This window comes from Heterocephalus glaber, unplaced genomic scaffold, assembly GCF_053883595.1.
Source record: "Heterocephalus glaber isolate CG9 unplaced genomic scaffold, H.glaber_assembly_v1.0 deba00001497, whole genome shotgun sequence".
NCBI classification, from domain to species: domain Eukaryota; kingdom Metazoa; phylum Chordata; class Mammalia; order Rodentia; family Bathyergidae; genus Heterocephalus; species Heterocephalus glaber.
Genome location: NW_028258320.1, coordinates 41,008,936 through 41,153,114, shown reverse-complemented (window position 1 = coordinate 41,153,114; position 144,179 = coordinate 41,008,936). Strand labels below are relative to the sequence as shown.

General features: G+C 37.0%; 1 protein-coding gene and 1 pseudogene across 6 annotated transcripts; one reads left to right on the top strand and one right to left on the bottom strand.

Annotated features, from left to right (window-relative positions):
- Nucleotides 1–32,032: 32,032 nt before the first annotated feature.
- On the bottom strand, nt 32,033–99,146 carry Hectd2 (HECT domain E3 ubiquitin protein ligase 2). Of its 6 annotated transcripts, none has more exons than XM_021253040.2 (21): nt 98,879–99,146; nt 87,010–87,145; nt 70,126–70,264; nt 69,339–69,441; nt 68,848–68,937; nt 60,744–60,808; nt 58,956–59,001; nt 57,108–57,217; nt 55,410–55,558; nt 54,750–54,873; nt 52,362–52,458; nt 49,081–49,188; nt 47,037–47,169; nt 46,027–46,115; nt 42,150–42,308; nt 40,963–41,037; nt 39,314–39,401; nt 39,122–39,228; nt 37,722–37,837; nt 36,859–37,002; nt 32,033–34,310 (listed from the first exon to the last, which is right to left on the bottom strand). In XM_021253040.2, the coding sequence occupies exons 1-21, from the start codon at nt 99,014–99,016 to the stop codon at nt 34,190–34,192; spliced, it is 2,337 nt and encodes a 778-aa protein (XP_021108699.1). In that variant the 5' UTR covers nt 99,017–99,146; the 3' UTR covers nt 32,033–34,189. The 6 variants fall into 6 exon arrangements, with proteins under 6 accessions (XP_021108699.1, XP_004838552.1, XP_021108700.1 ...); XM_004838495.4 differs by having other exon boundaries at nt 87,016–87,145; nt 98,879–99,103; XM_021253041.2 differs by lacking the exon at nt 98,879–99,146 and adding an exon at nt 79,064–79,186.
- On the top strand, nt 39,631–41,201 carry LOC110347839 (centrosomal protein of 70 kDa pseudogene; annotated as a pseudogene).
- Nucleotides 99,147–144,179: the final 45,033 nt, after the last annotated feature.

Sequence of the window (144,179 nt, the reverse complement as noted above, 5' to 3'; positions counted from 1 at the left end):
TATCTTATTTCTCCATCCATTTTGAAAGATAGTTTTGCAGGGTACATCAATCTGGGTTGGAGGCTGTTTTCTTTTAGGGCTTGGAATATGTCACTCCAAGCTCTTCTTGCCTTGATGGTTTGTGTTGAGAAGTCTGCTGTGATTCTGATGGGCTTTCCTTTGTATGTGATTTGTTTCTTTTCTCTGACTGCTTGGAGAACTTTGTTCTTCTGTTGTGTTTCTGGAATCTTACCAATTATATGCCTATGTGTAGATTTTCTTTGATCAAGGCTATTTGGAGTCCTATATGCCTCACTTATCTGTATGTCAAGCTCTTTTCCCCTGCTTGGGAAGTTTTCTGCCATTATTTCTGTGAAGAGATTTTTTATGTCATCTGCACCCTCTCCTGTTTCTTCATTGAGCCCAATCAGTCTTACGTTATTCTTTTTTGCATCATCTAGCAGCTGCTGGATTGATTTCTCATGTTCCCTTATAATTTTGAAGCCATTTTTCTTTTCCTGATCACTAATTGCAATCTTATCTTCTATATCTGAAATTCTGTCCTCACACTGGCTCATTCTGCTGTGTAGACTTTCAGTGGAGTTTTTCATGGCCTGGAAATCTATTTGCATCTGTTTTATGGATTCCATTTGTTTCTTATGTGGGATTCCATCATGTTCCTCAGCTCCTCTCTAGATTTATTAATCATGTCTTGCACTAGGGGCACAATTTCTCCTGTTATCTGAGAAATTATTTCTGATTTCATTTTTTCCAGATCCCCTTTTGTTTCCAGTTCAGTGGGTCCAGGTGCTTGAGTATCAGAGTGTTCCATCTCATTTCCCTTTGGGGTTGCTGTAGGTGATCCGGAAGTCTGGTTTTGAGACTTATTTATGTGTTTTCTCATTTCGACTGGGGTGGGGGGCTGTTAGCACCTGCACGGATTACCTCCTCTGAGCTGGTTGAGGTGGGACAGGGGCCAGGAGCAGCTGTAGGGATGGTGGCCCAAAAGCCCTTTCCTGTGCGCTGGGAGCAGTGGGAGGGATGGTGACTGGGAAGCCCCTTCCTCTGGACCAGGAGCAGCGGGACAGAAGGTGGCCCAAAATCCCTTTCCTCTGGGCTGGGAGCAGCGGGAGGGATGGTGACTGGGAAGCCCCTTCCTCTGGACCAGGAGCAGTGGGATGACGGCTCAGAAGCCCCTACCTCTGGGCCAGGAACAGTGGGACTCAGTACCTTGGTCTGGTGGTCTGGTGTCCTCTGCGCCTTGGTAATGTGGAATTAGGTGGCTGCCTGTCTGCAGCGAGGTGATTCGGCGTCTTCCGCGTGACTCAGGACCTCGGTAGGGCGCGCACAGACTGCCCGCCTGCAGCCTTGATGCTATTTCTTGTACAATTGAAGTTCTGTTCAGAAAGTTCTTGCCTATGCCTATGTCTTCAAGAGTTTTACCTATTTTATCTTCCAGCAGAATCAGGGTTTTTGTTTTACTATCTAGGTCTTTGATCCATTTTGATTTTATTTTACTACTGGTAAGAGACATGGATCTAGATTCAATCTTTTGTGTGTGTATAGCTAGTTTTCCCAGCACCATTTGTTAAAGGGGCTCTCTTTCCTCAAACATATGTTTTTGACCCAAGCATATATTTTTGTCAAAAATCAGATCGCTGAACCCTGGGGCTACTTCTGCATCCTTGATACTGTTCCATTGATGCACATGCCTGTTTTTGTGTCACTACCATGCTGTTTTTATCACTAGCTTTGTACTATAACTTCAAATTTGGGACCGTGATGCCTTCTGCTTTATTTTTGTTACCCAGGATTGCTTTTGCTATTCTGGTCTCTTCTGGTTCCATATGAATTTTATGATTGTTTTCTCTAGTTTGGTGAGGAATACTGTTGATATTTTGATTGGGATTGCATTAAATTGTATACTGAAGAGAACATCAGTAATGAAAGATATGCTCTGTTCCTGGACATGTAGGACTAGTATAGTCCAAATAACCATACTGATATACAGATGTGGTGGGTATTGAGGCTCCTAACTTATTTATTTTATAAGTGTTTATCAAGTTAATTATCATAAACACACTCTTAACTGGAGAGTTGAGGCTATTTACATTTAGAGTCATTACTGAAATGTATTCACTTATTCCTGTCATTGTGTTATTTTTCTGTTGTTGACTCCTTTACTTTCACCTTTGTGTTTAACTGTTCACCTTGCTTGATGTATTCAATCTATCGAATTTTTGGCTTTGTTGGCTGCATTGTCTCTGTCTAGGATATTCTTGAGGATTTTTTGGAGTGCTGGTTTGGTGTTCATGAATGTCCTAAGATGTTCTTTGTCATGGAATGTCCTTATTTCTCCATTAATTTTGAAAGATAGTTTTGCATAATATATTAGTCTTGATTGGAGGTTACTTTCCTTAAGAGCTTGAAACACTTTACTCAAGATCTACTGGCCTTTAAAGTTTGTGTTGAGTGTTCTATTGTAATCCTAATGGGCTTACCTTTATAAGTGATTTTTTTTTCTTTTCTCTGACAGTTTTCAAGATTCTGTCCTTATGTTCGGTTTTGGGGAGTTTTGAATACTATGTGTCATGGGAAGCTTGTGTTTTCATCATAATTATTTGCTATTCTATAAGCCTCACTTTCCTGTAAACCGAGTTCTTCCCCCATACTTTGAAAGCTTTCTGCTATGGTTTCTGTAAACAGATATTTTCCTCCATGTGTGCTATTTTCTAGTTTCTCTCTAACTTCAATTAGCCTTAGGTTAGTCTCTTAATGTCATCTAGTAGCTTTTGGATGAATTTTCCTTTATCTCTTGTCATTTTTTTTAGGTATCTCTGAGGATATTATCATGTGTTTCCATTCTGTCCTCCAGGTATGAGACTTTCTCCTCACATTGGTCACTTATGCTGTTCATGTATTCAATGTAACTCTTTATCTCAGGGATTTTTGTTTGGCACTATGAAGTCTGTTTCTTGGTTATATTTGTTATTCATGTTTTGAATAGTTTTGGTCAGCTCTTTTGTTTCTTTTATGACCACATTGGTTAATTTGTTTGTTAGTTCCACTATATTTAGAGTTGTGTCTTCTGTGAACTCACTAAGTTTCTTTGCTTTCTCTTTAACCTTTTCATGCAACTCATCTATTTGGTGTTTGATTTTTCTCTCCATTAATGCCCCTTAGATCTGATTTAGGAGAGTTGGGAGTCTCTGGAAGCATTTTGTTGCCTTGATTTTTCATGTTCGTGTGTGTGTGTGTGTGTTATGGCTTGTATCTAGAAGTCCCCCCAAAGCCTCATGTGGTCATACGTGGGGCTTTTGGGAGGTGGTTGGATCTAGGATGTGGTTCTGGGATTGATTCATGGTGCAATTCTAGGATTAAGGGTGTGAGTACTACTTGCCCTTAAAGGATACTCACTGGTTGCTTGTTGCTTGCTTCCTGTTTTCTGCCTGCTCTGCTTTTCCATGGACTGTTTGTTCTCTGTGATGCCTCTCTGCCATGTCACCCTGCCTTGGAGCCAGCCAACTATGAACTGAAACCTCTACAAACTGTGAGCTAAATAAACCTTCCCTCCCTTAACTTGTAGGTGTTGGGCATTTTGTCTCAGCAACAAGAAAAGTAACTAAGACAGTGCATGTGTGTGTGTGTGTGTGCCTGTGTGTGTGTGTGTGTGTGTGTGTGTATTGAGTATTAAGGTCAAATAGAGTCAAGAGAATTTATTGTTGGTATGAAAATCTCTTTTCTTTGGATAAGTTTTACAGTGATGTGATCTTGGCTTTATTCAATTTGGTTGGGTTGGACCCAGTCATTACATTGTAGGGTGAGAATTTCTACTGGTTATAACAGTATCAACAGATCCAACCATATATCACTCATGAATGTTAAAGCTTGTTTTGATAATTCCACCCTTTTATCAGTGTGCCTTACAGACTATGTTATACAGCTACTTGCAGTTTGTCTGGGATGGTGGTGGTGGGGATAAATGGGGAAAACAAGGGCTAAGTCTGTGGGAAGAGAGGGAGGTAAGAAAAATATCTGTAAGTGAAAATAGAAGGTTGGACTCTTGGAATTATTTTTTATAGCTGGGGTAAAGGGCTAGTGTTGAGGGGGTTGAGAGAATGTTTGTGTAGGAGGGAGGAGGTATGCAGATGGGTGGAAGTGTATTTAGAGATTGAGGGAAGCTGTGAGATTGTTGGAACTTGTTAATGTTTTTGTAGTTAGTTTTGTTTGGATCCTTAAAGCACAATTTTTAAAAGATTACCCCGACAAGCCCTTGAATTGTATTGTTTAAATTATAGCCCTCGTTAATTCTCATTCTTTTGTGCACATAAGCAGGCCCCAGTTTTACATATGCTGTGTGAAAGGTGGAGAAGGCAAAGGTGTGAGGAGATGAGGAAGAGAGGAGAAAAAGAATAGGGAGAAAAGAAAGTCAAAACATAAAGGAGAAGAAGGATCAAAAGAAGGGGAGCAAGGCAAAGGGAAAAACCTTAAAGAATAAAATAAAGTAAAAAATTTTAAAAACCCAATATCAATAAAGAAGCAAGAACCAGGAAAAAACCCAATATAATCCAGGATAATCATACAAGTAAAAATAAAAATAAATACATAAATTAAAAAACCTTCACACAGTTGTTATAGTATTAACCCAGAGCATCCACACAGCTCCCTCTGTACTGCAGTCACAGCCTGATTGTAAGTAGCCAAACAGTTTCCCCATGTGGACCACTCCATGGCTTATGCTAAGCGGTGAGGGCTGCCAATCCCGCCAGACCTGCCTACTCGCTGTAAGCTGTGCTCCAGGAGTGCCCAATTGCCAGCCTCTGTCATGCTTGCAAGATCCAATTGCCTCAAGATTTGGAAGAAAGCAGCTGTGGTGTAGTTTGCCCAGCACTCAGTTCTCCAGTTCTCTGTTAACTTCCACCATTTCCTTAATTGCCTGGTAAATAACATGGTTGTCTCAGTGTCTTCCCTCCACAGACTTTCCTTGGCTAGTATAGCATCAGAAGACCTCCTGCCTAGGCACCATTCCCCACACCCCATTCATAGTCCTCCTTTTGTCTCTGTGTCAAGAGCTCTGCTCTGACTCACTGCAGAAACTGGAACAGCCTTCAGGCTCGGCAGAGGGCTCCCTTTGCTAGCACAGGGTGGTAGGTGGTGAGTAAGACCTCACACCATCTTGCCACCAGGTTTCTGAGGTGCTTGCATCTCTTTCTGGAAGTGGTTTCCAGGTTTGTTTGGGGTTTTTTTGTTGTTGTTTTTCCTGCCTTGAACAAAGAATTGAACAAAATAAACAAAAATGGTGGTGAAGTTTACTTGAGGTAGGAAAAGTTAGAAGTGAGAGTTAAAGGAGAAAATAGCTCTGCAAAGCAAGCTTGGGGCTGAGTAAAAGAGAGAAAAAAATAAAAACCAAAATGAAAGTACACCCTGGGGGACATAGGGAGGGCTACTGTGAGGAGGCATAGTAGCAAGTGCTTCATGGTATCTGTGTCCTTTTATTCCTTCCACATATTGCAGGAACCCGAAAGAACTTCCCCCATATGGGGTCCTGAAATTTGCTTGGTGTGTTTGTCCTGGGATCTTGTAATTAATAGGTCCCACTTATTCCCCCAGTCAGCTTTGCTGCTCCCTACCTTTTTGTCTCAATCTGAGGCCTTTCCAATGTTTGGGGAAACAATAGGAGAGTTTCTGCTCTGTCCTGGCTCTACCAAATCACCTTTCTCTCGAGTGTCTCAAAGGATATGATCCACAGCCCCCACCCCCTCTTCCTTCTAAGAGATCTGCTCACAAGTAGGTATTCCCCAGACCCCTACAAGGGTTTTGTCCAGTGCTATGCCCCAAACCCTCCAACCTAGTGTTAATCTCTGTCTCTCCTCCCACAGACCTCCCTCCCTCACTCCTCCCCTGAGAACGCCACTTCCTGATCCACATACTTACAGCAAACCCTTTGTATGTGGGAGGAATGAGAGACTTATTGTTTTCTCTGTTAGGCAAGTCTTGTCTTTCCCCACAGTGCTGCTGATCGCAGGTGCTGGAGAGCTATTGTCAAAACCCAATGGCTCGCAAATATGTCACTTGCCATGTTTGGCAGGGAGGTTAGAATGATCGAGTCTATTCTATCAGCCAGGCCACCACTTAAGAGCTGACTCCCTCCCTCAGTCTGATCTTCTCCCAGGATTGTATGTACCCAGGTCTGGGGTGTGAGGTGGGGTGAATGATCCAGCAGTAGTCTGATTTCCCTCACACACACCCCACATACTGGATTTTGGTCCAGCAAATTTCTTTTTTTATTTACCTTCCTATATCAGACTATCTTGCTTCTGCTTCAGGCTACCTGCTTTTCTCTGATGCTGATTCAGAGATTCTCACGCTTGCTGTCATCTCCTCAGCAGCCATAATACTCTTCTTCATCTTGTTTCTTAATCTTGTTTTCTAACCTTTTGCTCTATTGTCTTCTTACCGAGTTAAAAGTTACTTTTGTTGTGCCCAGATTGCCAAGTCCCAAAGACCACCAGGAGGCCGTTTCCGATGTAAGCACACGAGGGTCGTTTATTCAAGCTTAAGCAAGGGACTCTCAATTGTCACCGACACAGCGGATCGAGATTGAGAGTCCCGAGTTCCAAATTAGCGGGGTTTTTATAGAGGTTACAGCAAAGTTTGGAGATTTTTCACTTAGCAGTTACATGATTGGTTAACATTTAGCAAGTATGAAGTGTAGAATTTTGATTGGCTAGGCTCATTGGGGGTTGAAGGGGATTACGTATAGGTTTTTACAAGAAGAATGGGGACAAAGGTGAGTGGCCCACTGTCACGTACTGATGGTCAGCAGACATCCTGACTAATGGTCACGACCACCCTGTGTGGACAGTCAGCACGTTAACAGATTGTCCTATAGATAGTGGGCCCAGGACATTTGTTTCTAGGGCAAACAGATGGCTGAGTAATAAACTTAGGAATCCTGAGTTGTGGATTACGTCCTTTGTCCCAGTTCAAGCACTAGTTTGAGAGAACAAAGGAGACTGCTTCATTTTGGACAAAATGGAGTCATCCTGGTCTCATATTCACAAAATGGAGTCACTTTTGGTCTCACACTTTACCAGGTTAAAGTCATTGCAAAATTCCTAGGTTAATTTTTGTTGGGGTACTGTGTGCCTGTTCAATGTGTAGATTTAGCTTTTATGACCCAAGATTTTGTGAGCTCAATCATTTAGCCTTTACATCTCCTTCATCAACAGAGACAGTTACATGTGGTTCCCTTGTCACTCCCCAGTCCACTCATTGGTAAGATTCTTTCTTTCAACCCTCTTCACATCTGTTTTGTCTGTGTGATGGGTAATTTTGCCATACTACTCTACTTCTCAAAAAACAAATCAATTTCTTTTCCCAAAACTTCACTGATCTGCTTGGTTTTATGAGTCCCTGCTTGATTTTCTGCTAAATCTTTATTACTTTTGTTATTTAAAGCCTGTATCTTGATGAACCAAAAATAGAATTTGCATTTTTTCTCATTCCCAACATTGTTTTTACAAAAAAAGGAAGAAATATAGATTTGCAGATTGTATATAACCTTATTGTAACAGAAATGCTGATTTCAAGGCTGTGTAATTGACATTGTCTTACAGAAGTAGCTCATTCTACTCTACCAAGAGCCCTTTGAGGGATGGTGTCTTATTTCCCATGGTCTCCCTCACAACAGCATAATACCTGACACCTCACTGGCACTCTTTCACTGAGTGTTAAATGAATAAAACATAAATGATCTTTATCTTCAAGAAATACAGGGTGTAGCCAGGACAAAATAATATATAACCTGGCAGTCAGCCACCTCAGTGCTCTTCAGTGCTCTTCTTGCTTTCTAAAGTCATCTTGATCTGCAGTATCTGAATACAAAGACCTCAAACCCTTTCCCACATTTTGTGGAAAAGCCTAGGGTCCTGTGCCTCTTCCCAGGTAGTCCTTGTGGTTACCTCTTCTACCATTTTCCTGCCTTTGTAGAGTCTCAATCTCTGCTTCTCAAGGCTATGTGTTTTTCTCCTTCAGGTGCCTACCTAGGAGGAACCATGCCTTATTTCCTTTCCTGTCCTCAAAATACTTCTTTTTAAAAAAATTTATTTTATTGCTACATTTTAGGTATACAATATAATGACATTAATCATTAGAAATTTGCACCTTTACATAATCTCTCTTGGTTATTTTTCTCCCTTCCCCTGCCCTCCCTTCAACCCCTCCATCCCTCCCTATTTACAAAGACTTTGTTTTCATTTTCTCATATTAATTCCATTCCCTTCTTTCCTTTCCTCTACCCCTCCCACTTGCCATTCCCCTTTGCCCCTTTTCTTCCTATTTCACATTATCTATTATACCTTTTACTCCTTATTTACACTTTCAGTATCTCACACTAGAGAAACTATTCAGTATTTACACATGTATGTGCTATTTATTTCACTTAAGAGTATTGCCTCAATGTGCATCCATGTCTAATTTCTCATGTTTTATGGCTGAGTAGTACTCCATTTTATAAAAAAACCCACATTTTCTTTATCCAGTCTCCAGTTGATGGGCATTTGGGCTGTTTCCAAGTATTAGCTATTACAAACTGTGCTGCTAGGAACATGGGCACACATATATCACTGTGGTATGATTCTTTTAATTCTTTGGGGAAGATCCCCAGCAGTGGAATAGTGGGGTCAAATGGGACTTCCAGTCCTGGTTCTTTGAGGTATCTCCATACTGATTTCCACAGTGGTCGCACCAGTCCACACTCCCAGCAGCAGTGGAGCAGGGTTCCTCTTTCCCCACAGCCCGCCAGCATTTGTTATTGGTTGATTTCTTGATAGCAGCCATTCTTTCCAGGGTGAGGTGGAACTCAAAACACTTCTTACATACAGTGCTCCAGGCATTCAGGAGGAACTGGAAGCAGAGGTTGTATGGGCAGAGAACTCATTCTGCTGTAGGTATTCACAGCACAAAAATCACATTCTGATTCTTAAATGTTCCTCTGCTCCCACAGTCACCTGAGACTTCTCACTAGTCTTTGCTTTCCAAGGACTTCTGGCCTCTTTCTATCTTGCTGGACCCTCCCCCTGTTCCTTTCACAGTAATTTCTCCCTATCACTGTGCCTTCTCACTCCCTTCCTCTGGAACTGCCCAAGGAACTCCAGCTTCTTACACTGTTAGGCCAGGGACCTAGTTCCCTCAGTCTGACTCTTCTGCCAGGCCCAAAGGTCTCTGACTTCCATGGAAAGGTATAGCAGAATGTTTATCTGAACAAAAGTCAGAGTTCCTCACTTCCTCAGATTCCTATTCCTGCACTTTCTATTATCTCTGCCATTGTACTAGTCAAGGCCAGCATAATTGTTCACCTAAACTATTGAAGTGAACTTTTACTGAGCCTCCTACATGTCATTTTTTACCTTCTCTACCTCATACTTCACAGTACAGCCAGAGTGCTCTTTACAGACAATAATGTGACCATATCATTTTCCTGCTTAAAATGCATCAGTGGCACCCCATTGCCCTTCAGAGAATATCCACGATCCTCAGCATGCTCCCAAGGCTCTGCATAAGTCTAGCCCTGCCTAAACCCTCCCTCATTGCATGCTGCTCTCCTTCTTGTTCTTGTCATCCACACTGGTTTTCCTTCAGTGCCTCAAATACACTCAGCTCTCTCCAGAGGTCAGACTATGGTCATGCCTTTTCCCTACCAGCTATGCTCTTCTCCTCTTGCCTTTCATCTGGCTACCTCCCTCTCCTCCTCTGCCTGTCTGCTTTGGAGGACTTCTTGGACCTCTCTTTGTTCCTGGCACTTTTCTCTCTCTTGTATTTACAATACTTATGATTTTCATCCAATGTCTAACTTGTACCTAATGTAGCTACAGCATGAGGTACATGAAGGAGGAATGATTACTCTCTTGTTTGTTACTCTATCTCCAATTCCTTATACAGTGTCTGGCACAAATTCTCAATTAAAAATTATAAACTGAATTGCATATCTAAGAGAATGCTATGACTGCCTACTGGAGCCATGGGCACTGGTGCTAATGGAAAAGTCTCAGTAACTCAGAAATGGAATCCTGGAAATGAAAATCAATAACGCTGCATCACATTCATATGCAAGAGACAAGATTCTGCCATTTCAACATAGAAAAAGAAAAAAACCACATATTAGTGCATCCAAAGCTGACCAGCCAGTCCTTATAGTAAAACTGCTGTGATGTTTCTTTCTTCATCCAGAAGTTTTTAAAGCCCTATTTTCAGAATTATACAGTTGCGTATGAAATGCCTCAGCTCCTGCTGATGAAGTGATTTCTGCAGAAAACTGGCTTCTTTCCAAGAGGAAGGATGGGTTCTTAAGATGCTTTTGAAAAAGATGTAAGAAGTTCCAAAATAGCAGCTTAATGTTGTGCCACATATGGGACTTTCAAATTCACAGCTGGTTGGAAAACCATTTCCAGCTTCAAACCATTTGAGTTACTGTTTCCGTGACTTCCAGAACACAGAACTTTATTAATCTCCTGGTTGTCAGGAGTTTCTGATTTTTCTTAGCCCATCCACTCCTTTCTGATGGAAACAGAATTTCTAGTTCTGTGACATTAACATTTGAGTAAGTGTCCACATAGGACATAAACTCCATGGGGGTGGTACCACCACACTTTTGCTTTGTCCTTTTGGCCCTACAAGTACCTGGCCCTCAATACATGTCATTGAATAAGAGTTCCCACTCAAAAGGTTGTTGTAATTGTTTAGATCTAAAATGTGCTCCAAAATTCTCATGTGTATGGAAGGTGATCAGATCATGGTGGCACTATATTCATCAGTGGATTATCCACCTATTAGGTAGTCAACAAAATACTTATTTCTACCCCTAATCTGATCTTTGATGAACTGAGACTTTTTGGACTTTGAATTCTTCACCTATAAGGTGGTGATTTGAAGGTGTCCTTTATAATATCATCAGCCTATAAAGGTGCCTGATAAATGCAGCTATTGGTATTATTAAGCTTTTCCAGCCTCTTTCTGTCTTGTCATTCTTTCCCAAATCTCCACAATGAACAGAAAACTGCCACCCTCAAACCAACCCAATGGATGTGCTTGTGGTTACACTGTGTATCAAGGTAACTCCTTCCCTGATCACTGATTCTATGCAGAAACAATTTAGAAGATCTAGAGTGGTTGCTGACATTTGCATTTACTACTTTGGGACAATCTCTGCCCATCGGTTTCACAATGCTGTGGGGATTGAGTGTGACAGTGTGTGGCAAAGATGCTGCATAAATTGGACAGAGATTATTTATGTGTCTGTTATTATAGCAGTTCAAAGGAAAGATTGTAGTTTGACTTGTAGAGTAACTGAATTGAGCAGTGTGTGGATGGTTGATGATACCACTGATTACTCAAAGCTGAACATATAAACCATCTATTGGGAAAAACCTTTCAAACAAACAGGTTGTAACTCATAAGCCAACAGTAGAACAAATGGAAATTTCCGTAAAGTCTAGGTGACACTGGATGGAATTGTCTCCTGATGAAAGGACTCATTAGGAGCCAGTGGTTGTGGCTGCCTTGTCTGTGGCCCCATGAGACCCTCTTACCCTGTGGCCCCACTCACTCCAATCAGAATCTGGCCAGGGAGTGACAACTGCCAGTGAGCCCAGGCTCCATGAGCTCCCAAGCTGTGACAGTTTCCAATATTCATTAAGTTCTTAATTAATGCTAGACCTCGTATTAATTTTTTAAAATGTTGTTCTATTTCGTCTTTCCAATAGCCCTCTCAGTGGGATCTTGTTATTATCCTCATTGTCTAGGCAAGGAAGCAAATTCAAAAAGTCCACATCCTTTGGTAGAATTTGAACTCAGGTCTTCTGACTCCACAGCCCACATCTAGCCTCTGCTATGGTTGCTACCTTCACAGAGTTACACTGTTGCCTCTTCCATGGGAATAAAAATAGTGCTAAAGTAAAAGTCACACAACAGGAAGTAGAAGATTGTTCCAATTCACTACCTTCTGCCAATAAGCTCACAGGATCCTTCCTGCTACTCTCAGCCCCCAGAATTCCTCCAAGGACTCTACACCCAAATTTCTGTATCATCCAGGTCTGAACCTGTGCAGCTCATCAGGTCTTCTCTGCTTCCTTGGCAGAGGGACACAGAAACATAGAGGTAAAATAAGGACTTTGACCTGCCCTTTCAAATCTTCCCAGCTGGTAGAGAGATGGGATTGATTTGCACTAGTTCATGTAAAGTTCAGACCATATGCATGGAATTCCACCAAGGGAGCAGTCATTTCTGTAAATATATTTGGGAAGGCTCTGAAGGGGAGGATCAGGAGGGCAGAAGGATGAAAAGCAAGGACTCCCAGGGTCCTTGGGGGTCCTTGGGCTGACAGGAAGGATCCTGTGAACTTATTGAAGAGTGCAGTGAATTGGTACAAATGTCTCAATTGGAAAGGTGGTAGAAATTTTAGTGCTTTGGAGATTAACAAGGATTTAGGAAGGAATAGGAAATGTGAGTGAGGGAGTAAGAGATTCTGACTGCTGCTGCTAACCAACTGTCATAGTCTCAAGAGCTTTATAGAGACCTGCCACATTTTTCCTCTTTGGACTGTTTGTTCTTTCAGATGCGCCCAGAAGTATGTTTTATCCCACTTCTGCCCCTCAATCCATATGGTTTCTCCTCAGTGCTGAGCAGAGGCTTGGTTGGAGGCACTGGCCTCAGTGAGTAGAGACAGAAGGAGAGCCATGGAAATGGGGAAGGCAACTTCCATCTTAACCATGTGAGACAACACTGGGCCAGCCCTACTCTGAGCTGCCAGGGGCGTTAAATCCTCTTGCCAACTGTCTAAGAGCAGTAATGATGCAACCTCAAGCCTTGCTGCAAGGTGATACATCTCTGATAAATCTTGATGAGACAACAGCAATTTCGTAAAGGTCAAGTTGTCGGGGGAGCCAGGGCAGAGCTCAGGGTGACCCTCATGAGGGGTACGATGGGGTAGTACCCATCATTGTCTCCTCCTCAGGCTTTTCCACATCTGCATGCTGAGACTGGGTTTGCTGAATAACTTTTTACTCTGAGAGCTTTGGAAGCTCTGAGATTCTGTAAAGACGCCTTAAGGGAATGTGCAAGCCAGAGGTGACCAGAGCCCTGAAGTCCTCATCCCCATTTCAGAGGGACGTAGCTCTTCTCCTCCTGCTTTCTGTGCTCATCCATGTCTCCATAAGCCTCTCCTCCTGCCTGTACTGTCCACACCTGAAATGAGCACCTGAGTGGTCTGCCTCTTTTCTCTCTGCAGATGCTGCACATACACATGTGCATAAGATTACACACGAAAGAAGCCTGATTAGCTCTCTGTTGCAGGTTCACACAGATATACTGTACAGTAGCGCCCCCTCATCCACTTTCTTGCTTTCTGTGGTTTCAGTTACCCATGGTCAACTGTGGTTCAAAAATATGAATGGAAAATTCCAGAAATAAATAATTCATAAGTTCCAAATTGCACTTAGCATGATGAAATTGTGTTGTCTTGCCCTGTCCAGCTGGCAGGAGATTCATCCCTTTGCCCAGCATATACAAACTGTATGCACTACCTTCCAGTTAGTCATCTAGCAACCATCTCAAAGTTGTCAAATTATCTGTGGCAGTATCACAGTGCTACTGTTTGAGTGACCCCTATTTTACTCAATAATGTCCACTAAGTGTATGAGTAGTGATACTGGCAACTTCAGTATTCCAAACAGAAGCTTCTAAAGTGCTTTAAGTAAAAATGTGACCTTTCTTGATTTAAAAGGAAAGAACAGCATATATAGGATTTGATACTATCTGCAGTTTCAGGCATCCACTAGAGAGCTTGGGATCTACTTCCATGGATAAGGTCAGACTACAAGTTATTATAAACTTAAGGCTCTAGAAAGGAATGAAAGGTTGGATACATGACCCTTCGTCTAGATACCCTTATTTGAGAGCATCTCCATTAGAGCAGGGTGCCTCCTGCCCAGTCCAGGGAATGTCCCAGGTGAGCCGGCCATGCAGGTTTTCCCAACTCTCTCTTCTCATGAACCTTTTTCTGCGTCTATCTAGAGTCCAAGCCTAGTTCAGCTCCTTCCACAGGCCACCCCCTCAATGGGGAAGTCCTCTAGCCTTGGGAAGCAAAGAGGCTGCTGTGCTGTGTCTCTCCTTCTGGGGGTGGAGGAGAGAAGACTGCCAAGGTAGGGGACTTCCTGTTTTTCTTGCTTTCTGCCATACCCTGGCTAGTGAAACTGAAAATGTACTGCTGCAAAAACAGTTACTCTTCTGAGAAGGCAACCAGAATTTGGGGGCCCTATCAACCATAATTGGTAATCTGTCTTGAAATGGTATGAGTGTTCCTGTCCAAGTGGGTCTCTGGGTTCTGATCCTGCTTAGAGCATCTTTGGTTCTAAGGACTCCATCCTCTTTTGGGCAGGGATCTATCAAATAAAATTAGTGGTGGAAAAATTACCATGTTTCCTATGAATTTGAATGAGAAGCTCAGAAGAAACAAAATACTGCCATCAGAAAATAGTACTTCCTGGAATCTCAGATCTAGTCTCATGTCATCCCAACACTATAACACCTCCTACATGGAAAATAGGATTCTGGGTTGGAAGATCTGATGGGACAAGTGTCTTCCCATTTATCAATAAGGAGGTATTATTTATAAGCAGCAGAGGTAGAAGTGCTTCTTTTGCATGACCACGTCTGTGTCCCTGGGTGGGATAGAAGGACCAACTCTGGCACAGAACACAGCTGATTGTTTCCCCCATTGGTGTATCCTTGAAGAGCAGAACTAGACAGCTCTGGGACAGATGTGTTGCTGGAGAAAGGAGTCTGGATCTGAATAGGTGCTGCAATTCTTATCCATCTCACCCCTGTAGAATAAAGCACATGTATCTTTCTTTCAAGGAAGTGGGGCAGGGCAGTAACTGAATCCATGTGGTATGACACTGAGATTTGATTTCCTTGGAGAGGAAGTTTAGTGACTTCCTGGGGTCAGGCTTTTCTCCTATGTAGTGAAAGCCTATGTTTTTCTGGCCTGTGGGCATGTCACATGGAATTAACTCTGCATTGCTGACCACTGTTATGTGTATACTGTCCTCTGCTGGAATCCTTGTCCTGGTGGCCATACCAGTACCAGCAAAGTCCAGGGCAGAAGTAGTAGGCAGTGTCTCTAAGCTGGTTACCAGCTGAGCTGCCTTTTTTCTTTTTCTTTTTGCATTACCAAGGATTGAGCCCAGGGCCTTCACACTAAACTATATCCCCAGCCTTTTTTCTATTTTTTATTTTGAGACAGGGTCTCGATAATTTGCTAGTTGCCCAGACTAGGCTCAAACTTGTAATCTTCCTGCCTCAGCCTCCCAGATTCAAATGTGAGCCACCATTCCTGGCTGCTGGGCTGCCTTTTCTGCACACATTCCTGGCCTTTGGTGAATCTTGGGACAAATGTCCAAATTCCATATTCTGAGAGCTCCTGTCTTAAATCTTTGGGTGGATCTTAGGCTTTTCTGCATGTGAGTCTTCCAGCTCCCTGATGCTTGGTGGGTAAGGTTAACAACCCCAGTGATTTCTAGAAGCTACTCCTATTTGTCTGTACTGACGTTCTCCTTTGAGTCTGAGTCATGTCACATTCAGTCAAGAGAATGATCTGGTTGTAAAACTTGATACTGAAAGAACCAAAGGCTACCTAAGAAATTGTCAGGGAGATCATCTGCATGAACACAGATAATATGGCCTTGCAATAGAGCAGCTCAGCCCCTTCTAACTTTGGATCCATTTACATGTTCATCTCTGAGCTACCTATGTGAGTAACAAAGGTTTACAATCACTCTCTGTGGTCACCAAAAGTGAAGTGGAGCATTATGGGCCATTACTGTTGTTTTAGACCCTGCAAACTCTCAGGAGCCCAGGTTAGAATCCTAGGAAGGACCATATTGTGCAATTGACTAGAGGCAGCCTAAAGGCAAGAGCATGGCTTTTGGGTCCCAAACATCTGGTTTGAAGCCCAGCTATACTGTTTGCTAGCTGGTGACCTAGATCTGGGTCTCTGCTATGATGGGTGGGGGTTGATTTCCCTCCTCTCTTGAAATCTATGGGATTCAGCCCTGAGGAATGGGAACTGTCCTATTTTTCTGGAGTATACTAAGTGTTTTCCAAAGTAAATAAACACTGGTTATTAATTATCTCACCTATATTCCCTGTTATTGCCAGGTGCTCTATCTGCAGGCTTCTAAGAAGGGATTATAGAGGAAGTAATAGGAAACACACACCCTGAAGGCCTACAGTTCACACAGGAGGGCCAGAAATCTCAAATTTAAGTTGATGTTATTTTCCATAAAAAGCCCCATAGTTTAGAAGAGCTCTTTAGTCTTTAAACACAAAAAATTACTACCTTTATTTGTTATAGAAAATATAGGTTTATCATACACATACACACACACACACACACACACACACTCAAACATTACAGAAATCAAACCTTACTGAAGTGAAATAGTCTCCTTTAATTCTATTGCTGCCTTTTCCTGATGCTTCCAGCCCTTAGGATTATGCTTAATAGTTTAGTTTATACTCATGTGGGTAGTTACTATGTAGAAACAAACATAAATTTATTATTTTGTGGAAAGGAGATCAGCCTAAACATGCATAGCCATGTATTTGGATGTCAGTCCATGTTAGTCCATGCCAATCTATTTCTTTTCTTTTAACAAAAGAGGTCTCAATTTTAGAGAATGTAGAAAAGAAAGACCATGAAGCATATAAAGGTTGTTTTATTTTCTAATATTACTTTTGATGTAGTTTGGAATAGCGGAACATCTAAATTAGATTTCAAGCATTTCAAGTATACGTTAATTTTAAAAAATCACAGGAATGAGGCCCACCATTCCATCAGTAAGTGTGCGCAGATCCCGGAGAGCAGCTGCGTGGACCAGAGCAATGCAGCTGCAGGCAGATCCCAGCCAGAGCTCTGCCCCAAACCCAGAGGCTTGGGAACACCTGCCCAAGCCAAAGGCCTGCCCAGAAAAGAACTGCACAGGACCACAAGCTTCAGGCAGAGGCCCACCATACCATCGGCCACAGCCAAGGATCCACCTGGAAAAGAGCTACACAGGCACACAAGCAATACCCAGAGGCTCGCCCTGATACCATTGATAAGTGCATGGAGACCATAGCCAAAGCCTGCACAGACAACAGGAACTGTGGTGCACAGCTCCTACTCCTAGACAACAGATACATAGGGGCCCCACAGAGAGGCATGCCTAGATACCATCCCAAGTGTGCACAGGCCCCAGCCAGAAGCACGTTCAGACAACAGGTCAGCTCAGGAATCCAGAAGGCCACCACTCTGAACCCAGGAATTGGTGTACTGGTGAGGAGTAAAGGCTGCTTGGTGGCTTGCTGAGAATTCAAGACCACTGGGTAAGCAAAAAGTCACCTCAACAAAGGCACAGCAGGTGCATCTGTTGAAATGAGAAGACCTGTAAATAAGTCTCAAAACCAGACTTCCAGATCATCTAAGGCAACCCCAAAGGGCAATGAGATGGAATAATCTGATATTCAACCACCTGATCTGCCTGAACTGGCAACAAAAGAGGACCTAGAAAAAATAAAATCAGAAATAATTTCTCAGATAACAGCAGAGATTGTGCCCATAGTACAAGACATGATTAAGAAATCAAGAGCAGACACAGATGAAAAAATAGAGGAGCTAAGGAACATGATTGAATCTCAACATAGGAAACCAATGGAATCCATAAAACAGATTTCCAGGAGATTAAAAACTCCACTGAAAGTCTACGCAGCAGAATGAGCCAATGTGAAGACAGAATTTCAGATATAGAAGATAAGATTGCAATTAGTGACCAGGAAAAGAAAAATTGCTTTAAAATTGTAAGGGACCCGAAGAAATCAATCCACCAGCTGCTAGATGATACAAAGAAGAATAACATCAGACTGAATGGAGTAAGTGAAGAAACAGGAGAGAGTGCAGATGACATTAAAAAAAAACTGTTAAAAAAAACCCAAAACTGTTCACAGAAGCAATGGGAAAAACTTCCCAAAGAGAGGAAAAGAACTTGACATACAGGTAAGTGAGGCATATAGGACTCCAACTAGCCTTGATCAAAAAAAATCTACATATAGGCATATAATAGTTAAGATTGCAGAAACCCAACAGAAGAACAAAATTGTACAAGCACTTAGAGAAAAAAAAAAACAAATCACATACAAAGGAAAGCCCATCAGAATCACAGCAGACTTCTCAAGGCAAACCCTCAAGGCAAGAAGAGTGTGGAGTGAGGTATTGCAAGCCCTAAAGGAAAACAGCCTCCAACCCAGATTGATGTACCCTGCAAAACTATCTTTCAAAATTGATGGAGAAATAAGATACTTTCATGACAAAGAGCACCTTAGGAACTTCATGAATACCAAACCAGCACTCCAAAAAATTTTAGACAAAATCCTAGAAAAAGACAACAAGAATCAGAACCCCAGGAAGCAGAGATGAATGAATCCATCAGGCACAACAAGAAACTAAATGCAAAGGAGGAGAATCCAACAAAAAGAAAAGTCATGACAATGATAAGTCAATACATATCAGTTATACCATCAATGTTAATGGTCTCAGTTCACCAATCAAAAGAAATAGATTGGAAGAATGGGTCAGGTAGCAAGATCCAACAATATGCTGCATACAAGAAACACACTTAATTCAAAAAGAAACTCATAGACTGAAAGTTAAAGGGTGGAAAAGAATGCTCCATGTGACAGGAAGCCCCCAAAAAGCAGGAGTAGCTGTCCTCTTTGCAGATCAAGTGGATTTCAAACCAACACTGATTAAGAGAGACAAAGAAGGACACTACATCCTTGTAAAGGGAACAATCCAAGAGGAAGAGATGATAATCATAAATATCTATGCACCAAACACTAGTGCACCCAACTATATAAAACAAATACTAATGGACATGAAAAATCATATAAGCACAAATACAATAGTAGCAGGGGACTTCAATACCCCACTGTCACAAATAGATACATCAACTAGACAAAAAATAAGAAATGAAATAGTAGAACTCAATCAAACTCTTGAACAAATGAACTTAACAGATGTTTACAGAGTGTTCCACCACCAAAAATCAGAATATACATTCTTTTCAGCTGCACATAGGTGGTTCTCCAAAATAGACCATATACTTGCTAATAGAACATGTTTAAGTAAGGGCAAACGAATTGAAGTTATCCCCTGTATATTATCAGACCATAGTGCGATGAAATTGGAGATCAATAGCAAAAGACACCACAAGAATTTCATAAGCACATGGAAATTGAACAACACCCTTCTGAATAACCAATGGGTCACCCAGGAAATTAAAGAAGAAATCAGACAGTTGCTCCAATTAAATGACAATGCCAATACAACATATTGGAATCTATGGGACACAATGAAAGCAGTCTTATGAGGGAAATTCATAGCAGTGAATACTCACATTAGTAAAACAGAGCGACCTCAATTATGCAACATGATGCTGAACCTCAAGCTTCTAGAAAAAAAAGAGCAGGACAAACCCAAAGCTCATATGAGGGAGGAAATTATAAAGATCAGAGCAGAAATCAATGCAATGGAAACTAAGAGAACAATATAAAAAAATCAATGAAGCCAAGAGTTGGTTCTTCTAAAGAATAAACAAAATTGATAAACACTTAGCCAATCTTATCAAAAAAAAGAAAGAAATGGCCCAAATCCATGCAATTAGGAATTAAAAGAGTGAAATTAAAATGGACTCAGCAAAAATCCAGAGGATCATCAATACCTACTTTGAGAACCTATAGGCCAATAAGAAGGAAAACACAGAAGAAATGGACAGATTCCTAGATATGTATGAATTACCAAAGTTGAACAAAGGTGACCTAAAAATTCTAAACGGCCCAGTATCAATCAGTGAACTTGAAAACGTAATTAAAAACTTACCAACTAAGAAAAGCCCTGGTTCTGATGGCTTCACTGCTGAATTCTACAAGACATTTAGAGAGGAACTACCACCACTACTGTTTAAACTCTTCAATGAAATCAAAAGGGAAGCAATACTCCCGAATTCATTCCTGGAAGCAAGCATTACCTTGATCCCCAAAGCAGAGAAAGACCCAATGGAAAAAAAAACCTATAGGCCAATCTCACTAATGAACAGAGATGTAAAAATCCTTAATAAGATACTGGCAAATAGAACTCAGAAGATCATCAAGAAGATCATATACCCTGACCAAGTGGGATTCATCCGAGGGATACAGGGATGGCTCAACATACGCAAATCAATCAACGTGATACACTATATCAATAGAGCCAGGGACAAAAACCATATGATCATCTCAATAGACACAGAAAAAGCATTTGACAAAATCCAACATGCATTTATGATTAAAACCCTACAAGAAACTGGAATAGGCAGTCTCTACCCCAATCTAATAAAAGCAATCTATGAAAAACCAAAAGCCAATATCATAGTAAATGATCACAAACTGAAATCCTTCACACTAAAATCAGGAACAAGACAAGGATGTTCACTGTCACAACTCCTGTTCAATATAGTTTTGGAAACATTAGCCACAGGAATTAGACAAGAGAAAGAAATATAAGGAATAAAGATAGGAAATGAAGAAGTCAAATCATCATTATTTTCAGATGACATGATACTCTATATAGAAAACACCAAGAACTCCACCAAAAGTCTTCAAGACTTAATAACCAAATTCAGTCAAGTAGCTGGATACAAGCTCAACACACAAAAATCAATAGCTTTCCTCTACACCAATGACAGACTCACTGAGAGAGAAATAGGGCAAATAATTCCTTTCACAATAGCATCCAAAAAGCTGAAATACCTACAAATCAACTTAACAAAAGAAATCAAAGACCTGTTCTCTGAAAACTATAGCACTCTGAAAAAAGAGATTGAAGATGATATCAGAAAATGGAAAGACATCCCTTGCTCTTGGGTAGGTAGAATCAACATAGTGAAAATGGCCATACTTCCCAAACTCCTATATAGATTCAATGCAATCCCAATTGAAATCCCAGTGGCATACTTCACAGACACTGAGAAAACAATCCAAAAATTTATCTGGAACAAGAAGAGACCTAGAATAGCATAAGCAATTCTAGGCAACAGAGACATGGCACCGGGTATCACAATCCCCAACTTGAAACTAAACTACAAAGCTGCTGTGATAAAAACAGCATGGTGCTGGCAAAGAAACAGACCTAAGGACCAGTAGAATAGCTTAGAAGATGCAGAAAGGACTCCAGACCCACTCACCAACGTCATCTTCGACAAAGGAGCCAAACACCCTCACTGGAGGAAAGATAGCCTCTTTAATAAATGGTGCTGGAAAAATTGGGTTTCAACTTGCCAAAGATTAAAAATAGATCTATATCTCTCCCCATGCATTAAACTAAAATCAAAGTGGATTAAAGATCTAAATATTAAAACAGAAATGCTGAACCAGCTGGAACAGAGGTTAGGTAGAACTCTTGAAGACATTGGTGTAGGAAAAGATTTTATGAACAAAACCTCAGTTGCCTGTGAACTAGCACAATCAACAAGTGGTATCTCTTCTTATTAAAAAAACTTCTGCACAGCACAAAGATTCGAGTTCAATCCCTGGTACCAAAAAAACCCCTGCAAAAAACCTTCTGCACAGCAAGAGAAATCAATAACAGTGTGCGGAGACAACCCACAATGTGGGAAAAAATTTTCACCAGCTGTTCCTCAGACAAAGATCTACTATCTAGAATATATAAAGAACTTTAAAACATCAGATTTCCCAAATTTAAAGATCCGATCCAAAAATGAGCATCTGAAATGAAGAGACATTTCTCAGACAAAAAAGTAGAAATAGCAAATAAATATATGAAAAAATGTTCAACATCAGTGGTCATTTGAGAGTTGCAAATGAAAACAACGGTGAGATTCCACCTCACTCCAGAAAGAATGGCTGCTATCATGAAATCAACCAATAACAAATGCTGGTGGGGCTGTGGGGAAAGAGGAACCCTACTCCAGTGCTGGTGGGAGTGTAGACTTGTGCAACCACTGTGGAAATCAGTATGGAGATACCTCAAAGAACTAGGACTGGAAGTCCCATTTGACCCAGCTATTCCCCTGCTGGGGATCTTCCCCAAAGAATTAAAAGAATCATACCACAGTGATATATGTACACTCATGTTTGTAGCAGCACAATTTATAATAGCTAAAACTTGGAAGCAGCCCAAATCCCCATCAACTGGATACTGGATAAAGAAAATCTGGGTTTTTTTTTTAATAAAGTGGAGTACTACTCAGCCATAAATAATGAGAAACTAGAGACATTTATAGCTAAATGGATGCACATTGAGGCTATACTCTTAAATGAAATAAATAGGACACACATGTAAATACTGAATATTTTCTCTAGTGTGAGAAACTGAAAGTGTAAATAAGGACCCAAAGATATAATGGATAATGTAAAATAGCAAGAAAAGGTGCAAAGGGGAAGAGGAAGTAGGAGGGGTAGGGGAAAGGAAAGAAGGGAATGGAATTAATATGAGAAGAAGAAAAAATGGAAACAAAGTCTTTGTAGATAGGGAGGGATGGAGGATTTGAAAGGAGGGCAGGGGAATGGGGAAAAAATAAGAATCAAGATGGATTATGTAAAGATGCAAATTTCCAATAATGAATGTCATTATATTGTATACCTTAAATGTACCAATAAAATTAATTTAGAAAAATAAAAAATCACAGGAATGAAAGCTAAAGTATTGTATGAAATCAATGAATACTTTGAAAAGATTTAATATGCCACTGTGACCACTTATTATTATGTTTATTTTGTCTTTAGTTGGACTATGTAGAATAAAGCACCTTTGGTATAGGCAGAATAGTGGCCCCAAACATATCCTCCTCCTAACCTGTGGAACCTGTGAATGTGTGGTCTTTCATGACAAGTGAGAATTTGCACATAAGATTGAACTGAAGGTTTTGAGATGGACAAGTTATCCTGGATTATTGCAGGGCGGGGGACCTAAACATAATTAAGAGAGGTCCTAATAAGTGAAACAGGCAGGAGGGTCAAGGCTACTGTTCTGATTTTAAAGATAGATAAAGGGTCGTAAGTCACAGGATATGGACAGCGTCTAGAAACTGGAAAAGGAATTTCTCTTCAGATACCCCAGAAGGATGACAGCCTTTCAACACCTAGATTTTAGCCAAGTAAGACCCATTTTGCATTTCTGATCTCTAGACATAGAGGATAATAAATCTGTATTGTTTTAAGCCTCTAAATTTGCAGTAATTTGCTAAAGCAGCAATAGGAAACAAATATACCTTCATTCATTGGTCTTGAATGGTGAGCTATCATTTGATTCTCCCTTGGCAAAAACTAGATCCAAACACAAATGTTATGTCTAGAATCATAATATATCTGTGGTTTCAGACAACCAGGAACTAACCTTGCTATTTCCTGGCCCTCTGGGTAGCCAGAGTTGGCTGGCAGAAATTCTTTTAGATTATCAAAATAAAAAAGAAAAGTGATATGGAGAGCCCATTAACCTCTAGGAGGATGAGCATGAGCCATGGAGGTAAAGGACTCAAGGTTTTAAAAGGCTGCCAGGGAGGCAGGTAAGCTTGATATTCTTGTCCCATTTAACAGTTGAATCATGAAGGCTCTGTGATGTCACTTGTCCAAGGTCACAGACTAGGCTGGGGCCTGAGCAAGACTTTGATAGTCTTTTCTCCTAGTTCTATGGTGATTCCTCTGATCCTTAAAGGGAAAGATCTTCCTTATGGCCCATAATCATCTACCATGGGGCATCTACTCTCTGACGTTCTTTGGGTCTGGGAACCACTGAGGGATGGCAGAAGGAGACAGGGGGGCCCAAATCTGCCCATCCAGCAATGTTCTTTCAACTTGCCTATCCTTTGCCCGCCTAGTCTGGCAGTTAGCTAGGTTCCCTGTTTCAGAGCACTAATGGCAGTGGGTGGTACCCCAATCCAGGTCTCCTGTAGTCCCAGATGACCAGGAGGTAACTCAGGCAGACTCCCTGGATGGTCAGGAGTTGTGTTTGTTTTGAATTTTGCAATGCTTTCCTGAAAGGGGTAAAAGAGGGGAGGGCTTGGCAGCTGCATCCTCAGCCATGACGTACATAGAGAACTTCCCTTTTCCTTTGACCACTAGAACCTCAGAGGTGACAGTCAAAAGACAAAAGTAGGTTACATGGTACAAAGTGGAGGATTCATTGTAGGTCTCCAGATTTCTCTCTTGGACTTAGAAAGTGATTGTAGGCTCTCAGCACCTTGGAGGTCAAAGTGATGGGCTTATGTATAAACAAGGGCAGTTGCATAACTGAGTGGCCATGTTCTTTTCCTGCTTTGACTTCATAAATAATACCAAGTGCTGATGAGCTTGGCTCTGACTGGGGCTGTTCATTCTTTCAAGAAAACTTAATTCAGCAACAAAAATGAGATGGAAGCCACACTGAGCTGGCACTTCACAGACATTATTGCTATGGTTAGGTTCCTGGTGCCATCACCCTGCTCTACTCAGGGTTCTAGCAGATGTAGTAAACACATGTGTCTAGGTTAGAGGCCCAATACTCTGCTTGATTATTGAACTCCCATGTACAGGGCTCCTTGGTAAAATCAGTTTGGAGAACATGGTTAAGATCTTTCCTGACTGCTAGCTGTCACCAAACTCTGCTTTCCTCTCTTCTCAGGCACACAGCTGGACTGGACCATATTCAGATTCCTTTGTAGCTAGGTGTTACCATGCATGGTAGACATGAAAGACCTTCAAGAAGGTCTTGTTGCACAGCTGTAGGAAGTGCAGTCAGCAGTGTCTGCCCGCTTGTCAGTCAGCCATGACTACGGAGCCTCAGCTGCCCTGCTCCATGTCACATCCTTCCAGGGGCTGCCTCTCTCTGCTGACTGTGGTAGTTCCAGCCATTCTGGCTCAGTAAAGGACACCGTTGATAGGCAACATGCCCTCCAGTTCTTCCCATTGCATTGACCGCTGCTTTGTTAGGACTATGTCACAGTTTGGTTTGTGCCCAAATCTGTCCTCCCCCTTCCTTTCACAGGTAGTGATTCCTGATAAACTTTTTATACCCTAAGCTTTATGTCAGCATCTGCTTCCTAAACATAGGGCCTGTGACTCTGTGTGACTGAATTGTCACCAACGTAGTGAAAGCAGAAGGGGTATGTGGTATGTTTGGGCCTCCCCTACAAAAACCTCCTGGGTAAGTCCATTCTGCTTTCTCATTCAGCCCACTGGATAATCATGCCTTAGGGAATAGGAGAGCCATAAGATGGAAGTAGCCTAGGGATGATGAACAAGAAAGATACCTCGCTGACCTAAAATCCTTCCTTGAGTTAGAAATGAGTTAGAAATGAGCTCCTATTATACAAATCCACTGAATTTTGTTGGGCATCTATTTGTTACTTCAGGTAGTCTAACTTGAGTTGTCTCTTCTCTCTTACCTCTCCAGATGGAACAGAGGAGAGAAAGGTGTGTTTTCTTGGGAATAGCCACTGACCAGCTATGCCTGAGCAGCCAGAAATTGCCAAAGATTCCTAGAGAATGAGAGAGAACAAGGCCTGGAGTAGTTCTCTGTGCAGTGATCCACACTCCATTAAAATGTGGTCCAATACAATCAGGCTCTCCTCAATCAAAAAGCAGCTGCTCTCCTCTTGGGGGAAGCAGCCTTAGAATAGAAAGCCATTAATTAACATGCTCCAAGTGGAGAGGAGAATCAAAGTTTGGGGGATTGGGATTAGGAAGTAGGAAAAGGAGCACAATTCCTCTGACAGTGGAATCATTCATTCCTTTCAGCAGTTCATAGATAGATAGGCAGATAGATGATAGACATGTGGTATATAAATGAATAGATTAGCTAGAAGATGGATAGGTGGAGATGGTGGATAGGTGGTAGGTGATAGACAAATATAGAAAGATGATAGATTGATATCAATATTAAGAATAGGTAGGAAGGTCAGTAAAGAGAAATTGAGGCTCAGGAACACTGAGGTCTATTCCCATGGTCATAGAACTGGCATATAATAAGGGAGGATTCTGCTTTAGATCTATTTTTGATTCAAAGTAGCATTCAAAATCCAGCTAGATATTCTTTCATCCTTTGAGAGTAACAAAGAACATGTTCTATTTGCCCTATACCTGGGGTTTCATTTTCCCTATGCAATATTTTATTTGTTTGTTTTATTTTATTATGCTTAGAATTCACCTACGGTAGCTTAATTTTGGTTATCTAGTAGGTATTTGGGGAGGTGGTGGGTGGGAGGGTAGGCTTTAAGGACTGCATTCCCTATATTCTTACACGCTCAGACATGGCTTTTTGCTTTTTGGTTTGAAGGACAACTTTGGTGAATGCAAAATTTCTTAACACTTTCTCTTGGAACTCTTGGTAAGGGTATATCACAAGTTTTTGTGTCTTTTGGGAGAATTGTGGTATATCTGGAGAAGATGCATAGGAGCTCAGGTTGAACACACTGGGTTGAACAATGGAAAGCCTTCAACCTGTGGTTGACATATTTTGACTCTGTACTGTTGGCAGTAGAAAGCCATTTAAGGTTTCTGAGCAATGCAGTGGTAGATTAAGTGTAGACAGAGTTGAGAAGGAAGAGACTAGTCACAGAGAGATCGGCTGTCACAGTAGTTAAGACAGTCAAGGGCTGGGCTAGGGCAGTGGCAGTATAAATAGATGTACTGTGAATACAGAACTGAGAGTTTTGCAAGGATAACAAATGAACAAGACAAAGAAGATAGAGCTGTTAAAACAATGCCTCTCATTAAGCTGGGGTGACCTAAAGATAGTGTCATTTATAGAACTAGAGAAAGATGGAGGAGGGAGAGAAAAGGGGAATGAGAGAAGAAACAGGAGGAAGAGGAGAGAGAAGATGATATGAGACCTGGGTGGTAACATTCTAGAGCTCCTGGAAAGAGCCGAAGTGGCGTTGTCCAGAGGCCACTGAAGTCTGGGGCTGGAGTTCAGGGGAGAGGTTAGGGTGTGGTCCAGAGCAAGAGTAAAGGCTCTAAGTGTGAGGAATATGCCCAACATTGTTTCTTTCCAAATGTAAATCCAATCCTTAGTTTCTGGCTATTTGTGAAAATAGCCTCTGAAATTATCTCCTATCAAACTTGATTTTCTTCTAGGCAGTGACAGAACTGTAGCCTCTGCGGAGTGGGAGGGTCCTGGGCTCCATGGCTTCCCCAATTGCATCTCATTCCTACATTAGTATGTTTTTCCTTTTTCTCTTAATTATCATTTGCTAGTTTACTTTCCAGCCTTTTCAAGGAAACTGCTTTTGGGTTTATATCTCAATTATACTGTTCTTATGTTTCCTAATTACTGACGTATTTGTCTTTATTTCTTTCTCTTTATTTGTTCTTTGATACATGTAACCTATTTCTCCTTTAAGTTTTAATTGATTTAAATTCTTTATCTTTTGGTAATAAAAAATTTAAAGCTATAAATCTCCTCACAAATATTGCTCTCCCCACATCCCAGGTAGCTAGACACACAGTTTCACTGACTTTTTCTAAGTAGTAATTGCTATAGATATAATTTTTTCTCTTGGCACAGAACTTTTTATTTTGTACTTGAAAATTCCAAGGATCTCCATCAGTTTTTGGAAGATAAAAAGGGAAGCAAAGGAAAGTGAAAACAGAAATCATCTAAAGTTACATAGCCAGGAGTGTCAGATTTGGGACTAGAATCCAGATTAACTTGACTCCTGAACTAATTAGTGAGAAAGTATTTTCTCCACTTCTAGTGTAATCAGTCAAGCCTGGCAGTTTCTGGAAAACTTCACTAGTTGGGGTTGCATGTGAAATGGAAAACTGTGATGTTTAGAGTCAGACAGATGTGAATTCCGATTCTGCCTTGGCTCCTTGATAGCTGTGACCTCAGGCAAGGTCCCAAGCCTGAGTTTCAACTTCCTCACCTATAATGTATGTGTGTGCTTGTGTGTGTGTGTGTGTGTGGTGGGAGGAGAGGTTATGTTGTTGTGTAAAGATCAACTAAGGTGAAATCGTGTACATAAAATGCCTCATACACCACAGGTGATCCATAAATATTAGTCTTTGCTCTTTTAATTAATATACTATAAACATTCAAGGCACTGGATAAGTGGTTTAAAAAATTAAAAGTACTATGTATAATTCTAGTGATAACCACTATTAACTGATATAATTTTTCAGAACTTACATGTGTACATATACACATGCACACTCAAAATCTGGGTAATACATAGAACTATTCTGTAACCTGTTTTATTTTTTCCTTCCCAGTTAATGTATAATGGCCACCACCACTCATTTTTATTTGGTGCACAAGCCACTTGTTAATTGGAGGTGGGTAGGCTGAGGTTTTGTGTAGCTTGTAATGGAAAGGCAGACATAACTGATATCAGTACAGAGTAGGGAAGAGTTCAGAAGACTTTTTTTCTGAGGCTGATGCATTTAATTCCTAACAGAGTGTGAGCTGGTTTTTTGTCAGTGCAACAAGCTACAAATTCAAGATGAAACTACTTACCCACACAGATCTCTAGTTCATTCCATTGATTTGGGGAGTGTTTAAAGACAGGTGGTTTTTATATGAGTTTTCTGATTTGGCACTGTGTGAGGTGCTTGGTGGGGACATAGTAAATACATAAGAAGTATCTCTGAGCTGCTGATTAAGTGCACTTTTAATGCACACGTGTTTAAAATACTAAGTGCCATCTTAGAAATGAAGATTTGTGTGATGGTTTGAAGAGGGGTAATTGTCTTCTACCCAGATGTTTTTGTTTGAGGTCTAGTGGTAATTCAGGGTAAGGTTTGGCAGGGACAGAGAATTCTGGTCTGGGGAGATTGCAGGAGAGAACTGAGTTGTGTTGGGATAGGCAGGGAGGAATTGGCTCGTTGGAAAGGCACAGAAAGAGTACTTCAGAAGGCATTAGGCTGAGCAGGGATGGGACTTACCAGGTTGCATTCAAAGAGTAAAGGACCTATCCTTTCAGAAGCTGGGATTGGGAAACTAAAATATGAGTAAGAGTAGAGCTCATGTTAAGTTTTTGCAATTGCAAAGTGGACAAAGAAACACCAGATACATTTTAGATTCCTGATAGGGAAGCACATGAAAACAGAATTTTTTAAAAGGGATCTTAGGACAAATAGAAGAGTAAGTCTATAGTCAGTTGGTTATGAAATGTCTAAACCAAAGAGGCTGAGGGACAATGTAAAGATGTCGTTTGTTCACCTAGAGGTCAAAGAGAAGGAAGAGTCAAAATGAGACCAATGTTTACAAGCCAAGAGAATGAAGTCGACTAATGACAAATAGTCAAGGAAGCATACTAATTTGTAAGTAGAGGTGGCACAAACTCAAGATTGTGCTCAATGCATTAGCAACAACAATAATAATAGTATGAGTAATACTAAATACTTATAGGAAATTTATTATGGGTCAGACATAAATGTAAGATCTTCATGTATGTTTTTATGAATAGCTATCTATCACCTACCTATATCACCTATCTATCATCTGACACCTATCTTCATTATCTATGTATTCAAAAATCACTTATTTACTGGTAGATCTGGATGGAAACTGAAGCAACATAGGTCCTAATTGTGAGCATAGGCACACTATCCAGAATAAAGAAATAACTCCTAAATACTGAGGAAAAAAAATAGGCAAAGAATACTGAATAGGTCACAGAAAAAATCCGAATGGCGTTTTTTCTGTAAAACATAAAATGATATTCAGTATCTTTAACAATTATGGAAATGCAAATTAAAACACACTCACACTAAATCAAAACATAAGCAAAAAAAAAGTCTGCTAAAACTAAATGTTAAGGAGATGGGCCAGGGATTTAGCTCAGTGGTGCCTCCACCTGCCTCTCAAGTGCAAGGTCCAGAGTTTGATCCCTGGTACCAAAAAAAAAATGTTAAGGAGAATGTGCGGAAATGACAACTCTCTTATGCTGGTGGAAACTACTGCTGGAATGACCACCCTGGAGGGCAAGTGGCTAGGCAACCACACTTCTGGACTACAGTCTAGGGAGACTCATGCATACATGCTCAATATGTGCCTCAGAGCTTGTTCACTGGAAGCACCTAAATGAAGTGAAGGCAGATAGATCACCGGTACATTAATTTAATAAGATTCTATTCAACAACTAAAATGCATGAAATATATATATAAAACTCATTAAATCTAGGAAAGATAATACTGAAGGAAAAAAGTACAGATATGAATATTGTATAAAACTATAACAATACTATATAGTGTTTACAAATACATGCAAAGATGGCATGGGAAAGATTCACACAAACTACAGGTTAATGGAGGATATAGGAAATGGATAACGACATCAAAGGGAGGCACTTTAATTCTTCCTGAAATTTTTTATTCTAGAAAAATCTGGTAAAATGTTAACATTTCTTAAACCTGAGTGTGGAGACATGGTGTTTTATTAGGATAAGCTCTAGAAATTCTATGCTAAAATATTTCACTAAAATAAAATCACTTATTTTAAAATATTAAAATGTTACGTATGAGGTAAAATTAAAAACCATTCCTATTGACACATTAATAAGGATAAATTCTGAAGACCTATTTGTAGAGCAAGACAAAAATTTCTCTTTACATAATATTAATGCCTCAAAAGGACTTTGTGTGCTTTAATTTGTAGTTGAACCCAACATCTAAGAGCATCATTTAAAACTGCTTACTATATGCCAGGGTTTTTGGAAGGTGAATGGATCCTGGGGGCACTATACTCATCAGTGGGTTGATCCACTGATGTGTTTGTAGCTAAATGTGCTGTTAGGAGGTACAGCCTGGTTGGAGGGGTGGCCCACTACAAGGCATGCAGGGTGTGGAAGGGAGTGTTCTCGTCCTGGCTCCTTCCATTTCTCTGATGCTTCCTGTTTTCTCTGCTTCCTGGATGCAATGGGTTGAGGAGCCTTGCTCTGCCAAGCTCTCTGCCATGCCATTTCTGCCTTGGAGCCACCTGACCGGACTGAATCCTCTAAAACTGTGAACTAAATAAAACTCATTTTCCTTAAGTTGTGTATGTCAGGTGCTTTGTTGCATTAATGAAAAAGTGACTGATACAATAAGTTTATTGTTTCCACCTTACAGATTGTTTCCATTTTACAGTTGGGGAGTAGGGAAGTTAACTTAACCAAGGAATCACAGTGGATCAATGTAAGCCCACACAGTCTAGTTCCAAAGCCCAAAGCCTAGAGTAAGCAACATATGGTCATCTGGGTGAACTGATCTGTGTGTCCTCTCCTGAAAAAACTCACCCTGGTGTCTTTTCTATCCAGCTATGTATGTTTTTCCAAAATTGCACTGGCAGACCTGGGGTTCAAATTGAAGCAGTGTAACTCCTAATTTAACAAAGGATCAATATCTAGAATAAAGAAATAGTTCTTGAAAGTTATTCAGATTTAGAAGTTTTATTTGCAAATTGATCACCCATAACATTGTGCTATATTCTCATTACCTCCTCTTTCTCTTCCTTAAGATTAGAAGATGTGGAAAATGGGAGAAAAAGGCAAAAGGAACTGTTCTGAGGAGGAATAATGAAGATGTAAAGTTGCCTATCTGTACCCAATGTCATACTTAGTTCATTTCTGGGTGTACTTCACTGGTATTATACAATCACTTGGTGGGACATCTGTGTGATCATTCAGATACTGGATAGACACTGTTTTGTACTGAAAATATTGGTTATATTTAGCATAAACAACACATCTTCCAAAGCTAAAAGTATTAGCAATTTTCCTAACCACTAAAGGACAGAGAAGTTCAAATAGTTTGCATTGTATATTTTAAAACTGTAGTGTCAATTAACTGCCTACTGTTCAAAAATAAATTAAAGCCTGCTTAGAAAATTTCATCCATAAATTAACTTAATATAGATTTGTACAAAAAAGGGAGATTTAAAAATTCTAATCACACACAAAAAGTATGATTAAGGAAAGATTTAAAAAGGACAAGACATCTTATAAATATTGATAAATATTGTGCAATGCTTTAATTAACTGTGGCAGATACAAAAGTCATGAATTAACAGATTATATATAAAAAAGTAACCACATGAATTTTTTTAGCTATTTAAATTAACAAAATGTAACAGTAGTGGTTTTTACTTTTTAAATGAGGTATTATTACACTGTAAACAAAACAGCATAAATAAATAAAAGTAATGTGCAATTTAGTGATAAATGGTTATAAATTTCAACTAAATAACAACAGACAACAAAAACTCTCCAGTTATTGATGGACTTTGTCATTTAAAATTTGGCTTGCTTGTGTACTTCTTACTTAAAGATATAAAAGCACATCATTAAACATGCAGACCCAAGCCAACACAATTTTTCCATGAGTCATCTCTATCAATAAAAACTTTGTTTACATTTTACTTAACACTTAAATCTGGTTTCTTATACATGATTCTTTTGTGCTTATTAGTAGTAACCTACATTAAACATCTTACTTTCTAGTTCAAGCAATACAAGGAAGAAGCAGTTTTATTTGCATACAGATTAAAAAAAACCCAGTAAAACCAAACCAAACCAAACCAATATGCCTGTTACTCTCTTAGGCTTTCCAAGATTTGAAAGGAGAAATATCCTTTAAAATAGTATACTCAAATGGAAAAGCACTTGTCTCAAAGACAATACTAAATGAAATGAAGTAACTCCTTTTCCTCAAAGATTTGTGGGCTGGCTTCAAAGCTATACAACAGGCGGATTAGTTCCTCCACCCTTGAAGAATTCTGCTGGTTGGGTGCAGGAAGCATAGTAACAAGGAAGTAGCCTAACTCAGAAGGAAGTTTTGGGAAATATTATTTGCATATGAATCATATGCTGGTACTAACTGCTGGTTTTATTATTATTGCAAATGTAACTTCAGAATTTTCTGAAGAAAAGCTATGAAAGAATAAAGAAGAATTGGAAATATTTGTAACATGCTAATAAAACTGCTTCATCTGCTATAAATTAAAAAATACCACTTACTGTGACTTAAATGCAGTTTCTTTTTACATGCTACTTTATTAGATACAAACAAAAATGGTACTTATGTTTAGAATCCAGTGAATAACAAACATTTTTGTCAAAACGTTGAACTTTATTTTTATACCAAGCTACACTTTTACACAAATGTTATTACTGTATTCACTTTTGTCAAATATTTTATTCTTCCTTTTCCAAAATTAGTGTTTTAGTACAAGTGGTGATTGAAAAATGTAGATATGTCTTGTACATCAATCAAAATATACATAAAAGCAGCTCTTTTCTTTTGTGCTTGTATTGACTTAATTCATCAATGATTAGTGAAGAGCTGACTTTTTTCTAATATCTTGATCCTTAAGGAGAAATGATCATCAAATATTACAGAGTACTCAAGTAACTAGTTTACTGCCAATGTGCATGCAGACTAATAATACTTAAAAGAATATAACCTTGAATCCAGTTAATCTGAAAATACTCTTGTACAATCATCTTTATTGATTTGTAAAAGCTGTATACACATCTAAAACCCTGAATTTACTTTGTAAAAATAAATCTTTAGCAATAAATGGCACTATCAAAATCCCATTATTCTCAGGCTATTATGTAATTATTTACATGCTTTTCAGCTACAGTGGAAAAGAATCTTATAAGACCCAAAGCCAGTATATCAAAAAACCCTGTGAATTGCATTTGCAATTATACTGTTGTTTACCTCTATATGAAAAATATGGCTACATGCCTTATAGTAAAGATAATGTAGCTACTTGCTTTGCTACTGTGTGCTAACAGCACACAATCTGCCACTGGGTTCAAACTATGTCAGAAATGCATTTTCACTGTTCTTTGCTTTCCCAGTGGAACGCCTGTGACAAACTATGTATGGAAAATGATAAAGTGCTATTAAAAAAAGAGCGACTGGACCCACACCTGTCTCTACTGTGTTGTTTTTTCCTTACTCAAGAAATGTCTGTGTTTTTAGAAAATCATGCCTTCACTAAACATACTTCATATTTGATTTTTTAAAAAACTCAGTATTTTAAAGTTGGTGAGTTTTTTCAAAGTGTTCAGAGACAGAAACATGAAAAGGTTAAAGGCACAATAAGAGGGAAGTGAATGCTACATATAAATATTATATTTCAAGTCTTTTAGGTTACTCGAGTCCAAAACCTTCTGAATTAGAAATTCCAATAATCAATTTCTGTTTCAGATCTTTTTTGCTCTTGTAGGGGGGAAGACAAAGTTGATTGAAGCAGGTGTGGGCCACAGGTAACCTAGGGAAAATAATTTTTAAAAATATACTGAGTCTTAAAATGCATACAGAATGACTGCTAAGCAACATTTAAAAATAATAAGCAAGCTCAAATCTATTTTACTATGCTAAGAGATGACTCATCCATTCCTGTATTGAACATGTATTTATTGAGTACCTAACTATGTATCAGGTACCATTCTAGACATTAAGGTTATGTTTACAGACAAGACAATCAATATCCCTGCTCTGAAATTTTCATTTGAAAATATTTGTTTTGGAGTCAGATCTGAACTTGACTACTGCTTCCCCCACTCACTAGTTAATGGAACTTTTAATTGCCTATTGTCTCTAAATCTGTTTCATCAACATAATAGGATAAACCACCTGATTAGGTTGTTTAAAAGAATAAAAGAGCCATTTTACATAAAATACCTAGCAAGGTAGTAGACAGTATTATATTTCAGTCTTAATTGTCAAATAGTTATAAAAGGTGCATTCTGGGGACTCTAGATGGCCACACTTTTAACGTCACTGCCCTTGCTACACATGCAACCCTCATCTCTGAATCCTTTTAATCAGCTGCCTGAGCCCTTTGTCAGATGGCATCATTATCTTTATTCAGGATTTCTACAGATATCTTAAGACCCCTTCCTTCTAACTTTTTATGAACACCAGAGAACCAGAATAGTTGTCAGAAAAGTCAATGAATAAAAATGAAGACGCCAGATAAAAGGAGAACATTTTAAAATAAGTTCATATAATTAAAAAGTAAATTTTGAGAGCCCCTTGTACTATACAATTACTTAACTGTTTTTTTTTTTTTTGGTGCCCGGGATGGAACTTGGGACCTTGCGCTTGCGAGGAGGGGGTGGAACCACTGAACTAAATCCCTGGCCATTATTCGATTACAATCATCAGGATCACTTAACATTTACTAAAATAAGCAAGTGCTTAGTCTACAATAAGCACTATGTAAATGTGTTTACATGCACTGTTTCATTTCAAAGCAACTAAAAAATAGTTGTTATTCTTTTTTGGGGGGGTCAGGAAAAATAGACATGGAAGTATACAAGTTATACAGGTTAAGTAATCTGTTCAAAGCTATAGAGATGGCAAATGTATAAACCTGAGATTCAAACCCAGATCAGTACAACTTCAAAATTAATGTCAATGAGTAAGGATTTACCATTCTTATTTAACAAAGATCTAGTGGGTTTACAATGGCAGCCTACAGGAGGAATGGAAACTCCTCTTTCATTTTTTAAGGTACTCCTTTCCTGAGTCAGACTAAAATGTCATGCATCTTTGATGGTCAACTATATTTAATCTGTGTGAGGTTCCCACCGGGAATCCTAGATTCATGATTAAGGCATGGTATAATAATAACTGAAAAAGTTTAGATGTAATGTCATCTTTGTATTAAAAGTCTACTCATTACTTTTTACAAATGATATTTTTATAGATATAATAATATATATTCTGAAAAATTAATTTCTGTCGAGCAAATACATCTGTAACTTCAAAAGGCTTCTGTGGATGTTTTCTCTTTTCAGGTCTTCAATTACAAGTTTGTTGTTTTTTTTTGTGGTACCGGACATTGAACTCAGGACCTCGAGTTGCAGGCACATTGCCACTGAGTTAAATCCCCAGCCCTTCAATTATAAGTTTTGATCAGAAACGTCTTTTGTTAAAGAACTGGTAAAATATCCTACTGACCAAGGCATTGAAAGAAAACTGATAGGTAGCTTGGGATAGAAGGCTGGAGAGCTTTATTTGAGAAGTTTTAGATTCCAGAACGTAAACTAATGGGGAGCAATACAACTTATTGGCCAGGGAAATATGATCAAATCAGTATAAGGCAAATTAATTTAATAGGCTAATATAATCAGAATGGGAAGAACCCGAGTAAGTAGAACAGGAATATGGCTATTTAAATAAGCTAGAACTGAGGTAAAAAGTTAACTACATCAGGGTGGTGACCACTAGGAAAGCAAAGGATAGATTCTAACTCTAAAATGAAAGGGGGAACTGATAGGACTTGAAATGTTCAATATATGGAACAAGAGAAAAATGATTATAATCAAAGTTATATCTACTTAAATTAGCTGTGAAAATTACAAGGTGTTTGCAAAAAGGACATCAGCATTAACCCATTAACACTACTAGAAGATAATTTAAAGCCATCATCACTATCACTTCATATGTGAAGAGCATGATACTTAAACCCCCTCCACACAAATGCATTTCGATTTAGTATTTTTCCTAAAAATAAAAATATTTAAATAAAAATGAAGGTTACACAACATAATAGTACAAAGTAGGCTAGGTTCTAAAAGAGACTACAAAGCAATTATTTGACCTGGTAAAGTAAAAAGTTCATGGAAATGAATTATTTTCAGTTAGTATGAGTAATTATCAAAAATGAAGAGAACTTTCAGCCCATGTTTACTCTGAAGATTTTTCTATGAAAATGACTTCAATGCTAACAAATACCCTAATTCCAAATGTATTAGTGTTATTAGCAATAACAAATAGGTTAAATATAAAATTATAATTCAGAAATTTACCAGTTAGTGGAAGTTTCATTCTTTGAGATTTTAAAGTTCAAATCAGCCATGCCTCCTACAGGTACTCTGTCACTTCCTGTAGTAAAATGTAGCAACTTCTTTTGAAGATCAAGAGGAAATCCAAGCACAACGTCCCAAAAGTATCTGCAGAACACCAAAGGAAATTTATTTAAAATATCCTCACAAAAATCTTGTAGGTCATAATAAATTACTGCAGAATAAGCTGAGAAAAAAAACTTTCCTTAAAGATATACTCTCAATGTAAGATTTAACAATGAATTTCCTTATATGAATTCAATTTTTAACATTACATACATACATACATACTAACATTACATACATACTTACATAAAATTATGTAAGTAGTCCAACAGTGGATATTATAGAACCTATTTTTGTCCTAATTATAATTTACAAGTCTATTTTTCAACATAGGGCTATCAAAATGGTATTTAAGTATAGCATCCCTGAAATTCTAGGACCAAAGTTCTTTTTTATTATTTATTTTTACAGTTTTGAGGGTTGAACTCAGGCCTTACTCATATTAGGGCAAGCACTCTAGCACTGAGCTACATCCCCAGCTCCAGAGTTTTTTCCCTTAGCTTTATTTCTTTATTTTAGTAAAGTATAAACTCTGCACTTTGTAGAAAGTTATTTGTATAATTTTCCCAAGGGGAATGCTAAGTGATTTTACATTTAATATTCTTGTATTATATTCTAGAGATGAAATAAGACAGTGAGGGACTCTACAATGTTTCAGCTAACTTAGCTGATTCAAAAATTGTAAATTATACAAATAAGAAAACAACATTCTATTTTGTTTTCTCTTCTACAGCCTCATACCAGAAGTATAAGTAGCTCACCTTATAGTTAGGTCTGTTTTCGCATAGCCATCATATTGAGTACTCCTTTGCAGAGCATGCATATCTAGCTCAGGACTTCCACAGACCAGAATTTCAACCTCTTCTGGACGAAGCAGCTGTCAATCATGATTTATTTAAAAAAATCATAATTAAATGTGATATTTTAAAATTATATTGGAACTATTTTTATTCACTCAAATAACAAAACTCATGACTTTTCTTATAGTCAATCAAACCATTTTTGAAGAAAAATTTTTTCCACATATATTTTTCCTACTAAAGCAAGGCATTTTTGCATCTAAAGGCTTGTATCTTATAAAACAGTAACTAGCAATTATCAGAAAGATAAGCAAATGACTTAGCATGAATTCAGATTACCCATCTGCAAAAGCAGCATGGAGCTCCAACATATACTCATTTGCCTGCCTACTACTAATGTCTTCTAAAGCCTTCTAAGTGCAATGTAGAGTTTGGGTAATCTGTCCTGCGTTGCTCACTTGGTTTTTCACCTTTTAGGTGGGTCAATCTCCCTTCTAAAGAGATTAAAGTTTAAAAAAAAATCCAGAGATCATGCTATCTCATTTAATTCTTATTTCTCCACTTTTCATTCCCACAATAACCAGTGTGTCATAATTAAAACTCAATTAGAGCTCAATGAAGTACTTCTTCGGTCAAAGATGTTTTCAACAACAAACATGTTACAAATGTTACTTTAAAACAAACTGGAAAGAATAAAAGCCACATGCTCCTGCTCCACAGAAATCTGTGTAGTTTATTTCTGTCACCTATGAAAAATAATTCAAATGAAAGGCTTTACTATAACCATTCAAAACAAAACTGAGGGAAAATATAAATAGCATGATGAAGTGTACACTATTTCTGACATGGCATTTTAATCCATATTTACATGGCTAAGACAACTCAAACAACCTGAGTTCACCATGGTTATGGAGATAAACTATTTTCTATTGGTAAGAGGCAACTCAGAATTGCTGAGGGACCTTTGAGGAAGCAGGAGACAGTTATAGGTTTGTTCCTTAATAAGAAGTTGTGGCTTTTGCTCTGGAATTGTATGTTAACTCTGCTTCTATGCTTTGTCCCTCAGTAGTAGGATCTTGAGTCCATGGATCTCTTCATTGACTCTACTTGGGGAAGGTTTTTAAAGCCCTAAAGCACATAGAATAAGACATAGAAAAGAATTTTTTTTTAAAGTGATTGTTTTTAAACCCCCAGAGAATTAAACCTGGAGTGGGAGAACGTTTTCATTTTTAGCTCTATTTTTAAAAAGTAGAAAACATTTTCTAATTTTAAAAGCCTATCTACTAAAATACTTATGAAAGTATTTGTCAGTGAATAGTATTATAAAATCTAATTGAATACTTAAAAAGTTTTAAACTCACCATTAGGGCATTTGAAGCACACACACTATGAAATCCATAATAAAATGCAGCAAACTGCTTATAGATGGATTTGTTGAGAAGGAAGTCAGTATAAAGTTGTACATATTCTGGAAAGCAATTTTATATATGTTATATACCAAAAGTAAATGGTAAATACATATTGTTTTAACTGAAAAATGGTATCTAACTTACCTTTCCTATTTTGATTGGTAACTGGAATTTTATCACCTCCCGGTTTTAAATTATAAGACTTAATTATTCCAAATTCTTCTTGAAAAACCTAATAGGAGATACCATAACAGCATGCTCACTGATACTGCTGATATAATAGGCTTCAATGAATAGATTTATAAAATTTTTAAATAACAGGGTTTTTTCCTTCTTTTAAAACATACAACTACAGAAGGGCTAAGCTTTGTAGCACTTGTATTAACAATGTAGTGTCATGATGGGGCAAAAATATAGAGCCATACATCAGTCTGTTAAATACAGCTAAATACTTTAGTTTGATGCCCACAACATGTGGCGACCTAGGTGACATTCAGGTCTTTGGAGCTTTGTGGATCACTGTAATTTCCATCTGCCAACTACTGTAAGAGCAGTGGAAATAAATGTTTTGGTTTGATCTGTTAGCTTCTACTCTTAACTTCTTGTGTTGAAACTATAGGAGAGGCGGAGCAGAGCGGGGTTGAGCTGGCTGCCCGGTGGGAGACGGCAGCTGAGGAAGATGAAGATCCAGTTTTGAACATGAGACTCATTGGGTGATCATTTCATTGAGATAACTTGAATGACCAGGTGTAAAGTACAAGAGCAATGTACAATGACTGAGGGAACTCAAATTATCTTATTGCCAACCTCTACCTCTTTTGATTCTGCAAGAGAAACAGTGCCTGCAGCAGTCCCTAAAGCCTAGGAATCCAGTCAATTGTCAAACAGACTCATGATTGAAAAACAGCAGGAGGAAGCAGAATGGGAAATCATAAATGTGCTGTTAATGAGGCATGGCTTAAAACCTTTGTGCCTTGTCAAAAGAACAGATCTTAAAGATCTTATCATTTTTGATAAACAGTCATCACAAAAGATGAGGCAGAATTTGAAAATGCTGGTGGAAGAAACAGAATGTCAACAGAACGTCATACAAGAGCTCACAGAAGCTAATCAGCAGCTTAAAGATGAGCTTCAGTTAGAATAAAGCTGAGCAGCACATCAGGAACAACGAGCTAATGACTTGGAACAAATTATGGAGAGTGTGAAATGCAAAATTGGTGAATTGGAAGATGAATCTCTAAATAGGGTTTGCCAGCAACAAAATAAAATGAAAGATCTTCAGAAGGAGAATAGAACTTTACAAAGTGCCAGCATTACAAGAAAAAACAAATGGAGCAGCAACAGACTATTGCTTCTTTGCAAAAGGATATCTGTCCATTAACAAAAAAGGAAGAACGAATTATCATTCAAAACAGAGTGTTTGCCTATCTCTGCAAAAGAGTTCCTCACACCGTCTTCGATAGACAGTTGCCTTGCCTAATTGTTTTTTTTAAACAACAACAAAAAAAGAAACTATAGGAGAGGCTTATTTTTGAAAGATGAAAAGGTCAGAAAACTACATCAAAGGAATATGTAACTACCTAGCATCTAACACTTGATTGCACTTTCACTGATTGTTCATGTACATGTGTCTGCTTTCCTGTCTCTACATTATCAGGTTAAAAGATCCGGTAAGAAGGTGATTGTAGGTGTTGATTGATGCTTGTTAATATTTCCTAACAGTGTTTATTAACAAACAGCACTTTTAATATATAAGATGATATGGCTAACAAACAGTTATATACCCTTAGTACCTGGAATGTTGAATAGAAATCTTCTTCAACATTGCCTTCATATGATAAGAGCTCACTTAATCCATGGGCCAATTCCTATAAAAAGAAATCTTTAAATCAACTAGTTTTACCTTAAATAGTTAAGCAGATCTACTATAGTTCACTTACATGTGAGGTAATGAATAAACTTCCAGATTTCATAATAAATCTAAGATGAATAAATAATAAGAGGAAACTAGTTCAAACTACAGAAGTATAACTCCAGGATCAATTAACAAGCAAACTAACCTCTAATGTGGTTTCCAGCATAGTTCACTGGTAATCTGGTATATTATTTTTATGAATTTGTAGTGTTTCTTTCAACTTACTTACCTACAAAAATCTGCTATGATTCATCTTAGCAGATTTTTGTAGGTAAGTAAGTATAAAAGATACAGTTCACACATTAAGTAGCTTGTACATTTCAGTTACAGTGTCATTCTCTCTCAAGAAAAAGTTGAGAACACCGGAGGAAATATTTTCTTACATTTTGTCATAATTCAAATCATCTATGAGTAAAGACTTAAAAACAGAACACAATATTTCCAAAAATTTTTCAAGTTCTATGAAAAAATTATTTTAAATTATTAAAAAAGATAAATAACAGCATGGTTGGAATGACTTTATGTACTTTACAAAGTAAATTGTCCAGGGCCAGGGATTTAGCTCAGTGGTTCCGGTGCCTGCCTCACAAGAGCAAGGTCCCGAGTTCAATCCCCAGTACCAAAAAATTAATAAATAAATAAATAAATAGTCCATTTCACTTAAACTATAAATTTTTATACAAGTCTAGGCTGGCATGAATCTGATGATTGTCATCATTTAAAAAATCATTAATAAATACTATCCCATTGTTCATAAGGAAAGTAGAGATCAGAAAGGTTAGATAACTAATCAATGTTTAGAAAGCTAATAAATGGCAGAGCCTGGATTCAAATCTCTGCCTCTCTGACTTCAAGATGTGTTCTACTATTCTCTAAGAGATTTGCTGCACTGTAAATGTATGACATGTTTCTATAAGGGGAAAGCTAGGTGAAAAAGGAGATGAGTTCCAAAAGCAGGGGGAAACTAATATTTAAAAATAAGAATAGCATTAGGAAGAGAAAGAGTCTGCAGGTAGAAAAAGAATGATGTAGCAGTCAAGGACAAAATGTTAATAACATACTTACAGGCATAATTTGACATAAGTCATCAATGGTAACACTGCAGATGCCTACTGGTGTATTTTGATCACTGGGAACGATGGGAGGGCTCAACAATTTCTTGTAACAGCAGGGAGGGAAACGAATATCCAAGGTGATGCTGTTATAAACAGCTAGTCCCATAAGCTATGCATACTAAATGTTAAGCATTAACATAAAGTCCATGACAACAAATTGGTTTTGAATTATGCATCAGTCTATTTCTTGCATATTTCTTTCAAATATAACATCTACTTTTTCATTAGTCCCACAAATTTCCTTTTCTATCGTTTTCCTTTATTTTATGTAATATAATTCCTTGATTACCAAAAGTCATATAAAGTGATGTCCAGTTGATAGAATGATTTTCCTAGAAAACTTATCTAAGAGTGCAACAGATAACTTCACACATTTTCATAACTTAAATATATGATTTGTTTCTAAATTTAAACAAAGATGTTGGCAGTTTTTTAAGTAGCAGCAAGAATTTATTCAGGATTCACTGCAGACTGCATTACTTATTTTAGAAATAGCCATTTTAGCTATTTAAAATTAAAATTAAATATATTGTGTGAAAAGAGCTGTAAAGGTTAAGCATATAGATATACATGCACTCTTGATAAACTAATGGAGGAAGTAGTCTACAATGAAACTTTAAAGGCTTTTGTTTTTTAGGGTTTATTAAAAGTGTCAAAGTTAAAAAAGTTATTGAGGCCCAAGGATTTAGCTCAGTGGCACCGCGCCTGCCTTGAAAGTGTAAGGCTCTGAGTTCGATCTCCTGTACCAAAAAAAAAGCTATTGATGTTGTATTTATAAACTGTCTATTTGTATTTTATTTAATAATTATATGGCAGAATATAACATCCATTTGCTGAAGGGGGTTTTATATTTCACACTATTTAACTATTATAGTTATGTAAAGAGTAATTCATTTTATAGACTCAAAAATCTAAACATATGGGTTGAGCAATTATAAAAAATAATTTAAAAACACTGGAAGACTGACAATATTTCAATTTGCTAAGTAAGATGGAATGAAGGCTGATAATAACATAAGAAATAGCTACACTATTTTATAAGTAACCATATAGACAGAGACTGCCCAGCAAATTCAACAGGATATTGAAAATGTGTTCTAATATACTTTTATAATTATGATAATAGCAATTATGATGATAAATGCTACCAATGGTAACCAATAGTTACCACTTATATCATCTGCTATGGTGATAAGTTTTAAGCACTTTTCATTTAAAATGTATTAAGTATTAGAATCCTGAAAGCAAGTTTTTGGTTTTTTTTTGTACAGGGGATCTGGTCCTTGCACTTGTGGGGTAGGCAGTGGCACCACTGAGCTAAATCCCCGGCCCATGAAGGCAAATTTTTCACAGTGAGGAAGTAGGATGATAGACTTTGCTCCAGGGTACACAAAGGCAAAAGCATAATTTTATTCACACTAAATCAACCTCCTCAGGTTGAAGCAGGGATGGGGTGGATAATTATTCTACTGGAGCCCATGAGGTGCCATGTGATGAAAACAGTAGAGTTTGAAAACCCTCAACTATACTATATGTATTGTCCTCACTCCTGGTTTCAGTGCTGTTTTGGATATTGGCAATTCTACTTTTGAAAACTTACATTATAGCTCTTCATTAACCTTCAAAACATTTTACAATTATTATTGTAGGTTTTACTACAGTATTTCTTGTAAATTCCAAGGTCTTACTATGTTAAAAAATAATTGTAATAGAAAAAAATATTGTCAGAACTACTAGAATAACAAATCTTTGATCGTGAAATTTAAAAGCTGGAGCTATGTATTAGCCAACTATATTTTTATCAATAGTCATGCCTGTTACTTCTGAATCTTCAGTTCTCACCTTTGACAAATGTCCTAACCAATGACATGACCAAAATTCACTATCATTTCATACTTTGCCTACTTAAGAATGTGCTTGGGGCGGGGCAACAATCTTTCTATAGGTGTGTGTATCACATACATAATGAGAAAGTATAATTTAATTTGAAATATACAATTTGTAAATGTGCTCAATATGCTCTTGGGTAATGACTAAATAAAAACTAAAATTGATTATGCCCCAAAGCAGGCTGTAAGCAGTGTAGGCTGTAAAGAGCTAACCCCACAATTGGCTTATTTATAGAAGTGAGTCTGACCGAGGCCTATGTGCAGAGGTCAGAGTAACTCGTGCCCAAATTGTTCTCACAACTAAGACCTTCTTAACTAGAAGGACAATGTTCTAATTACAACCATATATTTTGTCTATTCTGTTCCTTTATTCAAGAATGCTTTGTTTTGTCCTTTATGAGGCTTGCTCACATTAATTTCCATAGAAACCACATGATTGCACAGTCTCGCAATTAGCTTGCCTTTACTCCAACTGATTACTAATAATCAGTGGTTTGGACTGGCCAGCTCCTTTGTCAGTTGCACTGGCATTGGTCATCCTGGCTCCCCACTTTCTGTCTCTCTTAGTTCTTTCAGTTTTTTTCTCAGGCCCACATTGTGCAGGAGACTGGAGCCTACTGCAGAGGTTTCCAGTAACAATTCAGGGGTCCCCAGTAATAATGTTATTACAAGTATTAGAAAACAAAATATCACCCAAATCTAGTTGTGATATAACAATGTAAAATATGACAATCATATGATTCAGAAAATTTAAATAAGTCATGGTATAGTGAGAAGCATCAGTAACTGGGGCCTTCAGTGAAGCTGAAACATATTCATCAAATGAGTACTACAAATAATAGAATAAAAGGAGTCTAAGATGTGTTAAGCACTCCTCTATGTTGTGGTATTCAGTACTTTGGACTTTTAAGACAGGATGATACATAATTTCAAGTTAAGTTTATCTCATTGTGCAGTTTTTTCCTCCCTTCTATCATTTCTTTTATCCAGTCTTTCAACTTCCATATACATTCCTTTGGACTTATTGCAACAAATGCATAAGACACTTCTTAGTTCTTTTTCTGGTAGTATGTTCTAGGTTCTTATTCCCAGTGTGCTCAATGCTCTGTAACAAGCCCATCACAATTCTTTCCTTTCTTTCTCGCCATTCTCTCAGCTTATAATGTCTTCCTCTTTCTAGTCCTATGCTAACCAAATGTAACTATTCCATTTTTAAATCCCTATCTTCTCTGAGAGGAATATACTGAACTTGATGCCATATGGTCATTTGACTGTGACAACTGACTACCTTGCCCTGGTGGTCATCTGTTCATTTAGATGGTAAACTTAATGGTGAAATCTGCCTCCTTCTTTTAGCCTACAAATCTCCAATGCTTGCTCATTGATTTATTATCCCCTCCTTTCTTCCACAGACAATTATATTTTTCAGACTTTTAAGTTAAGGAGACGGCATCTTGTCTATAATCTCCCACTCAATGCAGGAATGTCCTCCACCATACACCTGATAGGGTTCAGAGGATGGCATATTGACTTATAAAATTTTTTAAAACACTTATGTCTTAGGATTTAGGAGTATATTACATTTAACTTCCAAAAATTTAATTTAATAAACTAGATGAAAGCAAAAAATGAAATATAAAAGTACTTTATTATAAATGAAAAATAATTTGTTTTTTGAAAGTGTTTTAAATTTCAAACTTTTCAAATAAGTTTACCTTACAGAAGACAATATCTTCAGGAAAAATTAGAACTGAGCCATTCCTTCCAATTAAATCTACTGATGCTATATAACTGTGATATTACAAATAAATATTACAGAAAATCTATCAATGATAAGAATGTTTAATTTTTTAAAAGAATATGTTTCTAAAATACAGATACAATCTTTTAAAAATCTCTAGTCTATTAGCACCTCCTAGTGGAAAGTTTAAAGGATACAATTCCAACCAATCGGAATTCAGAATAGTTATCACACTTAAAGCTGCTAAACCAGTGGCAGTGTGAATCCTTATGATATGCAAACATGCCTGAAAAAAGGAAACAATTTTGTTCACATGATGTATTAAAAAAATCAATGTGGTAAAAATATACACATTTTTCTATTAGAAACAAACTAATTTAGCATTAGTTTTATTATAAACCACTTTTCATGTTAAAAATTTCACAGATTCTTTAATGGACTGTATATTTGCAAATCTCAGTAAATATAAATATATATCAAATAAATGGATACGTTATTGTATTATTCATTGGTATCCTGAACAAAGATAGAAATGGAGTAAAATGATACACTAAATCAGGCAACTTCACAAAAATTATAGTTTTATAGTTTACAAATTATGATCACAAGTAATTTTAAAGATCAATTCATCCATGTCATCCCTATTTCCATCACTGGAAAACATTTTATTTGTATATATTATATATACATATAGAAAATATAGAAGACTAGATACATAATAAAATATGGAAATAAAGAATAAGGAAAAAGCTAAATATTCATTTGAAGGACATTTAATAGACAGTAAGGATTACATAGGTGTTTCTCTAAGTTTAAATTTCAAAGGCTATTTTTTTAATTCATAATTTGCTTTTTCTTAAAGGTAACTCATTATTTAATGAAAGATTTCACATATTAGTGTAGAACAAACTAGTTTTGGTTTTTAATTTTTAATGTTCTTGATTTCAATGACAATTAAATTTTCATGCATTTGGGTTATTCAGGAAAAACATGGATGCTTCCTCACAAATGCACATTCTCAGTCTTGATATATTTTCTGTAGGATTCTTACTAACATTTCAATCACCAATCTAGTCCATTTTTAAAATGTAAATTAGTCTTTAATTAGTTAACATTATGGCTGAAAGTTTGAAAAAGCGTAAAATAGATTAAAATAAGTAGGCTAACCATTATTAAGAAATAATGCTCATAAAAATTAAACTCTCACCATAATCTGGATGAAAAATTTGGCGAATTAGAAGAAGGAACCATTCTTTAGTCAAGCCACCCATATCCAAACCAGCTTCCCCAACAAATGTAACTTTCAACTTCTTTTTCAAATCTGCTCTTTTCCGGGTTAACTATTTGAAAAAATTATACAATAAAGAACAGAGGGCAATAAAAGGGAGATTAATTTTTTTATTCTGGAAACTGTGTCAAATAGTCTTTATCTTATTTATTTACAATGTCATAAAATGCCATCTATCCATTTATCCATCCATCTAACAAACTTGCTAGATTCTGTGGGAGGTAAGTGTTATTATGAGATGTGATCAAAACACATGATGTATGCTGGTACTAAGTGTCATCCAACAGAAAGGCAGGGATCGTCAATAACAGAAGCAGCAAACTGAATGAACCTCAGTTAACAACAGTGTGTGACAAGTTTCAACTTATTTGGTGGAGTCAGTTGTGAGCTATAGATGACAGAAGGTATGTTTTAAAATGTGCCATAAATTGTGGATCAGGAACAGCATACTAAAATTTTATCAATTTTATTGTTGTTGATTGTACACTTCAGATGCCAGCTTTTTCGAGAAATGTCATCACAGGAGATGAAACACAGGTCTATGGTTATGATCCTGAGACTAAGGTTCAGAGTTCTCGATGCAAATCACATAATTTTCTTCATGTGGAAAAAACATGTCAATCAACAGTCAACATTAAGGTGATGCTGTGTTTTTTGCCTGTGGTTGATTGTGCCAGCTGAGTTTGTACCCAGGAACACTACAATGAACTCTGAATATTATAAGGGCTTATTAGAGCATTTAACAAACACTGTATGTAGGAAATGGCTTGAGAAATGGGCAGTTTCATTCTTAATCATGACAACACTTCATGTCACATACCACTATGGTAAAACAATTTCAAATAAAAAAGTACAGTGTCCCCTCATCCACCTTATTCAGCAGATCTGGAACTGTGAGACTTCTGCCTCTTCCCCAAAGTGGACCCACCTATCTTTGTTATTCCCCACAGTGAAAATGACCATGAAAGGTAAAATGTTTTGAGTTGATTCAGGACACTGAGGTAGTCAGGACAGAGCAACTAAAGACACTTATGAAAAGGAATTTCCTGCTCTGCTGTGGAAACTGGCAAGAACAACGAGATAAGTGTGTTTGAGATGCTGAAGAGTATTCTGAGGGGGACTGATGACAATGTGTATTTTACTGTAATAAATTTAAAAAATTTTTTAACATTCACCATATTTCTTGATCACACTGCATACATTTGTTTTACAGGCCAGGTACCTTGTTCAAGGTTAGTGTATCCAAGTATCATCTGCCTCTAAAATTTTAGTTTGGTAGACTACAATATAAAATAACTAATTTCCTTTTAACACTTCTTTAACACCAAACTTCTGAAAGTCACAAACCTCAATCAGCCATTTTCTCCCAATAGCTACATGAAGATCTAGCTAAAGCACTCGTACACACAGTACATGTACTTTACAATACATGTATATGCAATCAGTAATTGTATGAATCTCAATAAGCCCAATATACCCTGTAGGCCAGTCCTATACCTATACAGGTAAGTAATCTGAGACCTGAAGAAGTTAGAATGACTTGTTGTATACCTAGCCAATAACAAAGATAGGTGGGTCCAGAATCAAAAATCGTAAGGGGTTGGGGACATAGCTTGGTGGTAGAGGGCTTGCCTAGCATGTATGAGGCCCTAGGTTCAACCCCCATATCATTTTTTTAAAAAAGGTAGAATCTAGGTTACATACTAAGAAACGTGAATTACTCATATAACTCATTTAAGTATTCTACATCCAATCCTTTTCCAGGGAACTAACAAAACACAAAAGTGAATCTAAGGCTCAATTATTATATAGATATAGAACTGATTTTATTATATCAAAATTTAAAGAAGCACATTTATTGGCATATAGAAATAAAAAACAGCTAAGATTTTAGTAAGAAATCATATTGTACAATTTATTTGAAAGCTTTAGTCAATTAATACCATTTTGGAATAAATTATACCTCATCAAGTGAATCGCTAACCAGATGTGTCCGCCTTACTTTCATATTTAGAAATAACATATTCATATCAGGTCTCTGTCTTCGAGATACTTTATCCACCAGACTTTGCTAATTAAATAAGAAAGCAAACATTTTTCACTTTTACTTACACTATAATTTCATTTAAAACACTTAAATACTTTAGTCAAAATCACTTAATTCCTGTCTTAATACCAGTACAATCTTGGTTTTAAAAACCTCATGAAATCAATTATATACATTTTAATTGTGAAAACACCTTCTTATTACTTTCTTTTGGAACAATGATAACCAAATGAGGTAACAAAAAAACCTCTCACTTTTTAAGAATGTGTATTACAGTTTCCATGTGTCTCATTTCTTAAGTAGCAAAGTTTTTTATTTAATAAATACAAACAAAATGAGAGCATTCAAAACAAGGTATGTACTTTTGATAAGCCTGGACTTAAGCTTTTTTAGACACTGAATTTACTCTAAAAGCACAACAGGTCTACTTTTAGAAAGTAATATGCCAATATTTATCAAGACATTAACAATGTTCACACCCTTTGTCCTAATAATTCCACTTCTGGGAATTCTAAAGACATATTTTTTTATACTGTTGGATAGTCAACACAGTGGTGGCGAACATATGGCATGCCTACCACAAGGGGCTGTTTGTATCACTGAAAGCTCTAAAAGGTTTCCCATCACTGACATAGTATTATCCATAAAAGCAAAACTTCTGAAATATCTTACATACATATCTAGTTAATGGAATACAACATGGCTATTAATAAATGATGGTTACAAAAACTGTAAATAGTACAAGAAAGGTATACCTGAAGTATGTAGGGAACAAAATTGTGTGTACACTACTGTTTTAACTCTGTTGACTTTTAAAGATGATATAGGAAAGACTATAAAAAGGATTTATTAAAGTGTTAACAGTTATGTTTGGGTGATGGAGACATGATCATAAGTTTTAAAAATCTACTTTTCATGCTTTTTCAAAATATAAGCACATTGTATATAAAAAACCCAACATATTAAAATTATAAGTCATTTATCATAAAATCTGGATGCTTATGTATTGAATTATCTAAATAACCTCTATCAGACTACTTCATTGTCTCTGATAATAATGGAAAATTTTTGTGCAGGTTACAATGGAACATTTCAGACATTTTAAATATACACAGCTATTTGTATATTTAAATAGATAAAATGTTAATACCCCAAATCTACATGCAAAGCAACTTAGATTTTGTAGATTACTGTAATAAAACACTCTAATTCAGAACCTTCTCCATAGCTCCAATATCCATTGCTAAAGTTTTAAGTTTTATTTCTCTGGTATCTGTTGTCTCTGGTATTCCTGAGACAACAACCTGTGTCATGAACATTTTTCCTAACTTTTCCTGTCTTCTATTCCTAGTCTAGCTCCTAGGGAGCTGTCATAATACAAATAGCCAATAAATAAATTTATATGAGGATATTAATGGTAGACAAGCTTAATGGCTACTCCTCCCATCAAGAATTCATTATTTACTAGCAAATGCTCCAAATAAAAGAAATAACCCAACAAGAGAATTCAAGACAGTCTGACTGAGGATGTTCTTTTTAGGGGAACCTCTTTTGCAGTTATAGATTGTACTATAAGCTCTTGCTTATAATATCTGCAAGTTTGTCTTTATGTCAAAATAGTCACTAGTCATTAATTCCAAATGTTATGGTAATTTATTAGTTAAAATGTTGGAAAATCTGTCAGGACTGATTATAATGTCACTTGACTTTTCAGTCTCTACTCACTTACTTCTATGCTCTGTGAAAGACATAGCCTATGCTAGAATGAATATCTGCCACTCTCCTTTTAAGTAGAAAAATTACACAGAAAAGATATTTACTATCTTAAGTATGAGTGACAGAAAACTGCTAGAGAAATTCAGATAAACTTCTAGCTCTTTAGATTTTTCTTACAAATATAAAAAATCATAGTCCAAAGTGAAAAAGTACTAAACAAGCACATGATATTATGCAACTATAAAAAATGTCAAAATGACTAGCTGTATAGATTGAGTCAGTATCTACTCCAGATCAACTAACAATTCTGTTGCTAAATATACCAGTTTAAACTCATTTTTAGGGGGGTAGCATGGCTTTAGAATTCCTCTGGGAAGTGTAGATAATAAAATTTCTTCAAATAGTCTCATAGTCTTAGCTGACTTTGGGATGTCATCAGTCACTAAAATCTTTTGTTCTTCTCTGTGACAGAAACACTTTACAGGAAGTTACTTCCAAAAGAATGAACAATTCTTACTTTTAAAGTATTTTGAAATATTAGAATTTATGCTTTAGCATTTTTTATATTCTTAGACAAGACATGGAAATAATTTCTTTTTACTCTATTTCTTTCTCTATTTTAACAAGAATAGAGCCAAGCTTCCTTTTAATTTTTTTTTTTTTGGTACTGGGGATCAAACTCAGGTCCGTGCACTTGCACAGCAGGTGGTGAAACCACTGAGCTAAATCCCGGGCCCTTCCTTTTAATTTTTAAAGTTGTGAGCAATCATGTTACACAAGTAGAAACTTCAAATATATGGGCAAATAGTCTAGAGCTCTAATAAATAAAAAGCTAAATCTGTTATCTATTAAAGCTCGTAACTTCATTGTGCTCTGATGAAAACAGTCATAAAGTGTAGTAAGGAAAGGTGCAGAAATAAACTTCATCCTGCTTTATAATATGCTCCAAGTCAGGCTATCATCCCAGTGTCTATGGGCCTCTACACATTTTGATTTCCCAAGAACCAATAAAACATCTTTCACCTTCTTTAGGCATTTTCTCAGTTTCCCAGGATACACACCTTTTGATATATCTTGTAATTTTCTGGTTGTTTTTGTTTCTCATGAAAGGTACAAAATGTTGTAGTGCTTTGAGTAATTTGCTTTAAGGAACCCTCCTTGCCTCAGTGAAGTTTTCACCAATGCTCTGTTGGTTACCTGAAGCAGGAACTTTACAAACTGAGGTTCAACAAACTCCTAGTAATTTGATCTGTGAGAAACATTTAGTCTTCTGCTATATTTACAGCATAAGAATAAGTTTATTAGATTAGGGATGTCTTGTCTCCCACATTGCGAATGGGTTTAATCACTAACGGGGAATTAGAATATGAATTTTACTTTTAACATTGACTGATTATGCTAGAACAATTCACAAGACATTTATTAAATTATTTACTATATTGATTAAAGTTGGTATAAATATATTTTTATAGCTGGCTTACCCTTGCGATGCTTATCATCTGTTGTTCTGAGTCTCTCTGAATAATGATTTTTTTTGCAGCTATAGAAATAACGAATGGATACTGACAGAAGGAAAACCTGCTCAACAAGTGAAAACAGAAAAAGCAAATGGTGTATTTTTAGCAAAATTATCCTAAGGGAATTTAAGGTACCTCTTCTAGCAATATAAAAGAATTACTTTTGTATTGTGTTTTACCATTTACATAATGATTTTATGTTTATCATTTAATTTCCACAACCCTGTGAAGAATGTGTCATTACTAGATATACAGTGCTTTTATTCTCTAAGGGAAGCTACCTGTAATTTTCTGAAATGTATGTTAATCATTTACATTGTTTATACAAACAATTTCAGTTTATACAGTCACCTATATATCATCACATGTGGAAAACATGGCCAACATCAGAATCAGAAGGCAGAAGCATTACAACTGAAAACTCATATGCTCAAATTAAGAACTCATTATTATATGGCTTTTTCTGATGTAGGAGCATCACAAATGAAAAAAATCTAGCAATAACTACAATATGCAAAAAGCAAAGTAATAAATTTAAGATCATTAAAAGGAGAAATATGTTGCTATTAGTATTATATTTAATGCTATGTGAAATGATATATAATTTTAAAGATATAACATTATGATCAAAGCTTATGAAAATCACTTTTCTCCTAGGTCAGAGTCCATCTTGTGCTATATACTAAAGCCACAAACTACACAGACAAAGAATGAGTGTGGCAGTAATGACACTTTAGGAGTTAAACTTCCATCAGAAGTGACTGCACTGAATGCAACAGTGACAGCTGGAATCCATCTGAGTACAGTCAGGTGGTGCATCTGTTGACTGCTAGGTACAATGAAAACATGAGAAAGAAAGGGACGACCTTAGTATGAACTGGAAATGAGACAGCATTTGCTTTGGGATAAAATATTAATAAGCAGCAAAAGATATTTAATACTCCTGCTATAATACATCTACTAAATGCTAAAAATTAGGAAATATTAGAAAATACAATGTACTTAGTAAGATATACGTTGGTTTTAGTATATACTTTAAAACCATGCTTGTCAATTTTTTCCTTGTTGTAGGGAAAATACTACACATGTGAAATACCCAGATAAACAGATTAGGCTGCTCATGGTCCAAGATGACATGCCCAAAGACTCCAGATCCTGCTCTAGGTTCAGGCTGCTTGCTAAGGGCCAATGGAATTGTATTGTCAAAACTCCTGTGTAACTCAATTTTGGGATACTGTGCTGTGGTTCCACATTAAAAGATGATGTAATTGAAACAGGCACAACTCTTCTGAGTTATTTTGTGGTTACAGCCATACTAAAATGGGAGGAAAAGTAGCTTTGCAAAATAAAATGCGCCAAGAAAACATTCATGAAACTGACCAAGAGTCCACAAGTTCAGTTAGGAGTGTTCAGAGTGCACTGAGATATATCTAAAAGGCCATTCTATGTATTAAGCCCATTTTAATAGAGAGGATCCTTGGAAAGTAACCAATTTATGAACTAAATGGGGGTTTCAAGGTTATTTATGTTATTTACATCTATACCATATCTCTTACTCAGTCTTCCTTGGAATAAAGGCAATCTTCTGGATGTCTCAGGATATGAGAATAAACTATGTTTGGGATAATCTTGCTGTTTAATCCATACTAGAAATGTGGATTTACAGTGTTGAGTATAAAGGAATTTTGTCAGGTACTTTGAAATCTATTACATTAAATAATCTGTCAAGCCCTTTCTCTCCAAGATCTATTCTTTTTGTGCAATATGTAATAGACAACTACTTTTTCTAAAGAATAGAGTAAAAGTGAATGTGTGTGTGTGTGTGCATATGAACATGTGTGTGACCAATGAATTGGATTAGGCACTGGCAAACTATGGCCTCAAGACAAATATGGCCTACCATCTGTTTTTGTAAATCAAGTTATAGGGCACACTTATTCCTTTACATATTGTCTAAGCTGTTTTGGGGCTAAAATAACAAAACAATCTGTATAACTCACAGAACTAAAAATATTTAGCATCTAGTTCTTTGCAGAAAAAATCTGTTGACCTCTGTGACAGATGAGAACACATAAAATAAAGTATCTACTATGACAGAACCTTTCCCTTCTTGAAAATGCACTAACCACACCAAAACCAAATTAACACGTACATAAATCCAAACTGTGGCAGGAAAAGACAAGGCTTAAACAAACACAATGATATTTCAAGGATGGATATCTAAATTACATACAATATATAAATTTTTTATTTAAACGAACTTATAAATATTTTATATAAACTTAAAAATCTAGTCATTACATTGAATAATATTTCATTCAGGTGAACAATCAAATGAGCTTTTGATCATACCTGTGAGAGTTTCCAAAGCTCTGCCATGTATGATATTCTTCCATAAGGTCAATGTGATCCAATGTAGAATTATAGAAATCAGTATAAGGAATAAGGGGAGGGTGAACCAAATTGTTTGCAGTATCTGTAAAGATACAGTCTAACATAATGATCTTTTCCAACATGCTCCTGATCATTCTAATAATAAAGCCATCATTTTAATGTCCACTGGCTAGCCTTGACTTAGAAACTCTCGTTTTTCAACAACTGTAGTTTCCAATGAAGAGTAACTTTAATAGTGGTCAAAATTTCTTAAGCAAAAAATTTAATTAAAAAAAACTTATAATGGTTATCATAAAAGTATTAAAGGGAGTATTTACATGGCTGTCTACTCATATTTTCCCATCAGTGTGCATTACAATTAATGGGAGTTCCTATTTTCTCAGGAATCACTACTTAGCAGATCATATGCAGGTAATAGCTATAATATAGAATACTGCTCAATAAAAGGCATAAAGCTTTTTTATGCTTATAAATTGTGAAGCCATTATGAAAACAATCAGTTTTTTCCTTCAAAGGAAGATTTTAAAATTTAAGAATACCTCTATAGTACTTTGATATCCTTAAGAAATGTCCCTAAGATTTAACAAAAGAAAAGATGATAGAATAATGAAAACCTACTAAGTAGAGCCAACACTTTAGATGCTGATGGAATCCACCAGGAACATTTTGTTATAGGTGGAAATTCTTCAGGCTTTGCAGGAAACAGACGTAAAGAAATAAATTGCAGCAATCTCTCTACCAATTGCTTGAAACTCTTCTGGGATAATCTGGCAAAGATTTTGAAATCGTTCCAATGAAAATTCACATTTTAAATTTTTGTAATATATTAGTTATCAAACTACATCCTATACACATAAAATTTTAGACTATTCTCTTAAATTCTATTTCCTAAGTTGCCAAAAATTTGAAAAGATACAAAAATCTTATGTTGAAGACTGTTTCTTAACAAGAAATAAAACACTAAAACTGCCACAAGGTTAGTAATTTATTTTTAAGGCTTTCAAAATTTAGTTAATCTTCACTGTTCACATATTCCATATTTGCAAAGTTGCCTACTAGTTGTAACTCCAAAATCAATATGTCTGTTTATGTGGTCATTTGTGGACATGCAAAAAATGGTGAAAATTTTGAGTCAGCTGACATGCACCTTTTCCAGCTGAGGCAGAACAAAGCACTGCTCTGCCTTCTTGTTTTAGCTCTCATACTGTAAACAAATATTCCTTACATAGCCTTATGGCATGTTTTTCATACTTTTTTGTTTTTTTGTTGGTCATTTTACTATTTTTAAATGGCCCTGAAGTGTAGTGATAATGTACTCTCATCCAGTGTTCCCACAAACAAGAAAGACGTGGGGCACTTTATAGAGAAAATATGTATGTTAGATAAGCTTCCTTCAGACAAGGGTTATATTGCTCATAGTCATGAGTTCAATGTTAATGAATAAACAATTTACATTAAATATGTGTCTTTAAGAAAAAACACTCAAAAAGCAAAGTTATGCATTGATTAGTTGACAAAAATGTGATCAGAGGCTCGCATGAATCTAAGCCTATATTTTCCCAAGAAGCAATGCCTCAGTCAAATTTGCTAATTCAGTGTTTATGGTGATGTACAGAATATAACTACTGTGAATAATGAGAACTGGTTGAATTTAAAATTCATTTTGGAAGTATTTTGCCTGTTTAGTTTTTATCCATTATGGAAAAAACTCTTTGTTAATGTGAATATAGTTCCATAAAAAAAGTGTTGTGTTTTTATATCTTGGTGTCAATGGCTAACCTATTATTTTATTTATTTATTTTTTAAAAATTGCTTTTTTTGGTACTGGGGAGCGAACTCGGGTCCTTGGCTTGCGAGGCAGGCGGCAGAACCACTGAGCTAAATCCCCGGCCCCTAACCTATTATTTTAACAATGTTTTTAGGTAAAGTGAAAGTACCATGTAAATAATGGTGAAATTTTTTGATATGCAGACAGGAAATAAAAAGACATGTATTAAAACAGCAATGTCTGAGCAAATCCAGTCATCTTTGAGATAGTATATACAAAAACAAAAACAATGAATGTCCTGTATAAAACTTGAAAGAATAAATAGAAACTCTCAATGGCTTACACAAGCAAAATGGCTTACACTTACATTAAAAACACATTTTTAATTATCCTTTAACATTATACTAAAGTGTATTTTTAATAATTGGCTTTTCAAGCAGCATTTCTAAAAACCTAAAAAACATTCAAATATATTTTATTTTAAAGTTACTAATATTGATCTTAAACTGTGAGGCTATAAAAGTTTTTCATATTATAGAATGATTTACTTTTTCAACCAGTGAACTAGGAAATGGTGGTCAGCTTCCACTAAGGTAGCTATCTGTCGTAGCAAGTGAGCATAGATGACATATGTCGATGTGTTATTAAATTGAGGATTCTGAAAAAGATTTTAAAGACAATTGTGTTAAAATTTTGTTAGCATGTAAAAGGAAAGACACTAAGTTTTATGAATTAAGTGATAAATTCAGAAAACTAAATGAGATTACAAAATACTTTTTAAAAATTTATTTGTTATTTAATTAGCAGAGCCTTTGATTTATGCTGCAATAAAATGGAAAGAGCTTGGCTTTGGAGTAGACAGATCTGAGTCTGAGGGCTAATTCTACTCTTATTAGCTGTGCACCTCTAGGTATGTGCCTTAAACTTTGAATTTCAATTTCCTCATCTGTATAATAATATCTATTTTAAGAACTGTTTTGAGTAGTAAAAAAATATATATGTAAAGCACCTAGCTTGATACCTTCATAAATGCTGGCAATCATTGATATCCATTAAAGAAAAAAGAAATCTGGGTTTTCCTTGACTGAAAAGCAATGCTAGCAAAACTAAATAAAATCTGGTTGTGAAACTGCCACTGTGAAATAAATTGGCTGCATATTTCACAAAAGTAAGGGATCACATAATAGCTTCTGACAATTTTTAAATGTTAAAGGGACACAGAAGGAGTGCTTGTAAACTAAACAAAACCTCTTGTTTCCAAAATGTAAAACTACATCACAATATACATTTCAGTATTTCCTGTCATAAATGTTATTTTAAAAAACTAAAATTGTAAAAAATAAGAGTACAATGCAGTTTTAAAAACTGATTTATTTGGAAGACAATTCAAAATTAAAGTGATCTCAGCTGATAACTTCCATCTAGTGACAGTTATGAGGAAGAATAAAGATATCATGAGCAGAGTGTACTGCTGACTAATATATGTACCATCTAAAATTTTGAACTTCATATTGTCATAATTCTAGCTTTTCTACCTGTTTTTTTTTTTGTAGCTTTGCTTCTTTCTACTTTGACCTATTTTCCTTCTTTCTACCTCAACTATTTCTTGCCACTCTCTCTCCCTTTCCAGTTTTCCCTTTTTATTCTCTTCCTTCTTTTTCATATTTACTTTTGGGTATAACATTGCTATTGTAATATCATAGTATTGAACTAAACATTACATGTTATTTAATAAAATGTTTCTTACCTTTAACATGTTCAGATCAGAGTTGCCCCGTAGTGAAACATACAAATTATAGCCCCATTATGAATGTATTAAATGATTCAATATACCTGAACAATTTTTGTAAATAGTGAAGAATGGTACAAATGTAGCACGTTAGCTAAGGGAGTAATGTATTTCTTTCTCAAAAAATTATAACAAAGATTGTTTTTCCTGTGTCTGGACTTTACTTTGCATGTATGAATCTGTATTTCTCAAGATGAAAATGTTTATCATATATAACAAATAGAAACACCTTCTATCTTTTCATAAGAATTCTAGTTTAACATTACTGAAAAATATGTAAAGAAGTTAGAAACCTAGTACATGGGGAAATAAAAGAAAGTCTCAAAGCCCATTTAAACTAGTTACAGGAAAAATTTTGAAAGGAGAAGGAAAAGTGCTTCCCATTTTGTTTGTTCCAAAATATCAGGGCAAGAACCAAATTAAAATTTTAATCTCTCATATAATTTAGCTTTTGAAGGTTTATTTGTCCTTTGGTTACATGTAACTGTAATTCTAAAAAAGTATCAATAATGTTGCCTATATATGATACTTAATATTTGATATTATTTCACACATGCACAAATTGAGATCTGATTAAACCACCTTCACTAAGTTTTTGTTCTCTTACCTGTAAAAGTATAAAATACGCTCTAAGATCATCTTTTGTTCGTGGGCTAAAAAAGAAACATAACTGATTACAGATGGGTGTTTAATTTCATAGTATCTAACACAAATATCAATACACATTTTTGTAAAAAATGAGTTGAGAAAAGCCCCCCCCAAATTAACCAGTATTATTAAGACAGTAACATGTCTTTAATATATTGGAAATATAGATTCTTCTGTCCCTAAACTATGATGGTTCTAACCATACCTAAAGACTGAGTTACTATGATAGCTGTCACATTTTGTGAGGTAAATATCATGGCTAACTCTGAAAATAGATGAGTCTAAAGAATAATCAACAATTTTATAATACTTATATTTTTGTTTTAATAAGAGACAATCTTTATTTATTATTTATGCATTAAAGAAAGAAAACATGCTTGTGTTTGTAGGTCCATTCCTGAAGTGATATATGTAGAAATATCTGCAAATCAAATCATATTTTTAAAGGCATCTAGCATGTTTTTAATTAATTGTGGTGGTTAATATTGTCAACTTCATTGGCTTGAGAGAGGACTATGAGATTAGAAAAGCATACTTTAATGTTTGTTTGGGTGTATTATGGAGGTGTGACCTGGGCAATAAATCAGGTCCCCGGCCTATTTCCTGGCTGCCATGAGTTAAGTAGCTTTCCTCCACCAAAACTTTCCACTATGATGTTTGTGCCTTGGAACCAGCTGGCCAAAGACTGAAACCTCTGTAACTGTGAACCAAAATAAATCTCTCCTCTAACTTGCAAGTGTCAGTTATTTTGTCCCCAAAATGGAAGGCTGATCCATAAAAGAATCATTTTGGATATTTCTAAAAAGTTAAATTAAAATTTTCTCCACGTTAAGCTAGATTTTCACATTATCAGATTTGACCTAGAACTTTATTATTCCCAAGGTTGATGAGTATTTTCTATCTACTCAACATCTATTTGATACACTTTCATAGTGCTCAGAAGTAACTTCTTGAATTAAAAATGCAATTTAAAATCCTTGCCTGCCTAGATCTTGGATTAAAAAACAAAATTCAGATATTAAAGCTGATTTTATTCCCAAGGTTGATATCAAAAATTTTTCTTTCTCACCTACTCAAAATTTATTTCTATTTAGCATCTTTGCCTCTCAGTCCTTTCCCATTCCACCTAGGATTTCATAAAATTAGTAGCCCACATGAATTATCATGCACAGGTAACAAATAGTATGAATGGGTTTGATTTCTTAGAATATTTTTGATGATATTTTTCTTACCACACTCAAGAAGTAGCTAACTCTCAGTTTGGCCTCAACTCTTCAGTCCTCAGGCACCTAACTGAGAAGTAATAGGAATTTCTTTTCTCTGAAGCCAGTCAATCTTTTTCTCAAAATTTCTCTCTGGCTACTAGGAAGGTTCAAGAATAAATTTAACGCTTACTTCACTTAGGTTACTGATTAATACTATCCTGGATTTATAAAGCACATATATCTGCAAATAAAAAGTTTTACAGACAATTTAAAAAGATTCACAGATCTTCTGATGTACATATACAGATCTTCTTATGTACATATACAGATCTTCCTAAGAAGTCACAAATCTTAAAACAGCTTTGTTGTAAATCATTTATAATCCCTTTCTGGTCCATCTTGCTATTACAACTCAACCAAAATATTTTCTGAGAGTAAAATATGCACACATATTAAAGATATGAGATATATTATTTTTCCATTCAGATATATGTTAATATATCTCATATCTTTCCATTCAGATATATGTTAATATATCTCACCCTTTCCATTCCCGTAACAGGCTGTTAATGATTCCCTTTAATACTGTTTTTTGAATGTCTTGAGGCTGTAGGCAAAAGAAAATAACAAGATACAATAATCAAGGTTTGGTACTTAGGTGGTTTTGCTAACTACATTTATAGATTTATTTCAATAATTAAAATCAGATTTGATGACTGAGGATTAACATAGTAGTATGCATTTTATATCTGAAAATTCTAGGGAACACCAAAGATAAAAGTTAAAATGAGGGCGCAAGGACCCGAGTTCGATCCCTGGTACAAAAAAAAAAAAAAAGTTAAAATGAGAATGCTTCCTGGAATCTGCAGTATACACTTTCCACAAACATACATTGTGGTCCTTTGATAGAGTAAAATCATGAACACAAGTCCAACAGTAGTACGTTTAGCAATTTAAAATGGTTACAATTAGCAGTTAAACCCATACTTCACTAGGAACAACTATTAAATTAAAACATTAACTGATGTTTAATTTAAAATATGGTCAGGTATTTTTTCATTATAGAATAATTTGGGAAAGGTATAAAATAATATTATTTTATAGTTTAATAACTGAAGCACTAGAAAAATCTTATTTATTACCAAATATCTCAAATAAGACTGAATGAAAATAAAATACATCTAGATGGTACTTTGCATTACAATAGAAGAAAAGCTGCATTAACCAGAAGATTCAAATAATCAGAAAAAAACTGTATAATGAAATAGGTAAATGTCAAGAAAACAAACATATATTATGAATTTATTTAAAAACTACTACTGACTTCTATTATGCTTTAGATCTGTAATGTTCCCAAAAGGCCTGTGTTCAGAAGTGGGGCTTTGGAAGGGTGAATGGGGTCATAGGTGGATTAATCCATTGATGAGTTCATATAGTTAAATGTGCTGTTAGAAGGTGGGGCATGGTCTAAGAGGACAGGCTAATGACGGAATAACTTGGAAGGGTGTATTTTCCTTGCTTCTCCACTTCTGTCTCTGCTTCATGGCTGCTATGGTTGAGCTTTCCTCCACTATACTCTCCCACCATGTTGTTGTACTGACTACGTGGTCCAGAAGCATTTGGAACTGGTTTGCGAGAGGAGTTTGGAAAAGTTTGGAGATATAAGCTAGAAAAATCTTAGAATATTGTAAGCAAAGCTAGACGAGTGATTCCGATTGGAGCTCAGACTAGAATGTTCATAGAAATGTGGATAGTAAAGGCCACCCTCACAAGGTTTCAGTACACTCTTACAATCACAAATACCTCACTTCTTGTTCTTTCCTCGTTCGAAAAGAAACATCAAGAAAAAAAGGGAAGGAGACAAAACCAAGTCAAATATTCCTCCTTATGGTGGAATTTATATTAATGACTAAATTATAAATTAGCTCAGATTACTTCTCTGCCTCCATTCAAATAGGAGAGGCTTTATAGAGCTTGTGGGAGGTGGAGCTGCACTTGGGTAGATTGGCTGTGGGTAAATTAATTCCCAACAATTGACTTAAACTCTTCTGCACCTGGGAGTGACTGGGTCTGAGGATCCAAACAGTCCACTGAGTCTGCTTCTCCTGCACTTTGCAGGCAAGTTTGGAGGGTGGGCCAATCAATACTCCTCAAAATTCTAGTCCAAGCTGGACATACCTGGCCAGTTACTATGCCACTGTCTTTAGAGTAAAGTGAACACTCCAACTTGCCCTTCTTCTATCTCTGCAGTTAATGCAGGCTGTTTCTCTGCACTCCCAGTGCCTGAAGGTCTTCACTGTCCCAAACCTCTGAGTTTATCTTAGCATTTGTTTCCTTTTGTGTTCAGCACCAACAAGAAGATGCCTGGGCAAAAACTGTCCAGTCTAGCATGACTTCTCTATCCCCTTAGTCTCTTGAGAAAGGCTTGGACTTTGGACTTGCTTTGGGAACACAGCTAATGAACTGGGTAGAACTTTGATAATATTGTCTCAGATTCTGGGCCATTTCCTAGTTGGTAAACTATGTGGTTGGCAGTGTGGACAATGTCAATAAGGGTAAATGCCCACCTGAAGCTGCCTCCTGCCTTCTTCCTATTTTTATGTGATTCTGAATGGCCTGGTTTTCACAGGGGAAGCTGCATGGTTCTGTCGTGCTGTGGACAACACCATCTCTAGATCTGTGATGGGAACAGCACTTGGTTTCTGGACTAGTTTGCTTCTTATTCTCCCTTTCTCTTTTTCTGTAGTTCAACTGTTTGCTATGCCATTCAGGTTGTGTTCTAGTGGTTGGTGTTTCTACCACCTGAGGTAGCCACACTCTGGCCTTGACGCCTATCTTAGAGCCTACCATTTGCGCTGCTTCCTCTACTCTGCCAAGGCCATTCTGTTCCTATATGATTAAGTTTTTGCCCTACTTGGCTTTGGTCTTTCTTTGGTACAACTGCTTTCTATTCCCCTATCCCTCCCTTTTGGAATTGCAATGTTTATGATACACCATTGTATATTCAAAATATTTAACTTTGTTTTTTGATTTTTACAGGTGCTCACAATTGAGAGTTTACTTTGAGTTTGGACTTAAGACTTTTCAGCAATGCTGGAACTGTTAACACTTTGGTGACTCTTAGAGATGGACTAAATGCATTTGGCATGATAAGATGGACATGAGCCTTTTGGGGCGCAAGGGCAGAATGTTATTGTTCAGATCTGAAATGTTTCCCAAAGGTCTCGTGTGTTCAGAGGTAGGGCTTTTGGAAGGTGGTTGGATCATGGGGGTGCTATACTCAACAGTGATTAGTCCACTGATGAATTCATAGCTGAATGTACTGTTAGGTGAGGCCTGGTTGGAGGGACTGACTTGGAAGGGTGTAGTCCTGTCCTTGGCACTTCCTTTCTCTGTTTCCTGGCTGCCTTGGGTTGAGCAGCTTTGCTCCACACCATGTCTTTGCTGCTTTGGAGCCAGCCAACCAACCATGCATGAACTGAACCCTCTGGAATCATGAATCAAATTAAAACTCTCTTTTATGTTATGGGTGTTGGGTATTGTGTCTCAGGGACAAGAAAGTAATACAAATTCCAAGACATCTGTCAACACTCATTTGACCTTGCTCTTATGATACATATGTATTTAATATATCATTCATTTCTCTTCCTTTGCTTACAGTGACTTTTCATACTCAGAAGGCAAATGTTATTCTGCTCAACTACTTATTTAGTGTCTGCTCCTGGGCAATAGAAGGCTTGCAGGAGAAAGATCAAGCAAAACTGATCAAACACACTAAGTTTATGACTATAAATCTCAAAAGGACACTCAATGACACTGATACTACTACACATCCCTAGTTCATTTACTTCCCCACTCCTTAAGACAAATAATATTTCAAAACTGCTTCTCATCTAATTTTTTTATATTTCATAAGACTGACATTTTTGAAGGGTTTAAATTATTTGTTTTGCTGAATATCTCTTAATTTGAGGGTTTTTGCTACATTCTCATGATTATATTTTCGGCAGGGGAACTCATATATGATGTGTCCTTCTTAGTGAATCACATTAAGAAGCATCTGATGTCAGCTATTAGTTTGATGGTTTAGCTAAGATAATGACTGACTCAGTTATTACTATGATAGTTGTAAATCTTAATTGTTTTACTTTATCTTTATTAGGTTTGTGTCTAGATGTCCCCCCAAAGCCTCATGTGGTCATATGCCATTTTGGAGGTGGCTGAATCTAGAGTGTATGATTGATTCACGGTGGAGGTTGGCCTGAGGGCACTATGATTAAGGGCATGAGGGCTTCCCGCCCTAAGTAGTCTCAATAAGATAAAAGGGGCAGAAAGATGCTTTTAAGGGTTAGGGGTGCCATGAGTTATTCCTCCTTTGCAATGCCCCTCTGCCATGTGCCACTCTGCCTTGGAGCCAGCTGATTATGGACTGAAACTTCTACAAACTGTGAGCCAAATAAACCTTTCCTCCTTTAAGCTTGGGTGTCTGGTATTTTGCCTCAGCAATGAGAGAAAAGTAACTAATACAGTAATGGACTATTTTTTAAGGTAGTCTTGGGATTACAGAAAAATTGTGCATAAGGTACATAGTTTCCATATAAACCCACCCTCATTCTTCACATGTCCTAGGGTGGTGCATCTGTTATAACATATATATATATATATACACACACACACACATTCGTTATAACATACACACATATACATATATAGTATTATTAACTAAGGTCTACAGCATTCATTCCTTTCATTGTATAGTTCTGTGATTTTTGAGAAATGCATAATGTCATGTATTTGTCATTACAGTATCATAGAGAATAGCTTCACCACCTTAAAAATCCCGTGCTTCACCTATTCATCCTTCCTTTTCTCCTTCCCTTCTAAAGCACTGATCTTTTTACCACCTTTTCTAAAATATCATATAGTTAGAATTACTTAGTATGTAGCCTTTTAAGCTTCTTTCAGTTAGCAATGTGTATTTAAGGTTTCTGTGTGTCTTTCTGTGAAATGTAGCTCATTTCATTATACTTTTGAGTACTTCATGGTATAAATTTTATTGATCCATTCACCTACTAGAGATCTTGGTTGCTTCCAATTTCTAGCAACTATGAATAAAGTTGCTATGAACACTGTGTGCAGATTTTTAGGCAGACATAAGTTTTTAACTCATTTTGGTAAATTCTTAGAAGCACAATTGCTGGATCATATGGTAAGTTGGGTTTAGCTTTGAAAGAAAATTAAAATACAACTTATTAAAATTTGTGGGATATAGTGAAAGTGGTACTTAGAGAGAAATGTTTAACACTGGATGAATATATTAGAAATAAAACATATAAAATAAATTAAACTTCTACCTTAGAAACTATAACAAAAGAGCAAGTAAGCAAAAGACATAATAAAAATAGGACACACATGTATAAGTACCAAATAGTTTCTCTAGTGTGAGAAACTGAAAGTGTAAATAAGGACTAAAAGGTATAATAGATAATGTGAAATAGGAAGAAAAGGGGCAAAGGGGAAAGGGAAGTGGAAGGAGTAGGGGAAAGGAAAGAAGGGAATGGAATTAATATAAGAAAATGAAAATATGGAAACAAAGTCTTTGTAACAGGGGGAGGAATAGATGGGTTGAAGGGAGGGCAGGGGAAAGGGGAAACATAAGAACCAAGAGAGATTATGTAAAGGTACAAATTTCCAGTGATGAATGTCATTATACTGTATACCTAAAATGTACCAATAAAATAAAAATTAAAAAAAAATCAGAGCAGACATTAATGAAATTGAAAACAGAGAAGTATTAGAGAAAATCAACAAAACAGTAAGTTGTGTTTTTTGAGTTCAATAAAATTGATAAAACTCTAACCAAACTAGTCAAGAAAGGAAGAGAGAAGACACTAACTACTACCCAAATTAAAAAAAAATCATCACTTCTGATCACATAGGTATTTAAAGAATAATAGAGCACATTATGGTCAATTCTATGTTCATAAATTTAATAACCTAGATGTGTCTTTGAAAGGCATAGTGTTCTACAATTTATGCAAGAAGAAACAGATGCTTTTAACACACCTAGACCTAATAGGCCTAACTGAATCAATAATTGATAACCTTCTAAAAAAGAAAGCACCAGGCCCAGATAGTTGAATTCTACCAAATATTTAGGGAATAGATACCAATTTTTTACAACTTTCCCCAGAAAACAGAAACAAAGAGAACATGCATTTTGTGAGGCTAGCATGACCCTAATAATAGATATCACAAGAAAGTAAAATTATAGAACATTATCTCTAATGAACATAGATGTAAAACACTCAACAAAATATGAGCAAATTGAAACAACTAAAGAATTGTACACCATAATCAAATAAGATTATTTCCAGGTATGCAAAGCTTGTTGAATATTTGAAAATCAATTTAAATAATGCATCATATCAATAAACTTAAAAAAGAAAAATCACATGATCATCTCAATGGATGCTGTTATGAATTGGATCTAAAATATTCCCCACAAGGCTCCTGTGTTGGGAGTTTAGTCTCCAATGCAGGAGTGTTCAGAAATGGGGCTTTTACTAAGTGACTGGATCACAAGGGCTCTAACTTCATAGCTCAATGACTTTATTAGAAGGTAGAGCCAAATTGGATGAAGCAGGTCATTGAGGGGCATGGCTTTGAATGGTCTATTTTGTTCCTGGCTCTTTTGCTTTCTGCTTCCTGGCTGCCATGAGGTGAGCAGCTGTTTCACCATGCTCTATCATCACGGTGCTATTGGTGTGTTAACAGCCTCTAGACCTTTGTGGTTCACAGGGCTAGGAAACACACACACACACACACACACACACACACACACACACACACACCCCTCTAGATCTATTAAAAATCATGAGTTCATTTTGATGTCTCCAATTCCAATTCAACAACCAAAGTTATTTTTGGTTTTCCACCATCCCATACTTGTACCTCCTTTCTCCAAAACAGAAAAACACGGCTCTTGGTATCATAAATGTTTACTCATTTGTTTAGTACAACAATGCAAAGAAAGCATTTTCAGAACTGTTAACCCATACCATGGGGGACAGGGAACTACTAAGAAGAAAAGCTGAAGACTTGTTTAGAGTTTTCGGTGTTTTTTTAGATCTCTAAATTGAAGATACACAGTTAAAGTACTGTGGTTAAAAGTTACTTTGCTGGGCCAGGGATTTAGCTCAGTGGTTCCACCACCTGCCTTGCAAGCTAAGGACCCAAGTTTGATCCCCGGTACCAAAAAAAAAAAAAAGTTACTTTGCTGATTGTTTTAAAATATGGTTAAGTATTCAAAATATAATTAAGTCTTCTTATTTGAAATATATTTAAGTTTATTTTCTATTTGCATTCCATTTTCGGATGGTTTTCTCTCATGTCTGTATATAAAACGTGAATATCATTAGAAGTCAAAAGAAGTGTATTTAGAGGTGGAATTACGAGTCAAAGTGTATGTATACGCTGAGGGTCAGCACATAATACCAAGCATTCTCCAGATTGCATGCACCAGTTTTCACCTCATCAAGATATGATAATTCCAATCACTGCCTAATATAGCCAGTATGTGATAAGGTTTTTGAAAAAAATTTTATTAAACTTGATGAATGTGTTATTTCCACTGCTCTGATTTTTGGTGCCCTTTCGTATATTTAACAGTGAAGTACTCAGATTGGTAATAAGACAAAGAGGTCAGCTATTACTTCTTCTATATAAAATTATACAAGCAATCCTAACCAGTGCAATAAGGCAAATATGTACATACATCATTTAAGATGTAAGAACTGGGAAAGGACAAAATTCACATTTTCCACAAATGACATGATTATGTATATAGAAAATCCAAGTGAACTTACTGATGTACTATTGGAATAAATGAGTGAATTTAGCAAAGTAACCAGGTAAAGATATATAATATATACATATGAAAATATTGCTATATATTAGTCATAATTAGAAAAGTAAAGTATGATAGTATCAAAGAAAGATCAAGGGCCTAGAAATACATGTAATAAGAAATGTGTAGTACCTCTACTCAGAAAACTACAAAACATTACTAAGAGAAATTTTAAAAGATTTAGGTAACTGGAGAGCTACACCATCTCATGGATAGAAGGTATGTCAATTTTTCAAAACCTGATCTATTCTCTTGAATTCTCAAAATGTGGTCCCTTGATCAAAGACATCAGGATATTCTGGGAAGTTGTTACAAATGAAAATTCTTGAACACTACCCATAATCTACTGAATTTTACACTGCATATGAGTTTTGTATTTTAATAATCATTTCTTGTGATTGATGCATCCCATGATTTGAGAACCACTGTTCTCTACGGTCAGCACAATTCCAATATAATCAAATAATATTGTCCCTAAGTGAAACATAATTTTAAACAAAGATTGAATGAAAAGTATTTTGTACTTAATTCTCAGTTAATTAGAAAAATAAAAGAATAAGATGACCTAAATTTCTGAGGATTCCAACTATTCTTATTATAAAATTATACCTACCAGTTTCTAATTATGCTACAAAGTAATTATGCTACAAAGTGATCTCTATCTTATATGGCTGCATTTGATATATAGAAGAAACAAAAAATTATACTATTTGAATGTATCTATAAATAATACTTACAGTATTTAGCAAAGCATCATAAACAGCATTCACAAATTTAGCATTAATTCCAGAGTCTTCGATGGTATTAAATGAGGCAGTGACATCTTTCTGAAAATTTAATTTTAAAATTATGTGTATATAACATTTTAAAGACTATTCTTAGTTATATTTGATTAGTATCATTTCTTGAAAATTTCTACTATTGAGCAGTCTAATAATAAAAGAAAGAACTGTTAGGGCAGAATGCTGAAAATAAAAAGGACTGTATAAGGCCTGTTTTAATAATCTTTTAAAAACTAAAAACATGGAGTAAAACATTTAGTACAAATAAAAACACTATTTAAGATATCATTTAAATAATATTTGTCATACATGTAACAATAAATCAAAATATGTTTATACTGTTGGCAAAGTGAATACTAGGTAGAAAACTAGATAAATCTGTCATATCTTTTTTGAAAAATTTAAGACTTAAAGTGAATGGAAAACATGCTTTATGTATTTATTACCTTAAATACAGTATTTAATTCTGGGAAAGAATCAAATGTTGTTAGATAAAAATCATGTACTGTTTTCCAGTCTCCTGATGATTTAACTTTTTCTACATCTTCCCTAAAATAAAAACATACATTAACCATACGTATAGAAATATTTTTCAGATAAATGAGCATTCCTTTTTATAAATAATTTCACCAAACATGCAGTCTGAAATACTGAAACCGAACATACAAATCTGTGTTAATGTAATTATATAGTTTATGAATTTATTCTTAATGAGGTTAACATAGTAATCTATTTTCCACTGCACTGCTTTAAAAAACAGTTCATTCTTGACATTCCCCTTCTAATTATTACTCTTTCTTCACAGTCAAACTTCTAGAGATTCTGCTTATAATCTGTGTCTCAACAAGTTTCTCATTCCCACTTAGTCCTTCAAATTTTTAATTTTTGAGTGATGACATACCTTTTATTGCATGTGTTACATAGTAGCTAATTCTTTTTTTTAAATAGCAACATACTATTATTTTATTATATTTATCACTTTTTGCCTACTTTGAGCCATATTTTCTCACTTAGTGTTTCTTTTCTTTTGTTTCAATGTCTATCCCATACCCATTATTCACATATTTGTTTTCACCTTCAATTTGAGGATTCTAGTCTTTAGTGATGTCACTCTTGGTTAATAACTTATAAAGATCCACAAATCAATTAATTTCTTAACACAACAACATTAAATTACATTAAAACATTTCCAGATGATTATAAGTCTAAATATAAAAGTGAGTTGAAACTTACTGAAAGTCTTTCATAGTTTTGGGCTGAACAGGAAGGACAGGTTCTGAAAGGACTGGTGCCTTCATTTCAGATGACAATGTATCTATAGAAGTTCGCTGTTTTTGTCTAACATCAAGGGAAACTGGTGGTAGGTCTCTCACTGTTGAGTATTAAGAAAGCATTCAATGTAATTAATCATAAAATTTTTCCAAATTATAAAATGCCAGGCTAATTCAACATGAACAGAAACAAATGAATTACTGTATATTGAATTCATTTTGTGATCATGTAACAGAAAAAACCATCATTATAAAGGGCATGTAGTAGTGGGCTTATCTTCCTACCATCACTAACAATACCTAGTGATAGCTATAGAGCTTTAATGTAATGTATGTATTTAATATAGTTTCTTCTCCCTCTTCCCCTCAAAGGTCATTTATCAATTTTAGTTTTTCCCTTCCTTCCTTCCTAAATGTTGTTTTTCAAAAAATATATTTCATATCCTTAATGTTTATTAGCTTTTTGAACATATGCAAATAACTTATGTCCTCTATAATTCTTTATTGGAATGTTGGCATTTTCTTATCAGTTTGTATAAAATTCTGGTTTTCTTCTTTGGCAAATATTTGCCAATGTGTTGTTTGCCTTTTTGTTACATTTCATAACCTTCTAATGGTAAAATAAACAAATACAGGAAAGAACTCACAAAACAAATGCATGGTTTGATAAATTATTATAAAACAAATTTACAATCTTTGAAACCACAAATTAATTGTAACCTGTCTCCCTTTTGTTCCAATTACTGATAAGGTGGGGTGTCTATTTCTCTTTTAGTTCATTTCTTTGAAATTCTTTTTTACTTCTTTCTTCAATTTTCCTTAAATTTTCAATGATTTCTTCTTTTTATCTTTTAGTTGTTTTAAGGGTTTATGTATTACATAAACATTGGTTTATGGTGGCATACATCTGTAATCCCAGCAATCAGGAGGCCGAGGTAGGAGAATCCCCTTGAGTTTAAGGTCAACCTGTGAAAATAGTGAGTTCAAGGCCAACCTGAACTACATAGTGAGACCCTGTCTGGTAAAACAAAACAAAAAATAAACAGTTTGCTTTGTGTACCTTTTAATTTCTATTTTCTTTCATATTTCTAATTATTCCCTTATATTGTCCCTTTTGAGTTATTATAATTTGACTTATGTTGTCCTTTGAAGTGTTATATCATTTTTAATACAATTATGTTTTGAAATTTTTATTAATAAGAAAGAAAAGAGGACTTCAGCAGAAAAGAGATTAAAAAATAGTTGTTTCCTCTCTTCAATACTAGTCTTTATCACTATTATTCTTTGTGGACCTCTACAGTTTTTCTTCCTCTTTACTAGACTTGCCCTTTCCTATCCCTTCCCACACACACACCTTTCCCAATTTCGGTATAAACACCCACTATTAAAATACAAACAGACACATTTAAATATAAATTGACTTAATTCACTCCACCAAACATATAAATATATTTTTATACCCACTCATTTTATTAATATTGTGCTGTGGTAGAAGAAGAACACAATTTGAATTGTTAAGAGAAATGGATTTTCACGGAGCCTGAATGGGGATAGCCTTACATACAAGAAATGGTAATGCCAAGACCAAAGGATTTCAGAGTGAGGTTAGAACCACAGGCCCAGATGGGATCTATTTTTAGTTCAGAAGGTAACTTTGAAAAGTAATAGAGAATGTTAACATACTAAGTTAATGAAACTTCAGTCAGAAAGCTGGAATCCTCTGCTTACATTAGTGAATGAAGGCCAAACTACAGGATGTGGCATTCAGGTATTAAGAAAAGAAAATCGGCCACCCCTAGCACCCAGGAGGAGCCTTCCAGGCCACCTTACCAGAGTCCTCAGAGCCAAGAAGCAGAGCTGTCCCCAGTGCCGAAGAGGAGCCTTCTGGGCTGCCATACCACCGCTCCCACCGCCAAGGAGCAGAGGCCCCCCAGTACCTAGGAGGTGAGCCTCACTGGTGCCAAAGGCACACAATCCCCCCCCACACACACTGACACGAGAAGACGCATAAAAAAGTCCCAAAACCAGACTTCCAGATCACCTAAAGCAACCCCAAAAGGAAATGAGATGGAAAAATCTCATTCTCAAACACCTGTACTCCTTGAACTGGCAACAAAAGAAGATCAAGAAAAAATGAAATCAGAAATAATTTCTCAGATAACAACAGAGATTGTGGCCATAGTACAAGATATGATTAATAAATCTAGAGAGTACACAGATAAAAAAATAGAGGAGATGAGGAACATGATGGAATCCCAACATAGGAAACAAATGGAATCCATGAAACAGATATAAACAGATTTCCAGGAGATAAAAACTTCATGGAAAGTTTATGCAGCATAATGAGCCAATGTGAGGACAGAATTTCAGATATAGAAGATAAGATTGCAATTAGTGACCAGGAAAAAAAAACTCTTTAAAATAGTAAGAGACCATGAGAAATCAATCCAGCAGTGACTAGATAATGCAAAGAAAAATAACATAAGACTGATCGGACTCAAGGAAGAAACAGGAGACAGTGCAGATGACATAAAAAAACTTCACAGAAGTGATGACAGAAAACTTCCCAAACTGGGGAAAAAAAACTTGACATACAGTTAAGGGAGGCACACAGGATTTCAACTAGCTGAGATAAAAAAAAAATCTACACATAGACATATAATAGTTAAGATTCCAGAAATCCAACAGAAGAACAAAATTCTACAAGCAGTTAAGAGAAAAGAAACAAATCACATACAAAGGAAAGACCATCAGAATCACAGCAGACTTCACAACACAAAGCCTCAAGGCAAGAAGAGCTTGCAGTGATGAATTGCAAGCCCTAAAGGAAAACAGCCTCCAACCCAGATGGATGTACCCTGCAAAAATGTCTTTCAAAATAGACGGAGAAACAAGATAATTTCTTGGCAAAGAGAACCTTAGGAACTTCATGAATACCAAACCAGCACTCCAAAAAATTTTAGATAATGTCCTAGGAAGACAATGAGGATCACAACCCCAGGAAACCGAGCAAAATGAATCCATGAGGCACAGCCAGAAATTAATCACAAAGGGTGAGAATCCAACGAAAAGAAAAAGTCATGACAAGGATAAGTCAATACATATCAGTTATAACCACCAATGTTAATGGTCTCAATTCACCAATCAAAAGAAATAGGCTGGCAGAATGGGTCAAGAAGCAAGATCCAACAATATGCTAAATAAAAAAAATGCACTTAATTCAAAAAGAAACTCATAGACTGAAAGTTAAAGGGTGGAAAACAATACTCCATGTGACAGGAACCCCCCAAAAGGCAGGAGTAGCTATCCTCTTTGCAGATAAAATGGATTTCAAACCAACACTGATTAAGAGAGACAAAGAAGGACACGACATCCCTGTAAAGGGAACAATCCAAGAGGAAGAGATGACAATCATAAACATGTGCACCAAACACTAGCGCACCCAACTATATAAAACAAATACTAACAGACATGAAAAATCAAATAAGCATTAATACAAAAGTAGTGGGAGACCTCAATACCCCACTGTCACAAATAGATGGATCAACTAGACAAAAAATAAGCAACAAAATACTAGAACTCAATCAAACTCTTGAACAAATGAACTTAACGGATGTTTACAGAGTGTTTCACCCCACAAAATCAGAATATACATTCTTTTCAGGTGCACATGGGTGGTTCTCCAAAATAGACCACATACTCACTCATAGAACATGTTTAAGTAAGTGCAAAAGAATTGAAGTTATCCCCTGTGTATTATCAGACAATTGTGCAAAGAAATTGGAGATCAACAGTAAAAAAAACCATAAGAATTTCATAAACACATGGAAATTGAACAACACACTTCTGAATAACCAATGGGTCACAGAGGAAATTAAAGAAGAAATCAGACAGTTCCCACAATTAAATGGCAATGACAATACAACATATCAGAATCTATGGGACACAATGAAAGCAGTCTTACGAGGGAAATTCATAGCAGTGAATATTTACATTAGGAAAACAGAATGAGCTCAATTACTAATGAGCTCATTGATGCTGAACCTCAAGCTTCTAGAGCAGGAAACACCCAAAGCTCACAGCAGGGAGGAAATTATAAGATCAGGGCAGAAATCCATGCAATGGAGACTAAGAGAATAATACAAAAAAATCAATAAAGCCAAGAGTTGGTTCTTCGAAACAATCAACAAAATTGATAAACCCTTAGCCAACCTTAGCAGAAAAAGGAAAGAAAAGACCAAAATCCATACAATTAGAAATGAAAAGGGTGAAATTACAATGGATCCAGCAAAAATCCAGAGGATCATCAATACCTACTTCGAGAACCTATATGCATGGAAAACACAGAAGAAATGGACAGATTCCTAGATACATATGAATTACCAAAGTTGAATGAAGAAGACTTAAAAATTCTAAACAACCTAATATCAATCAATGAAATTGAAAATGTAAAAACTTACCAACTAAGAAAAGCGAAGGTTCTGATGGCTTCACTGCTGAATTCTACAAGACATTTAGAGAGGAATTACTACCACTACTGTTTAAACTCTTCAATAAAATTGAAAGGGAAGCAATACTCCCAAATTTATTCCTGGAAGCAAGCATCACCTTGATCCCCAAAGCAGAGAAAGACCCAACCAAAAAAGAGAACTATAGGCCAATCTCATTAATGAACACAGATGCAAAAATCCTTAATAAGATACTGGCAAATAGAATGCAGAAGATCATCAAGAAGATCATACAACCTGACCAAGTGGGATGAATCCCAGGGATGCAGAGATGGTTCAACATATGTAAATCAATGAATGTAATACACTATATCAATAGAGCCAAGAAAAAAATCCATTTGATCATTCCAATAGATGCAGAAAAAGCATTTGACAAAATCCAACATGCATTTATGATAAAAACCCTATAAAAATTGGAATAGATGGTCTCTACCTCAATCTGATAAAAAGCCATCTATGAAAAACCAATAACCAATATCATACTAAATGGTCAAAAACTGAAATCCTTTACACTAAAATCAGGAACAAGACAAGCATGTCCACTATCACCACTCCTGTTCAATATAATTTTGGAAACATTAGCCACAGCAATTAAACAAAAGAAAGAAAGAAAAGGAATAAAGATGGGAAATGAGGAAGTCAAATTGTCATTATTTTCAGATGACATGATATGCTACATAGAAGACCCCAAGAACTCCACCAAAAGTCTTCACGACTTAACCAAATTCAGTAAAGTTGGTGGATACAAAGTCAACACACACAAATCAATAGCCTTCCTCTACATGAAAAACAAACTCACTGACAGTCCTCTACACAAACAACAGACTCACTGAGACAGAAATAGGGCAAATAATTCCTTTCACAATAGCATTCAAGAAACTGAAATACCTAGGAATCAACCTAACAAAAGAAATCAAAGACCTCTTCTCTGAAAACTATAGCACTCTGAAAACAGAGACTGAAGACAATATCAGAAAATGGAAAGACATCCCTTGCTCCTGGATGCAAAGATTCAACATAGTGAAAATGGCCATACTTCCAAAACTGCTATATAGTTCCAATGCAATCCCAATTGAAATCCTAGCAGCATACTTCACAGACCTTGAGAAAACAATCCAAAAATTCATTTGGAACAAGAAGAGATCTAGAATAGCCAAAGCAATTCTAGGCAACAGAGACATTCCAGACGGTATCACAATCCCCAACTTGAAACTATACTACAAAGCGCTACTGGGATAAAACAACATGGTACTGGCAAAGAAACAGACCTGAGGACCAGTGGAACAGCTTTAGAAGATGCCAAAACAATTCCAGACACACTCAGCCACCTCATCTTTGACAAAGGAGCCAAACACCCTCACTGGAGGAAAGATAGCCTCTTTAATAAATGGTGCTGGAGAAATTGCGTTTCAACTTGCCAAAGATTAAAACTAGACCTCTATCTCTCCCCACTCACTAAACTAAAATTGAAATGGATTAAAGATCTAAATATTAAAACAGAAATACCAAACTGGCTGGAACAGAGGTTAGGTAGAACTCTTGAAGACACTGGTGTAGGAAAAATTTTACGAACAAAACCTCAGTTGCCCATGAACTAGCACAAACAATCAACAAGTGGGATCCCTTCTTATTAAAAAGCTTTTGCACAGCAAGCGAAACCACCAACAGTGTGAAGAGACAACCCACAATGTGGGAAAAAATTTTCACCTGCTGTTCTTCAGACAAAGGTCTACTATCTGAAATCTATAAAGAACTTTAAAAAATGAGACTTCCCAAATTTAAAGACCCAATCCAAAAATGGGCTTCTGAAATGAACAGACATTTCTCAGATAAAGAAGTAGAAATAGCAAATAAACATATGAGAAAATGTTCAACATCACTGGTCATTTGAGAGATGCAAATGATTCCATCTCACTCCAGAAAGAATGGCTGCTATCATCAAATCAATAAATAACAAATGCTGGCGGGGCTGTGGGGAAAGAGGAACCCTGCTCCACTGTTGGTGGGAGTGTAGACTTGTGCAACCACTGTGGAAATAAGTGTGGAGATACCTCAAAGAACTAGGACTGGAAGTCCCATTTGACCCAGCTATTTCCCTGCTGGGTATCTTCACCAAAGAATTAAAAGAAGCATACCACAGTGATATATGTGCACCCATGTTCATAGCAGGGCAATTTGTGATTTCCCATCAATTGGAGAGTGAATAAAGAAAATGTCGTGGTTTTTTTCTAAAATGGAGTACTACTCAGCCATGAAAAATGAGAAATTAGAAACATTTATTGCTAAATGGATGCACATTGAGGCCATCCTCTTAAGTGAGATAAATAAGACACACATGTGTAAATACCGAATAGTTTCTCTAGTGTGAGAAGCTGAAAGTGTAAATAAGGACTAAAAGGTATAATAGGTAATGTGAAATAGGAAGCAAAGGGGCAAAGAGGAAGGGGAAGTGGGAGGGGTAGGGAAAAGAAAGAAGGGAATGGAATTAACATGAGAAAATGCAAAAATGGAAACAAAGTCTTTGTAAATAGGAAGGGATGGAGGGGTTGAAGGGAGGGCAGGGGAATGGGGAAAAAATAAGAACCAAGAGAGATAATAGAAAGGTGCAAATTTCCAATGATGAATGTGATTATATTGTATACCTAAAATGTACCAATAAAATTAATTTTTAAAAAAAGTTTAAAAAAAAAAGGTACATACGCCCCCCCCCAAAAAAAACCCAACCAAACCAGCTCAGAGCTGCTGTCATGGCCCTAAATATCACGGCACTGTTTGCAGAAACAGGCTCTCTGTTCTCACAGATGGTCTATTAAGATTTAATTCAAAAGAAAAAATTAGTAAGTATAGTGATAGAGATTAAATCAAAATGATACCATAAATAGAACAGACAAATCTCTGTTCTGTCATACGTAACTTTGTCTGGAATACAGGATATCATAATACACTGAAAAAAGCAACAATATATTTATTAGTGAAAACCTGTCATTTAGGTTTCATTCAGCCAATATTTGGGAACACTCTGTGCTAAATTGATAAGCAGTAATCATTTTCCCTTTCTTTTAATATACTGTTGCCAATTTTAGTTGGTTGCTTAGAAACATTAAGTAAAATACTTGAAAGCCAATGCAAAATGAATAAGGGCTTGTGGCTGGCAGTATATTTAAAAAATGTGAAGATCGGAATACAGTTATGTATAAGGGTATGAGATTATCAAACAAATTTTGCCAACTCCATTTTCACAGGCTCACTGTGGTTGGAAACTAGTAATATGTAGCTTTCCACAACTGCAGTCATCAAAATGAAGACTGACATTTTTAATTGGCTACATCAATAAGAGACTACAGATTGTTCCTGAATGGCAACAGCAGCATAAAAAGTAAACATGAGTTTCCATGTAGACTGGGTGTTCAGTAGGAGGAATCCAGGCTTTGTTCCTTATCCTCTCAACTGCTGAAAAGTACACATATAAAAAGATGTGCTGCTGGTATACATGTTTGAAAAATCCTATACTCTAAGTTTCCTAAGTGATGGAAAAGCATCAGCCTTGGAAATAAGAAACAGGGTCCTACTGCTGGCTGAGTACTTACTTCATTAACCTTAGATAAGTAATTAAACTCCTTAAGTCTCAGTTCTAATATTATCAAATGAAAGAGATGGCTTAAGTCAATCATTCCTAAGATTCCAAAGAAAATATTTAAAGGCTAATTAAGGAATTGTGGTGAGTGGCTATGTTTAAAGTGGCTCAGCTTTTTTTCTGTTTAATGTAATATTTCTTCAAAATTTTTGTTTTGTTCTGTTTTAAACTGTTTTCCACAAAAAGTAAAAAACAAAAAACACTACATGTATTCAAGAACAAAATGGACAAGACTTGCAAACAAAAAAATTAAAGCAATTCTCTATTACAGTGATCTGTAAAATGATATGTAATAAAGTGAAGAAGCATGCAAACTTAAAATATGTATGTCATTAAAAAACTGATATTTTTATGCTTGCTTTGGCAGCACATACACAAAAAAAGCTGACTTTAGTTATAAATTCCTGCCCTACAACATGCTGAAAGAAAAGTCCTCAAATAGGAGTCAAGATTCCTGGATCTACATGTTACATTCACAGATGTGGTAGTTTTAAAATCTGTCCATAAGTTCTTTGATTCTCCTTCAATCAAAAGATGGGAGTCTAGCTGGGGATTTAGCTCAGTGGTTTTGCTCCCTGCTGCGCAAGCGCAAGGACCTGAGTTCGATCCCAGTACCAAAAAAAAAAAAAAAAGATGGGAGTCTAATTCTTCTCCCATTGAATATGGGCCAGATTTAATGGCTCCCTGTCAAAAAATAAAATGTGGCCAAAGTGATGCTGCATGACTAAGTTATTGAAGACAGTAAAATTTTTGCTTACTTTTCTCTTTTAGGATCTTCATCCTCAAAATTCAGTCACCATGCTGTGAGGAAGCCAAGGAACATAGGAAAAGGACACATGTTGATATTCTAGCCCCAGTTCCATTAAGGTTTAAACCTACGGCTGAAGATAGAATAAGTAAATGATCCTGACCCAGATTTTTATTCTTATTCTTGGCTTGGCTTTCCAGTGGGCTGATGAATCTCTACTCTCCTCTTTCTGCTCTGCTATCTGAATCAGCTGAGAATAGTCAGTTCACCTCATAGCTCTAACCTATAATACTCTAGATAGCTGGAGAGGCATATTTCTGCCAGACATCTAATACAAAATCAAATTATAGTTCTTCCCAGTGCTCTAGTAATTGTCTCCTGTTTCCTAAAATTCACTCACACAGAGGTAACTATAAAAAAGAAGGGAACAGTAGCTACTGCTGGACAGAAGGGTGGGGCAATGCAATTAAGCGTTGGCTCCCCGAGGCAGGCCTGCTTTATTTGTTTGTTTAGTGACAGGGTGTCACTATACAGTTCAGGCTGGCCTTGAACTCACTATGTAGCCCAGGCTGGCCTTGAACTCATGGCAATCCTCCTGCGTCCAACTGCTGGGATTACAGGTATATTACAGGTATATGCCACCATCCCCCCCCCCCCCGGGTTTAAGGCTTAAATTTTAAAGTGCTGGTAGTGCTATTGTCTTGATTTCAGTGCTGAGTTCATGGCTTTTAATTCTTCCATTATTACTTAAGCATACAGAAATGTTGAAAACATTCAAGATGTACGATACGTTTTGAATTTTAAAGAATTTGTGCCATAACTTAGTCATATCATAAACCCTCCCCCCACAATTTAGCTTTTATATATTTTATATTTAGCATATATATGTGTAATCACTAACATTTATTGAATTTTGTAAGACACTGAATTGGTTACTTAAAAAATTTTTTTTCATGTAACTTATAGGGTATCTTCTTTATTATCCTATTTTTACAGATGGGAAAATAAGTGCTGAGTGGTTAAGTAAATTATTAGGCTTATAAAGTAAGTTACAGAGCCAGGATTTAAATCCAGCCTGAAACGGTACAAAGCCCATATTATTTCCACTATTGAGCAATGCCAAACTTTCTATCATGAATAAAAGCAAATAGTAAAATGAAACCAAATGGAAGTAGGAGGTAGTAAACTATAAAATATAAAAAGGATCAAGAAAAATTGATATATTTGCAAATTAAACCTTTAAATCATAAAACTTAGGTGTAGAAGAAATATTACAAGTCCTCATGCTCAATTTTCTCATTCTATAATGAATAAATAAAGGCTCATGAAGGGTACATAGCAGTTTAAGGTCAAACTAACATTTATAGGTAGTTGATTGAAAGACTTGTTTTTTACTTAATATCATAACTGACAGTGTATGAGTACCAGGCAGCTAAAAAATGAGCAGCAACGTAAAGGATCCTTCTATTGGTTTAGTACTTTGGTAGTGCTTTTGATTACTTCAATAGTAGCAGGAAGCTAAAACAGGAAAATATCAGAGTGGATTAGTCATAACAAGTGGTGTTTATAAGATGACTTTTCTGAACATTTAGCAAAAAATAAAATTGAAGGTGGGAGAAAGAAAGAAGAAAGGGGGAAAAAAACTCTGACTCACAAGACTTAAGCTATCAGAGCCAAATAAAGCAATACAGTCACTGGTTTTTGGAGATGGACTTTTACTAAGTTCAGTTCAGTGATTGTGCTCGCAAAACTGCAATAAAAGCATGAATGAAATATTATTTATCGATTTGGTTATAAAAATATACAAAAGTTTCTTCTGTTATCTTCAATAAAATAGATGTCTTCCACTGAACTACCTTACAGAACTTATAATTTTGAGATAGGTTTGCCATAGGTTTGGCAAACTGGGTAGGGAAAAAAAATGCCTTCCCATCCATTTCCTCATTCAGTACATTATTTCCAGAGTACAGACCACATGTATCATGCGTGCTGGAGACAGATGGATTCAAAAATTAAGGAGACTAAAAATCCATTTACTCCTGGACCTGACAATCACTTCTGGTAATATCTTATACCTGCTATGAACAAAATACATAATGACTATTCATTGTAGTGTTTACAGTAACAAAAAAAGAATTAGCACAACTTATTTCTTTGAATGAGGGCTTGAGTATGTAAATTACAGTCCATCTAATACAACTGAATGCAGTCATGAAAAAGAAAGTTTTCTGTGTGGTGACACAGAAAGATATCTTGAATACACTAAAAAAAAAGGTACTGGACAATGTATATGAAGTTATCTTTTTTAAGAAAGGAGAAAATTGAGAATGTATATATATGCTTGCATTTGCACAAAGAAATGCAGAAAAGAATATAAGAGAAAACAGGAAAAAAAGTGTGACAATGAGACATCTAAAACTTATTTTTATAGTTTTGTTGAAGCAAATGATTACTTATTCAAAAAGTAAACCTTAATTTTTTTTTAAAAAATAGCCCTTTTCATCTCTAAGTGTTTCATGAGCATATAAGATAGTAAAGAACCAGATAAGTAAACCAATAAATGCAAAAAAATACTTTTAAGTTCTGCATAGGTATACCTCTCTCTAAGAATAGTTAAGAAAAGCCAAATCAAGGTACTCACTCTGACTTAGGGAAAGATCTTAAAGATTTAGTTCAAAATCAGTTTGTTTTCCAAGGATTCTTGGAAACGGGGTCATTTGAGGTCCTGAAAAATACTTCCAAGGTAGGAACCACAAAGCAGTAAATCCTTTGCTCTTCCCAGATAGCAAACCCTATGCTGGGTTTCCTTTAACATTTTATCTCTCCATATCCCCCTCAAAGTGCTCTTAGAGAAACAGTGAAACACTGTGGTACTTAATTTGCAAACAGATCTCGAGACCCACACACAGATCCAATTACTGAGGTGAAAAGCACCTTATTCTTCCCTGGCTATTTCAGAATGTCAAAGATAAATTTCTCCAGAGTGTAAAAACTTTGGAACTCATTACGTCACATGAGAGCTTTGCTGAGTTAACTCATAAAAAGGGCTGAGCTGTGAATAAAATATTGTCCTCAAAGTAATGTCAGAGTTCATGTTTACTACTTCCTCAATAATCAAGAGTGCAAATATACCTTAAAATGTTGGAGGAAGAATTGCTTTGTCTCTTTTAAAAATGTTCTGTGATGCCTAAAAATGTTTTAAATAAATCTGAAAAGGGCATAATAACTTTAGAAAGGAAAATAAAATACAAAAACATAAGAGAAAATGTAGTGTTATCCTTCCACATCCCCCAATTCCTACATTATGTATCTTCTGTATTGTTTCTCTCAAGATATCTCATCTCTAGTAGCTGTTATAGTAGGTAAAATGCCTATACTTCTCAGATCTTTAAAAGGAGAGCCAACTTGACAGGCGTATGTAGTCATGTGATCTACAGGGCAGAAAGGCATCCCTCAAAGTTAGCTAAACCTATGCTGGGCTTCTGTAGTTTTTATAATACCACATGAAGATCAGAAGGGGAGAAAAACTCTTATAAGACATCCGGCCTAGGTCCTGCTATCAAAGAGAAATTATAATACTCCTAAGAATGATGCATCTTTGAGGAAATAATTTTACTGGCAAGTAAGGCAGATTTCTCAAAAGATCAAGGACTATGCTTACATGTGGAAGACTTAGTCCAAATTCTCATTCAATAAAACAGCACCCTTGACCTACGAAGCACCTAAATTCAGGTGGCATCCAGTCAGAACAGCTAGAAGTCAGCACCAGGAGTTCTGATAAGGTAAGGAAGTCTGCTAAACGTTCTATTCAATAGTGGTGTATGCAGATATTCCAAATTCAGGTTGAGAGTAAGTCTAGATTCCACAAAGACTGCCACAGATAAGAGAGAAGCAGCCAAGCAGTGGAAGTTCAATAGGTTGATCATACTCAGAGTCAATATGTCCACTCAAGGACTAGTGGGCAGATGTGGTGTGATCAAATTATGCAGTAAATGTGTAAGTTAAAAAAAACCTGGGAACGGGGATTTAGCTCAGTGGTTTCACCACCTGCTGTGCAAGCACAAGGACCCAAGTTCGATCCCCGGTACCTAAAAAAAACTGTTACAGGGTGGGGATTTAGCTCAGCGGTGCTGCCACCTGGCTTGCAAATGCAAGGTTCCGAGTTTGATCCCCAGTACCAATAAAAAAAAAACCTCTTACAGTATAAAAGACATTTTGCCATTATTCCCCCTCAAAATACTCGTTCTTGCTTTGAACACATCCAATTGTTCTTGCCACTTTCTTCAGCACTTCTGCAAGTCCTCTTTCAGGTCTTTATGAGGTGTGATAAAAAATATGGTGAATGCTGCTGCTACTAAGTGCCATCCAACAGAAAAGCAAGCTTGTAAAAACATCATGTGTCCTCAACCACTTTATTCACTAGATCTGGGACCATGTAACTTCTGGCTCTTTCTCAAAGTCAAACTGATCATGAAAGGTAAATGTTTTGAATTAAGAACATCAATGCAGCCACAACAGCAGGACTAAAGACATTCATGAAAAAGGATATCCAAAGCTGCTTCAGAAAGTGGCAAGAATAATTGTGTTTAAAGCGAAGAAGAATATGGTGTGTGTGGGGGGGAGGGGGGTAATGGCAATGTGTCTTACTGTAATGAAATATTTTTAAATATTCACCATATGTTTCAGTCACACCTTGTACAAGTTGACATGCTAAGTGCAGAGATCAATATATTTGTGTAGACAGAATGGAGTTTGGAGACAGAAATCAGACAGTGAAATCAAAAGCTAAGCAATCCGAACCAAAAGTTCAAAGAAGTTTATGGTTATCCCTCATTTCTTGACTCCGTAGCATACACTCCAATTTTCTTAAGGTTCCTAACCCTTTGTCCTGAGTTGGAACAGCACCTCCTAAAAGATATATTGTAGTACTAAACTCAGGTACTTGTAAATATAACCTTAAAATAGTCTATCCAGTTAGGCAAAATCCAATCCCATAAGTTCTTTAGAAGCAGAGTGTTTTCTCCCGTAAGTAGCAGAAGACAAGGTCAGGAAGACTAGAATCATAAATATGACTCAAGATAGGGATCTTGCTATCAACCATGAAAGAGTAAGCTTCGATATTGTGTAAAAGCCTGTAAGAAGGCCCATGGTAAGGAACTGTGTGTATTCTCTAGGAGCTGAGAGTATCCCGATTGACAGGAAAAGCAATGGGACATCAGTCTTACAACCACAAAGAATGGATTCTGCCAACAACCAGAAGCTTAGAAAAGGAAACTTGAGGGCCAGGGATTTAGCTCAATGATTCCGCCTCCTGCCTCGCAAGCAGAAGGACCCAAGTTCAATCCCCAGTACCAAAAAAAAGAAAGAAAGAAAAGGAAACTTGTCCACAGCCCAGCCCACCCAATACCATGATCTCAGCCTTGTAAGACATTAAATAAAAAACTGAGCTACATTCCTCCAGACTTGGGATCTAAAGAAGTATGAGGTAATAAATGTGTATTGGTTTTAAGCCATTAGGTTGTAGTAATTTGCTATGCAGCAATGAAAAACAGGTATGAGGATACTAACATTTGTTCTATTTTATGTGATTGTTATGAAGCTCAAATAAAATGCACAGGAAAGTTTTCTCTAAATCATATTACATAAAGTTATCATTATCACCTAGTTAATATGTCTAAAACACAAATCATTTTTCTCAACTCCTCACACATAGATTCATTTTCTTTATTTTCCTTTCTACAGTGGTACCACTATTATAGATTTATTTTATTTTTTATTTTTTTGGTACTGGGGTTCGAACTCGGGTCCTTGTGCTTGCGGGGCAGGTGGCAGAACCACTGAGCTAAATCCCCGGCCCTATAGGTTTATTTTATTGTATTATGGATTGGGGAACTGTGACATACAGGCACACTGGTGCCTTCCTAGGGTAAGACCTAAGTGATGGAATGTGTGTGTATAAAGAAAGAAAACAGTTATCAAAGGCAAAGGTTCATAAATGAGATGATATAGATACTTACCTGTAAGACTACAGAATAGGTATAACAGTACCTTGCAATGTTAAAGAGAAAATTTTTGTGAGAATAATTATACCACATTTAGCTTATGGACATAGATAATTTACTATAAACAGTGTTGTTAACCATTTCTAGGTTTATTTGGGGTGTTTTGGCTAGAGAGTGAGGGGGATTCAAAACTTTCCAGATTTGTTTTGTCTTTTTATATGGTGAGTAGTACATAAAAGTATGCAAGTAATATGTTTCCTGTGATAAAAAAACAATTATACAAAGAAATAGTAATAATATATAACCAATCCTACCTTCCTGAGAAAACCAATTAATAGAGTAGTGGACACCTTTCTATGCTGAAAGTACAAACAGGTTCCTTCCATTAAAAAAAAAGAAAACCTGGAGTCATGTTCTTCATAATTGCATAACTTCCTTTTTAAACATTTTATAGTGTTTTTTGGGCATTTCTCCTAGTCATTTTAGTATATATCACAATCTCCTTAACAGAAACAGAATTTACACTTTGGACTAACACATTTTTCTTAACCAAACTACTTAGATTGCTTCACATATTATTATAAATAATGTGCATTCTTTTTTTGTATATTTGCACACATGCTACATTATTTCCTTAGACTAAATTCCTAGGAATAAAATTACTGGGTCAGTAAATACATGAAGATTTAAAAATCTCTTGCACATTCTTCCAGTAACTTCATAGTTAAAAAAAAAAAAAAAAAAGAGGGCGGGGGATTTAGCTCAGTGGCACAGCACCTGCCTGGCAAGCATGATGTCCTGAGTAGATTCCCGGTAGCAAAGAAAGACAGAAAGAAAGACAGACAGACTAACTTCGTTAATTTTGAGAGGTTAGCCAGTTGGACTAACTCTAATTTTTGAATAATTTAATGTCACTTACGTAGAATATTTTTTTACTGATCTACCTTCATATATTTGGCTTTCCTGGTAGCAGTGCTATCTATCATTAATATAGCTTCATGATACATGGCACTGTGGAGGAATGGGCCTTCTCATTAAGTTTGTCTTACACCTTCTCAGACATTTATTCTTTTTTTTTGTACTGGGGATCAAACTCAGGACCTTGAGATAGTGAGGTGGCGCCGGAATCACTGAACTAAATCCCCGGCCCCAAAAAACATTTATTCTCTTTTTTTGTTTGTTTTGGTACCGGGGATTGAACTCGGGTCCTTGCGCTTGCACAGCAGGTGAAACCACTGAGCTAAATCCCCGGCTCCCCCCAGACATTTATTCTTATAGATCAAATATGGAATCATTTTGTTAAGTTTCTCCAAAGAAGTGTTGAAAATTTATTAAATGTAGAGAATAAATTGGATGGATCTGACATTTCTATGAAATTTGTTTTCTCCATGCAAGCTACACCTTTTAGTTTTTCAGTAAAGTTTTATATTTTCTTTTTTTGGTACCAGGGATTGAACTCAGGACCTTGTGTTTGCGAGGCAGGAGGCGGAACCACTGAGCTAAATTCCCGGCCCTATATTTTCTCTATATAGGTTTTACTCATTTCCGCTTATGTTTATTTCTAAATATTTTATATATTTTCCATCAATTTTTTAATTGGTTGCTGCTCAAATATAAAAAAAATCTAATAAATATTTGTATTATACTCAAATCTTACATAATATAAAGATTATATATAAAACATAGTTTGTGTATTATAGTATTTGTGTATTTATGTTGTAGCTGGCTCTTTAATCAAACTTTTTTATTATTCATTTGTTTCATATTTCATTCTCTTATTGTAGATAACAATCACCTAAAAATTATTTTGCTTCTTGTAAATATTTAAATAGCTTGCTTTTTTTGCTGTTGTACTAACTAGACCTACCAGAACAATGCTGAGTAATAAAAATCTACCCTTTAAATAGTTTAACACTGTAATATACTTTCAGCTAAGACATACAGATCTACCCACCATTACCGTTCTTGATGTTAGGGAAAACAAGATGTGTAGGTGAATTTCTATTTTCAGCAGCTTCCTTCTTCTGGCTAACAGATGAAACAACACTGCTCAAAGTGGAAATCTGCCCTTTGGCTCCTTTGTCCAAACCCTAAAAGCAAAAAAAGTTAAAATTGTAGCATCATTCCTATTACCTATAAATAAGCTTTTCTATTGGAAGAATCAAAACCACTAATAATAGAGATCTAAAGTTGATGGCAGATAGAAATATGATAGATAAAACTGATGTATATTCTTACCTTTGCTAGGACTAAATTATCTTAAGTGTGAAAGTCATATCATCATCAACTGCTTACAAACTAATAAAGCTTAAGAAAGAAATAATAGCACCTATCTCATAGAATTGTGTTAAAACAATAATACATATAAAATAATAAGAACTGCTCCTTTTATACATCTTTAATGTTAACTGCTATTTTAGTAATTAGATACTTTACAAGTTGATTCACTGAAAGTTTTTCTTTGATACAAATTTGATACAATTTTAAAAGTTCAGGTAAGCAGACAACCCCTTTAGAGTTTATTTTTTCTAAGTACTGATCGCATTTTGGGTGTACCAGGATTAGAAAACAGGTTCTAAGGAATCCTTAGGCAGAGATCACAGAGCTCTGTAATTCAGCCTTACAGGGGCTTTTTGGAGATGGCTGGATCTAGGGTTGCTGCTGCTGGGATCAAACACATGATGCTGGGATTGACTGATGCTAGGATTAAGGGTGTGCATGCTACCTATCCTAAGGGGAGGCAGCCTAGATAAAATATAAGGGACAGAAAGAGCTGCTGGGTTCGTCCCTTGTCGCTGGTTGCTTGGTGTCTTCTGCCTTCTGCCTGCCATGAACTATTTCTTCTCTGCAATGCTCCTCTGCCATGTCACCCTGACTTGGAGCCAGCCACTTATGTACTGAAACCTTTATAAGCTGTGAGCCAAAATAAACCTTTCCTTCTTTAACTTTGGGTATTGGGTATTTTGTCTCAGCAGTGAGCAAAGTACAGTAACTAAGACACCAGTCATCTCTTGATGGACATATAAGCTGCTTCCAAGATTTAGCTATTATGTATTGTGCATGTGTCACCATAATACGATGCCTTTAACTCTTTCAGGAAGAAAGCTGGAAGAGGAACAGTGTCAAATGGAATTTTCTGTTTTTAGTTTTCTGAGGAATCTCCGTCCTGATTTCTGGCTATTACTTCCTACTTTTATAGATGTAGGCTGAATGGCTTTAGAAACAACTCATTAAGCAGAGGAAATCAATGTACGAAAACTAAGTGTACTTCAGGGAAACCTCTGATGTCCCAATCTAGGAAAGATTCAATGGTTTCTTTTCTTTCCCTCTCCCTTCTTACACCTTGTCTTAATAAAAGGTTCCCAAAAAACATTGTTTAGTTCACTTATGAGATCTCTGAACAATAAAAAAAGTAACTAATTCACTTAATAGTTACCCAGCAACTATCAGTTCTAATCTCTAGATTTATATACAATATAGATTCCCAATGGTATAAGAAAACTGAAAAGAGATAAGACAGTGATACTGCCTGAATTTCAGAAAAATCACTCTGGTAGCAATCTGGGGAATAGACTACAAGGGAGTAACACTGAAAATCAACCACCTCTACTGCAAGAAATGAAGTCTCAACTGAGACACTACTAACGAGGAATGAAGAATGGCAGCCTGGGCTGAGCAAGGACAAAATGCCAACAGCTGCTGTATTTCAGGTCTCAGTTTGAAGCACAAAGAGAATGAGAGACTATCTCATAAATTATAAAATAGATGAAATTATAAATTATAAAATTTGTTATTTCAAATTTCAGGAGAATAGACATATTTTGGCACCGCACTATAAAGAAGATATATTTGAAGAAAATTCTAGAGGCTATATGAACATGTGATTTATGAGTAACTAGAAAAGGAACCAATGTTCACTAGCCAAAAGCATGCTCTTCATGACAAAATAATTGAAACAGAAAACTAATATAAAGAAAAAACCATATGATGTGAGATGACAAAGGAGACAAGAAATAAATGGTCAAAGAGTTAAGAAATCTATAAGGGCAGGGACTTAGCTCAGTGGCGCCCCACCTGCCTTGCAAGTGCAAGGTCCTAAGTTCGATCCCCAGTACTGGGAAAAAAAAAAAAGAAAAAAAATCTAGGAGGTTTTTCTTGTATGAGAAACCCAAAATACAAATAAAGAGCAAAATAAAAGATAATAGGAAGTAGGGAGATGGGTCTTTCTCAAATGAGAATGGGCCCAAGAGATACAGGAAGGAGGGAGGAAGGAGAAGGGAAGGGGATGAAAAAAAGTTAAGATGTGTTATGTACCAACTTCCTACTAGGAATGTAATCATTATATACTGAAAACATGTACTTATAAAAAACAATACTGGGCTGGGGATTTAGCTCAGTGGTTCCGCCACCTACCCCACAAGCGCAAGGACCCGAGTTCGATCCCCGCTACAAAAAAAAAAAGAAACAATACTAAGGAAAGATAAGGTTTCAAGAAAAATGTTGTCAATAATCAAATGATGCTAAATAATGAAGAATGGTTATGCCTACAGCATGTCTATCCTAATGAGCAACTAACTATGAAATCTTGGAGACAATGGAAATCATTGATTGTGGGGAATGGTGGTGGCAGAGACCACAAGACTAACGAATGGGAAGTTAAGTAATGAAGGCAATGAGCAGAGACCATTCAGAAGCCTTGCTGAAGGAGAATAGGACTATGGCAGAATAAGAACTAAGGTCTGAAGGAAGACATATTAGGCATAGTATCATAGCTGCCAAATCCAATGCTCCCTTCTATTTAAATTGCCCTAAATGGGGTGCCCCATTTGGGGCAATTACTGTTATTCTTTGTTCAGGAATGACTATGGGTTGGAGCAGGGATAGGCACTTAACCAAAAGGCAGCCCATCTGTAGGTGGGGTGGCCTGGTGTGAAGAGCATTGATATTTCCTAATATGTCAATCAAAGGAGATCATTTCAGATTTTAAATGGAGGAACATAAAAAACACTAAGAGTGAGAGAATAGTACAAGCACAGAAAACAGTTTCTGTTCCTGTTTCCTTTCTGGTTCTAATCTATGTGTATCATTCCAATAAATTTCTTTTGATAAAAGGAGGCATAAGTGGACTAATTTGTGTTTCTTATAATCAAAAAAGCTTAAACAACATGAAAAATTCCTTGGTCTAATAAGTCTGCTGCTTGTAAAATGACACTGTTCTTCACACTTTATACTTAAGATGACATGAAATTAATCATGGACATTTTCTTTTATTGATAGGTTAATAAAAGCTAATTTTCTGGTTTTCAATCTGTTTATATGAAAATTAGCTTTACAAAGTCTTATAAGATAAATAAATGAATCTGATGCTGGAAAATTAAAAGCGGGTGGAGGGAAAGGGAAAAAAAGAATTGAAATGTGTTATGTACATACACCAATTCTCTACAGTGAATGTAATCATTATGTACTGCAAACCTGTACCAAGTAAAAAAACAAAAAAAACAGTAGTTGCCTCAGATCAACTTATACAAGACACATCTTACACATAATCTAAGGCTTTCATGATGAAAAAAACTCAGGGTAATATGTTGTGCAAGGGTAAACTGATTAAGAATTAGTGAATAAAATCAAGACGCTATTAGGTATTAATATATCAAACTTCAGACCAAATTAAAGGTTGGAGAACATTACAAGTCTTCTGAAACTTAGACCTACCACAGATATTACATATAGTTTTCTGAGGAGTTTGGGAATTGTTATCTGTGAATCCTACAGAAGAAGAACATTAGAGATGAAGTCTTGGAATGTGGCCAACCTACAAACAGTGGGTTGGATGTGTTGAAGAACAGATAGTAGGAGGATACCCAACCAGATGTTATGAATTGAAGATAAATACACATAGAGAAGGGGAGAGATGAAATACTGATTTCACTGAGGGAAAAAATATTCAAATGGCTTAAACCTGATATAAAGAATAATAGACTTGACTGTAGGCAGAGGGAGACTATGATTTTGCCACACTAATCAAAAATTATATTTTACTGGGGCCGGGGATTTAGCTTAGTGTTTCCGACACCTGCCTCACAAGCGCAAGGTCCTGAGTTCAATACCCAGTACCAAAAAAAAAAAAAAAGTTACATTTTACTAGTGCCTAACATGGACCTCACACAGTAATCTTTTTGACTTTATGATCAAATAATAACATAAAATAATCTCAAGAAATTTAAATACTTAAGAGTACCTGTTTTGCTCTGATTAAAATATAATCAAATATTTTCAATTGTATTTTACAGTTTATTTGAATACATGAGTTCTTACTTTTAACCTTTACTGAGGAACTACATCAGAGTTGACTTTCTAATTTCTTTATCATATTTGTCTATCAGATTCCATTAAGAATATGCAGTTTTCTATTATCACTTTTGTATGAATATTATTTTGTTATATTCAAAATTGTAGTAAAATTTATTTCTTCCAAAAGCTGCTTTAGAAAACAAACATTTTTTGTTTATATTCTAACCCAATACTTGATATAAGAATAAATGCTGGCACTATTCCATCACAAAACACTAAAACCATACTACCTCACTATCATAGGTCTCTGAATTTCTGTGTCCATCTCAATAAATCCAAGGACTATCTATAATGGATACAAAAGCTACTTTCAAAAGATTAAGCAGCTTCCTAAGATACTCAATCAAATTATGTCAAAAGCCTGGTGAGGGGCCGGGGATTTAGCTCAGTGGTTTCCCCGCCTGTTGCGCAAGCTCAAGGACTCAAGTTCAATCCCCTGTACCAAAAAGCAAAACAAAACAAAAAGCCTGGTGAACAAGCGCACATCGATATGTTTTAAGTTAAAATTTAAAAAAATTAAGATACCTTGCTTTGCCACATTTCAAATAAATTTACCTAAATTACCAGTCAGGGCTGTTTATTTTAAGTCTTGTTACCAAGTGAAGATTTTCTTTTTTATATATATATTTTTTCACAGTTTCCTATTAGGATGCTGGGTCATAAAATCAGACATGCTAACTTTATATCCTTCTATTAAGACGTGAAAAGTCTGCTACTTTCAAGTGTGAACTTCCCTCCCAAACTAAATAGCACCTGCCCATGTGGAATTGCTTTAAGTGATATAAGTCATATCTTTTAAAGGAAAGTAAGAAATAATGATGTGGACCTTGAAATACAATTGTGTCATGAGAAAAGGTCACAACGCAATTGATATTAGAGATAACTGTTAGTCCTGAAGCTTGGAAATTTTAATGTTTATTTACCATCAGAAAGGCATGATGGACAACTCTATGTTAGAAGCCAAACTGACTTTTCAGAATGGTTAAAAAAAAAAAGGCATGGTAAGTATCAGAGATTTTATTCATTTATTTTTTAACACAGAAAAAGATAAAACTGGCTCAAAAGATTCTGCTTATAAAGTAAATGAGTACTTTTAGCATAAGTGTTTTAACGCAGTCATAATTCCACAATCCATCAGTCTTGCCGTTCTTTAATAAACATTTCAGTCAAAATCAAGTAAATTTGAAATATATCTTTGAAAACTAGACTCAAACTTCCAACTTTTCAATTCAGCTGAATTAGTAAAATTTCAGAGACTTTTACTTTTAAAAGGTACATTCACTTGATTATATTCATTCCACAAATATTCTTTAACTGCTCACTATGATGTCACACAGATCTCTTACAAGTTACAATTATCAATATAAAAACAATTAGTTATTCACATAAGGGTCATCAGTATAACATTTACCATATAAGAAGAGATCCTTCATTCACAGAGTCAACCACAATGCTTGGAGGGAAAAAGTAGAAAAAACAGGGAAATCAAAGCTTCCCAGAGCTTTCTTAACACTACTCACTTCACTCATCCATTGCTGATCCTTCTCTTCTTAACTCTAAAAATAAGCAAGTCAATTTTCAAACCCAATCCCAAAAGAAACTACTACTCTGATAATAGTAACCTATAACCCCTTGGAAACTATTTTCTTCCTTTCCAAAAAGAAATTCATGTGAATCTATAACTATTCCAGCTCTGAAGAGTTTACACAGCACGCGACATCCCTTAATTCTGTGTGTGATGGGAGGAAGCGGGTGGGGAGTGATGTGTTGACAAAGGCTAAATAATACAGAGCCTGAGGGTTGATGTGGAAAAGTATAAATGGAAAATCTTATGAACAGTTTTTCAGGTATAGATATTGGCTTCTAAGTAGTAATAATATCATCTAACACTTGAATGCTTACTTTGTACAAGACTTCTAAATGTTTTATGTGTATTAATTTAGAATTCTTATTTACATTACGAGGTAGGCTGTATTATTATTTTCCCATATTATACACAAAGAGTTACAACAGCAAAGCAGCATCACATTTCATACTGTGGGAGGTTCTCCAATTCACAGTTTATAATGACCACATTTTTTCCAATTAAATAAACAAATTACTTGTGTTCTAACATCATGGATTAATCATGATTGGAAGAATAAGCAGATAACTACACGGTGACTTTTCAGCTTGAAGAAAAAAAAAGAACAGAAAGAAAGGTGAGTCTTTACAACCCACTCAAAATCAGAGATCCCAGGGTATGTATTTATATAGTCAGAGTCCTCTCTTTCAATCTCTTTAGATACAGATTTTCATTTGCTTTATCATATTTCTTTATTTTACATGGAACTTAATTATATATTCACACCATGATATTAAAGCCAAAATGATCAGATATCCTAGAAGATATCTTTCTCTCCCATAATAGCTCTATCTCTGGTAACAAAATTTTGAACAAATTTACTAGACTCCATCTTCTCCCAGACTAGAAATACTGCTTTAGGTGGAGGGTTCTTTGCACCACATGGCTGCTATACTTATGACCATAAAGTGTTCAAACTGGGGAAAGAGCACAGGTTTTTGAGTCAGAAACATCTGTTATAAACCAACCTCTGTCCCTTACTACTCAGTCACTTTACTCTTTGGCAAGGTATAATCTGATTCTCCAATTCTTCTTCTGTGAAATAGGAATAACAACTTCCTCACAGAGTGGGTGTGTGACTGTTGTTGGTTGCATTAACTAATACATGGAAATTGTTTATTACAGAGTAGATAATCAACAGCTATTACTTTACACATAAGTTTTTGAAATATCTGTAGCTTATTAAATTACTTAAAACATTTATCATAATAATTTTCATTTTTCCCATCTCACTTCTTATTTAGAACATAATGAACAAAAGGCCCAAGATTGTCCATATATAAGATTGTTCAAAACATCTAGCTGGGTTTATGTAAATACACACACACACACACACACACACACACACACACACACACACAAACTTGAATGCTATTGGTTAGAATGCATTCTTACATATTTTCCTGTAAGACACCTTGTCTGTAGAATTTGAGTCCTTTAAAAAAAAAACAAAACTTCTTTCTCTCTCATTCCTGTTATCTCATAGGTTCTATACTGTGGATTCTTCCATCCCTTACATTTTATCCCATGGCCACCACACTAGTTATGATGTATTCATCACCTCAGGCAGGAACTACAAAGCTAATTCCTTTACTGTCCTTCTTTTCTCTCTTCCAGTTTAACACTAACTATACACCACCACCTAATTCATTATGTCATTCCTCTATTTAAGCAATTCCACTGGCTTCCCAGTAATCACAGGGAAAAAAAATGTTCAAACTTCTCTGCCTAGTGATCTGTCTTCAGGACCCATGCAATCTTACTTCCCACAAATTCTCAGCATGTTTCCATTTGGCTTGCTTTATTGTTCCCTAATTTTTCCCTTTGAGGCTTGCTCCTGTTGTTTTGCCCATTGCATTACTTTGCCCACTTTCTTTGCCTATTCAAATCCTATCATCCTTCAATGGCCAGTCAGCTTAAATAATTACATTTAGTTCAAGGCTTTTCTTCTCAGTTCTGCACACAATGATCTCCTTTCTCTGATCTGCTATAGCACAAACTGTTTTTGTAACTCATTGTGGCTTTTACATATTGCTTTGCTTTTCATACACTACCCCTGCATACAAGGCAGGGGCTCCCCAATCCCTTTCAACTTTGTATTTTCTGCAGCTGCCCAGGGCAGTTAATTTTGGTCCAGGAGCTCCATCAACCCCATTTATACAGAACTGACACAAAATATACACTTCTCATTCTTGTTACAGACTTCCCATCAAATCCCCTCCATATACCTTATGCTTTCTATGGAGCTTTTCTCACCTTCAACCTACTTTAACACATTTCCTGACCTTCAGTCTGTGAACAAATTTATCTTTAAAATTCTAAACTAGGGCTGGGGCTGTAGTTCAATAGTTCAGTGCATGTGCACAAAGCTCTAGTTCAATCTTGAGTAAGACACACACAAAGCGCGTGTGCGCGTGGAGGCATGCACTGACACTTCTAAACTTTTCTTCCATTTTCCTTTACCTCCCTGACCTAAGTAAAATCTAGCTCTTTCTTGAACTCATTCATTCCTTGGTACCATATCCCAGAGAGAAGCTACCTGTTCCTGTTTGCCTAATAAAATGCTGAAGTAAACAATCAAATTTGTCCTCATTTGACACTCATTTCTGCTCTTCCTTTGTGCATTTTCTCCTTGTCCATTCCCTATTTTTTAAAAATATCTGTATTACATCAGCAACTAATGCATAATACTATATTCTTCTCTCGAATCTGTCAATGTCAGTGAATTTAATATTCTTATCACCTGCCCTTCATACCCAAACTACTTCAACAATTAATCCCTACCCTCACCTCCTATCCCATGATAGGGATAGAACTCGGGACCTTATGCATGTTAGGCAAATGCTCTACCACTGAGCTACATCCCCAGCTCTCAAGTTCTTTATTCTCTTTGACTCTATGGACTTGTATCTTCTCTCCACCACAGACAGGCCAAATCTCAAATACTAATATTCCTCTGAGGGCTTTATCTTGAGCCTATTGAGCATCTCTAACTAGAAGCACTTACAATACTATTTCTTCATTCATTTAATCTGTGCCTTTCACCAGTCCTTTTCAAATGTTGCCCCTTTAAGTAGACATGGGAAGGGAACTGTAGTTAAAAAAAAAAAAAAAAAAAGATTCCTAGCCCATGAAGCTTCAGTACATACAGCATCAATTTTTCAAACTTAGCTATATCAAGGAATTAAAAAAAAGAGAGAGAGAGAGATGCCCAAGCTCCATTCCAGAAATCCTGTAAAGAATCTGCATTTGTGCTTGGATAATGATGACTTTAAAAATTTCCCAGGTGATTCCACTGTGTGTGAAGAGTTGAAATTTGGCATACTACGGTCAGATATGAGAATCAAAACCTTAATATGCCACCAAAGTAACTGAGGTCAGTCAGGCTGAGACCATTGTGTTAGGAGTCTTCTGGTTAGAACGGACTTCCTTCACACAAATGTGGTTTTAGGATCTATCACTTGTGGGATGCCTTTTCCAGCATTCTCTCTCTCACCCCTGTATCTTTCCTTAAGCCTCTAGAATACAGCATAAAACCCTTCAACTTTAACTGTCACTCTGAATTGTTTCCACAATCTCATTAATGTGACACAATGAATTTTTTTTGAAAAATTTACTATTTTAGGGCCACTAGAATTGAAATCAGAGCTGTTAACCCAGAGCAAAAATGAAGAATCACTTAAACGGCTCAAAGACAAATTATTGATGGCAATTAGGTTCTTAAACCTCCAGGAGCTCTATTTAATCCAGAGAAGCCTGAACAACAATTGAACAGCCCACAATATATCTTTCCTTATATACCCTGCACCATCAGGACCTCCCAACTCCACTCATAAGCTCAGCCCTCATCCCTGTTTTTCTGGCTTTCTTGCCCTTTAGAAGAAGTGAGGACTAGGGCCTGGGATTTAGCTCAGTGGTTTCGCTGGCACAAGGACCCAAGTTTGATCCCTGGTATCAAAGAAAAAAAAAAAAGACATATTTTTTTGACTTGTATTTTCACTGCTATAGGTAAGAAATCCAGCTTTGAAAACGTCTTTGTCAAATACACATAACTTTTCCCTTTTTTAAACTATCATTTAAAACAATGGCACCAATGCTGAAAGACCTTATAAAGTACCCCCAAACTGGCTTTAGAATCTCCAGTTTTTCTATTCATCTTTATCCTCTTCTATTCCAATGTTTGTCTTTTCAAAGTTTAATTCATGATTTAAAAAATGTTTGTCTCTATTCTTTTTTTTTTTTTTTTTTTTTGGTACCAGAGATCGAACTCAGGTCCTTGCACTTGCGTAGCAGGCAGCGAAACCACTGAGCTAAATCCCCAGCCCTGTCTCTATTCTTTTTAATCAGTAGTACAATTTACAATTTCAAAGGCCTATAAATTCTTAAAACAGAAATGTTTTCTCAACTCATTTGGTGGCAAAAACATGAAACTGACCTAAACTGACATGAGGCTACTAAGACTGAGTTTATGTAGTGTGAATACACACACATTTTCCTGCAGTTTTTAATATGCTTGATATAGGTAACTGCCTGTAACCTCACTGTGGGTATTATATATGGTATAGGTACTGAATTACATTCCAAAAAATCTGAAATTCCAAAGCCCTGTGGGTTTCAGACAACAAACATTAGACCTGCCTACACACTGTATAAAGTTCTACAAAATTTTATTCCAGATCTTCAATTTCAGTTGCACTGAGATAAATAGGTTTTCAGGAAGGTGTTTGCTTCAGAAACTAAACTCATTCATGTAACTGTCTCTATAAGCATATGTATTTATGGTTTTAAACCACCCGAGAAATACTGTGGAGTTAACATAAAGAGGTTGGTTTCACAATTTCTAGTTATACAGCTCTTAGACATTCTTGAAAAACCTACCAAGTAAAATGATATTCCAATACTAATAAAGAAAAATGAGTTATTTTAGTAAGTTCTTAGTCATTTAAGAGGAAGGTTTTAAGAAACTAATTACAACTAGGAATAAAAAAAGTATGATGTTCACTAAACTTTTACTATTTTGTTGTGCAGAGCTACATGACAAGTCATCATCTTTAAATATATCAAAGCAAAATTTCAAAAAGAATTTAAATATGTCAAACATAAATTTCAAAATCAGAGGTTAATTTTGTATTAAAAGTAACTAAAGTCACAATCACCAGTACAAATAGGAAAAACGGAGGGAGGGAGCCGTCCCATGACATCATCTGGCAATATGCAGTTTGAAGGCTAAGAGCGATCTCCAAATAACCCTTCCGAAAATCCAAGGAAATCATCCCTGTTAAGCTTGGAAAACTTGAGTTTAAATAAAAGGTTGGAAAAGCGCCCCCCCCCCGTCACATGTCTGTAACATATGAAAAAACCATCACGGATGCATCAACCTCCTACTCCCACAACAGCAATGGAAAGGTCACAATTAAGTGGAAACTCGCCGCAGAGCCTGTTCAATCTGGACGGGGGAAGGGAAAGAAAAGCGAAGGAGCGAGATCCCCGCGCCTCCAAGCATGCTCCAGGGAAAACCGGGTCTCGCTTGCCTGCATTGGTGCTCATCCGACAGATAACATAGACTCCAAGATGCAGGTCACTCCCTTAAGAGAAAGTGAGGGTCCATGACCAGAAAAACAACCCGAAAGGTCCAAAGGAACCAGTCACCCCAGCGTTTCCCGAGCCGGGAAGGTGCAGCTCCGAAGGGCCGTCCACGAAGCACAACCCTATCGCTGTGGCCGAGGGCAGAGCTCGGATGCCTCGCCTGGCGCAGCACCCGGTCCCGGCCGGCGACACGGCCTCGGCGCCCAACACCAGGGTTCCCTCCCGACCCCGCCGTCGGGGCGCCCGCGCGGCCCGTGCTTACCGCCGTCGCGCCGGCGCTGGCGGACACGATGGGCGGCAGCTTCTCACGCTCCGGCTCCTTCGGCTTCCTCTCTTCAGGGGCGGCCGCCGCCACCGCCGGCGGCGCGGCGGGCGAGGGCTCCCGACCCGCCTCACTCATGTCGAGCCGGGCGACGGGAGCGCAAGGCGGTGGCGGCGGCGGCGGCCTGACTGCAGCTGAGGCTGGCGCTGCAGCAGCCGCGGCCGCGAGAGGGCTCTGCGGCCTCTGGGATGCTGCTTCCAACCGCCGCCGCTCCGCCTCCGCCTTCGCGCGAGCCCGCCTCGCCCCGCCCTGCCGCGCCCCGCCCCGTCCCTTCCACCCCACCTCGCGCGCGCGCGGCTGCGGCTGCAGCGGCGCGCGGGCCCGAAGGATACTGGCCCCGGGTTTCCCGACCCAGTTCGGGCCTCGCTCGCCGCTGGCCACAGTCGCCGGCCGCGGCCCCCTGTAAACCCCTAGGTCCCCGAGAGGATCCGCCACGGACGACGCCCGGTCGCCATGTTGTTTTCAGACTCTCGCCTGAATGACTGGGTACCCGGCGCTGGCCGCGGGAGGGCCTGGATTCAGGGTCGGACGGGGACACGGCGCGCCCCAGTAACACCTAAAGAGCGGGGCGCACGCGCAGCTTCCCCTCTCCGACCACCAGAGCCTGGGGCCTGGATGCGGCGAGCGTTGCTGGCCTGGTGGGGTCTGAGCTGCTGGCCTTTGGTCTTTTACCACCTCCCCCCCCCCCCCCCCCCCGCGCCCACACAGCCGTCCTCCCCGGGGCTGTTGATGCCTTCTGATCCCTTCTCGCCCTCTTGGCCCCAGGAGAGGCGGCCGCAAGCCTGTGCGTCCTCGGAGACCTTGCTTTCCTTCTGACTGACCCTTTGTACATGCACTAATGGTCTCAACCTACAAAGAACAAGCCTGGAATGAGGGAGGAGAGTGTGATATTGTGGGTTCCCCTCCCCGCACAAACTTTAGGGCCCAGCAGCCAGGGCACTCTTTCCATTTCTGTTCCTCTCGTCCACCTTCTGACAGCCAAATCCACCTCTCCCTTCCCGTCCCCACGCGCCTACATTTCGCTCACTCTCCCATCCCTAGGCTGCCGCCTATCTCTTGTTCTTTTCCGTTTATAAATTACAGATGGACATACTCAAACTGCTGCATAATCCTTAATAGCAGATCATTATAAAATAAGGGTAAGAACGTTAAAACGGAAGAGGAGTGTTTATAATCGTAGTATTAAAATATCCCCCTCCTCCATCACCAAAATACGTAGACAATTTCCTTTCCTTTTCTCAGTCTACTGAAGCAGCAGAGACACCTGCTGATCCAAGAGAAAATAAGAATGCACTGTACTGCTATGAAAAAATTTGTCGATACTCAGGTCTCCGGACTTTAAATGGGCTTTATTACTTAAAAGTTGAGTGAAGTTTTTTGATTAAGGACACTCAGAACTAGATATAAGAATCAAAAATATCTCTCAAACAATCTCAAAGATAATTTGGGGATTATGTGTTGTTTTATATAATTCAGTTACTGTTATACCTAAGTACTAGTTACAGTGTACTATGAGATGAGATTTTATGTTTTTCAAACCCAGAGTTTCCAAAAAGATCAGAAGTAAGCAATATAATGAATATGATAGTAATCCGTATTATCTCCAAAATGATACATTTTGACTTTCTTTTATGGAAAGAAAGGCTTTAATATATTTGTTGTCACCACCTGTGATGGATTAACTAATGGTCGACTGGAAACGTCCAGCGTGTTTCTGGGCGCAGAAGACCTACCTGAGAATTGTTGCCAGTGGCATAAAAGGAGAACTGGAGAAGATCTATGCTGTTTATTTTCTTCAAGAAGCTTACCACAGCTGTTCTCATGGTTGTGATATAGGGCATATGATCTATGGATCTCTAAATGAGGGAAATATAACTCTCAACCTGCTAGATGTCTGAAACACCAAGGTTGTGTTTTCTACAGTCGAAGAATGAATTCTAGGAACAACGGAGGTTAAGAGTAGTACCAATTTATTGAGAGAAAGATAGCTTCTGTCTAAAAGAGAAGGGGGCCTGGAAAGTGGGTTGCCCATCAACCCTGATTCTCAAGGGTGTTTTGAACAAAACCACAAGTGAGGTGGATATAAGGTGGGACAGAACTATAGTCAACTAATAAGGTTCCAAGTATACACTTAGGTAATATTGAGCCAATGGAAAATCACAAGGTGGGTATGAGGTGGGACAAAACTATGGTCAACCAATAAGATTTAACAAGTACAGTTGCTTAGGTAATATTGATTAAATGGGGATCACATGGGAAAGCAAGTCGCACAGTGAGCATATATGTACCAAACAAGGATTTCTGGGAAGGAATGGGTCAGGGACCTTTCCTGGAAGGGATGGGTTAAGGTCTTGGTCCCCTACTCAGGTGATTGATACCTATTTAGAATATCAATCATGGCTGTTCATCCCTAGGGGAAGTATGTGGGCATAGTTGTTCCTCTTCTTTTTGAAGCCTGGCCTTTAGTAAATGAGCTTCAGGCCACAATTCTCTTCCTGCTGAGGGCCCAGCCTTGCCTAACTGCCTCATAATATTTTTTACTAGCTTCACTGTCTACAACAGAGGAGCTCAGATCCTCACTATGGCTGTGGATGGCTGCTGTTCTCCTCAAGGAAGCTCTGGTCTTTGCCTTAAGTGTCACTTCCTGGCTCCAGTGCAGATCCCTCAGGCTGTTGGTACAGATCCTTCACCCTGCCAACACAGGCTTTCTAGTTTCCACCCCTGGCCTTTGAGCCTTCCCAGTGCATATCCTTGTTAAGGACTTGCATGAGCTCTAGGGCTCTAGGCCATGGGCTCTAGGCCTCTGGCTGGACTCATGAAGGTTGCCTTGGGCTTTAGGACTTTAGCTGGACTTGTACAGAACATTGTCATGGGATCCAGGCCTTCAGCTGGATTCTTCAAGTCTCTACTGCATGGACAGATCTTTTGTACTCCTCTGCATTTGACTTTTCAGGTGAATATTTGTAGCGAGCAGGTACCGTGGGTAAAGAGGACTCGGACTCCGATGGCAGTTCACACACTTATATTATCATAATTCACTTCAATACAGTTATCACACAATATTAAGTCTGCCAATTACCACGTCCCTGTACCTGTACTGCTCAAGTCCTTATGGGAGCGCGACGTTTCCTCCTGTAGGGTCAGAGCGTCCGATCTGTAGACGAAGGGCGTCAAGTTGGCGCTAGGTTATCTGTTTCTCCGCTTGCCTCGTCCTCTGGTCTTGTCTGGTCGGCGGCGATGCTCCTTCCAGCGGGATCAGGTGTGCAGATGTCTTGGTCGATAGTCAGATCAGCAGAGTGACTGGTCGACTGGTCGGTGGGACGGATCGTCGACTTGCTTGGGGTCTTCAGCTCCTTTTATACTATTCTAACTGGGCGTTTGTGGTATTGGTTCAGACTTATTACATATTATCACACTGTCCATTTCGGGGCACACCCTGTCCAGTTCGGGGCACACCCTGTCCAGTTCGGGGTACACCCTGTCCAGTTCGGGGTACACCCTGTCCAGTTCAGGGCACAACCTTATCAGTTCCATACTGCTTAAGGTTCTACTTTCATATCTTATGGTTACACATCACTCTTATGATTATGTCATACTTAGGTTACAGCAGTCACAGCACACTTTAGGGTTACAGCACACTTAGGGTTATACAATTCCATCTTATTTCAAAGTGTTCTCCACAATATTATAAAATACAGTGGACCCTTGACATACTGTAAGACCGAGGGCCTTAACAAATGCTCCAAGGAGCTGACTGCACTGAAGAACATCCGGGAAGGAACACACCGGACAAGTTGGAAAGTAAAACAGACCTTTATTAGTCTGGCCAGATGGCACTCCCAAAGCAAAGTAGCTTAAAGAGGCCACTGGCTCAGAGTCCGAGGCTGTTTTTACAGGGGGTTGTAGGGGAAGTTAGCAAGCAGAACTTACAGAAAAGAGAAAAAAATGTTGATGGTCAAAAGATGTTTGCAGATTGTCTTATAGATAACTGTGTCTGGAACATCGGTTTCGGACAAACAAGGAGATGGGTAATTCACTTAGGAACTCTATATTTGTTACAGATTTTATCTAGTGTCCCAGAACTAACAAGGACATTTTAACCATTAACTCACAATCAGTCACTATGTTGGGGCTTGAGTGGAGCTTTTATGATTACAGAGTTATGCAGTCCCACAATACAAACTCAATTTGTTCATGAGGGCTGGTTGTAACTCAAGTTGGTCAATTGAAGGCTCATGCTCCTCTACACAGCCTTCAAAGTCTCTCTTCTGTGTACAGGTAGAGCTCAGGGTCCTTAGAGAGACACTGACCCAAGATTTCTCAATTAACTGCATACAAGAAAGGATGTTGTAATGTTCCTTCCAGAACTCTTTAAGGGTTAAATCTATATCAGAGACCACCTGGAAGCACAAGTGGCTGGCATTCGGGTCATGACTCAAGACTTTTTAAGTTAAAACTACAATTCCAGTTGTAACCCAAGTTGTTCCTATGTCAGGCCGGCTGTATCTCGAGGGTCCACTGTAATCCTATAAATTATGTGTCCTGTATTAAATCTATTCCCTGGCAAACCCTGACTCCAACACTATTTCCTTTTTAATTAACAAATAGTATAGAGTAAATGTCATATAGTCAGCAGAAAGTATTTCAGTACTAATTATCTTTGGAAGAAAATGATGTATGTAGATATTACTTTGGGACTTCCTCCTCCTTTTGTTTTTCTTTGAATTTTGTTTTCAGAACTTTCCCTCTTAAAACTCTGAAATACAGGGGACCATCTAGTTACGGCCAGCCTAACATAGGAACAACTTGGGTTATGACTGGAATCTTAGTTTTAACTTACAAACAAAGTCTTGAGTTATGATCCGAATGCCAGCCACTTGTGCTTCCAAGTGGTCTCAGATATAGATTTAACCCTTAAAGGGTTCTGTAAGGAACATTACAACATCCTTTCCTGTGTGCAATTAATTGAGAAATCTTGGGCCAGTGTTTCTTTAAGGACACTGAGATCTGCCTGTGTACAGGAGAGAGGCTTTGAAGGCTGTGTAGAGGAGCCTGAGCCTTCAATTGACCAACTTGAGTTACAGCCAGCCTTCATGAACAAATTGAGTTCATAAGTCAAGGGTCTACTGTAGTCATCCAATAAAAGGGATCACCATTACTTTCTACTTTTAGAAGGTCATCATTGATTCATTGATAAAAGAACCACTCAAATGTTATGAAGAGAAGGCTTTAAGTACAATTCAAAATATTGTATGCTGGTAAATCTGGGTTGATAGAACAAATACTGGGGGGAAGTATTTTTTTCCTCTTATTTTCAACTAGATTTAGTAATTTGCTATAAAAATACTTGGATCAGAGACCACTTGGATTACATGCCTTCTGCTTTCACTTTTCATGTGTGAGACTAAATAAAATTGTCTGCACAAGTAGTCACATTCAATAGAACAAAATGCCTAAATATTGGCACAACAAGGCGAGTCAGAAAGGTTAATTTCTGCTAGTGCACCAGAGCAGATAATGCATTTCTAAACAGGTCCATCTGAGTTACATATCAAAACTAAGTAGTTCCTTGATGTTTGCTCTCAGTTCACCACCTTATCCCTCCTTTATACCCACTTCAGGATGGGGGCTGGAGGGTAGATATGGAGGCTTCTGGAAAGCCTTAGGGTGATAGTTCTGGGGGAGCTCATGAGCTTGAAAGACACATTTCCAATTGCCACTGATGTGCTATTGAGGGCCCAAGAAGGAGAAGAGGTGATTGTGGAGCAGGACATACAGAGAGCTCTGGCTGTTCTATATATAGCATCCAAGTATAAACTCATTAGCCTTGGAAAAAGTAGGGATGAGGCAGAAGAAGCACTGCCTCTTCCTAAGTACTGACTAAAAACTTGAGCCCATTAATTAATTGGGTTTTCCATCTGGATTTAAGAAAGTGAAGTACTTAAGGAGAATAGGAGTTTGGGGGTAGGATGGGGGTTTGAGAATCTTTTATTTGCAACAGAAGAAAATAATTACAGATAACTTCTACTTTAAATACATATAGTAACACTAATGTAGTGAACAATAACAAAGTAGGGTCTGACAGTTTAAGAATGGTTTATAGCTATTATGTGAAGTACAGTTATGAAATAGTACAACTAATTTTTGAAGAAAAACTTTTTCACATTTCAGTTGTTATCCTAAAGTTTTGAACTTGGAAATATATACTTATTTTAGCCATGTTGACATTGTTAAACTATTGAAAGATTACTTCCTTAGGTATAATGACTGTGACTTTGAAATTTCTATTTTAAAAATAACCTTTATTTTAAAAGGCAGTATGTTACATTGCAGAAAAAGTAGAACATACATCTTAGCAAAATAATCTTACAAAACTTTATATTGTCACTGAAACCTTCGTCTGTATCTTTATGAAATCCCCATAACTATTTATCTGTATATACATGTACACACAATGTGTCTTGCTTTTTAAATAAAAACAGAACCTACTGAAACACTGTATTGAATCTGTGTGATTCATTTTTTATAGCAAACATTTATTGGTACACTTTAGGCTTACATAATGATAACACTCATCATAGAGAATTTGCACCTATACGTGGTACATCCCATCTCTTTTTTCCCCTTCGTCCCTTCCCCTCAAGCCCCCCACCCTCCCTATGTTCAAAAACTTTTTTTCTATTTTTTCCTTCTATTTTCACTTTTTTTTACTTGTCCCTTCCTTCCTTTCTCCCTCCCTCCTCCCTTGTTTCTCTTCCCATTTGAACATTTTTCTTCCTATTTCCCAATATCTATTATATATTTTAGTCCTTATTTTCACTATTAGTTTGTCACACCAGAAAAACAATGCTGTATTTAAACATGTGTGTCCGATTTATTTCACTTAAGAGTATGGTCTCAAGGTCCATCCATTCAGCTATAAATACCTGAAGCTCATCCTCTTTATGGCAGAGCAGTACTCCATTCTATTTTTTTTTAAAAACCACATCTTCTTTATCCATTCATCGCTTCATGAGCATTTGGGCTGTTCCCAAGATTTAGCTATTACAAACTGTACCACTATAAACATGGGTGTACATATATCCCTGTGTGGTGGTTCTTTTAATTCTTTTGGGAAAATACCAAGAAGGGAAATAGCTAGGTCAAATGGAACCTCTAGTTTTAGTTCTTTGAGAAATCTCCATACTGATTTTCACACTGGTTGCACCACTCTACACACCCACCAACAGTGGAAAAGGGTTCCTTTTTCCCTATAGCCTGGCAGCATTTGTTATTGGTTGATTTCTTGATAATAGCCATCCTTTGTGGAGTGAGGTGGAATCTCAGTGTTGTTTTGATTTGCATTTCATGAATGACCAGTGATGTTGAACATTTTTTCATATGTGTGTTTGCTGTTTCTACTTCATCTGAGAAGTGTGTTTTCATTTCAGTTGCCCATTTTTGGATTAGGTCTTTAAATTTGGGGGGGTCTGGTTTTTTTAGTTCTTTATATATTCTAGATAGTAGTCCTTTGTCTGAGGAGCAGCTGGTAAAAATTTTTTTCCTACATTGTGAGTTGTCTCTTAACTCCATTGGTGGTTTCTCTTGCTGTGCAGAAGGTTTTTAGTATGATGAGATCCCAGTTGTTGATTCTTTGTGCTAATTCCTGTGCAAGTGAGTTTTTGTTCATAAAGTTTTTTCCTATGTCTATGTCTTCAAGAGTTGTACCAAATTTATCTTCTAGCAAGTTTAGTGTTTCTGTTTTAATATTTATATCTTCAATCCATTTTGATTTTAGTTTAGTGCATAGTAAAAGATATGGGTCTAGTTTTAATCTTTGTCAAGTTGAAACCCAGTTTCCCTAATACTATTTAGTAAAGAGGTTGTCTTTCGTCCAGGGAGGGTGTTTGACTCCTTTGTCAAACATGAGGTGGGTGAGTGTGTCTGGAGCTGTTTCTGTATCTTTTAATCGGTTTCATTGATCATCAGGTCTGTTTCTTTCCCAGTACCATGCTGTTTTTGTCACAGTAGGTTGTAGTATAGTTTCAAGTTGGGGATTATGATACCCTCTGCCTTGTCTTTGTTGCCTAAATTGCTTTGGCTATTCTAGGTCTCTTTTAGTTCCCAGTGAATTTTTGGATTGTTTTCTCTAGTTCTGTGAAATATGCTGTTGGAATTTCAATTGGAATTGCATTGAATCTGTGTAGCAGTTTTGGAAGTATGGCCATTTTCACTATAATGGGTCTTCCTACCCAAGAACAAGGGATCTATTTCCATTTTCTGATATCTTCTTTGATCTCTCTTCTCAGAGTACTATAGTTTTTCAGAGTAGAAGTCTTTTACTTCCTTCATTAGATTGATTCCTAGGTATTTCATTTTTTTGGATGTTATTTTGAAAGGAGTTGTTTCCCCAGTTCCTCTCCCACTGAGTCTGTTGTTCGTGTACAGGAAGGCTATTGATTTTTGAGCATTGACCTTGTATCCAGCTACTCTACTGAATTTCTTTATTAAGTCTAGAAATCTTTTGGTGGAGTTTATGGCCTCTTCTATATTGAGAATCATGTAATCTACAAATAATAATTATTTTATTTTATTTTATTTTCTATCTTTATTCCTTTCATTGCTTTCTCTTGTCTAACTGCTATAGCTAATTTTTTCAGAGCTACATTGAACAGGAGTGGTGATGGTGACATTCTTGTCTTTTTCCTGATTTTAGCATGCAAGAGTTCAGTATTTGACCACTTAGCATGATGTTGGCTGTTGGTTTCTTATGGGTGGTTTTTATCAGGTTGAGATAAAGATCATCTATTCCAATTTTTTGTAGGGCTTTTATCATGCGTGAGTGTTGGATTTTATTGAATGCTTTTTCTGCACCTATTGAGATGATAATATGGTTTTTCATCCTTGACTCTGTTAATATAGTATATTGCATTTATTGATTTATGTATGTTGAACCATCCTTGCATCTCTGGGATAAATCCTACTTGGTCATGGTATATAAACTTCTTGATGATTTGCTGCGTTCTGTTTGCCAGTATCTTATTGAGGATTTTTGCATCTATGTTCATTAGGGAGATTGACCTGTAGTTCTCTTTTGTGGTTGGATCCTTCTCTGGTTTTGGAATCAGGATAATGCTTGCTTCCCAGAATGAATTTGGGAGTATGACTTTCCTTTTCAAATTCATTAAAGAGTTTGAGAAGGAGGGACATTAAAACTTCTCTAAATTTCTTGTAGAATTCAGCAGTGAATCCATCTGGGCCTGGACTTTTCTTTGTTGGTAGGTTTTAAATTACTTATTCAATTTCATTGGCTGATATTTGTTTATTTAAAATTTTTATATCTTCTTGATTCAGTTTTGATAGTTCATATGTATCTAGAAATCTGTCCATTTCTTCTGTATTTTCCATTTTATTAGGTTCCTGAAGTAGGCATTGATGCTCTTCTGAATTTCTGCAAGGCCTGTTGTGATTTCACCCTTTTCATTCCTAATTGCATGGATTTGAGTCTTTACTTTTTCTGATAAGGTTGGCTAAGAGCTTGTCAATTTTATTTAATCTTTCAAAGAAGCAACTCTTCTATCCATTGATTCATTGTGTTGTTATTTTATTCTCCATTGCATTAATTTCTGTTCTTATTGTTGTAATTGCTTCCCTTGTATGAGCTTTGCACTTGACTTGCTCTTCTTTTTCTAGAAGCTTGAGGTTCAACATTAGGTTGTTTATTTGAGCCTATTCTGTTTTCCTGATATGGGAATTAATTGCTATAAATTTCTCTTGTAAAACTGCTTGAATTGCATCCCATAAGTTCCCATATATTGTATTGTCATTATCATTTAATTTTGGAAACTGTCTGATTTCTTCTTTAATTTTATCCATTACCCACTGGTTGTTCAGGGGGGTGTTATTTAATTTCCTTTTCTTATGATGTTCTTGTGGTTTCTTTTGATGTTGATTTTCAACTTCATTGCACTATGGTCTGATAATATGCATGGGATAATTTCAGTTCTTTTGCATTTACTGAAGCATGTTCTATGAGCTAATATGTGGTCTTTTTTGGGAGAACACCCATGTGCAGCTGAGAAGAATGTATATTCTGATGTTGTGGGCTGGAACACACTGTAGACATCTACTAGGTCCATTTCTTCAAAAGTTTGGTTCAATTTTAATATTTCATTGTTGATTTTTTGTCTAGTTGATCTATTTATGACAGTGGGGTACTGGGGTCCCCCACTGCAATTGTATTAGTGCCTATATGATTTTTCATGTCCACTGATACTTGTTTTATATAGCTGGGTGCACTGCTATTTGGTGCATATATATTTATGATTGTTATCTCTCTCTTTTTTTTTTTTTGGTACTGGGGATTGAACTCGGGTCCTTGTGCTTTCAAGGCAGGCAGTGGAACCACTGAGCTAAATCCCCAGCCCAACAGGGTTTTGTTTTTTTTTTGGGGTACCGGGGATCGAACTTGGATCCTTGGAGTGTTATCTCTTCCTCTTGGATTGTTTCCTATACAAGGATATAGTGACATTATTTGTCTCTCTTAATCACTCTTGGCTTGAAGTCCACTTTGTCTGCAAATAGGATAGAAACACCTGTTTTTTTTTTTTAAGTTCCTGTCACATGGAATACTGTTTTTCATCTTTTGACTTTCAGTCTATGAATTTCTTTTTGAATTAAATGTGTTTCTTATATGCAGCATATTGTTGGATCTTGCTTCTTGATCCATTCCACCAGTCTGTTTCTTTTGATTGGTGAATTGAGATCATTAATATTGATGGTTATAACTGTTAGGTATTGTCTTATCTCTGTCATGTTACTTTCCTGTTGTTGGCTTCCTTATTTCTTTTTCTGTTTAATTTCTTACCTTGGCTGGTGGATTCATTCTGTTGGGGTTCAAGAAGTTGTAATCCTTGTTGTCTCTTTCTAGAATATCTTTCAGAACACTTTGGAGTGCTGGTTTCATGGTCATCAATTTCTTCAGGTGTTCTTTGTCATGGAATTATCTTTTTTCTCCATCAATTTTGAAAGATAGTCTTGCAGGGTACATAAATCTGAGTTGGAGGTTATATTCCTTTAGGGTTTGAAATACTTCACTCCAAGCTCTCCTTGATTTGAGGGTTTGTGTTGAGAAATCTGCTGTGATTCTGATGGGCTTTCCTTTATAGGTGATTTGTTTGTTTTCTTTAACAAATTTTAATATTCTGTCGTTGTATTGTATTTCTGGAATCTTGACTGTTATATGCCTTGGGGAATACTTTTTGATCATGGATAATTGACTCATGATCATGGCTATTTGCCTCAAATACCTGTATGTCAAATTCTTTTTCCCTGTTTGGAAAGTTTTCTGCCATTACTTCTGTGAACAGGTTGTTTTATGTCCTTTGCATTATCTCCTGCTTTCTCATTGACTCTGATCAATCTTGTATTATTCATCTTTGCATCATCTAGCAGCTGCTGGATTGATTTCTCCTGGTTCCTTGCTATTTTTAAGAGACGTTTCTTTTCACGATCACTAACCGCAATTCTGTTTTCTATATCTGATATTCTGTCCTCACATTGGCTCATTCTGCTGGATATATTTTCAATGCAGTTTTTTTTCCTGTACATAGCATATCTTTCTATTGTTTTTTCCCCATTAAGTTTATTTGTACATTTTAGATATAAAATACATTTACATACATCATTGGGATCTTGTACCATTACATGAGTATCTTGATTCTTATTATTTTTCCCCTTCCCCTGCCCCCCCTTCACCCCCTCCACCCTTCCCTATTTGCAAAGATTTTGTTTCCATTTTTTTCTCACATTTTTTCTTTTCCCTTCTTTCCTTTCCCCTACCACTCCCACTTCCCCTGCTCCTTTAGACCTTTACTTCCTATTACACAATATCAATTATACATTTTTAAAATTAAAATATCAAGACCTAGGAGACATTGCCACAGATTTTAAAGAATTTAAAAGGATATAGAAAGCATATTTCAAAAATCTTTTTTGAAATAAATTTGACAACTTCTAAGAAGTACCTTGGAAGACAAATTAATGAAACTAACTCTGGAGGAAATATAAAATTTGAATAGCACCTATTAAAGAAAGTATATTCCTAGCTTGAAAAACCTACTATGACAACAACAGGCTCATATACATTTTAACTGATAAATTATATCAAACATTTAAAGCAGAAAAAAGAAGGAACACTTCTCCCCTCATTTTAGGAACTCAACATTGTGCTAATCCTAAAACTGGATAAAGATAATAGAAGAAAAAAGTATGAAAATAGATAGAAATTTGTTAAAAAACCCAAACTATTAGAAGTCAGATCTGGCAGTATGTAGAAAGTGGTTTTATTATGGGGATGGCAGTGTTGGTTCAGCATTGGAAGATCCACCCCCAAAAGTCATCATTTTAACAGAGGAAAGGAAAAAGCCATATGATCTTGTCACTAGTTGGAGAAAAAGTTTCAGACTAAATTCTACAGCTGTTCATGGTAAAAGCTATCAGGAGACTAGAAGTAGAACAGAACCTTCTCAACAGATTAAAGACATGTACTCCATACTTCCAGCAAAAACGCCTTATATGAATGGAGAAGATACCATGCTTTCTCCTTAAGGTGGGGAACAAGGGCAGATATGCCTACTCTTCATCTGTCCATTAAACTTTGAAACATAGGTCTACACCAAAATAGTCTGGCAATAAAATGACACAATTAGGATAGGATTGGCAAGGTAGAAGCAAAATCTTCATATGAAGATGAAATGATCATCTACAGAGAAAATACTCAGAAATCTCTAAGAGCCCCTAGAACTTGTATCTGAATTTAGCAGGATTAGAAAACACAAGGCATATATAAAAACTCAGGTCTATGTATACTTGCTATAAATAAAGAATTGGATATTGAAATTTAAAAGTTATGTAGGAGTACAAAGGACCTAGAAAAGTAAAAAGAAAAATAAAAGAACTGTGGTGGAAGACATTTAGTACCTAATTTTAAGACTTCTTCTAAAGCTACAGTAATCAAGGCAGTGTTGGTGTAAGGAAAGACATATAGATCATTGGAATAAAACAGAGAATCTAGAAATAGAACCACACATATATGGTCCACTGAGTTTTAAGAGATTAGTTAACATTAACATTTTATAGAATATAAACTCAATTCAAGGGCCAAGGAAAAGATAGTGTTTTCAGCAAATGGCACTAGAACACCTGGTATGCATATATAAAAAATTAACCTCAACCCTTTATTTACATAAAAATAACTTGAAAGGATCTATGAACCTAAATATGAAAGCCTAAAACTACAAAACTTTAAGAAGAAATTATAAGGGAAAATGTTTATGAATTCAGGGTTGGCAAGAACTACCTAGGATACAAAAAACATGATGTATGAAAGAAAACAATTGATAAATGAGATTCCTAGATTTGTTCACCATGTCTTGCACTATGAGCACAATCTTTGCTGTTATCTGAGAAATTTCTGATTTGATTTTTTTCTAGAGGTTCATTCATCTGCTTTGTTACTTCTGCTGTTACTGCTTCCCAGAGTCCAGGTGGGTGGCCTTTGGATTGTTTCACCTCATTGCCCCCTGGGTTTGCCTTTTGGTGAGATGAAAGTCTGGTGGTGCATCTTGTTTAAGTGTTCTGTCATTTTCCATTTTTTAAATTAAGTTCAATTCCTGGATTGATGCTAGTAAATTGTTTATGGCAAGTAGCTTTATTGCCAGTATTCAGAACCCTTAGGAAATGACTATTTCTCAGAAGTGTATTCCAGGTATAGCTAGCTTTTGGGTTTTGAGCTGTTGCTGGATCCTACCTCTTCAATTTATTAGGGATGAGAAGTTCCTGCCTACTTGGCCCAAACACCAGTTCTTTGGCACTGGCCTATAGTTTTTTTTTTTTAAGATGCTCAGTCAATCTGAGTCTTGATATACTTGGAGGAACAATTGGTTAGCACAATTATGTCACCTTTTATAAAGTAGTGCAATCAACAAAAACAATAGCATCAAATACAGCCTAGAAAAATGGCAAGCTGTGGTAACTATTAATTTGCTACCTTTAACCATATAAACTATATTTGTGGTTACATAACAAATATTCTGGCGTGTGTGTGCGCATGTGTGTGTGCGCATGTGTGTGTGTGTGTGATGTTTTCTTTACCCATTGATCCTATATCTTAACTGTTGCAAATAATGTTGCCATGAATACAGAAGTGCAGATATCTCTTTGAAATACTGATTTCATTTCCTTTGGATATATATCCAAAGTGGGATCATATTGTTCTATTTTTAATTTTTTGAGGAACTTCCATATTATTTTCTATAATGGCTATACCAGTTGACATTCCCATGAGCAGTATACAAGTGTTTCCTTTTCCCCACATCTCACCAACACTTATTTTGTCTTTTGTTAGTCATTCTAACAGGTGTAAGGTGATACCTCATTGTGGTTTTAATTTTAATTTCCCTGCTGATTAGTAATGTTGGGAAATTTTTGATGTGCTTGTTGAACATTTGTGTGTTTCTTTTGAGAACTATCTGGTCAGGTGCTTTTCCCATTTTAAAATCAGTTTTCTTGTTTTCTTACTACTGAGTTGTCTGAGTTTCTGGTATATTTTAGATGTTTAATCCCTTACCAGATGTATAGTTTGAAAATAATTTTTCCACTCTTTTTTCTTTGCTGTGAAGGTGATTTTTAGTTTGATGCTCTCTATTTGTTTATAGTTGCTTTTCCTTTCTGTGTTTTTGAAGATCATAGACAAAAAAATCATTTCCCTGATCAAGGTCAACAATCCTTTCTCTTATGTTTTCTTCTAGTAATCTTACAGTTTCAGATTTTACACTTAAATGTTTAATTTATTCTAATATGATTCTTTAATATGGTATGAAATAAGGGCCCAATTTCACTGTTTTGCATGTTGATACACAGTTCTTACAACATCATTTACTGAAGAGACTTTCTTTTCCCAATTGTGTCTTCTTGGAACATTAATTGAAAATCAATTGACTGTAAATGAATGAATTTATTTCTGAGCTCCATTCTGTTCAGTTGATGTCCATGACTAATTTTTGCAAGTACCATGTTGTTTTGATTACAATAGCTTTGTGCTACATTTTGAAATCAGATATTGTAATGTTTCTAGCTTTGCTCTTCTGGCCCAAGACTGCTTTGGCCATTCTGGTCTTTTGTGATTCCATACAAATTTTATGATTTCCTTTTCTATTTTTATGCAGAAGTGTATTGGAATTTTGATTCAGGCTGCATTGAGTCTGTAGATTTGGGTAGTGCAGACATTTTAACAATGTGAATTCTTCTGACTTGTGAACATGGGATGTTTTTCCATTTATTTGTATCTTTAACTTCATCTCTATTTTATAGTTTCCAGAGTACAGAACATTCACTCTCTTGATTAAATATATTCCTAAAGATTTTATTTTGGGAGGAGGGATGTTATAAGTGGGATTGTTTTCTTAAATTTTTTTGGATGGTTCATTGTTAGTCTATAGAAATGTCATGGATTTTGTATGCTTATTTTGTATCCTACAACTTTAATGAGCTTTTTTGTTGGTCTAATATTTTTATGAAGACTAACATTTACTGTTCAAAGATTATGCCCTCTGCAAGCAGGGATAATTTTATTTACTCTTTTCCTATTTGAATGATTTTTATGTCTTCATCTTGGATTATTGCTCTGTCTAGGCCTTCCAGTACTCTACTAAATAGAAGTGATGAGAGTGGGAATCTTTGTCATATTTCTTGTCTTAGAGGAAAAGCTTTTAGCTTCTCACCATGGAGTATGATCTTAGTCACAGGTGTGTCATATATGGCCTTTGTTATGTTGAGATGCATTCTTTCTGTACATGATTTGTTGAGGGTTTTTTTAATCATGAAAGGATGCTTTTATGCATTGATTTGAGATGATCATATGATTTTTATTCCTCATTCTGTTAATGTATTATATCACTCTTGTTGATTTATATATGTTGAAGCATCCTTGTAGCCTAGAGATAAATCTCATTTGATTACAGTGTATATCTCTTTAATATGCTGTTTAATTTGGTCTGCTAATATTTTTTAAAGTTTTTTTGTATCTATGTTTACCAGATATATTGATCTATAACTTTTTTCTTATGTGACTCTGTCCAGCCTTATAAAATTATTTTGAAAAAATTCCTTCCTCTTCAATCTTTTTGAAAGAGTTTGAAAAAGACTAATGTAAATTGTTTAAATGTTTAGTAAGACATTACCAGTGAAACCATCAACCTCTAGGCTTTTATTTTTGGGGAAAATTTTCTTTACCAATTCAATCTCCCTACTATTATTGCCTTGTTCAGATATTCTATTTCTTCATGGTTCAATCTTAGTAAGTTATATGTTTCTAAGAATTTCTCCATTTCTCTAGGATAGTGTTGGTGTATAATTGTTCATAGTAATTTTTATGATTCTTTATATTTCTGCGGCATCAGTTGTACTATCTCATTTTTCATTTATAATTTTATTTACTTGAGTCTCCTCTATTTTTTCTTGGTTAGGTTTATCAATTTTGTTTCTTTTGAAAACTCCTACTCTTAGTTACTTTGATCAGTTATTTTTCTTGTTCTTACTTTATTCATTTCTGCTCTGATTTTTACTATTTCATTCCTACTGCTAACTTTGGTTTTAGTTTATTCTTCTTTTTCTAGTTCCCTGAAGTTTAAAGTTAAGATGTTTGAGAATTCTTTTTCCTAAGTAGGCATCTTAGTTTCATTGATCATGTAGAACAGCTTTTGCCATAGCTTTGGTATGTTGTGTTTCTCTTTTTGTTCATCTCAAATTTTTATTATTTCCTCTTTTATACACTGGTTGTTTAGGATTGTGTTGAATTTCACATTGTATTAGTCAGCTTTCCTGTTTCTGGATAAAACATTCAAAGCCCACAACTTAAAGAAGTTTAAATTGGCTCATGGTTTGGGGGGATTTAGTCCATAATCAACTAGCTCCAAAGCAGGAACATCACGGAGAAGAGCATAACAGAACAGAGCACATAAAAGCTGGAAAACAGAGCAAAGGAATAGTGCCAGAGAAGAAAGGACAAGGATCCAGATATAGACCCAAAGACCACACTTCCATGACCCACCCAGAAGTGTGTTCCACCAATTCCCCAGGTATATCCCTAAGCTAATCAAACTGGCACTCTTCCTAACTACCACAACCCACCCTTTGTCAACTTACAGCCAAAATACATCTCCTTAAACTATACTTAATCTCCTAATAAGGATAATAAAAAAATTTCTCCTAACATGATATAACTATCTTCTTGTGTACAACTGAAAGCACAATAATCTCCTCCCCAAAGTCTCAATAACTCCATCATATTTTTAAAGTCCAAGTCAAAATGTCTTCTGAGACTTATGGCAAATTTTTAGCTATGAACCTCAGTGAAAATAAAAAAATAAGTTACATAATCCCAAGGTACAATGACACAGGTTAAACATTCCTATTCCCAAAGAAAGGAAGTGTGGGATGGCAAAGAATCAGACCAAAGATAGACTGAACCCCTAAGAATAAATATTAAGTCCTGTAGATCTGTATTTAGCACTTAGAGCACATGGCAGTGAGATATGAGTTCCAGAGGGCTTGGGCAGAACTATTGTTATGGCTTCATTGAATGCTGCCCACATGGGCTCTCTCTTGGGCTAGCTCTGCTGACAGTGTGAAGCTTTCCTCAGTAGATGTTCCACATTTCTTGCATCTCCAACTTCCTTGTGTCTGCATTGCAACTTTAGTTTCATTCCCACTGCTTCATTCTCTGGCTTCTCAGGCTCTCATTGCTTGCCTTCCCAGACCGTCCTTTGAAACTTGGGTGTAAGCCTCCCTGACCCCAAAGCGCTTGCATTCTGCATGCCAAACTAGCATTATATGGATGATGCCAAGGTCTACTTTCAGGGGAAGCAGTAGCTAGGCTACTTTGGGCCATACCTGTAGTGGTCTCTTACTACCTGGATGGTTGAGCACAGTAAAATGAATTCCTGGCCACCAGTTCCTCAAGAGACACCTCTCCAGCCATGGCTGCAGGGACTTTTTTCTTAAATGCAAAGTTGATACTCTTGTGCCTGCAATGAGTGGGGTTTGCTGATTCCTGAGATTCCCTCAAAGCATTTTTCTCCTTGTCCCTGTACAAAGTACTTGGTTTCTTTTTAATGACACTAATCTCTTTAGCAACCATAACTCTCCTGGTCTCAACTTTCCAAGTAGTTCCCTTGGAGCTAAAATTTAAGTTTTTCAAAATTTTTACTTTGTGTCTTCCCCTGGATTCTCATTATAAATCTGGCTAAAAGCAGCCAGTAGTACCCACGCCACAGCCTGAATATTGGATTGTCTTGACATTTCCTCTACTGGATTAACTAGTCCACTGTCCTTAGTCTCCTGCAAAGTTTCAGGACGTGCGAAAAAGCTGAATACATTTTTTGCCGGAGTGTAATACACATGACCTCTAGTTCAAATGCCAGTGAAGTCCTTCCAAACTGGATCTACTTGTACTTGGCCTTTACTGTCCACATTTCTATCAGTATTCTGATCTTCTGAGTTCCAACCAGAAGTACTCATCAGGGTCTGATCCCTGCATTCTAAGGCTTCTCTAGACCACATCTCCAAACTTTCCCAAATTCCTCTAGCAAACCAGTTGCACAGGCTTCTAAACTTCATGATCAGGTACATAGACAGCAAGGACCCCACTCCTCCTGGGACAGTTTTCTGTGTTAGCTTTCCTGGCACTGGACACAATACCCAACACCCAAAATTTAAAGGATGAAAAGTTTAATTTTGTACACAAGTTCAGGGGAGTCAATCCATGATTGACTGGCTCCAAGGCACAAACATCATGGCAGAAGCACACAGTGGAGCAAAAATGCTCAATTCATAGAAGTCAGAAAGCAGAGGAGAATAACAGTGTCAGAGAGAAAGGAATAAGGGGCCAGACATAGACACAAAAGTCACACTTCCATGATTCACCCAGACACATGCAGAAGTATATTCCACCAATCCCCCAGGTGTTCCTTTCTTAGTCACTTTCCCATTAGTGGATACAGTACCTGACACCACAACTTAAAGTAGGAGAAGTTTATTTTGACTCATGGTTTCAGTCCATGATCAGCTGGCTCCAAGGTAGAAATAAGATGGCAAAGGAAAATGTGCTGAACTCATGCCAGCTAGGAAGCAGAGAGAGAGAGGAGAGGAGCCAAGGACAAGAATACATACCCCAATGACCAACCTCCATCCAAACCTTACCTCCTAACAGCACAATTCAACTACTGAACTTATCAGTAGACAAATCTACTGACGTGTACAGCACCCCATGAGCCAATTACTTTCCACACACATGAGAATTTGAGGGGAAACATTTTATCAAAACCATAATAGATCCCAAAGCCAACAAAGTTGGCTCCCCAATTTTGATTTCTAATTTTATACCTTTGTGGCTGGAGAAAATATTTGTATGGTTCCTTATACTTGATAAGATTTGCTTTGTGACCTAACATATAATCTATTCTGAAGAATGTACAGAAAAATGTACATTTTGTTGCTCTCAGATAGAATACTTTGTATATGTCTGTACATGTCTGTTAGGTTCATTTGATCTATATTGTTCAATCCTCTGTTTCCTTGTTGATTTTCTATATGGATAGTCTATCCATTGTTGGAAGTGGGGTACTAAATCTCTTACTATTATAATATTGCTGACTAATTCTTCCTTCAGCTCTGTTAGTATTTTGCTTTATATATTTAGGTGCTCTGATGCTGGAGACATATATTTATACTTACATTCTCTTGATGAATTGAACCCTTTATCATTACATAATGACAGTCTTTGTATCTTCTTACTGTTTTCTCACTTGCAGTTATTTTTTCTGAGATAAGTGTAGTTATCTCTACTCTCTTTTGTTTACCATTTGTATGAAATATCTTTGCCATTTTTCATTTTCTGTCTATGTGTTGCCTTTAAAGCTAAAATGTATCTTTTGTAGGTAGCTAAAGTTGAATCTTATTTTCTTTTTTTTATCCATTCAACTACTTACTCTCTTTTGATTGGAGAATTTAATTCACTTACAATTGAAGTAATTGATGATAAGTAAGGGTATATTCTTGCTATTTTTTGTCTTTTGTTTTGTTGTTGTTCCTTTGTTTTTTACCTTCCTGTTTTGTTCTCTCTGTTTATCTTTGTGTGACTCTTACGGATTTTTTTTCCTTGTGATTACTGGAAAAAACTTACATAAAACATCTTATAGTTATTATAGTCTATTTTAGGATGATAACTCCCCCACTTTATGTTATTGATGTTATAACTTACATATTTTTGTTTTGTATGTTCAGTATCAATTTACTGTAGCAATACCTATTTTTAATATTTTTGTTTTTTAACGTTACTACTAGAATTAAAAGTGGTGCATATGCCACCTATAGTAGTATTAGAATATTCTAAATTTGGTTGCATTCTTACTTTTACAATGAGGTTTTTACTTTTATATATTTTCATGTTACTAATTAGCATCTTTTCATTTCAGCTTGAATAATTCTTTTAGCATTTCTTAAAAAGCAGTTCTGGAAGGATTGAAGTCCCTCAGCTTTTCTTTGTATTTATCGCTCCTTCAATTCTGAAGATCAGCTTTGCCCTGTATTATTCTTGAGTAAGTTTTTTTGTTTTTGTTTTTGTTTTTGTTTTTTTGTGGTATGGGGGATCAAACCCAGGATCTCGCATTTGCCAGGCAGGTACTATGCCACTGAGTTACATCCCTGGTCCTGCCCAGTATTATTCTTGGTTGGAAATTTTACTTTTTAATACTTAGAATATATGGTCTTACTCTCTTGGTCTATAAGGCTTATGCTGAAAGATCCATTCATAGCCTGATGGAGGATTCTCTTGTACGCATGATAAGCTGCTTTTCTCTTGCTGCTTTTCACATTCTCTTTGAGTCTAGACAATTTGATTATGATGTGTCTCAGTGAAGATCTCTTTAGGTTTAATCTACTTGGGGTTCTTTGAGCCTCAGGAGTCATGATGTTCATTTCCTTCCTTGATTTTGGGAACGTTTTCTATCATTTTTTAAAACAAGCTTCCTAACCCTCCCTCTTTTTTTCTCTGCTTTCATCTGAAACTTTCATTTTATATATATATATATATATATATATATATATATATATATATATATATATATGTTGTTTTCCTTGATGATGTCCCATAAATCCTGTTCTTTCTTTACTTTTTAAAATTTTGTTTTTGTTCCTTTGGTTGGATAAAGTTAAAATGAACTGCCCTTACACTCACTGATTCTTTCTTCTGTTAGATTGTGTCAGCTGTTAATGCCCTGTATGGAAATATTAATTTCATTTATTGTGTTCTTCATCTCCAGAATTTCTGTTTGGTTTTTTTGTATGGATTCTGTCTTTGTTAAACTTTCCATTTTGTTCACATTTTTCTTCCTGATTTTGTTTAGTTAGCAATCTGTGTTCTCTTGAAATTCACTGAGTTTCTTAAAAACATTGTTTTGAATTCTCGAGCAGTTTATAGATCTCTGTTTAATTAGGGTCAGTTACTGGTACTTTATTTTGGTTCTTTAGTGTTGTCATATTTCCTTGATCCTGGTGGCCTTATTTTGCTATCTTTGTACTTGAAGAAGTAGGTACCTCTTTGAATCTTTACAGACTGGCTTTGGCAGGGAGAACCCTTCATTATTCAGCCATTCAGAGATTCTAGGTGGGCTAGGTGGCAGGGTCTGAGGGTAGGCTTGATGCTAGAGTCCCCATGTGGGTTGACTTCGTACCTATGTCCCTGGTTGTGTGGGCATGGTGCCTGTGCTCACCAAAGACACCCTAGTGTTTAGCTCCACTGGGCTGGTGCCAAGGTCCAATGGAGTGGGCCTGGTAATAGGTGTGTGAGCATAAGCCTGGAACCTGTGTCCAGAGAAGTAGGACTGGATAGTCTGGAAGTAGGTCTGCAAGGTCTAGCTTCAAACTTGTACTCTTGGGAGCCAAACTGTCACTGAGGTAGCCTTTGATCCTGATCTGGTGCTGGGTGGTCCTACAGCCTGGAGCACAAAAATGGGTCTAGCTCTTAGTCAACAGGGGCCAGCCTGATCACAGGGTTTGCTAGGGTAGGCCTGTTTCTGAGTTCTACCCTGAAGTTGGGTGCTACTTCACTCTCCCTTCCCCTTGTGGAGGGCATTTTTCTCCACATCATGGTGCTTGGGTTTGGGAGTGGAGTTTTATGAATAATGTCAAATTCTTTTTCTTGCACTTTTTAATACATCCTTTCCTATCTTTATACTTTACTGACATGCCATATTTTAACACCTAGATTTCCTACCTCCTGTGAAAATTTTTTCTTACATGGATGTTTGTTCAAATTGATACTGTGGGGGAACTAATAGTGGAAACTTCTATCATCCTGTTGATACCAATCTAGAGTTGATTTTTAAAGGGCAGACAAATGTGAAACTGGGATTCTCAGTATCACTATTTAGACAGCAGGGTCAATAGTAATGAGAACATAGTACATGGTAAATCTCTTCCACAAATGAAGGAGATACTTTAAACTTTCCTAGGGTTAGTTACTGTAGCATATTTTTTTCTCCGTAGGAAAATGACATGCTGAGTCACTTCATCAGTCACAGAATAAAAGCATCCTGTGACATGGGGATTGCTTACATGAGCATATCTTCTAGGATGTCAATGAGTTCCTGGCTTTAGGGTCTATGACAATGTATTCTGATGACCACAGAGCACTTGTTCTTATCTCTGACTCTGCTTTACACTGTGAAGGAGATTTGTTTAGTTACAAAAAGTTAAAAATCTACTTCTTGAGGGAAAATGCTATCAACATAAGTATTAATACATTAGTAAAGGAAATCGTAGTGAAAATCAAGAAGTTTCATATCTACCTTAATACTCATGTTTTATAATTTGTACTGATTAAAACTTTTTTGGGAAACCAATTTGAAAGAACAAATCTGGATTCTTAGTATAACCCTATTGTTTTTTTAAAGATTGTTTTCCTCACTGTTGCTGCTGAGATATTTGTCTATAATCCCAGAAAATCCAGGCCAAATGCCAAACAAAACCTTTAGCTAACTCCCATCGTAGATACTATGCTACTGAGAGTATTCATTTTAGAAGGTCTTCCTAAGCACCTTTTTCTCATTGATAAAAATCAATTAATCAATCACTAATTAACTAGCATCATTTGTCACTGTATAGCAGACAATATCCTTGACTTGGTGCCTAAGATATTCATTAATTGAACTATCCACAAAATATTTACAATGTAGTGCATTCATCTTCAAACTTTTATTTACACCGAACTCCTTTGGCTTTCTTTGAGTCTCTTGAGGGGGGGTTATTAAAATTGGACTTTATTCAGGATTAAAGCTGTCAAATTGCAACATTATTATGGGATGAAGGGAGGAGGATGGACCTTCATATTATATTCTATGAGAATCAGTTTCCCTGGATGTGAGTGTACCACCCATGAGGCTGCAGAGTCTGAGAAGTTTAGTAGGCACTGGTGTCTTCCCATCATCACTTTCTTTCTCCTCATCTTGGTACATAAACACATTCCCACTCTCACTCAATGTACTTTAGGAGAAGATATCTTCACATCTGGTTTTAGGTATGGGCATGAAGCTCAAAGTTAATCAGTGTCATCCCATCTCTTGACCACAATGATAACTTAGGAATGGGATTTGAACCTATTTAGATTAGCAAGAGGTATAGAAGTGTTTTCTAGGAACTTTTAAGAGAGGATGCTTCCTTACACAGAAAGCTTGCAAGAACAACCTCCTCTGTCTCCCAAGATGTGGTAGAGGAAGCACATTCTCATGGAATGAGAGATAGCTCTCTTCAAAATGAAGCTGACACCATAGAGGGTGGAAAGAAGGAAAATAAGCCCGTTTTTCATATTATTGAGCCACTGAATGAACCCCTTTGACTCATTAAGTCCTCTTTCTTAAAAAAAAAAAAGTGATGTTTTGTGTGAATGTTGTCACTATCTATAGCAAAATAAGTCCTAGTTGTAGTATGGTAAGTTTAGGGGTGAGCCCAGGATTCCTCATTTTCATTAAGTTACAACTAGGTGATTCAGAAGTGAGTGCCATGGGACCCAGTCTAATATGTTTGGACACATATCATTTTTAGAGAATAGAGGTGCTTGCTTCATAAACACTTTTGAAAACTTTTAAAGAAAATATGTAGGTTAATAAGAACTTAACTAAATCATATTAAATGAATTGTGTTTTGACACTTCAAATCACTTGACTTTAACATATCTGCCAAAGATAAATGCTCTTGAAACTTAAAATAATACATTTTCTGCCTTGCTATCATAAGAAACAATTTAATTGCAGCTGCAATGACACCAATTTTATTCCTTTTATGTGGTAAAGTACAGACAATGGTTTTTAAGTAATCATTACTTAGTGAAAATTGAACTGTCACCTCAAACATTTGTCAGATCAGAAAGTTTAAACAAAACTAACAGTTCCTTTGTTCAACTCCATACAAGTAAAAAATGCTGCATAAAATTGTTAGGCATTATTATTATTGTTTTGCCATTTTAGTTATCAGCTAGCTCATCATACATATCTGTATTCTATTGATGAAAAAGTAAAATATTAAAAATTTATTGAGTGCCAGTTAAAAATGGAAAAAATAAAATTGTATTATTTATTAAACCATGTTTTAGAGGATTAAACATTAAAAGATTTTGACTAATAAAAATACATTAATATTATTAATATTAACTGAACTTATAAGCAATTACTTAAAGGCACTCAGTGATCTGTCATTAATGTTTTACTTTCCTGAAAAGATGATGGTTTATGAGGAAGACATAAAAAAAAAGAGATGAAAACAATGATTTATGTGAAATTTCAACTTATCCTTTTAAAGACCCAAATTAATAAATGAATCTTATATGATTCTAAAGTCCTTACCCGTGTCATAGGTCTGAAATCTTCCTGGATGGCAAGAAAGGTCTCTAAAGAACTGATTTCTTGGGATAGAAATTCAATTAGCAAGGTAAGCAGAATTTCTAATATGGTCCCCAAACATGTTCCAGCCTCCTACCCAGACCCTGTGAATGTGATGAGATCTCACTCCTATGATTGTGTTATATTAACACAGAGAGATTATCCATTTGGGCCTCAGGTAAGCACAGGGGTGCTTTTTCTGGCTAGCACAGAGACTTAGTGTTAGAAGGGGGTCCATGAGCTGGCTATGATGACATAGGGGGCCACTTGAAGTGGAGTGTAAGCAGCCTTGAGGAGCTCAGTGAGAGAGCCACTTAGTTGACTGCCAGCCAGGAAACAGCAACCCCAGTCCTACAACTACAAGGAATTGGGTTCTGCCAACAGCTTGAATGATCCTATATGCAGACTCTTCCCAGAGCCTCCAGAGAAGAGCCCAGGCAGCTGACACCTTGACCTCAGCCCTATGGGATTCTTAGCTGATCCTGCCTGAACTTCTGATGTATATAAATGGTGAGGTTTCTTTTCTTTTTTTTTTTTTTCAGTGTCGGGGATCAAACTTAGGACATTGTGCTTGCCAGGCAGGCATGGTACCACTGAGCTACATCCCCAGCCCCTCTTTTTTTCTTTTTTTTCCCCCCCTTGATAAATGTTTTTTTGGTATTGGGGATCGAACTCAGGACCTCACACTTGCCAGGTAGGCGCTGTGCCACTGAGCTAAATCCCCAGCCCTTGATAAATGTTATATGCTGTTAAATTTGTGGTAATTTTTGACATCACAATAGAAAAAAATAGAGCCAGGAAAATTGTTACCAGAATATTCAAAGTAGAGGGAACTTTAACGACCTTCTATCTACTGCTTCTCTAAACCAAAAAGGTCCCTAAACACTGGAAACAGTATGAATCCCAAGCCATTTCTTTAAAAAGCCTAAATTAAGTCATACAAATATTGTCAAACACTGCTGCACAAGCTTATTTAATCCTGATAAATGAACATGTTTCTTTGTTTTTACTCCCACTAGATCATAAGAACAACTTGGGCAGGGACATTGACTCCTTTATTCACCATTATCCCCAGTGCCAAGAACAGAACCTGATACTCAGCAGGCACTTAATAAACAGTGAATAAACAAATAAATGACTAGGCCTAGAATTATATCAGTCAGTATTATAACAACAGTTATTCAACTGCTGGCACTTATTTATGCTTGAATTCATTAGAAATATTATAAAAAAGGAAAGATTGTAATAAACGTATTTAAATGTGTAAATGAGGTCAAATTGGCCAAATCTTCTACTCAAACTTCTTGAGTAATGGAAAGTAATAAAAGGGATATTAGCTATTAATTTGGGGTTTTTAAAATGTTATTTTTGTTTACCCTCCCTAATATTACAAATAGGGAACGGGAGCGTAGCTAGGTTAAATATATAACTGTTAGCTAAATTGTAGCAGTACTGATATAATGTTTATTATAGTTCCTTAAAAAAATAAGAGTTCATTCACATTTAAAATGATAAATGTTGCTGCTAAATCAGCTATGTGAAAAGAAAATGAAAACATACTAAAAAACCAGGTTTCAGATTCATACCTGCTGGAACATGAATTTAATTTCTTTCTATTTAATTAAGCAAAATCTACCCCAAAACTATGATGTGTATGATATTAGTGGAAACTCTTTGGATTATGAACATAGTAAACATGCCTTGACCTTCCAGCAGTTCCATCATAGGCAGGGCACTGTTGTTTGAATCCAGCTAAATACAACACAAGGTAGAATATGAGAGGTGTTTTCAGGGAGATAAAAGGAAAGGACTCTGGGAGAGAAACTGATGGAGAGTGTTGTTGTTGGTGGTGGTGGTATTTTGTTGTCCTAGAAGGGACAGGAAAGGTTTTTTTGGACTGTATCATCTGGCACCATAGCCATTGTCACTGAGAATTTTCTCCAATGTTTATTTATAACACAGAAGAGATGGCTTTTCAGAAGTGTGCTCCTTGGATTCTTGTCTCATCAATGGCCTGAACTCTAAAGAGAAGAAAAACTAGCCATGGAACTGCTATGTCTCAGAAATAATTGTGTGTGTGTGTGTGTGTGTGTGTGTGTGTGTGTGTGTGTGTTGCTAGAATTGGCTAGCAACACATGTTGGCTCTAGTCAAGTACACTACTGCTGAACAACTCCCCCAGCCCTGCCTCAGAAATAAGTACACAGAAACTTCTTAGATTGAAAGTTGTAGAGTACTTGATTTGTATTTTCCCAGGACTCATAAATGCTTATTCCCTTGCTCCTCAGTTATTTCTTAAATACAATGGTAGTTAACTTCACCCTGGGGATAATACGGAGGACTGGGCATTTGGAGTGTTACAGATATAGCACTAGTTAAGATAGCCACTTTTTATCTGAGGGAAACAAAAAGCATCTCCAATCTCTTTTTTGGTTTGTAGTTTATTCCCTCTAGACCAGGGAATTAATCCCTAGACTCCTTGGCACTCAGGCAAGCCTGCTTCATGTGTTTTTTGTTACATTTGTGGAATATTTCTTCAGATTTAAATACAGAATTGATTAAAAGTCATGGAGAAATAAATAAAGAACATCTGAGAAATAAGATACACTTTTTAAAAGCTATTTTGTTAGTCACCTGGAACTCATCTGTAGTGTATAGTAATCTTGATTATAATGCCCTCTAGTGGCAGTCTGAGGTTATAAAGTATAAGAAACATTTATTTTTAGGTAGTCATGTTCAACATTTATTGAGCATATCTATTTTGCTTAGCACTGATGTTGGCTCTGAGATAATGAAAATATAGTTCCTACTCTTGTTGATCTGTCAGTATAGTAGAAGCTACATTTCACTATAACAGTGTATAAACAAAACTAACAGCAGAAGTACATACAAAGATGGATAAGTACTGAGAAAAAAAGAATAGTCAATTCTCCCTTATTGTGTCTGGCAGGGATTTTCAAACACATTAATTTGAGTAGCACCTTGAAAAATGCATACTTATTTCTTATGAGAGTGTGTGTGTGTATGTGTGTGCGCGTGTGTGTGGTGAGCTTACAGGTATGTGTCTCTCCAAGATTAGAAGAGCAGTGTAAGTAAAGGAAGTTAGTCATTAAAATGCATGATGCGCTCAGGTGGCAGCTAGGTACCTTTCATGTGGAATTCACAATGTGTGTCACATTAACTTAGTCACCCTGCTTCTTTTTGTATACTCACAGAGCACTTCACAAATGTAATGCAGGTTGTATGTTAGAAAGGGTGAGACAAATTAAAGGAATAGGCATTTTCATCATGGCCAGGATTTTACCCAATCATGTCTATACCTATCACGATTATAATAATATATATTTTATATAATAAAGAATATAATTCATATAATAATATATACATCATTATACTCTTCATGATAATCTAAATTACTGTTGTTATAATGCATCCTCTCCTTTCTGGATGTAGAACACTGACTTTCTTTTACCAGTACCTTTAAAAGTTTCCGTTTCTTAATTTGTAGGAGAAAAAAAATCATAGCTTGAAAAACACACTTACATAACCAACAAAACTTAGTGGACTTTCTGACTTACACTGTTGCCAAGTGTCTTTCCTTTTTACTATGAGGAAAGTGTAGCCCCTTTTTGGCCTCTGGGAGTCCAGTCAACTCTTGTCCACAGTCCCACTTCAGCCATTGTTTGGCTGCATGGCTTAGGCACATTCTCCAGTGCATATTTTTTTTCCAGATGAACATGACTGGGGATTCTGCTCTCTGCAAAGGCAGCATCCTTTATGAAAGAAAACATGGATTCTGGAGGCAGGCAGATCTGGGATCAAATTTTGGTTTTACCACTTACTGTGTGATACTGGCAAGTGTTTTGGTCTCTTTGACACAGTTTCCACATCTATAAAAAAGAAGATATCAATACCCATCTCCAGGATCACTGGGGGGATTAGTAAGAATATATAAAAAGTGCCCAGAACACAGAAAATGATCAGTAAAGATTAACTTCCTCTCAAATATCCCTCATTCATTAAAACAAGCATAAGCTGTATCAAACTTCCACTTTTAATTGGTATGATAAAACAAATTTTATGTGTATTCCATTTTGCCTAAACTGCCTAACATTTAGAAAAAGCCTTTCCATCTCATATGCCAAATATGTAGAAGGACCTTACTCAGTCCTGTACGCCTCATCACTGCATCCCCACAAAACCCAGGATGCTATGCATCTTAACATCTCTCCCTACTATTCACTAAGTGTCTACTTTGTTCCAAAGAACATGTTGAGCATTTAATCACTGCCCCCAGAGGCTTTGGGTTAGGAAGGAAGATGAAACTGATAAAATAAGGTACAACTCAGCTTAATAACTACACAGGTAAAGGAAGGGTATAAGAGGAGGGCACAGAGGCTGGACACCTATTGCCCTGTGCCCTTGGGTGAAGCAGGCTGGTATATTGAATCAGCCAGGATAAATAGGGAGATGAGAGGAAGAGAGGGAAAGTGGATAGGAGACAGAGGGGATGTGGAGAGAGTGGAGGGAGTATACTTTTCCAGAAAGAGGAAACAAATTATTGAGGCTGGAAGACAAAAGTCCACATTTGTATCCGTTGAATCCTCGAAGTCATAACATTTTGGTCACATATTATGTGTGTGATGGACTTAGTGTTGTTAAAGAAATGCAGTTTGAAAAAAAAAAAAGAAATGCAGTTTGTATTCCAGGTAACTAGAGCTTCTTAAATGAACTATTGTCTCTATCTGAAATAACCTCATGTTCCAGTTAAAAAGCAAATCAAAATCATTAGTTAAATTATCAGAGTCTCTAATCTTAATTAGAGAAGCAATAATTGTCTTTGGTGTATGGTGCCCAAACTATTTCATATACACAGATATTCCTGTGATTCATTTTTCCTTAAAGAAACTTGTACATTTTCTAGACTATAAAAACTACCGCTAAATATGGAAAATTTCTGAGCTAACAATGTGATTTATTTATTCTTTCTGTCCTTGCTCATTTCATCCATGTAACCCAGCTATTCAGCAGATGTGGAAGTCTCAGATTCACTCCTCCTTTTGCTTAGATAATAGGGAAGCTCTCAAAAATCAGAAGGCCAGTTGTGAGGGAAAGGGGCAAACACAGCAGTATGACAAGCAGGCTTTGAAGTCATTATTGCAATAAAGATATGGTACAAGAGGTATTTTTTTCTTCCCTAACTAAGTCTTGATTACTATCATGAACAACCAAATAATTGCATTTTCAGTCTTTTTTCTTTCAGGTTACTGTCTGGTTTGTAGACCTTTTCCTCCAAAAATAATTTTAGCCCTAAAAATGCATCAAATTATTTCACATGCTGACAAGTTTCAAAAAATGAGTGGATGACTTAGGAAAGACCTATTTTCAAGAAATAACAATGGTGTCACCACAATTCAAGAAATTTGGAAAAGAATTTAAACACACACACACACACACAGAGTCTCTCCTCTCTCACCCACACACACCCATTCTTTCATTTCCCAGAAATTGAAATTGATTTACCACATTCAGATTACATTACTTGGGTATTTCTTTTAAATGCCAAAGAATAAATTTTACTTTGGCATTAGAGACAAACTGTTCTAACCTGTAGGGGAGAAAGGGCATGAGTTTGGGCTTGAAAGTAATATAACAGAAGTATTCTTGCCAGTGTAGTCCCTTTCACCCTCTCTCTTACCCAAGGCTTTCCCTCATGAGACATCAGAAACAGTGGGACAAGTAATGTAAAGATTCAGGATATATAAGGGCAATCTTGTGTGTTTTCTGAATATGCATTTGCAAGATAAACATGAAACACCAAAGAGTAAGGAGCTACATATTTGCACATATAATTACTCATATTTCTTACATTCCCCATTCTCCTCATTCTAATAGTAAGTAAACAGTAGACTGAAATGACTGCTCTATTTCTCTGTACTGTATTTCACCGAGTCCAAAACAACAACGTATCACCCCAATGTAACAGTTTTTTTGAATTTGCATGATGAAAATTAATCAACTGAATGTGGACTCTATCATCTATCTATCTATCTATCTATCTATCTATCTATCTATCTATCTATCTATCTATCTAAGCTAAGTCATTTACCATACTTTCAAAACTCTCTCTAAGACCAAACAGTGCTTCCCCAGTGTCGCTATCTGCAGCCATCTGGAACATGGGCCCAACTCCCCTTTTCTTGCTGGGTTGCAGCAGGCAATAGTTTGCAGTTACAGTGGAGGTCTTAGAGCCACTGGAAGTGTTTTGCCTCCTGGCCCTACCGTTTAACAAATTCCTCGCTGCTGCTGTTTTCCAGCTCCCCTGCTTCTGTGTTTTCCCCAGCTCTTCTCAGAGTCCCCATGCTCAGGAGGGGATGTGACTATCTTTTTATCAAGAACAGGCCACATGATTTGAACATCTTACACTTTTATTCTTTGTGTCTCAGGTGTTCGTTTTCAGTACATCTCCGAGGAAGAAGTAGTTCTTGCAGTGTTGGGTGAACAGTGAGCAGTATCGTGCCCTCCCGACACAGTTAATTCAACCTGACTCAAAGGCAGACTGTTCATTGGCCAAGACTGGATAATTTGCTTTTCCCTTCAAAAAAATTAAATAAGCAAAGATTCCAATTAATATCTATTTATAGATTTGACCCTAAAACTGCTGTGAAGTCAAGGCTGGGGCAACAGTCTGGACCATGTGCTAAGAAAGCATAGATTAGAAGGAGGATGAAGCAGGTAAACAGAGAGCAGGAACAGGAAATGTGTGGCCCCAAGTTAGAAGGAAATGGCTTCCAAATCACTGGCTGGTTCTGATGAGGCTACACACCTACAATCTCATCTTCTGTGAAATTCTCGCTAATCCTGTCAATAACCTTCTTCTTTTTTTTTTTTCCTGTGCTAGTTCAACTGAGTGTCTGTTCCATGCTAATTTTCTGACTTGTCTCTTTCTAGGCCAAAGCTTCTCAACCTTGGCACTATTAACTTTGGGAAAGACAATTCTTTATTGGGGGAGAGGTATCCTGTACATTGTAAGATGTGTAGCATAAGCAGATTAGCATCCCTGTTAGCTACCTCCTAGATACCAGTGTCTGGCATTCCCAGCTATGACAACCAAAAAGGTCTCCAGATCCTTAAGCCTCAACTGAGGAGGCTGTCAACCATGGGCAGCTACCCTGTCCTGGGTGGCAAGGGATCCTGGAGTGCTGTTGGTAGGCAGTGAGATGGAGGACCATGGTCTGGTGAACAGCTAGGGTACACTAGAGGCTGGTCAGAGTAAGGACTGCGTGTTTTAGTATTTTGTGGTTATGCTGCTTTTCTTTTTTAACCCAGTGGTCTTTATCATTCTGTCTGTCTCATTCCCTCCGATTGGGTAGGAGACACAAACCCAGGGCTAGAGAAACAGAAGACGGGCCATAGAAGTAAAAATTCTCCAAGTGCCTTGGACATTCAAGGCTTCATTTATGGGAGAGCTTATATGTCTTGATGCATGCTGTCAATGGGGAATCTGGTCTAAAAATTTTAAAGATAAAGGCATGATAGTCTAGGCAAGGTGGCACATTCCTGTAATCCCAGTTCTCAGGAGGCTGAAGCAGGAGGATTGCCATGAGTTTGAGGACAGCCTGGGCTACATAGTGAGTTTAAGACCAGCCTGAACTATATACATAGCAAGACCTTGTCTCAAAAACAAAACAAAACAAAATAACACAAACGGCATGATACTGTGGACATCCTGCTTCTCTTACGGCCCGACTGGAGAGGAGCTGGGGACAGGTGAGGCCAGCCTCCTGAGGGGAGTATCCCAGCTTGGCCTGGTCTTAGATGGTTACGAAGGTAAGAAATCTCAGGAATTATACCAATATAAAGATTTCTATTGCACTTGCATTTTTTTTTGTATTTACGTTTGTATGCTTTCTTTCTTTTTGTTTTTGTTTTTTGAGACAGGGTCTTACTATGTAGTCCTTTTGCCTCAGCCTCCTGAGTGCTGGGGTTAGAGGGGTGCCACTATGCCCTGCGTGTGTACTTTCTAATAAAGTATTAAAACATTAAAAACAAAGCCACAACACAAACCAAAAATATCTCCAGACTTTGACAAATATCCTCATAAGGGCCATATCATCCTCAGGTGAGAACCATTGTTGTAGGTTCTCAGTGTCAGGAGCTCTTCTCAACCCCACAACACACCACTGCCATGATTTTCCTTTGACCTGTAGGCTTACTCCAATATCTTTCATTGTTCCTTGGCACAGTTTTTCTCTTTTATTTTTAATTAGTTTTATTGGTACATTTAAGGTATATAATATAATGACATTCATCATTGGAAATCTGTACCTCTACATCATCTCTCTTGGTACTTATTTTTGCCCCCTTCCCCTGCCCTCCCTTCAACCCCTCCATCCCTCCCTATTTACAAAGACTTTGTTTCCATTTTCTCATTTTCTCATATTCATTCCATTCCCTTCTTTCCTTTCACTACCCCTCCCACTTCCCCTTCCCCTTTGCCCCTTTTCTTCCTATTTCACATTATCTATTATACCTTTCAGTCCTTATTTACACTTTCAGTTTCTCACAAGAGAGAAACTATTCGGTATTTACACATGTGTGTCCTATTTATTTCACTTAAAGAGTACCGCCTCAATGTGCATCCATTTAGCTATAAATGTCTCTAATTTATCATTTTTATGGCTGAGTAGTACTCCATTTTATTTTTTAAAAAAACAGACCACGTTTTCTTTATCCAGTCTCCAGTTGATGGGCATTTGGGCTGCTTCCAAGTTTTAGCTATTACAAATTGTGCTGCTATGAACATGGGTGCACATATATCACTGTGGTATGATTCTTTTAATTCTTTGGGGAAGACACTCAGCAGGGAAATAGTTGGGTCAAATGGGACTTCCAGTCCTAGTTCCTTGAGGTATCTCCATACTGATTTCCACAGTGCTTGCACCAGTCCACACTCCCACCAGCAGTGTAGCAGGGTTCCTCTTTCCCCACAGCCCCACCAGCATTTGTTATTGGTTGATTTCATGATAGCAGCCATTCTTTCTGGGGTGGGGTAGAATCTCAGCCTTGTTTTCATTTCCATCTCTCGAAGAACCAGTGATGAACATTTTTTCATATGTTTATTTGTTATTTCTCCTTCTTTGTGTGAGAAATGTCTGTTCATTTCAGATGCCCATTTTCAGATTGGGTCTTTAAATTTGGGAAGTCTGATGTTTTTAAGTTCTTTATAGATTCCAGATAGTAGCCCATTCAGGAAGAGCAGGTGAAAATTTTTTCCCACGTTGTGAATTGTCTTTTCACACTGTTGGTGGTTTCTCTTGCTGTGCAGAAGCTTTTTAATAAGAAGAAATCCCACTTGTTGATTGTTGGTGCTCGTTTATGGGCAACTGAGGTTTTGTTCATAAAATCTTTTCGTACACCAATGTCTTTAAGAGTTCTACCTAACCTCTGTTCCAGCTGGTTCAGCATTTCTGTTTAAATATTTAGATCTTTAATCCATTTTGATTTTAGTTTAGTGAGTGGGGAGAGATATAGGTCTAGTTTTAATCTTTGGCAAGTTGAAACACAATTTTTCCAGCACCATTTGTTAAACAGGCTATCTTTCCTCTAGCGAGGGTGTTTGGCTCCTTTGTCAAAGATGAGGTGGCTGAGTGTGTCTGGAGTTGTTTTGGCATCTTCTAAAGCTGGTCCACTGGTCCTCAGGTCTGTTTCTTTGCCAGTACCATGCTGTTTTTAATCACAGTAGCTTTGTAGTGTAGTTGCAGGTTGGGGATTGTGATACCCCCTGCCATGTCTCTGTTACCTAGAATTGCTTTTGCTATTCTGGGTCTCTTGTTCCAAATGAATTTTTGGATTGTTTTCTCAAGGTCCATGAAGCATGCTGCTGGGATCACAATTGGAATTGCATTGAATCTGTATAGCAGTTTTGGAAGTATGGCCATTTTCAGTATATTAATCCTTCCTACCCAGGAGCAGGGGATGTCTGTCCACTTTCTGATATCATCTTCAGTCTCTGTTTTCAGAGTGCCATAGTTTTCAGAGAAGAGGTCTTTGCTCTCTTTCGTTAGGTTGATTCCTAGGTATTTCAGTGTTTTGGATGCTATTGTTAAAGGAATCATTTGCTCTATTTCTCTCTCAGTGAGTCTGTCATTGGTGTAGAGGAAAGCTATTGATTTTTGTGTGTTGACCTTGTAACCAGCTACTTGACTGAATTTGGTTATTAAGTCTAGAAGACTTGTGGTGGAGTTCTTGGGGTTTTCTAAATACAGTATCATGTCATCTGCAAATAATGACAATTTGACTTCTTCATTTCCTATCTCTATTCCTTTTATTTCTTTCTCTTGTTTAATTGCCATAGCTAATGTTTCCAGAACTATATTGAACAAGAGTGGTGGTAGTGGACATCCTTGCCTTGTTCCTGATTTTAGTGTGAAGGATTTTAGTTTTTGACCATTTAGTATGATATTGGCTGTTGGTTTTTCATAGATGGCTTTTATCAGTTCGAGGTAGAGGCCATCTAGTCCAATTTTTTGTAGGGTTTTTATCATAAATGGATGTTGGATTTTGTCAAATGCTTTTTCTGCTTCTATGGAGATAATCATATGGTTTTTGTCCTTGGCTCTATTGATATAGTGTATTACATTGATTGATTTGCATATGTTGAACCATTCCTGCATCCCTGGGATGAATCCCACTTGGTCAGGTTGTATGATCTTCTTGGTAATCTTCTGCATTCTGTTTGCCAGTATCTTATTAAGGATTTTTGCATCTATGTTCTTTAGTGAGATTGGCCTATAGTTCTCCTTTTTGGTTGGGTCTTTCTCTGCTTTGGGGATCAAGGTGATGCTTGCTTCCAGGAATGAATTTGGGAGTATTTCTTCCCTTTCAATTTCAGTGAAGAGTTTAAACAGGAGTGGCAGTAGTTCCTCTCTAAATGTCTTGTAGAATTCAGCAGTGAAGCCATCAGGGCCCGGGCTTTTCTTAGTTGGTAAGTTTTTAATTACATTTTCAATTTCATTGTTTGATATTGTGTTGTTTAGAATTTTTAGGTCTTCTTCATTCAACTTTGATAATTCATATGTATCTAGGAATCTGTCCATTTCTTCTGTCTTGTTCATCTTATTGGCATATAGGTTCTGGAAGTAGGTATTGATGATCCTCTGGATTTCTGCTGGGTCTGTTGTCATTTCACCCTTTTCATTCCTAATTGCATGGATTTGGGCCTTTTCTTTCCTTTTTCTGATAAGTTTGGCTAAGGGTTTATCAATTTTGTTGATTCTTTCAAAGAAGCAACTCTTGGCTTCATTGATTTTTTGTATCTTTCTCTTAGTCTCCATTGAATTGATTTCTGCTCTGATCTTTATAATTTCTTCCCTTGTATGAGCTTTGGGGTTGTCCTGCGCTTCTTTTTCTAGAAGCTTGAGGTTCAGCATCAGGTTGATTAATTGGGCTCATTCTGTTTTCCTAATATGAGTATTCACTGCTATGAATTTCCCTCATAAGACTGCTTTCATTGTGTCCCATAGATTCTGATATGTCGTATTGTCATTGTCATTTAATTGTAGGAATTGTTTGATTTCTTCTTTAATTTCCTCTGTGACCCATTGGTTATTCAGAAGTGTGTTGTTCAATTTCCACGTGTTTATGGAATTTTTCCAGTTTCTTTTGCTATGGATCACCAATTTCATTGCACTATTGTCTGATAATATACAGGGCATAACTTCAATTCCTTTGCACTTAAACATGTTCTGTGTGTGAGTATGTGTTCTACTTTGGAGAATGACCCATGTGCAGCTGAGAAGAATGTGTATTCTGATTTTGTGGGGTGGAAGACTCTGTAAACATCTGTTAAGTTCATTTGTTCAAGAGTTCGATCGAGTTCTAGTATTTCATTACTTATTTTTTGTCTAGTTGATCTATCTACTTGGACAGTGGGGTGTTGAGGTCCCCCACTACAATTGTATTAGTGCATATATGACTTTTCATGTTTGTTAGTATATGTTTTATATAGTTGGGCACACTAGTGTTTGGTGCATAGATACTTATGATTGTCATCTTTTCCTGTTGCATTGTTCCCTTTACAAGGATGTCATGTCCTTCTTTGTCTCTCTTAATCAGGGTTGGTTTGAAATCCACTTGATCTGCAAAGAGGATAGCTACTCCTGCTTTTTTCAGGTTCCCGTCACATGGAGTATTGTTTTCCACCCTTTAACTTTCAGCCTATGAGTTTCCTTTTGAATTAAGTGTGTTTCTTGTATGCAGCATATTGTTGCATTTTGCTTCTTGACCCATTCTGCCAATCTATTTCTTTTGATTGGTTAATTGAGACCATTAACGTTGATGGTTATAACTGAAACGTATTGACTTGTCATTGCCATGACTTTTTGTTTTTGTTGGGTTCTCCCCCTTTACATTTAATTTCTTGTTGTGCCAGATGGGATCATTCTGCTTTGCTTCCTGGGGTTGTGATCCTCTATGTCTGTTCCTAGGATATTGTGTAAAATATTTTTGGAGTGCTGGTTTGGTATTCATGAATTTCCTAAGGTGCTCTTTGTCATGAAAGTATCTTATTTCTCTGTCAGGAGCAATGCTACATAATTTTAGCGAAAAATCATTTGGTTAGCCTAGTTCTCCTGCCTACAGCCCAGCTATGGAATTCCAAGACATAATTGCATTTTGGCTTCTGGTCACAACTGAGATCTCAATGATCCAGTGATGCTGTCTGTGATTCTTCAGGACAAGAAACGTCCTGGGAGCTGAGAACACCCTGGGGGAACAAACATCTATTCCGTTCCTCCTTGATCTTGGATTGTTACATCTTATTTAAGCAGGATGTACTGAACTCTCAGCAAGTCATTTGTTACATTTGTTTCTCCTGATGTACTGAGTACTGAATAAAAGGTGTGGTAAGCTGGAGGCTTTCATCTTTGCCGCACAGAGCAGCACTGATCAGACTCAAAGCTCAGCTTCTTCTCAGTCTCATTTTTCTACCTTTCCTGTAATTCGCCCTGTACTGCCATAGCTCGCAGGAGACTAGGACTTACTGCAGAGGTTCTAGTAATGTCCCCTTTCCCTGTTCCCTACATTTCTCCATGAATTTTGAAAGATAGTTTTGCAAGGTACATCAATCTGCGTTGAAGGCTGTTTTCTTTGAGGACTTGGAATATGTCACTCCAAGCTCTTCTTGCCTTGATGGTTTGTGTTGAGAAGTCTGCTGTGATTCTGATGGGCTTTCCTTTGTTTGTGATTTGTTTCTTTTCTCTCACTGCTTGTAGAACTTTGTTCTTCTGTTGAGTTTCTGAAATCTTAAAAATTATATGCCTATGTGTAGATTTTTTTTTGATCAAGGCTAGTTGTAGTCCTATATGCCTCACTTATCTGTATGTCAAGTTCTTTTCCCCTGCTTGGGAAGTTTTCTGCCATTACTTCTGTGAAGAGTTTTTTTTATGTCATCTGCACTCTCTCCTGTTTCTTCATTGACTCCAATCAGTCTTATGTTATTCTTCTTTGCGTCATCTAGCAGCTGCTGGATTGAATTCTCGTGGTCCCTTATAATTTTGAAGCAATTTTTCTTTTCCTGGTCATTAATTGCAATCTTATCTTCTATATCTGAAATTTTGTCCTTACATTGCCTCATTCTGCTATGTAGACTTTCAGTGGAGTTTTTCATCTCCTGGAAATCTATTTGCATCTGTTTTATGGATTCCATTTGTTTCCTATGTTGGGATTCCATCATGTTCCTGAGCTCCTCTCTAGATTTATTAATCATGTCTTGCACTAGGAGCACAATTTCTCCTGTTATCTGGGAAATTATTTCTGATTTCCTTTTTTCCAGATCCCCTTTTGTTGCCAGTTCAGTGGGTCCAGGTGGTTGAGTATCAGACTGTTCCATCTCATTTCCCTTTGGGGTTGCTGTAGATGATCTGGAAGTCTGGTTTTGAGACTTATTTATGTGTTTTCTCATTTCAACTGGGGGTGGGGTGTGAGGGGTGCTGTTGGCGCCTGTGCAGCTCACCTCCTCTGAGCTGGGTGAAGTGGGACAGGGGCTGGGAGTGGCGGTAGGGATGGTACCCCAGAAGTCTCTTCCTCTGGGCTGGGAGCTGTGGGACAGAAGGAGGCCCCAAACCCCTTTCCTCTGGGCTGGGATCAGCGGGAGGGATGGTGGCCAGGAAGCCCCTTCCTCTGGACCAGGAGCAGTGGGACGGTGGCTCAGAAGCCCCTACCTCTGGGCCAGGAGTGGCAAGATGAATTTGTCTTTTGCTATTGATCTCCAATTTCATCACAGTATGGTCTGTAATATACAGGGGATAACTTCAATTCTTTTGCAGTTAGTTAAATACGTTCTATGCATGAGTATGTGGTCTATTTTGGAGAATGACCCATGTGCAGCTGAAAAGAGTGCATTTTCTGATTTTGTTGGGGTGGAACATTCTGCAAACATCTCTTGAGTTCTTTTGTTCAGGAGTTTGATTGAGTTCTAGTATTTCATTACTTATTTTTTTATCTATTTGATCTATTGTGGCAGTGGGGTATTGAGGTCCCTCAGTACTATTGTATTAGTGCTTATTTGATTTTTCATGTCTGTTAGTATTTGTTTTATATAGTTGGGTGCACTAGTGTTTGGTGCATGTATGTTTATGATTGTCATGTCTTCCTTTTGTATTGGTCCCTTTACAAGGATGTAGTGTCCTTCTTTGTCTCTCTTAATCAGTATTGGTTTGAAATCCACTTGATCTGCAAAGAGGATAGCTTTTCCTGCTTTTTGGCAGGTTCCTGTCACATGGAGTATTGTTTTTCACCCTTTAACTTTCAGTCTATGAGTTTCTTTTCGAATTAAGTGTGTTTCTTGTATGCAGCATATTGTTGGATCTTGCTTCTTGACCAATTCTGCCAGCCTATTTCTTTTGATTGGCAAATTGAGACCATTAACATTGATGGTTAAAACTGATACATATTGACTGATCCTTTTCTTTTTGTTGGATTCTCCCCTTGTGTTTAATTTCTTGTCATGCCCAATGGATTCATTCTGCTGGGCTTCCTGGGGTTGTGATCCTTGTTGTCTTTTCCTAGGATATTGTCTAAAATTTTTTGGAGTGCTGGTTTGGTATTCATGAAGTTCCTAAGGTGCTCTTTGTCATGAAAGTATCTTATTTCTCCACCCATTTTGAAAGATAGTTTTGCAGGGTACATCAATCTGGGTTGGAGGCTGTTTTCCTTTAGGGCTTGAAATATGTAATTTCAAGCTCTTCTTGCCTTGAGGGTTTGTGTTAAGATTTCTGCTGTGATTCTGATGGGCTTTCCTTTGTATATGATTTATTTCTTTTCTCTAACTGCTTGTAGAATTTTATTCTTCTGTTGAATTTCTGGAATCTTAACTATTATATGCCTATTTGTAGATTTTTTAAATCAAGGGTAGTTGTAGTCCTACATGCCTCACTTACCTATATGTCAAGTTCTTTTCCCCTGCTTGGGAAGTTTTCTGCCATTACTTCTGTGAACAGTTTTTTTTTTTTTTATGTCATCTGAACTCTCTCCTGTTTCTTCATTGATTCTGATCAGTCTTATGTTATTCTTCTTTGGATTGTCTGAGAGCTGTTGCATTGATTTCTTATTGCCCCTTACTATTATAAAGAAATTTTTCTTTCCTGGTCACTAATTGCAGTCTTGTCTTCTGTATCTGCCCTCACATTGGCTCATTATGCTGTGTAAATATTCCATGAAGATTTTAATCTCCTGGACATCTGTTTGCATCTGTTTTATGGATTCCATTTGTTTCCTATGTTGGGATTCCATCATGTTCCTCAGATCCTCTATTTTTTTTAATCTGTGTCCTCTCTAGATTTATTAATCATGTCTTACACTATGAGCACAATCTCTGCTGTTATCTGACAAATTCTATCTGATTTCATTTTTTCCAGATCCTCTTTTGTTGCCAGTTCAAGCAGTCCAGGTGGTTGAATGTCAGATTGTTCCATATTGTTTCCCTTTTGGGTTCCTTTAGGTGATCTGGAAGTCTGGTTTTGAGACTTGTTCATGTGTCTTCTCGTTTCATTGTGGGGGGGAGTGAAGGATGTGTGCCCAAGGGGGCTCACATCCTTGGCACTTGGGGTGGTAATTTGGCAGCCCAGAAGGTTCATCTCCTCTGTACTTGGGGTAGCTCTGCACCTCTGCATTCCGGGCAGTGGTATGGTGGCCCAGAAGGTCACCTCCTCTGTGCTGGGGGCAGCCCTTGGGGCAGTTTTTCTCTGTATCTACTGTCCCACTTCCTTTCTTCCCTCTAAAGTTGAACCTTTAAATTCCCTTTAAAGCTTTCTGTCCTGTTTTTCTTCAATCTCACTCAGTTAGATTACCCTGTAGGAATCTCTAAGACTTTCACTGTTCTTCAGGGTGTGTCTAGTGACTTCTTGCCACTAATGACATAAATCCAGGGTACTCATGGGACCCCACCTGTCTTCTGCAACCTGTGTACCACCATTCTTGTCTATTCATCTGTGCTATTGGATTAAACTGAACAGAGGATGGAGAAAAAGCATATACTTTGAAATCTACACCCAGCAAACTTAGAACCTTCCTCTTATAGTAAAACAATTGGAAAATAACCACAGAAGAAAGAAATGCAAATCTAAATTGAATATAATTAAAGATTAAGTAGAGGAAAATGAGAGAATAAGTTAATGAATGTTTACTTAAGCAACTATGACAGGTCCATTTTTTATATTGTAAGGAATGGAGGAAAACTAATACTTGCACTTAAGAAATTTACATTCTAATTAAAAACCCAATGCATAAACATATGAAAGGGTGATTGAATAAGATAATGTATACATATTATATTTGTATTTGAGGGTACAGACAAATATTACACATGTTAAGAGAAGACTGGTATGCGATTACCTCATCTATACAGTTAGTCAGCCTTTGGTATTTGCGGCTTCTGTATCCATGGATTCTACCAACCTGAGACTGAAAATAATTATTTTAAAATTGTGTCAGTAATGAACAGGTATAGATTTATTTCTTGTCACTATTCCCACAACAATACAGTATAACAACTATTTATATATTGTTTACATTGCATTAGATATTATAAGTAATGTAGAGATTATTTAAGGTATACAGAGGATATGTGTATATTATATGCAAATACTATGCCATTTTATATAAGGAATTTGACCCTCTCTGGATATTGGTATCCCCAGGGCAGAGGATACCGTAACCAATCTCCATAGATATTGAGGGATGACTGTACATACTATTCTTACCATTCTTAAAGAGTAGCCACATAATAATTGCCACTTATTGAATGTACACTATGAATCAGGCTCTGTGTAGAGAATTTGACATTATTTGCTTTATTGTATACAGAATGAGATATTGAAAGGGACTTTTCTTGACATCTTGAACTACTAAATGAAGCCTCCAAATCTGAGATTGTAAGTAACTTCATATTTTAAATTGGAGTTGTTAAAAACACCCTGCAAGACTGATTGAAAGGTTGCTAAACTGGTCTTTCATCCCTTACTGCCACCCTTAGCTTTTGTGAAGAGAAAACTAGAAGAGATGAATGATTGAAGAGGCCATGAGGCAGAAATTACCAACTTCTTGATCTAGTTGTGAGTGCTATGCTCTGCCTTCTAAGCAAGAGGGATTCAAGAATGATTAGGGTGCCTGCAACAGGAAGAGACTAGCATTTCCCACCTCCACTAGCTACTGGCTGAGCTTCAGAACTGAACCGCCATTTGCATTGAGATTCTGAAGGGTGGAACTGGGTTGGAGCTGCCCATAATAGCAGTGGAAGGAAAGAGTGTTTGGAGGCAGTGGTCTGGATGCTCAGTGTGGTCAAGACAAGGATGCAAAATGCATTTCTAGCCCAATCAGATGTTGGGGAAGATACTTCGGCCATGCTAATGGGACCCTACCTAAAAGACTTCTTGCCAAGAAGAGGACAGTTGCATGAGAGGCTTCTGGATACTGGATCATAATTCATTTAAAGAATGCATAGCTTTCTTTATTAAATGGCACATTAAGTGTCCTTCAAAGAATCCACACATCCGCACCCCACCAGATGTGTTATGATAGAGGCGAAGAGAGTATGGATTAAGTTAAACAACTGTGTCAGCTTTGTCTTGCTGTGACCAAACTATCAGAGAAAAACAATGTGAAAGAGGAAGGATTTATATTGGTTCATAGTTTTAGGAGTTTTAGTCTGTGGTCAGTCAGCTCCATTGCTATTAGGTCTGTGCAAGGCAGAAGCATCTTGGTGCAAGGGAGAGGATAGCTGCTCACCCCATTGCAGCCAAGAAGCAAAGAAAGAGGAAGGTTCTGGGGATGAAATCTGTCCTTCAAAGGCATGTCCCCAGTGACCTACTTCCTCCAACTGGGCCCCACCTCCTGTGAGTTTTTACTCCCTTTTAGCACCACTGTCAGCTGGGAACCAAGCTTCCAATACTGGAGTTTTGGGGGGGTATTTAAGATACAGAACCTAGCAGCTTTGTTTCTTTTGCTCTATTTCTCCCTCCTCCTGCTCTGACTCTGAAAGATCCAGTGGTGGGCAAGAGGAATGGAAGGGAAAGCGGGTGTCTGAGCCATGGATAAATTTGAGCTGGTAGGGAGCATAAAGAGTGGGGATGAGGAGCAGTTTTTTAGTTTGTTTTGGGTTGAACTGCACTTTTTAGTATTTGGAAGTGAGACCTATTCTTACAACATAAGGTATCTGGAAAGATGTTCAAGGACCAGGAACAGTTGGTTGATATAACAAAGCAGGGAAGGAAGAGGCTGGAGAAAAGTAAAAGCATTTCCTATTTATTCCTCATCATTTAGGAGGTTAACAAACTGGCTGAAAGTACAAAACTCTGTGAAGTATGCTGAAGTTCAGGGAGGTTAAGGTAACTGCAAAAGCTCACATGGATGGAAAACGAAAGTCTTGGAGCTGGAACTCTGAAGCCTGTGATGTCATGGCCAGTGCTCCCTTTATCCCAGCCACACACTTGAAACAGGGCAAGGTTTGAGGCTGGTATTTTAAAACAAGGTGGAATTTAGAAAAGGTTACAAGTGGGAGAGTGCAGGCAGGTATGTTTGAAGTCTTGGGACACTCACTACACCAAGAAGGCCTGAATGGAGAGTACAGTCTGAAATGAAGACATTCAAGAAGTTAGGTTTTTGAAGTCCATTGAAATCTGGGAAGTAAGGCCGGGGATATAGTTCAGTGGTGCTGTGCCTGCCTGGCAAGCTCAAGGTCCTGACTTCAGTTCCCGGTACCAGAAAAAAATAAAAATTAAAAAACCTGGGAAGTGAAGACTGGATCTGACTGTCACTAATAAGACTGTGAGCCAGCAAATGAGATCATAAAATTGTTTCATGAAGATCACTTTAATAGAGGGGAGGAAAAACTCTACACAGAAATCAGATCCTCTCAGTAGCTGGGATGTGAGAGATAATGAGGATTAGATTAATGATGAGGCAACAAAAATTGACAGAAAATAATGATAGTGGGAATAAAAGGAAAGGATTAAATAGTAGGTTACTAAAGAAACAGGGCTGTTTGGGGCTGTCCCTAACCTATGGAAGTAAATAGCTTGAAGGGCAGCCTGTCAGTCATGGCCACTGTTAGGAGCCCACAATTACACAGGAAGGAAGACTGGTGTAATCCAGTTTGTCTTTTCTTCTGTTTTTTTTTTCCTGAATGGTGACACAGTGTGAACACTGAGCACAGTTCAGGCAACTCACAGGGATATCGCCCAGAAAAACCAGCTGGCTGCCAAGACAGTTCATAGGGCGACATTCACTGCAGTGAATTGGACACAGTATAGAGTCAAGTCAACCCTGTTAGCAGGATGAGTTTTTCCCTTCCCTCTTTCCTTTTTCTGGGGTATGGCACACACCCAACTCCCCCTAGGGTCAGCCATACACTAAGCAAGGATAAGAGAAAGGGGGCTTTTGTCTTGCCAGACCTTCCTCCACCTGTAGAGACTGGAAGCTCTGGAGCTCTATGGCAGGGAGGGAAAAAAAATGAAAAGCAGATAGAATGTAATGATTGACAACACAGACCAAGAGCTGAGGAGGGGAGGGGCTGGGATCAGAGAGCTAAGGACATAGCAGTTTAAAAGACTAAGAAGAGCAAGGAACTAGGTGCTTTAGAAAAAGGGGAGGGGCTTCCTAGGGCCCTGGGAAAGGCCACCCAGTGTGGGTGGCCATGGGAGTTGAAAACAAAGGCCAGGCGGTGGTGGAGTCTGAGTAGGGTAGATGCTGTTGGGATTAGAGCAGATGGTTCATA

Bases quoted from the DNA above. Each gene is read 5' to 3' on its own strand.
- Hectd2 (XM_021253040.2), bottom strand. From the start codon at position 99,016: ATGAGTGAGGCGGGTCGGGAGCCCTCGCCCGCCGCGCCGCCGGCGGTG. The intron at 59,002-60,743 runs GTGAGATATATT...TTTCTTTTTTAG, and splicing joins CTGTTACGGGAATGGAAAGG to CCCACGAACAAAAGATGATC. The intron at 49,189-52,361 runs GTAAGCCAGCTA...TTATTTAATTAG, and splicing joins AGATGATAAGCATCGCAAGG to CAAAGTCTGGTGGATAAAGT.